We start from the raw sequence: 144,179 nt of genomic DNA on the forward strand, positions 1-144,179 counted from the left end.
CGCCGCGATACACGATAGCGATAACTGCAAATTGCGTGCGCGCGGCGACTCGATATACGAAGGATAAAATCGTGTTCGCGTGTTAACGTCGAGACAAAACGGATCCGCGTCGAGCGATCCTTCTTTTAGAGGGGAGTCGTTCCAAAAATGCCTGTCTCTTGCAAGCTAGCGTCTGTCTCGCGACGAGTAAACGCCGTCGTTTCGTTTAAGAACCTAGTAGCGTCTCAGCATATTAACCGAAATACTGTATAGGGGAAATAAAAGTAGAAAAGGAGAAAAGATTGTAACGCTGTAAATTGCCTTCTGCGAAAAAAAAAAACTCTGGCATTTCTCCGGCGCATTAAGATTATAAGCCGGTATCGTAGCTTATCACCGTAGGCCGGCCGTAGGCCGAGGAACCGCATAAACTGCACCGCCGTCTTATTCAGAATAGAGAACGTACCACACAGCTAAAAAGCGTGAAATATCCGTGTATATATAAAACGCAAAGTAGTGTATTGCGGTGTAAAGTGGTCGCGCAAGCTCCTTAGAAACCCCAGATTTGATATTTTTTTTCGCTGTACACATCGCATCGAGAGCATGTAAGCCGCCTCGCGGCACACGATTAATGGTTATTAATTATTTGATTAATAACTATTAATAATTAGGATCATGATCACGTAGGAAAAATGTACAAAGATTCGTGCCGCGCGATCCAACTTTCGATCTCTTCTTGACATAAATAAAATTTGCAATGCGATACGTAGAAATAGATGAGAAAAAAAAAGTCAAAATTTGGAAACACAAAGCAATACATCATACATATTTAAAACGAATAGAAGACTTAAACAAAGAAATTTCTTTAAGGTAAGAAGTCCAGAGTTTCGCGGGATCGGGAGTCCTAATCTTGCGGCACGAATCTCAAATCAAGAGCAATTGTTTGTTATCTTTTGCGGAAGTTACAAGTTACGTCGCTGGTAGCACTTATGATCGTCTCCACTACGCATACTCGTACGTGACAATAGAATTTTTGCCGCCGATGGACGTTGAATTTGTTTCAACGATTATTTTATTGCCTGACTTGATTGATACACGATCAGTTTGCTAAGTCTCGCGATACAACTTTCAGCGACGAGCGTCTAAGATTTCAGTGAACACACACACACACACACACACACACACACACACACACACACACACACACACACACACACACACACACACACACACACACACACACACAGATAGGATAGCTTTCGGCTGCGCGTCCTCGGAGGCGAGAGAATATTCTGGACTAGATAACGATTATAGCTTCGTTGAAACTCGACAAAGAAAGAAAAGATACTTTGTATTTTTCCGGAGAACTGTCCCTCTGTCAATGCTAAGAATCATTATCGCAAATTTTCGTAATAAAATCTATGCGAAGGTCAGCACGTAGTATTTGAATCGACCGTCTCCTGTACCGCCAGCGGCGAATTTTGCCGTTACGGTGGAAGCGAAACTGATTTTTCTTGCGACCGAGTTTTGCAACCGACATTCCTGCTCCCGTACATCCCGTATCACACTTTTTGTAGATGTAGAATTATCATGATTTCCAATTCCACACAAGGTGAAACGCCAAGATCGCTCGGACACAAAGTCCACGATACATCATGAATCATCAAATCGTTAAACTTTCTCATGCACCAATAATTCTCCTTATTAGCGAAAAAAGAATTTATGATGGATATTTACGATATATTTCTTACGATGCACCTTAAACATACATTGAGAAGATTATTTATTAAATTAAAGAAAAAGTTATTTAACTTTAAGAAATGATTTGTATACTTTTAACTAAATATTTCTCGACATAAATTAATACATTTTGTTGAGTAAAAGAAATATTTTTTTAATTGAAGAAACATTTGTGCTTGGCAAAAGAAATTTAATAATTACAATAAAAAAATAAATGTTAAATATAAAGACATATTTAATGTGTTGAAAAGTTTTCTTATTAAAGATTAATATTTATCTGAAAGATTAATATCCAAAATTAAATAAGTTTGTTATTCAAAATTAAAAAAATTTTATTTTATATAAAAATTTGCATATTCTTCAAACTATTTCAAATCAATGTAACGTTTAAAATACTCAAATAAGGATATTTAAATCAATTATAAAACTGTGTTATGTTAGACATAAGTAGTATTTGTATAATATTTAATATACTGTATTGTCAAAACACTTTATTCATTTTTATTTTGCAGCTCTCTTGAAAGAGTTTTTTTAAAACACCATTATTTTTGAAAACATAATTGAGAGGAAGCTCATAATGCTGCGCTTTTTTATTTTATACGTACAGTATTCTTATATATATGGTTTTTTAATAAATTGCGTCCATCTGTCAATAATGTCGCGTACTGCTCGCTCAATCTCATATATTACAAGGTATTTGCTTGAATAAAAGAACTCTTTATTTAAAACAAAATTATAATTCTTTTATTGCAAATAAGTAATTTATTTATAATTTACTTAAAAAACTATTTAGATCTTGTTTGTTTTTGAAACACAAAAATTATTTAGCTACAATTTTTATATTAAAAAAATTCATTTTGGTCTTAAAAAAATGTTTATTTTTTTACATTACAATATTTTAAATTAGAGTTCCTTTATTAAATAAAAAAATTAAATTAAAAGATTACTTTATATATTTAAAACACATTTCTTTAAATATATGAATGTTTTCTTAAATTTAATAAATATTTCTTTTACTTAAGAAAAGCACATTCAAAAAAATATATTTATTTTATTTTAACAAATATTTTTCTTAGTGTATCCAACTTAAATATCTCTTTATTTAATTTTCAGAAATCATTATTATGATTGTGAAAATATACGATAATCTCCCTATTTGAGGTCAATATATATAACAATAATTCAAAGATCTTTTTTAAAAGAACAAATGCGAGCTAATTTTGTACTCATACATGCCAAATATTTTATATTTGTACAGAATAGAGACGCTTATTTTGTAGAGTAATGTGCGAATAAATAAATAAAATGTACAAGATACAATTCTATAGTCCAGAATTTTATAAAAACAAATAAACGGTGAGATTCTCTCTTTCTGCTTCCGGTTTCAGTTGCGGTTTCAGTTGTTTCGAAGATTTTAGAGATCTTAAAAATAAGCCTGCTCCATTCGAAACAGCAATATGTAACTGTCACTTTTAATTATCACATGACAATGGTTTAGTCTGTTCATGCTAAGATCAAATGCATGAGAGAGTTAACGACGCGTATGACAAAGTGACGTTTAATATGCATTGAAAACTTTTTTCTTGCTGACCGTTTACGAACATCGACGTTATTTTGAGTGAAAATGTTATTTATATAATATAAGTCTGTCACAGCTCTGCTGATTATTTAAAAAAAAGCTCACTTTTGTTATATATGTTATTTTTTAAATATATATTACATAAGAACAATATTTTTAGTTTTTCACACACAAGCGTTTCCCTTAAGTTTATTGATATTCAACATGTAACATAAGCGCATGTGATTCACGCAATATCTTCTTTATGCAAGTACTGCCTTACGCGTCTATATACATATACATATATATATATATATATATATATATATATATGTGTGTGTGTGTGTGTGTGTGTGTCAGTTGAAACGATACAAAAGTTTACACGGTAAAAATGTCAATAGCTTTTTAGGCATCTTTACAACATCTTTTAAACTTTTGTGTTGTTTGCAAGAGAAAAGCCAGTTACATTAAAAAAAAAAATATGTACTATACACCTAGATTCAAATTGCAAGATATCATAATGTCATTGCGCATATATCATTTTGCTTTTGCGATTCTTTGTAAACAATGATGCCCATTTCTAATCGTTTTAAGAAATAATTACTAGACGGATTAACGGCAGCTTTTCGACATCTCGCTTAGCGCAAGAAATGTCGCGATAAACTAGAAAGAAAACGAGAAAGAAAGGGTTAATTAAAACGAGATGAATTAAATGTCCGATAGTACCGTGCGTTTAAGCGAAAATATGCGTTTAGAAGTTAATATAATTATATGATTCAGACAAAATAAAGAAAATTATATTATATTAAAAATATTAAAGAACATGGATTCTCTTTTTGAGATTAAGTTTCGCTTTGAGATTTATTACAAGTTGATATTACATATGGCACATTGTAATCGTTCGAAAAAAAATTAACTTAATATTATTAATATTATTAATATTATTAATATGATTTTTTCTTATTAATTTTATGATTACCAAGAATCTTAATTTAAACATTTTATTAGATATTTTATCGTACGAAACGCGAAGTAATGACGATTGACTGTAAAAACTCTCATTTTTCTGCGGATAAATAGATATTTACGACAAAAAAAAAGAGATCGCAATCTATCTGAGCGCTAATCGAATTACTGTGTAAGCCTTTTGAAACATTATTACTATAAATATGCATATTAAAAATAAAAATATCAAGCTAGGGCATAGTAGTTAATTGTTGACGACGACGATGACGACAACGACGACGACGCGATGACGATGATGAAAAGAGATAATATACCCCAAACATACGATTAATATTTTATTGAACCTTATATTTTATTATATATACACACACATAAAACATAAAACTATATCGATACGATTATGTATAAACGCTATATATATATATATATATATATATAGAATATATGTTATTACAAATTCTTCTGTACATTCACGACTTGTTATTTTAATTTCCTATTCAAATGATTTTGGATATTTCTCAATCTTATTTATAATTAAAATTCGACATCCGTTGTTATTTTAGATATATTCTTCTAAGGAGATTCTTGATAAAAAATTATATTTAAATTTAAATTATATATTACGCAATTATTTAACTATTTTAGTGCCATCAATCATTCTGATAAATAAATTATTCTCTTATTATTAATCGTATTATTATTGGTATTATTACGTTTATTAATTTGACAAATTATATAATTTAAATTTTTATAACAAATATTTTAAAAATAAATTATTTTAAATATATAATTTTTTGCGTCTTTAAAAATATATAATTGAATAAATTAACAATTTAATATATATTTTTATATTGCAAATATTACTAAAGCTATAAAATACAATACAAACATATATAACGGTTATCTTGAATAAAAAATATTTTCTTTATAATTGTCTTAAAATGTACTCACCAAAAATAAAAGAAAAAACTATTAAAAAAACTTTATATTCTTTTAAAGATTATTACAAAATTGTATCGAAAACGTCAGAATAATAAAGCAAATTAAATTTTTGTTTTAATTTAATATTTTTTGAAATATTAAATAACTAGGTTCAAATAAATTTGTTTATGATAGATGTAAAGATATATAAACTTATAAAATATTCGAATAAAAGCAATATTTACTTAAATTCAAGCATATCTATATTTGTGTGTGTGTGTGTGTGTGTGTGTGTGTGTGTGTGTGTGTGCGCGTGCGCGTCCACGCATACAGAAATTTATTTAAATAAATATTACTTATTTCAAGTAAATGATGAGTGTATTTTAAGACTGTTATCAAGAAAATTGTCAAGAAAATATTTTTTGAAATGACAAATGTTATTTTAAAAAAGAAGAAAAATTGAATAATTATTTTTCTTAACTTGAGAACGATATCTTTCTACATATATTATCTATAAGAAGTAGAAAGAATCTTGAAAGCGGCCACAGCTGCAATTTAGCTGATTTTAGTTTGAAACGTCTCTGTTCATAAAATGTGAATATTGAACTATGAATTAATGTCTATGAATCCCTCAGATAATGTCTGTTTGTAGTTCTCTTCTATGCTATAATTAAGAATAAGATGTTAATTTTAAGATACAGATTATTTATGTATTATTTACGTTATATTTATATGAATCTTTTTCATGTAGACATTACAAGCAATATAAATTATTATAAACTGACTAACATAATGCAGAAAAAAATTAAATTATAAAATTGTATATATTTGGTTTTAGTATTTTGCTTTAGTTGATAAAATAAAAAATATATACACACACAATATTAAAAATAAAAAACAAAATTCATTTTTATTATTTCTGACAAAATTTGAATTTTTAATAATTTATTTCCAAAAATATTTTTTGGAAAAATATTTTTATTTTTTTAAATTATGTACTGAGTAAATGGAAAAGACGAGCATAAGACTATTCTTAGTATCCATTGAGAATATCGTATATGTACTTTGAATATATATATTATGAGAATATCAACAATATACTTTTGTAATTTTTCGAACATTCTCATTTTTGTATGTTGTTAAGTTAGAGGAATACATTACACTTTATAATATTACTTTTTTTGTTTCAGGCAATTCAGTATGACGAAATCATCGACATCAGTGAAAAAAATTGTCCTTTTATAACATTTTAATAAATGGCCCTAATAATATTATTTTTTCTTTTATTTTTCATATTTGATATTTTCATCGTTTTACTTAAATAAAGTGCTAAATCACAATTAGTCTACCGCTTTTTTATTTCTTCGGCAATCCACGTTTACAATTTGTTTAATCTTTTTGGCTGATTACATCGGTATAGCCTTTTAAAACCGTGCAACTTTTAGAAGTATTCTAAAAATATACGAAAAATAATATACTATATAACAAGTATATCTTGTGTGTCATAATATACAAATAATAATACATTTATAGAAGATATAGGCTGCGTCCCAAAATGTTTTCAGTACATTAATGTATCTACCCAGTGAGAAATAGTACATCGAATCGACATCGATTCGACGTCAAATTGATGTCGAATTCATTATCGTTTCTCACTGGGTAAAATGGTACATAGAAAATTTGTGTTTTAACTATACTAGTACAATAAGTTAAAATGAGAAAAAATATATTTATCTTTCTTGAACTTATTGCACCAATGCAACAGTATATAAAAAACAGGCCAATATTTATAGGTATAGAATATTTAAATGATATATCATGTGCTATTAACGTAAAATATTTAAAATGTAATAAGAAACTTTTTTAACACATCTTATTACATACTTTTGTAGATAGATAGATAGATATAAACTTTATTCTTCCCCTTGAGGATTGAATGGCGTTTTTTCTAGGAACGGTCCCAAACTTTTACACCTTTTTATACAAATAACATACTTTGGTATTGTATATCTTTTTACCTTCTATATAAAATAAATTATAAATTGTAATGCTATATATTTATACAGGGTGTCGTGTAAAACTTTATACAACGTTTACAAGCAGATAGAGCGCATTAAATTGAACAGAAAAGTCCTTTACCGTTTTGCAATTTTCGCAATAAGTTATTGATTACACAGGTACACAAAAAAAGTGGAAAAGTGATGTTTCTTTTTGAAGTTAGGAAAAAATGAGCCAATTCAGCAATTCTGACCTTGGATTCAAATTTAGGAAGTCAAAATACATAAGAATTGACTAGTCTGGTCCGCCGGACCAATCACTTTTTTTGTGTACCTGTGTAATCAATAATTTATTAACTATTGCGAAAATTGCAAAACGATAAAGGACTTTTCTGTTCAGTTTAATGTGCTCTACCTACTTGTAAGTGTTGTTAAAAGTTTTATACGACACCCTGTATATGCATTGTATATAAATTCACTATTATATATTATTACAAGATAATAAATTAAATAAATAATTAAATAAAAAATAATAAATAGTAAAAATAGCACTTTCTAAAAAAAAAAAAAATGCCTTTACAGGTTGATCTGTTTTTATAAAAAAAAGTTTTTATAAAAAAAAAGTAGAAAACGTTAAATGTTAAGTTTAACAATGTATAAAATATATTTAAGATTGCAATATTCAATAAAAGCAAAACAATCTTTTAAAAAAGAAATAAAATCACAACTAAATTAATGGCCGCTCTTGGGTTTTTTTTGTCAGGCATGAGTTTGCTTTAAAATGGCGGCACCAATCAGAAAATAAATACTGATTCCATAATCCATTTACCACGACGCACGCGCATAGCATACAGTTTCCTCTCTAACGTATCGTGTTTTCGATGAAACCTCCTTTCGTCGTCTAATGTCATGTATCGCGCTGTCAAAATTTCGTGTCGTGTGCTCGACTCGTGATACTCGTTACGATAAACGTTGTTATATGTTAATGTCAATCAGATTTCATAGAGATGGTGAATGTAGATACTATACGAAAGAATTATCCACTGCACTGGCTCGTTTGGCATAACAACTATGTAGAACTCGACAAGGAACTGTCCACAAATCAGGTTTGTGCAGACCTGCTGTTTAATAGGTCTAACATGTCTCATTTGATATTAATTAGGTTCCGTACGTCAACGAAATCGTACACGTGATTTTTTAATATCAATTATATGTTTTGTTCACGTTTACCATTTCGCGATTTCGCCCTCCAGGTGTTACGTGTTAACAGTGTGATTATCAGCGATAACGAATCTCCACGTAACTGATATAATACACAATAAGCGATAATTGCATAATTGTTCGATGCAGACAAGTAACGCTTGTATTCTTTCACTTGAGTAATAAATTTATCATTTTAAAGTATCTTCAAAATATTATTTTTTCATATTCATGTTCTGTTTGACTTTGTCATAATAATAATTATAATAAAAGTTATTATTATTATTATTATTATTATTAAGCATTTTTTTTACCAGATACTACAAAATCTCAAGTTTGATTACAAAATCTCACATATTTAATGATAAATACGTATAAAATATCGAATAAACTATGTAACAAGAATAACATTCAAAATAACATATGCAAGAGATGCTTAAAGCAAAAAGGTTAAAAGTGATTTTATGTTGTAACATCCGTATTTACAATACATAAAAGATCACATAGATATAATACAGTGTTCTTATAAAATAAAAACCTATATGTATAAAAATTCTGAAAAAAGAAAGAATATATATATAATTATATAGAATTATTTTGTATTTGTATAATTAATGTTCTTTTTATGAATAATAGTTTTATTTAAAAAATAGACATATAAAAGAGATTATTATAAAAATACTTTGTTAATCTTCAACAAAAATGAAAATCTTTTTTGTTAACTAAGTATTATTTAGCATAAATTTAAATTAATTGCATAAAATTTATTGAAACTTTACATTTATAATTATATAATATATATTCCATTATATATAATAAATATAACATTTATAAAGCAATGTGTATATATAGCATTATTAATTATAATTTGACAATATCATAAGGAATTGATTTATTTTTTACACGCTGTTTTATCTATAAAATTATATTTTTAATTATAAATATATATTTTTTAAATTTATGGTTACACTGAGTAATGTAGGTTAAAAAACAGCTGAAACCTTTCATAAAAAAGAAAGAAACCTTAGGTATGTAGACTTATGACTTTTATACTGTTGTTCAGTCAAGCAATCTGATTTATTTTGTAATATAAATATGAAAACTACACTTTCAAAACAATAGTAGATAACATGTCATTTTAATTACATAACAAATGCAAAATATAGAAAGAGAAACTAAATGCAAAATATAATAATCACTATATAATAATTCTCTTTGTTGATATTAATTATGATATTTAAATTTATTTTCTAGCATGACATAGAAAAGCATGACAATCGAGGAAGGACACCATTGATGTTAGCGGTAACCCTAGGTCATACAGATTCCACTATAGTACTGTTACAGCATGAAGCCAATGTTAATACAGAAAACACTCAAGGATGGACTGGTAATTTGCCTTTATCCATATTTGTCTGGATGTTTGTATTTTCAATAGTTTTATTTAATTCATTTTTTTATAGTGGTTCAAGAAGCAGTTGGTACAGGAAATCCTGAATTGCTGCAATTGGTACTTGCTAGGAGAGATTATCAGAGGTATTGTAATAGAGTGGCTGGTATACCAGAGTTACTTCATAAACTCAAACAGGTCAGTTTTATGTAATAATGATATTGTATCAATAAGTCAGTTAATTTAATACATAATTTTCATAAAATATACCTCTTTTGTTAAAAGGAATTCTTTTTTGCACATTCTATAAGCAAAGATTAATTCATGTGTTTCTTGTGTGGATTGTTATGTGAAAGTTAATATTATTGATTTTTTCACATTCTTGATTATTAATTTGATAGCTTTAGTAATAAACATTATTTTCAGGCGCCTGATTTTTATGTAGAAATGAAATGGGAGTTTACAAGTTGGGGTAAGAAAGAGGATTTAATATAACATCTGCTTTTAATTCTTATTTTCAATATCAGTTAATTTATAATTTGTAGCACATAATTTTTCAAGCTAGACCGCATACGAGGCATTTTAATACGTGTCCTGATTGGCTCGGATGATTATATCACCAATCGTAAACCAATGAGGATACATAGTAAGATGTCTTGTATATGATCTAGCATGAAAAATCGTATCGTATGCTGAAGGCTTAATTCGAGTCTTAAATATTTAATAAATTTTTAATAAGACACATATTATTAACTGCCATTATTTCTGTTGCCAGTTCCTCTTGTATCTCGGATGTGCCCAAGCGATACATATAAGGTTTATAAACAAGGTAGTAATGTGAGGATCGATACTACTTTATTAGGCTTTGATCACGCAAATTGGCAACGTGGGAATCGAAGTTATGTTTTCAAAGGACAAAGTAAGCACACTGACTTTTAATAAATATGTCTCAATGCTAAGATTTGTATGCAAGCATCATATAATTTATTTTTTTAAATTGCCATTAACTATTACGTTTTTGGAATGTCAATTATTTGTTTATTACTGTTTAAATTCTATATGTTAATGCAAGCAGCATCGAATCTACTGGCAATTAGATGTGAACACAGTTATATGTTCAATTTGGAATGGTCATCACGCAGGTGATACAATCCTACCATTTAATTCATGCATTACATTGTTAAAAATTTAACAAAAGCATTTTTATATGCATAAGCACGAGAAACTTTTTAACACTAACATATATATTTTATTATATTCTAATTTCTCTTATTTGTTATCATTAATTTATTCAAATATAATTTATTAAATTGATGATTAAACAACATACAAGATATTATTTTTATATCACATATACAGGTGTTTATATCAATGTATAATATGATATATAATGATATACAATAATGTATGGTTTATGGCTATTCTACTGCAGTAATTTAATATATTTTAAAATAGTTTATGAGATTTGTGTAATATTATTCTAGATGATGGCGCAACAATGATGGAAGTAGATCATGAAACAAGAAAAGTTTATGTTGAACATATGAAACTTATAGAAGATGATAATATACAATTGATGGAACCATCTGAAGAAGGTGTGATAGCTCGACTTACTAATCCTATAGTTACAACATATATAGATACAGATAAAATTAGTTTTGAACGGTAATTATCTGTAATAATAGTGTATATATATTTTTTTTAATTCAAATTTATTTCAACAATATCTTAACAATATAATGTTTATATTTATATTGATTTAGCAATAAAGCAGGTTTATGGGGATGGCGTTCCGACAAAAGTGAAGTAGTAAATGGCCATGAATGTAAGGTGTTCAGCGCAAGTAATGTGGAATTAATAACTAAAACTCGATTAGAGCATTTATCTGAAGCAGATAAAGCAAGAGCTCGAGCACCAAGAACACCTTTACAGTCATTTCTTGGCATTGCCGAACAGCAACAGGAGAGTTGCAGCACCATTGCTACTAGTGTAATTTTTTTTTTTTAATTACAATACAATAAAAAGCGGCGGAATTTCGAATTCAATCATTGTTTCATTTATTTAAAATGGTTCAACAATTCTATAAAAAATTATGAATATTTTAAATTTTTGTTTGAAAAATGTTTGTACTTTATTATGGAAAAAGATAAAAATGTAATATAATTTAATTGCCGAAGATTAGCAAAAATTGACAAAAAATAAGTAGAAATTGATTGGATTCGAAATATATATCCAATGTCCTTTTTTGTAATGTTAATAATTGGTAATCATGCATTTAAAAGACACTAATCAAGTTGTATATTTTAGGAAGAATTTAATAATGTAGGAAATTCCTCTAACATAACTCCTGAGGAATATTTTGACCCAGCTATTGATTTAAATGGAAGAGATATAGGTAGACCAAAAGAAGTTAATACAAAAATACAAAAGTTTAAGGTATAGATATTGATTTAAATCATCAAAAATTGTTACATGTTACATATATATTAATTAAGACAATTTCTTCAGGCAACTTTATGGTTAAGTGAGGATTATCCATTAAGCCTTCAAGAACAAATTATGCCAATTGTAGATTTGATGGCTATATCTAGTTCGCATTTTGCAAAACTAAAAGATTTTATTCAAATGCAACTTCCAGCTGGTTTTCCTGTTAAAATTGGTAAGGTGTTAATTTAAATATGGTGAACGTATTGCGAATGTATATGCATAATGCATAATTATACACACACACGCGCGCGCGCGCACACACACACGCACACACACACACACACACAAAATGTATACACATACTAATAATCGAATTTTTCTTTTTAGAAATTCCTTTGTTCCACATTCTTAATGCAAGAATAACATTTGGAAATATATTTGGGTTAGATCAAGAAGTACCGCATGTAGGTCATTTGCAAGAAACTAATCGTACAACTTGTTTAGTTGACGATGTTTGTTTCGAAACACCTAGTGGATATGCTAAATTAGGTAAAAATTTACACATACAAACATCATGTATTCTATAACATTAATATAATTTGTTTAATCCAAATTGATTGAATGTAGGTGCGGAAGTTAGAACACAATACAGTATTGAAGAGGAGGACGATTTGCTACAGTTTGCCATTCAGCAAAGTCTTTTGGAAGCTGGCAGTGAACGTGACGAGGTGATATTTTTTTCTTGTATTTTGTTTTATGATTATTGAAATCCTAATAAGAAAAATAACATATGTGTAATATGTCTTATTGTACACGAAAAATATACATAGGTTGATATATGGGAAGCACTAAAAGCGCAAAAACCATCTAGACCAACTACACCTAATATGACCACTGAAGAAGAAAGGCAGCTTCAAAGGTATGCGTTAAATACTTATTAAAGAGAATGCTATCGATGTTCTTCTTTGAGTTAATTTTATTATTTATGAAATTTTATTATTAATTTTGCATGTGTTTTGTGCTACAATTCATGTTCAGACAGGTGGGTAATTCTATTGCAAATATCAATTTTGGGTAAATCACACAACAAAAAATTACTTGTATTTAAATTAATAACATTGTAAATATATCAATTAAAAAGTATTTTATAAAGCCCTAGAAAGTGTCAAAATAAATAAGTTGGCAATATAAATTAAATTGATCAAAAATCTGTCATATTGCTTAAATAATTTTTTTTTAATATAGGGCAATTCAGGCTAGTTTAGTGCTATATCAAGAGACTACAGCTGGTTCTATGGAAGGTACTGCACATTCAGGTATAAATGAAAACGAAGATAGCGATTCTCTTGAAGATACTGCAGAACAATTAAGATTAGCGTTAAAGCTTTCTGAACAGCAACAAATAGAAGAGGAGCAACAACGGTTACTGGAAGAAGAAACGTTTCGCCATGTGCTCGAACTATCTTTGACGGATAAGTAAACTTCCAAAGTGTGTAATAGTGATAAAAACAAATTTATTATATTATACTTCCAGGAAAGTGATAACTCTTCCAGTCCCATTAAGAAACACGATTGTACAAAAAAATCATTTCCTACATTTCATAGATTGCAAAGTGCATTACGAAGTAATAATGTTGCTTACAATGAACACTTGTTATTAAAGTATATAGTTAACGCAAGTCAAAGGATGAATATAGTATAGTAGTAGTTAAGCAAATGAATAATTTAAATTATGTTATTTATTTCTTAGCTACATTTTATATGAGACAAGAATTCTTCGATACTATAGACAGTAACTATAGCACGTAACGAAGTCTTGAAAATTACAGCTCTTTGTAAAAGATGCAGCCACAATCGATAAACAATCAAATAATGTTTGTGTAAATCCTATTAACTGAAAGTAAATATTGTAAGTTACGACTGTTAATATCTAAAATAAACGGCATGTAATTCTCAAGCCTTCAAAAATTATTTGTTTGGTCCTTTCTCCTCAGTTTTAATCTTTTTTTTTTTACTTATAATTAAAAATTTCTAATAAATTTTTAATTGTAAGTTAATAATTGTTAAGATGACAGTTAGGATAACGTAGAAAGATACCTATCATCTTTAATCAAACATTTTTACAAAGATCCTTTTTCATATCTATAATAACAATTCTATATATTTTAATGCAATAGCGTATAATGAACTATTAGGAACATACAGAAAACATAAGTATTCAGTCCTACAATTTTTAAAAAATATAAACTGAAGATGTAACATAAGTGCAAAAATTAACAATATATTATTGTTAATTACACCCAATATAACAATAAGTGTTACACTTATTTGTTTTGAAAATCTATTTATTTATTATTTCAGATAAGTTTATTTTTGTATTGTATTTTTTCATATTGAGGTTGTGAAATACGATTTAATTGTGCACTGAAAGAAGATATTAACTGCTGCGTTTTAATATTTTTATTAAAAGAAAAATAGTTGTTACAAGTGCATCACAACTTTTGTATTAAGATTAGGTAACTTATTATCGGAATATCGTTAAAACATGATTATATTTTTCTTCTGGGCATTATAAATAAAAAAAAATACACTTATATAAGATGTGTATAAGTATAATCACTTTTGCATATATGCGTTCACTCACCAATGAAGATGTGTAGAAAAAAAAACAAATAAGAAATTATTCCCTGATGACATAATAAAAATTACCAGGAGCAGAATTATTAGCGGCAGAAGAACCGGCAGTCATTGGACTGCCACATTTCTGCTATTCGAACTCCGATTGTGCCCTGAAATATAAATTATTCATAAGCAATATATATTTTTAAAAAGTCTATATCAATTGATATCTTTTACACAAACTTTGTAAAAATAGTGCCAAGTATAGTAGCACTCTGTAAATAACGCTGTTCATTTTTATGTGCTTGTTGATGCCATTTTTTGCGTATAGCATTCCATCGTTCACTATGCTCCTTTAGTAATTGCTCTTTCGTTTTCAAAGTTTGTCCTTCCTGTAATTAATTAACATTATGTACAATTTCTTTTATAATTATGAACATCAAAAATGTACATACATTCTTTTTAGTTTTAAAATTTTTATATAGTAGCTGAATTGTTTTAATAACTCTTTAATCAACTTTTTACAAACTTAATAAACCGATGTTAATGGAATGTTAAAATGGAATAAAAATCGAATCTGCCAACTGTGAATCAAAAACTTCTAAATGGAGTCATAAATTCTTTTAATTCAATTTTAAACATCATACATGTATCAAAATTATTGACTCACATAATCTAAGTTCAAGTTATCTTTCTCTCCAAGTATAGGCGATGGAATGCGATTTCTTGGTATGGCTTCTTCACGAGGTAAAGGTAGTGGCAAATAATGGACATCATTTATCTCACCATCAGCACCAATTAAATTATCTGCCATGCTAACTTCATTAATTATTTCTGGACTTGGACTACGCACTCTGTTAACAAGTCAATATATTCATTTTAGTTTTGCATAAATACATCGTTATGTGCAAGAAAAAATTTAATCAAAAATTGATATTGATTAAATAAATTTGATAAAATATGTATTTATTTATATAATTACGTCTATTTAACTATATTAATTTTTTAGTTATTTAGATGTTTTATAAACAACTGAAGAGGATTCAGTGAAGTTAAGATGTTATTTAAAAAATTTGATATTAAAGATATTTATATGGGCAAATTTATATGTAAACATCAATATTACATTAATCTTACTTGTTATTAGCCTATTACAATTTTTTACTTACTTAGGGACCAAATGAGGATTTCTCGGTTGATTAGCCATCCAAGCACGGCAGATTGGATACAGTGGCGTGTCTTCTTGAAATTGAGCTAAATCAACACTGCGATCAAATAATTTCATCACATATGTATGATGAAACATGGTGTCAGCTTGTATTGGTCGACGACGTCTGACTTTCCGTGGTTGTTGTGGATTAATGGATTTTGTTCTAAATGTCACAATTACCAAAAGAGATCAGTTTAATTTAAATAAGCAATTCTATGTAATTATAAAAGGAGATTGAGACTTACATCTTTTTTACTGGATGTTTATAATCCGTAATAGGGCTATCATCTGATTCTGCTGATGAACCAGTGTCACTATGTTGTAATAACTCTCGAAGAGCACCTTTTAAACGGTCTCTTGCTACAAGAACATCATTGTCCCCTATACATAATTAATATTTTAACATTTGATATATTAACATAATTTATAATAGTTTCTTTTCATGCATTATTACCAATTTCGTCTTTTATCTCTATTTTTATCCGTCCTGGCATTATTGGTGGTGGTTGAATATTCCTTTTCTTTCCCATCTAATCACATTCAATCAAAGTTTTAAATTAATCTATTAAATGTTAATAGGTATTTATTTAAATTTATTTAAATTTCAAGCTATACGTTACAATAAATTACTGAGAAATTACTAACATTGATTCAGCCTAATTAACAGCAAATTTGTATGCGTTTAGTGAACAAAAAAAGATTACTTTCAATGATGCTTCAGATACATAGAACGATATTTGACTATATTAATATATTAATTTTGAATTTATCAATACTCCGGTTTTGACCGACATAAGAAATTTTTTTTAAATAATGTACCTATAACAAATTATTAAAAATATTACAGTTTTTGTTGCTAAAACAATATAGGATATTAGAAACAAGGCAAATTTCGATTTTCACTTTTTCCTATAATTACATTATAAAAATAATAATAATAACTGCACAATTTGATAATAATCACATATATTTTCATATATTTCTAAATCTATTAAGTTAATTTTTCAAAATAAACTAAAATACCTTATTTTTGAACGTAGTCTACATAACCTGTACGACTGTGATCGCTGTTCACGTCTGCGCACGGTTACGGTAGCCATTGAAATGTCTATTAGTTACACTACGTTGTGTTTTCTGCACTTCAAATGAAATAAATATACAATTAGAATATAGTAGGAAAAAGAGAAACACGGTGCGACAAGTTCAATTACACTGTAATTTCTGTACCTAATGTGAAATAGATATATATCAGGTTAGAGAAAAAGAAAAAGGAAGAGAATAACACGAGCATAACAAACTTCTGCAGCAGTTGTGTTGTTATAGGTATACGGTGTTCGGAAAAATTCGAGCAATGTGTATACTGTGTGGTGTATATAAAATTGTTATGGCGAAGTTATTACTGAGAAAATGCTTTTTTCGCAAATAGAAAGAAAATAGCATTATATAACAATATATTATGTTAAATAATTAAAAGAAAAAAATTTATAGGCTGTATATATATATATATATATATATATATATATATATAAATATATATTTGTGGACTGTGACATGGTTGTGACAGTGTAAGGCTGCAGAATGCTTTGGAAATTATCTGTTGAGATACTTATATTTTGTATGATAGCAAATATTGCTCTTGCTTCCGATTATTCCAAGCGTAAAGAAGATTACGAATGTAAATTAGGATCAAAAACTCCTTATAGATGTGTAGCTAATCAAGATGAATCGATATTGAAATATCCAGGTATACTGCGATGACATTAATCACTTTTAATGTATGCTTTGAGCTTCTAATAATTATACTTATTTCTGTTTGATTTACAGATTGTATGGAGAAGAAGATTTGGTTAATTCTGCGTCATGGAACTCGATATCCTGGCAAAAAATATATACCTCGTATGATAGATGACTTGCCAGAGTTGCAACATGTAATATTAAAAAATTATGCAAATGGAGCAATAAATTTGTCAGCTGATGATGCAGCTCTATTTAGGAATTGGAAATTATCATTTGCACAAGGAAATATGATGAAATTGGCAGTAGAAGGAGAGAATGAAATGATTGATCTCGGAGAAAGGTATCAGGCAAGATTTCCAACACTGATGCCAGAAGCTTTTGATAATCAAACATATAAAGTATGTATGGCAAAATGTTCAAATGTATTAAATGCATGGTTTATTATCCCTTAATCACCAGAAATAAATTTTAGTTTAGATTCACAGCTACACAACGTACAGAAGAGAGTGCAAGACACTTTGCTGTTGGTTTATTTGGTTGGTATAACAGCAAAAATGTTTGGTATCCATTACCAGTATATAAAGATCGTGTGATAAGAGTAAGATCTAATTGTTTTTAAATTCTCAATTCGAGTTATTTTACTTATTCTTCTAATTTCTTAGGACATTTGATTATGTTTCTAGTTTTACAAGGCTTGTCCTCGCTGGCGCCAAGAAGTTGACAAGAATTTAGATGCAAAGCGAGAATTAACAAAATTTCTTAATAGCAAGATTATTAGAAATATGTTAAATAATGTTAAAAAGCGTATTGGTCATGATATCGATTATGGTCAGTATTCATTGAATATATTGCATATAATTATATAACTATACATCTCTAATTATATATATATATATATATATATATATATATATATATATATATATGTTTCAGAAACTGCTCATTTAATGCACACAACGTGTTCTTTTGAAACTGCTTTAAATCAAAGTGTTGTGTCTCCCTGGTGTAAACTATTTTCATTAGATGACTTTAAGGTAAGATAAAGTTTTATTTTCAGATAAAAAAATTTGATTGTGCATCTAACTTTAAATTTATATAGGTGTTTGAATATGCGGAAGATCTAGAATTCTATTGGATCGATGGCTATGGCTATTCACTAACTTATGAGCAAGCATGTGCTGCTTTAAAAGACATGTTCGATTCCTTTCGGTATGCAAATTTATACGTATTAAAATAAATCTAATATAAAGTTTTAATTTTCTCATTGCAGTCTTTTATTAAGTTACAAAAATAGCGAAATGCGTAAATTATTTTGTTTATATAGATAAATTTTAATTGAAAAAAAAGGAACATTAAAAAAATAAATATCAGACTGGAGTTTTAATTTTAAAAATTTACATAATTATATTGTTTAATAGTAAATAAATTTGCAATTAAATATGATTTAATTGTATTAACACAATACATAAGAAAAATGTTTCAATTTCTTAGATCCATAAATAAAGGGCCAATTACAACAGCTTACTTTACACATTCTGGCACGATTTTGAAATTAATAGCCTTACTCGGACTAGCCAAAGATCCACATCCATTGATGCACGATTCCTTCGCACTACGTAAAAAAGAAGATAAAAGAGCTTGGAAAAGCAGTGTCATTGATACGTTTGCATCTAACATGGCATTTGTTTTGTATGAGTATGTTCCTTTTTCAAAATTGCAATTATATTTGTATTTTCATATATAATTATTTAATTATACTTTCTTTTAGTTGCGAATATTATGGACCCAGTGTTTTATTTATGCTTCAAGAACGACCGCTATATTTACCAGGTTGTCCAAAGGATATGCCATGTCCATTAAGTACTATGAAAGCATTGTATCCAGATCGCGATGAAGAATGTCAATTTGAAGCTATGTGCCATATAAAACAACAAACAAAACAAGACAATTAATATCTTAAAAAGTATAAGTTAAACAGTATAAAGCTATACATGTGTTCTTTCATTTATTTATATATCTCAATAAAAATACATAAATTTAGTTTTTGAGAAAGATATTTTTCTAAGAGAAGTTTTACTGAAACGTACCTGGTTTTGATGAATTCAAAATATTTTTTAAAATGTACAAAGAGATCGAGATTTATTTTGAGTATCTTACTATGTACATAAATAATTATTAATAAACCATTCAATCATCACAAGATGTCTTTTTATTTATATGTAGTGACAATTTATTAAATGAAGTAAAATTCTTTTCCGCGTGCAGTAATATACTTGTCCATATAACTAATAAGAAATTGGTTGATATAAAATATATACTGAATAACAATTTTAACCTAGATTTTTATGATTATATAAATATTATAAGAAAAGAACAATACAGAGATAAGTAGCAGGTTTCTATGTAAAATTGTTGAAAGCATCTAAATTCTCACACTAAAATAGTGTATTGATAGTATAATGTACTTTTTGTATAACTTTATATTAAAAAACTAACTCTTAAATTAAAGCACACTGTCTTCTAATGAATTATTTATATCGTTTCTGTCATCTTCAATCATGTCCTGCAATAAGATACATAATATACAGTTATAAAATAGTAATTAATGTTGAACATACCAAATATAATACAAATATATTACCTGCAGCACTTCAACAAGTGACTTCGTTTCATCTAACATTTCCTTATAAATGCGTTTTTCTTCTTCTAACTTTTCGAGACGTTTTATAAGTTCCTTATTTTCATTTAAAGTATTTTTAAGTGCTATTCGCCTTTTTTCAGCCAGAACTTGCCAATAATTTTCACTAGGACCAGCTAAATCTAAAACATTTTAGTAGAAAATTAATATCTTTTGAATATTGTTTTTTGTTATGTTTAGATTATTATGTTAGTAGATTAATATATTATAATATGAGTATCTCTAGATATTCAAGAGGTAATTAAGATTATATAGAGAGAAAAATTTCTAAAGGAAAGTTTACAGAAGCAAAAGAAATAAAAATAAAAATATTAGATGAGAAAGGATAAATGGACGAGTGTATTAAAAATTGTAAACCAAGTCCCCTTTTGACAATTATAATGCTAAAGAGAATAATATTATATATTGTTTTTAAGAATAAAGATAAAGGAAAGAGAAAAATATTATTACACACCTGTGCATGTTAAATCCTCGGCTTCAATATCTATCTTTTCTGGTACAGTTTGAACAGCTTTGTCATTGGTTGTCACGTTTTTTTGTTTTTTAGGAACATCTTTTTTTATTTTTACAGGTACATTTCTAAAATATACACAGGATTAATATATTCAACTTTTTTTATAAATTTTCTTTAAAATAATTTTCTTTAAAATAATAATTATAAGAAATGATTGTTTTTCCATGTATTCTTTTCAAACATTCATGAAAGTATAAATGTTACATGTAAAAAGAAATATGTTATTCAATAAAAGAAAAGGGAATTAACTTACTTTTTTGATTTTACTTCTTTTACTTGTTGAGTAGACTTAATCATCCTGTCAGCACCAACTAAAGTTTCTTTATCAATAGCTGAGGGCTGCAGTTCATGTAAAGATTTTCTAACTTTATCCTGCTTTAATAAAAGAAATAATTATAATATTCATAGATTATTTCATATACATTTTATATACAAGTATTATATATATTAAATTTACATATCAATTTATATATTTTCTTTATATTTAAACATAATCTTTGTTCTATATATCACTTTTTATGTATTTGCAGTATATTTATCTTTTAGAAAGTTATGCATTATATTATGCAGATAAATTTTAATAAATTTATTAAATAAATTTTTGCTACAATAATTAAATAATAATAAATAAAAATGTTATAATTAAATATATAAAACACACACACATACACACACACACACACACACACACACACACACATATGTATATATACATATATATCAAAAATATTCTTCATCTCATTCAAGACATAAAATGTAAGATAATTTTCTGTGATGATAAATCTTTCTCCCCCTCAATTGTATGAATAAATTATTGAACATTGTTGAACATTTTTTTATGACAAACAAAATTTAATGAACTGAAATTCAGAGAATATCCAGCACATTCAATTATCATACAAGTTCTATAAGTTTGTACAAGATTTTTCATTTCAAATTTCCTTTCGGTACGTCTCGTAAATACAATTGAACAAGAAATGACCTTCCAAATGTATGTACACTCGAGGTATTATATTCGACAGTATAAATATATTATAAAAATATTTATTATTTGTAGTCGGTCAAACAAGAGAAGTTCAAGATACGAAATCACATTAAAACATCACTTTTCTCAACAAATTTTGTACGAAATGAGAAATAAACATACTAACCTCAGAAGCGATTTCGTCGCCAGTAACCGGTTTCATTCTACAAGCCGTAAAGAAATAATTCAAGAAGATATGAAAAGAAAGATAGCGTTCGATCGACGTATAAAAAAACTATCAGTTACTTATGTTACTTTATTTACGAATAATACGGCGTCATAATACGAATATTGTTTGAATTAAGTTTCAGTTAACTTTGCGCACTTCAAATCAGTAATCACATGTTCTAGGGTGCGTTCCGTTTCACGCATAGACCGCATGAGACGACAACGCATCGCATGAGCGCATGAGTCCGTTCCGTTTCTCTATGCGCAAAACCAAAATGGCTGTCGCGCATAGACATCGCATGAGCTGCCTTACCTCGAGAGCTGAGGCAGTTCATGCGTTCTCATGCGCTGTGTGGTGGGGCGCGGGAGACCATTCCCATGCGCGCATGAATTGCGCATGGAGTGAAACGGAACGATCTTCAAGTTTTCCATGCGCTTCATGCGTGAAACGGAACGCACCCTATTCACAGCATTCTCAACTCACGCTGTCGTTCATCCATGGCGGCAACTGGCGGGAATTACAACATGCAAATTAGAGACCTATATTGGTTGAACATTTAAAACCATTGAGGAATCAAGAGTAAGAACCAATCATATATATTAAAGAATCCTACAGTTGCAAAATTCTTTCTGCTAAACGCAGCCACTATTCATATTCCTTGCACTTTTTTTTGATAAATTTAGTGGTTCTTACTAAAGATGTCTTTTCACTCTAACGCTTAATGCACATTTTCAGCGTCAAAAGACATCACACGTGACTAAAAATGACGAATTGGTATCTTTATTTTTAGTCACGTAATGTCTTTTGACGCTGAAAATGAGCGTCAAGCGTCAGTGTGAAAAGGCACCTTAATGAATCTAACCAATTACGTTCAATCGCTCCATGAGTAGACCAGGGCCCCTATTCTTGAATTCATTCGCAAGAAAACGTATGCGCAAATACCCGCTCTAACAGAAAAGTTGCAAGTTTATTGGTTGAAAGCCATACGATAGCCAATAAATTTTTAACTTTTCTGTAAGAACAGAATTTGCGAATACGTTTCTCTTGCGAATGAATTCAAGAATAGGGGCCCTAGGTTGCGTTCCGTTTCACGCATGATGCGCATAACGTATTGTTCATCTTTGTTTAAAGTCAGACAAACAACAAAGATAAACGATGCATTATGCGCATTATGTGTGAAACGGAACGCAGCTCTAAAAAGTAAAAGCTTAGGTCTATTCTTTTTAGCTAAACTTGTATTTAATTTTCTTTACTTTATGAATCGTATTTATTTTGTTCTTTACTTTACGGTAAAGAAAAGGCAAACTGTAATACAAATAACTCAATTAAAAACTAAATCAATTGACAATTGTCAGTCCAACTTTTAATTGGTTATACTTTCCACTTTTAGGCTGGTATTCATAGTCGAATCTTATTTCAAGATAGTCTCAAGCAATATCTTAAGATGCTAATACAGCTCTGTGATTGGTTGATGGCATCTTAAGACAATAATTAAAATGATCTTAAATATAAGATCCGACTATGAATACCGGCCTTAGGGTCGATTGTTCCAACTTCTTGGTAAACTTTTACCTATCAGGTAAATATGTTTGTCTTTATTTATTTAAAAAAAGAAATGAAGATACATGCTTACCTGGTAGGTAAGTTTAGCAAAAAGTTGGAACAACCGACCCTTAATGCAATTGTAACTTAAAATATCTAAAGCCTCGTCTACAGAAGTCGCAAGCAGCCAGTTGCAACTTGCGACAGCCAATGATTGTCGAGCTTTAACTAGAAACTAGACGCTCATTGGCTGTCGCAAGTCGCAACTGGTTGCTTGCAACTTCTGTAAACAAGACTTTATATTGCATTTCCATGGCAAATAGATATCAATCTACACAGACACAAGGTTCTTTTTCATTGCACTTTTACACGGGATAGAATAGATAATGGCAATAGAAAACGGCAAAGTATAATAAACAATTTAATTATAAAGAACATTTAATATATATTTCTGTAAAATATAATACTTTACTTAAATATCTTATCCTTGACAACTACAAAATATACGTATATACAAACATAAATATATACGTATATTAAATTGAATTCAGCCTTTTAAACTTATTTTTTTATCCTAATATAAAACCTGTTCTACATTAATCGCAAGCAGCCAGTTGTGACTTGCGACAGCCAATGACTGTCGAGTTTTAACTAGAAACTAGGCGCTCATTGGCTGTCGCAAATCGGAACTGGCTTAAAGGGCCATCTACAATGGAGAGTTGTAGGCCGTAGCAGTAGTCGTAGAAAATATTTTCATTTCGTATTGACTTACTGCTTATGGCCTACAGCAGACATTGAGCTAATTCGGTGCGTGTTTACGATGAGCGTTCGGGCGTTCTGGGTTAGTTTTTGGTCGCCTCTCTATGATAACCGGTTTGTATGTTACTGCTAAAACACTCCATTGTAGATGGCCCTTAATACCTGTGCTAATATATCTTTTGTACATAGGCCGATATTCATAGTCGAATCTTATTCAAGACTCGTCTTAAGCACGATCTTGAGACGTCAATGCTGTTATTTCATTGGTTAAGTAAGTCTCAAGTCGGCTCGAAGCTAGACTTAAGACAATTCTTGAACTTAAGATCGGTCTATGAATTCCGCCCATAGACATAGTATATTTATGCCGGTATTCATAGTCGAATCTTATTTCAAGATCGTCTCAAGCAATGTCTTAAGATGCTAATACGGCTCTGTGATTGGCTGATGGCATCTTAAGACAGTACTTAAGATGATCTTAAATATAAGACCCGATTATGAATACCGACCTTAAACTGAGAATTGTCCCAAATTTCGAGAGTGGGGGTATAGGCACAGGTAAAAAAGGACAGATGATACAACAGGTATTTCCTTCTCTCTCACACACGCCTGCGTGATAAGTCACGCCTGTCACGTGATCACGCCTATTGAACAATGTGCATCATAGACTAAAGGTGCTTTTTCATGGGCGTCAGTTGACGCCAATATTCTGACCTATTTTTGCCTATTCTGACCAATTCTGACGCACAAGTTTTCACGCGTCAGTTTTGTAACTCGCGTTGTCTATCGCGCGCGATTGAACGCTGATTTGACGTTATAGAAGTTAGAAAATTTGAACTTCTTCAACGTCGACGCAGAAACTAACATGACGTCACAAATCGTCTTGACGCGTGTCAACTGACGCCCATGAAATGGCACCTTAACGTAGACGGAGCCTTTTGAGAGAGGTAGCCGATTTTTGCGGTAAGGGGAGAGTCCATAAACTTCGGTCAGTTCCGTCGCGATTCGACTATGTTTGGCATTATATTGTCCATCGCTCTCTCTCTCTTCTTCTTGCAGTCATATGTCGAATTATTAGTCGAATATTATCGAGCGTACCCGAATTCAATCGAAGTTCATGGAGTACCTCTTCATCCCGAATATCAGCCCCCTCTCGTCCTAAGTGATAGGTAATGCTCCGTCTACGTTAATCTATGATGTGCATAGTTAACCATTACCACGTGACAGGCGTGACTTATTACGCAGGCGCGTGTGAAAGAGAAGAAAATACCTGTTATATCGTCTGTCCTTTTTTACGTATGCCTATACCCCCACTCCTGAACCGAGCAGGCCTGTTTTTGTACCTAGATATAAAAGTACATATATGAAAAATACATAGCAATCACATACTGCACAAGGCTAAATACCTGTGGGGTTTTATATAGTGTAAATGTAAGAATTTTACATATCTTTCAATCCGCTCCCACAAGCCAAGGGTACGCTCCGAATAAGCTTTTGCTAACTATTTTTTTAGTTGCAAAGTTGGTACTTTGTTTTTATTTTCAACCATATTAATAAAATTCATTAATTCTTTATCACTTTCATCACTTGAACTTGAAAAGGCTTCATTTAATACAGCAATATTCATTTTTGCTTATTAATAAATACGATGAATTCAACTAAATCAGCTGATTCATAACGGAACAAAACAAAGTTAAAGGATTACCAACTTTGTAACTAAAAAAATAATTAGCGAAAGCTTATTCGGAACGCACCCCAAGAGTACTTATATAAAACTTCTTTACAAAAAAGTCTCTAAATATTAAACTTTTAAAATATAACTAAAACAATATTACAATGATCATTACATCTGTAATACATAGAATGTCTAATAAAATCGCAAAAAGGAACAAGTATATGAATATGTAATAAAATAAACCATAATGAAGAAAGTAATTAAAATAGTGATTACATTGAAGTTATTATAAAAACTCAAAGTAAATTATTTTTCTATATTATATTGTTAAGTGAATATTATAATAAAAATAAAAAATAAAATGAAAAAAACTGTATATAAGGATTATTAGTCAAATATCTTTTTGCCTGCAACAGCTTCGCAGAATTTTTTCATGATGTCTATTTTCTCTTTATGCCGTTTTTCTTTTTGCTCTTGTAATTCTTGCAATATAATTAGCTTTTTTTCCTCTTTCATCTTCTCTCTCTCCTGTCTCTCTTGCCTCATTTGGTTCACAAATTCATCTAAAAGTTTTTCTGATTCTGACTTTTTAGTGATAGATATTTCCTTAATATTTCTATTTTCTGTTGAATTTAAAGTGGACGAAGATCCAACTTCTGATGCTGTTATTTCCAAATTTTCCCAATCTAATTTTCCAAATAATTCATACATTCTCTAAAAATAAAAAATATATCAAAGTTACAGAGATGTATTTATGTTAAAAAAAATAAATAAATAAATAAATACATGGATCGTGCATTGTGGATATAACACACCTCAAAATATTGCCATGGTTTTCGAATATTTTCGGTATTGTTGTCTACAATTTTTCTATATATCTCTTTCATACTGTTCATTTTTGACCAACATTGTGTGCCTGACACAGCAATTTCTGGATCAACTTTATTCATGTCGCTTGCAATGCTTTCCCAGATTTTAGAATTATGTCTTGCATCTAAAGAGAACTCGTTCATGCGTTCTTCATACTTTGCCAAGAGCAAGTATATATTCTTTGAAGACCATATAAATGAAGCTTTGTCTTTTTCTATAAGATACCCAAGAAATCTGATTAGAAACAATAACAATATATGACAGCTAAATTATTTAGCACCATTAATCTTCATGCATACTAATCGACTCTTCAACATTCTGTTCCGAAGTATACTGTGCTGAAAATGCAGACGAATATGCAAATGGGATGTATAGAGGATCTATCTCTGAGGCAGACGCAGATGGAACAGAAGATAAACCTTCCTCTACAGATATAGAACCCTGTAAATTACAGCATGTAACATAAATGTATATGTACTATTACACAAATATTATGAATACTATGTGTACTATTATATAATATTACTAAGACAGATAAATATTATGTTTTGATACAGTTATATGTCAGCAACTTTGAATGTAACACTGTAAATAATTCCCTTAACTATGATATTTATAACCTTTGGAATTAAAATATAAGTACATAGAATAATTATTTAATAATGTCCAAGCTAAAATAATATTTGCTCGAAATTTTAAAACCAGCAAGTCTGCATGTTTGTTTCTTATCTCAAAACAAGTAGAAGCAATCTATTGGATGCAAGTAGATATGAATTTATCGTTGCAGAATAATTATCAAATATTAAACTTGCCGAATGTCGGGCAGGCAAAATCTTATATGGACGCATGAGATCCATACCTACAGGAGACGTAATTTTTTTTGTAAGTAACAACATTGCTGACAAATTGTTTTTTTTCTTTAATTCATTATTTTATTAATTTTTTAAATGTATATTATATATCCATAATAAAATGTTATTAAATCTAAAATATATTTAAGTCTATATTATAATTTATATATATATATTTTTTTTTAATTCAACGTTACTTGTTATTTAAAAATTGTCCATTTGATCTTCCTGAATAATTCAATTTCTTACATTACTTAATACTTTTTTTTTAACATTGAATCTTAACATTGAATCTTAAAATTTAAAAGCTTTAAAATGATTTTTTGTATAGAAAAAGTTATATGTTTTTAAAGAAAAACGTTTTTTCTTACTTATATTCAAAATTTATTAAACATAAAACATTCAATAATTTTGTACAAGTGACTACAACAGAATAATTACATACACAGGCATACACAAAAAAGTGATTGGTCCGACGGACCAGACTAGTCAATCCTTGTATATTTTGACCTTGGATTCAGATTCAACGGGTCAAAATACATAAGAATTGACTAATCTGATCCGCTGGACCAACCACTTTTTTGTGTGCCTGTGTTACTATCAAAAATTAAAACCTTTAATAATATAATATATAATAATATAATATAATCAAGAGTTAAAATTAAATTATCTTTTTTTCGTATGTATTACGAATCGTAATACATACGATTGCAATCGTTAGGTAATACCTTTTTATTTTCCCGATCATATCGCATCTTACTAAGACGGAACCATTCACTTGCTATAGTTTCGAAGTCACATTCGTCAACACCCTTAGCTGTTAACACACCTATAATAAAACATTTAAATAATAAATAATAATTAATATTACAAATAAAATTCTAATTTAGTAAAAAAATTTTTCAATGTGTTTAAATAGCTCACTTTTTAATATGCAGATGCACTTCAAATCGCACATGCGATAATTATTTCGGCGACCAAGCCAAGAACAAGCTTTGCCGAATTCATTTGTAAATAAACGATTCAAACACCGTTGTACCATATTTTTATTGTCTTTCCCTCCAATTTTTTTCATAAATTCGATCTAAAAAGTGTATAATTTAATTACATCATAAAAATTCTTATGTAATTAGACAAAGAATGTAATTCAACATATTACAATTCTTTTAATAAATATTATTTATATTTAAAATTAACTTACAAAATTTGTTCTTGTTTCAGCATTTTCCATGTCTTCCTCAAATTTTTTAAGATTCTGTATAGAATTGATTGGAAGTTTGCCTTCAAATGTATTTATAGGCTTTTCTATATTAATGTTTCTTTCAAATATAGTCATAGGCTCTTCTACATTAATGACGTTTCTTTCAAACGTAGTTATAGGCTCTTCTACATTGATAATATTTCTTTCAAATGTAGTTATAGGCTCTTCTACATTAATAATGTTTCTTTCAAATGTAGTCACAGATTCTTCCACTTTAATACCTATTGCTTTCTCTAAAGCTTTCAACCTTTGGTCAATGCTTTTTACATATTTTAATGTCTCCATACAAATTGGAATTAATTTTTCTGAAACAAAACAAATTAAAACAAAGTATAAATTTGCTCTTACCATATTACTTCTAATCAAGACACGATAAATTAAATCATATATATATATATATATATTTTTTTTTACATATATAATACAATAAGATTCTTACCAATATTTTCACCAATTGTAGCTAATGGAATGGTTGAAATAAAATTGGGATCTAAAAAATTGTTGCATTTATTGTAGACTTTATGTTTTGCATATCAATTTACCAAATATAACATTGACATAAAAGTTTTTTAAAACTCTTACTTTGAACTTTAATTTCAGATTCCACTGTCGTGGATTTGTTAAAATCACCCGCTTGTAGTGGATCAACTATCAAGGTTTGTGATTTATCACACAATGAACGATTTGCAGAAAAACTTCTTTTAGCAGTTTGTGAGACTTTTTCATATGATGATTGCTTTGTTTGCAAAAATTGTTTGTCACAGAAAGATTCTTTTTCAGAATCGCGATTTACATCAGTTTTCAACTTCTTCTGTGGACCTTTACATAATTACAAAGATAAGATAAACAATTTGTTTCACACTAAAAATTAAATTGTTAATACAACATTAAAACAAAAACAAAAAAAAAAAACAATTAAAAAAAAAAGAAATTTAGTTTTTAGTGCACAATGTATTACAGAAACAAATATAATTTGATAAAATTAAATTACCACAATCATCATCTATACTGTCATCATAAGTACATGTATCATTGAATTGTTTTTCATGTATGATTCTTTTTCCACATCCTCTAATTTCAAAAGCATAATTAGCATCTTCTGCTTGTTTCTGTGCCTTTTCTAAAGTTTCTGTAAATATGTAATTCTGTATTAATATCATTCATATTTGGAATAATTATCATTTTTACATGCTTACCACAATAGCATTCTACTTTGACATCAAGAAGTAACCAGTCAGCTTTTGGTGGACTACTTTTTTTAATAAAAATGGTAGGGTTCTTGGTTATTGGCCACCTACATTGAGTCAAATTATTTGTAAGCCACAAAGTTGGAATTTCGGAGTATGTCCCTTCTTTTAGAAATTGTACAATGGCATACGGCAAGTTCATTTTGTCCTTAGAGAGTTTATAATATCTTTAGTACAATCATATACATATATATAATAACACGATAAAATATATAAAGGTCATAAATAAGAATATCAATTTTTTTTCTTTGGTTATTTTCTTTTTCTGTTGTACTAAGATTTTTTTTTATTCTTCTTTTCTTCATGGCCATTAGAGGTACAGGAATAGTAACAGTTAAACTAATTACTCCAATTATTTTTACTTGAAAAGGATATCTGTGTGAAATGTATGTTTTATTTTAACTGTTATTTCTGTAGCAATTAAGTAATGTTAATATATCTTATATATACTTAATGAAACTCCATCAGAGAATAATTTTTCTTAAGAATATTGTTTGAACTTACATGTTTCTGAGTGTTAAATTTAACTCATGTTATTTTTATAAGACAGAAATAAATTTTGTACTTTTTATTATAAAATTCTAAAGTAAAACATCAATTGTTTTCGTTTTTTAAGGTTAGATATGTATTTAGTGTACCCTGAGCCTATTCCGCTATTTAGATCTTTCTCGTATCTTCTTCCTTCTTTTGCTTTTTGAACTAACTTTTCATATCTGCTTTTAAAAAATCTACAACCGGTAGAATGACTGTTGTGTTTTTGTATTTTTTAATAGATTAGGTATAGGTTAAAGTTCTGGATAATTGTTCAGTTTAGGGGGCCTGTTCTTAAAAATCGGTAAAATTATGCTCATTCGACGCGTTTTTGCACGAAATGAAAGAATCTGGCAGAAAAAAGCGTCGTTCTGCCTCAATAAACAAAATATTAATCGTTAAAGTTGACTACTCACCAGATTAGGATACCTGCCGTTTTGCGTGGAAATGGAAAGTCGCAAACCCATGTTGTATAGGAAAGAACAGTAGGTCCACTTTGCACTCTGCTGAAAATCGTGCTAATGATCGTCCCATGGTGGAAGGACATAAGGGTTGGGGCCGTTGGGGGTTCGGAGAGCACACTTTTAGCGCTAATAGTGTCTCCCCGACCCAGCCGTCGAATGAGCATAATTTTATCGATTTTTAAGAACAGGCCCCCTAAACTAAACAATTACCGATATCAATAAAGGAAATTAAGGGCCGATTGTTCTAGTTTCTTGGGAAGCTTTATCTGACAAGTACCTATTATCCATCTGTACTTATTTAGAAAGAAAGATAAAAATAGACACATGTTTATCTGATAGATAAATTTACCAAGAAGTTGGAACAATATAAATTTATTACCGAGCCTATATAAATTCACTTACCGACAAGAATTAACTGCAAATACTTTTCTCTTAAATGTACCTCAGGTACCTCTTTCTTACCATAATATCACACACACATACACACACACACATACACACACGCGTGAAATTCTGCTTGAACAGACACAGACAGTACGATAGCAGTGTAGACAGCATGGTAGTAGCATTAGTAGCCAATCAGTTTCTATGTACCAGTTTTTCTGTCACTTGAAATACTGACCTAAGGCTTTATGTGTGTGTATGTATTATCGGTGATGTTTATACAACTGTAACCTGTAGCAAACGTCAAAGAATCAAAGGGAGCGTCCAGGAGCACAAGTTTTCTTTTCGGAGTGCGTACTGACACTACTAATGTGTTCCGTACCGAACGGAATTTTTGAACGTTGCTGATGCAATTAATCGACCGCGCAACCTGTATTTACCATTATAATATTGATACATCATTTATTTTTTACATTTTAACATTTTTATTTTTTTCTACAAATAAACATCAACTCTAATAACAAGTATAGGCTGGATTGTCGTCCCTGTATAAAGGGACAGGTGCCTTAAAGAAGAAGCGTCGAGGGGCATCGTACGATAGTATACAAATGAGGGTTGTATGATTCATTGGTTGTTATCGCGAAAAAATGGTTCGCACCGACTGGGATCGGATACTATCCGTAAACGCTTCGTCTTTAACGGACGAAGAAATCGAAGATCTTTTTCCCGCAGTGGTCCGATGTGACGTGGACGAGATTACTGACATACACGGTCTGCGGACGCTCGTGAGACTGGGACAAGAAATGTTGACTTATAAAGATAATCAAGTAAGGAAATTGTTTCTTGTTTACGTAAACGATTTACTAATACTGTAGTGTTATAAATGTTATGCTTATTATAAGATTTGATTTATTTTTATTGGAGAACCTTAATATTTATTTTTATTGGACTTTAATATTTATTTTTATTGGAGAAAGACTGGTGCACAGAAGTAAACTACTTATAAACACGTGTAACATCTATTTTTATATATTTTATCAAATAAATAAAAAATAAAAATTATTAATGTTAGGTTGAAGCTTTGCTTCTTGAATGTGGCGAATTAAAAGAAACAATAGCATCACTACGTCCAGAAACTGCCAAACGAAAAACCAAAGGTAATCTATTATTTATGTGTGTTGTATGTGTGTATTTAAAATTATTTTTTAAATAAGATTCTGAAAGTTATAAAATAAAAATACTTATATTGTTAATTTATATACTTTCTGTTTCCTAATATATTTCTATGATTATTATGATAGATCGTGATATGACTGTAGTAAAACAAGAACATGATAGTTTTAAGGTACATTTTTTTATTATCTGTACACACATTACAATTAAAATTGTGTTTTATATTTAACTGTGCAGTAATTTAATTTTCTGTAAAGGATATAGACTTAAGGGGATATTCAGAAACACAAGGCAAAAGTGAAAAAGTTAAAACACTGATGGCTGAACTAGAAGTAAGTATATATAATAAGAGTGTGTACAATAAAAGTGATAATAGAATTTTTTATTGCTCTTTGTTTTTTAGAATTTGGACAAAGAAAATGGGATTCTTAAGGAGCAACTAACAACATTGAAAGATGAAATGGAAGATGCAACAGAAAAAATGAATGAAATGACAGAAGAACTTCATTCAACTCAAATTAAAGCTGTAGAATATAAAGGTACCTTTTTATAAATAATGCCTGTAACGTAATGAATTTAAATATTTGGATAAATGTATAAATCTTATATTGTTACAGAAAAGATATTAAAATTAGAGCAAGAAAATGCAGCTTTGATTATTCAGATTGAAGAAATAACAGCACAACAAATAGACAGAGATAAAATGTTGGATGAATTTGGAATAGCTATTGATGCTAGAATAGCTGAATGGAAGGTATTAAATCAATTTAAGTGATGTAATTTTTATAAAATTTAAAAAAATGTATGCGTATATGAATTTGTATGATTTATGTACAAGGGCGTATTGGATGAGAAGGAGATGGAGATAACACGTTTGAAAGAGAGCTTGTCGCGCTCTTTAAAGCAATCGATTACATCAGTCAAAGAAGAAAATAAAACACAGATTGTTTATCTAAATGACGAAATAGCTCGTAGGGATGCGATTATAGTTGAATTGCAAACTAAACTTTCTGAAGCAGTTGTTGAAATTAATGAGAGTGCTGCACTTATAGAAAAATTGAAAGGAGAGACACATGAGTAAGCGAGATTTTTTTATTTATATTTATAATGTTTTTAATTACTTGTTTTTAAAAAATTAGTAACATTTATTTTATAGATCTGTAAAAAGTGTTAAGCGAAAAGAACAAAAAAATTTATTTAAAAAAATACAAGCCGCAAATGAAAAAATCTCTAAATTGGAAAACGCATTGTCACAAGCACAGGACGATGCCATGTCGCAGAGTAGTAAAGTCAGATATTCACATTTCTATATTAAATTTATAAGAATTGTGCAGAATTATTATCATTGTTATTAATTTTAAATTAATTGAAATTTTCTTTATTTAGAACTAATTGTTCCTCAAAAAGTTAAACGTATTTGTGAATTTACTGTTTCTAATTTTTTATAATTTATTTTTGTATAGTAAATATTTTATAATCACTCAAGAATAAAATTCAAAAAATAAACTGAATTTTTTTATTATTTACAACATTAATGTAACTACAAACATTAATTTTTTTATTTTTTTTGTAAAGAAAAATTAATTATTTTAACATTAATTATATATTAACAAGTAAAATGATAATAATTTTAGAATATTTTCTATACATACACTTATTTTTGCTAAACAGTATATTAAATAATAATTTATTTTTTCAAATAGTTATGCGAGGTATTATCCACATTAAAAAAATATGAAGATGGAAATCAGGCTCTAACTAAAGCATTGAATGAAATTAAAGAATTAAAAATTAAAATTGATCACAAGAACGAACATATCGAAGATTCAGCCAATGTTATTAATAAATTAGAGATGTTAAATTCATATCAAGAAATGGAGATCTTAACTCTTAGGTAAAATTTTCAAAAATATTAATTTATTCTCCCTTATATTTAAAGAAACTCATATAACATTATTTTATGTCATAACAGAGAGAAATTAGGGATTCCAGAAGATGAATCGATATCAATTAAAAGTGTTGTAGCAAAGCGTAAAGAGGAATCAAAGAAAATAGAAGAACTTATTCGGCAAAACAAAAATCTTGTAGAAGAAAATTTAGAGTTAAAATCAGATGTAAGATAATTTATGAAAAAATTACTTTATTAAACTTGTGTATAAAATACACATAAATTTTTTATTTGAATTATATAATTTGAGATTATAAAGTAATTCTTATTACAAACTTTTTGCTTTTTATAGATAAGGATGTTAAAATATAAATTAAACAAATCTGAAAAGATGTTAGACATTTCAGATAACTTAGGTGATTCTAGCAATCAATTTTTACATTCGACTAAATTAGTAGAATCGGAAAATATACAAATATCTGCCAAAACTGATATTTCTGAAGTTAATCAAAATGTTCAGATACTCATAGAAGAAAATGAGGCGCTTCGAACGGGAATGCATGAGATTATGGACAGTATACGCAATCAAGATGGTGAATTTTCGCTAACTTTAACGGTACTTTAGTATTGCACACATTTCCATTTCCGACACCATAATATTGTTTTCTGCTTAATTTTTTTAGTTCTTATTTAATATAAAGAATCATTAAAAGTGTCTGCTAAATCTAAATCTGTTTAATTTTTTTATGTCTTCTACTTTTTTGTGAGTAGATACAGATACAAAACATTGCTGTTCTTGTGCTTTCAAAAAGTATCTAGATGGAGTCGAACCTCGAGCAATGAACATTTTTTATGTGGCTCGGCAAAAAACAAAAAAATACTTGAGGTTTGACTCGATAATCTAGATCTTATCTATCTTTATAATTCAGAAGGAAAAAATACTGATATCTTTACATATTTCTTGTTTCAGGTAAGAGTGAAGTGGAAATACAATCCAGTACATTGGAACGATTATTGGAAGCTTTAGATGTTAGACATTTAGCTGGTTGGTACCATCCAGCTATGAGATTGCAGGAACATCTTAATGTTATACAGGGTAGTAATGCTGAATTAAGATCTCAACTTAAATCGTTGAGGTATTTTTCAAATTTATTGTAAAACTAATATTACTACTTTTTATTATGAACAATTAATAGTCATATATTTTGTTATCTTTACTATAATTAAAAAATTACCGTGATATGATTTACAGAAGAGAATTACAAAGGAAAGATAATATTTTACAAGATCTGGCAGCGAATAAAGATATAGATTTTGAAAAATTATATGAGAAACATGGTGAGGATGAAGTGGTAACAATGTATCTTGCAGAAATGAAAGCTCTGCAAATGACATATAAAAATGAAACGGAGGAATGGGAAAAGCAAAAAGATTTGCTAGTTCAAGACAGTAATGGGTTGAAAGATGAGATAGAGGGTCTTAAAAAGCAACTAGAAATTTATAAGAAAAATTTACAGATTATAGAAGATGGGGATGACGAAGCTCAGAAAGCCTTCGTGGCAAAAACGAGAGAATACGCAGATGCCGTTAACGAAATAATAATTTTGAATAGGAAAAATGTTGCTCTCCAACAATTGCTCACCAAGGAAACTAATAGATTGTATGCATATCAAAAAGAAATAATTAAAAAAGAGAGTGATTTTAATAAAGCGCTTACCGAAGCGAACAGATATAGTAAAACGTTGCTATCGGAAATTTCACTCTTACAAAGTAATTTATGTAATTCTGTGAGTGTAATAGTGCATAACGAATTGAAAGATAAATATGAGGAACTAAATATACGTCATCGTGGTTTGTTAGAGACTGTAATGATATTTCCCCAGTCAAATGAAATGTCATCTTTAAAGGCTGAAATAGAGATGATAAGACAGGAAAAAAATCAACTTATTGAAGATTTGCGGAAAACATATGATCGGAGTAATGATAATTTACAACAAAGATTGAGAGAGATAGAAGCCAAAGAGTTGATTGAAAAACAGCGAGCTGATCAGATAATCCAATTACTCGAAATATCGCAAGTGCAATTTACCAAGTACGAAAATAACGTTAAACAACTTTCCAATTCTAATTCTGAATTGCAAGAAAAGTTGATTGAGGTACATAAGACGTTGTCTACAAAGATAGCGTTGCAAGAAAATATACAAATGGATGATAATCGTGTACAAGAATTGCAAAATGAAAAAACGCAATTTATTGAAGAGAATAAAAGTTTGAAAAAAATGTTACAAATTTCTGAAGAGGAGGCTCGATTGCAATATTCGCTGAATTCACTACAAACATTAGAATTGGATAGTCTTAGGCATCAAATATTGGATTTACAAGCTGTAAGTGAAGACAAGGCCACTATCTCGAAACTTGATTTTGAGCTTAGGAGTAAGAAGATATCGGAAATGGAACTATCTGCACAGAAAATGCGATTAGAGAATGAATTATCTTGCTTGCAGCAAGAGCTTGATAATTTAAAAGAAAAATATGAGGAAATGCGTGCTTACATACAGGATTATCGAAAACAATGTGACAATCGTTGCAAGTAAGATTAAAAATTACATATTTAGATATTATTTTATATTATTTTATAAAAGAATATATATCACACATGTTGTCTATGTGTTACAGGTATTATATAGATATTATATATTTTTTACAATGCCAATACGCGGGATCAACTTCCATAAGTACTTTAGAAAAAGTAAATACATTGTCTGCAAAAGTAAAAATAGACCGTCAAAATATCGACGCAGAAATGCAAAAGGCAAAAAAATGTCATGAAGATATTAAATATGAACAGCAATATTTATCTGCTCGTCTTGAAATCGTGGAACGTCTAAAAGATATGTTAGAGCAACAAATTGGCGCTGGAAGTGTTCAAAACATAATGGAACATTATGCCGAAACTTCACAACAAACTCTAAGTGTAAGTCTATGTATAAAAACTAAAATGGTCTATAAACTCTCTTCTGATCAAATTTGATAAAATAACTAAGAATTTATCACAATAATATGTATACATTTATAATGCTATTTTCTAATTACTATTTCTAGATTTTATAATGCATCTCTTTTAATCTCTCTTGCTAAATTTATATTTTGCTTGATAACTATAATATAATAAAAACAAATCTTAATATTTATCTTTTAATTAGGATTTTAAATACAAGAGAAGAATAGCTCATTTGGAACATGAACTCCAAATTGCTAATAGCAAATTCAACGAATATGAGTCGGTAATAAACAGCATGGAACAGGATATGTTAAATATTCAAAGAGCTTGGTGTCCACAGCAAGAACGTCAAGCTCAAATTAGTACAAATTTTGAGACAAAATCCATTCAAGTAACAATAAGCACTCAAGTAGTTAGTGTTCAAACGGATCCTTATATTTGCTGTTTAAATCAAAACGTAGAAGATACTACTAAAGAAATCGAAAAGGAAACTATAGTTTTTAAAGATGTTAAAAAATCTGTTAAATTAAACGAAACTACAGAAAAGACATTCCGAGAAGTTGGAAATAATACAGAAGAAAGTGGTAGCTCGGTGATCCTTAACGAGCAGCTAAATCAAGCATTGAAACTCGCGTCGGAACGCTCCGCGATGCTTATCAAGTATGAGTCACAATTAGCCGAGTATAAAGCAAAAGTAAACGCTCTGAATAAAACGATAATAGAAAAAGATTCACAGTATCAAATAAAAGTGGATACTCTGAACAAAGCAATTGAGGAAAAGGATTCGCAGTATCAAACGAAAGTCAATATTCTGAATAAAGCGATTGAAGAAAAGACCTCGCATCTTGCACAAAAGGAAAATATACTTGACGAATTAATGATTCAACCACAAATTGCGAATATTGATTGTGCTGACAAGTTGGCTTTGAAGTCAACAATAAATAGTTTGCAGAAATTAATTAATCAAAAAGAAGAAACTATCTTAAGATATCAAAATTTATTGAAAGAAGACAGGGATGAGCACAGTCGAGCAGCGAGTCGTTTTCAAGATGAAATTAAAAGTTTGCATGATCATATATTGACTATGCAAGGTAAAATCCGAAAAAATGAAGATCCAATTATAACTGTAAAAAATGCTTTTGAAAAAACATCGACGTCCAATGAAACAGCAAGAAGTAGTGCTGCGCAAGAAGAAGAAATTGCGAGATTGCATGAGAAGGTATCCACTTTCGAAGCAGAATTAAATATTAGTAAAGAATTGAGTGAACGTTGGCATCGACTAGCAGAGGAAAGACTAAAGCATATGGATCGCATGCGAGAAAGGTTTGTAGCAATGTATAAATTTTTTTTTTTTTAATTTAATTAAATTTAATTAAATTCTTATGAAATGCGCGATATTGCAACGTAAAAAATTGATAAAATAGTAAATTTACATGCAAAGTAGCTTTTATGATACACTAGAAATAATTTTCGTTTTTGTAGATTAGAGCAACAACATAAAGATGAATTGGAGAGTTACTGTGGTGAATTAAACAAATGGCAGTCCGAGGCTGATGCACTTAGACAACAATTGGCTGAAAATCGCATGTTACTCACAAAAGGAAATATCTCCTTGATGAAAGAGCTGCAAGACAAGGATGACAAAATACATGAATTAACTCTTGCTTGTCAACAATTACAAGTACGTCATAATTCTGTTAATTTATTGAATTAATTTACTACATTTTGTTAATTTATTAGATAATTATTATATAATTATTAAATTTGATACACTTTTATCATAGAATGAAGTTCAATTAATAGAATCTGCAAATCGATCTCATCAAGTGACAGTTCATAATCGTGGCGATATGAAAGCATACGAAACAACGCACAATAGTCACCGCGATCAAACGCAACAACAAAATCAAATAGATGTCTTACGTCGGCAGCTTCAGTCTTTAATGGAAAAGGAAAAAATGTACAAATATGAAATAGCCGATTTGAAACAACAACTTAGTCGTAGGTAAGTTTATGTATCAATTTTTTCAGAAATATTTTATTTTGTTTTTGTTTTTTTATAACAATAATAATATTTTACTTGACTTATTATAGATATATGGCGATAAAAACTCAGGAGAAAAAGACATCGCAACGTGAAATGCAGCTTGAGCGCAAAGTCACAGCTTTAGAAGAAGAATTACATAAAACAAAAACTCAATTAGATCGCGAATATTTAGCACAAGAAGCTAAAAGAGTTAAGGTATGACAAAATATTGTTAATGTATGTTTTATAGTGTTTAATACAGTAATCCTCTTTTAATAGACTGCAGAAGAACTTTCATTGTGGGAAAAACAGAAAAAATGGCAACAGACAGCAGAAAGATTAAAAGGAAAACTTAAAGAAAAGACTGATGAATATGAAAAATTGCTTACAAATTATGAAAAGCTTCGATCTGTCGTTTCGTGTATGGAACGAGAGAAATGGTATTTAAGAAGTAAGCTTAAACTTGAAAGCGATACTGCGTCTGGTACTTCACTAGGAAGACCTATTTCAAATATCCAGCATAACACAGTGGAAGAACAATTGGAGAAGGAATGTCGAATATTGAGAGACCGTGTTAAAGAATTAACTGACCGCCTAGAAAGAGAAAGTAATGAACATTTGATGTTAGAAATAGCTGAATTAAAACGGCATAATGCAGCTTTGGAGGCAGTTTCTCAGGTTAGTATACTTGTTATGGTTTATTTTTACAATAAATGCATGCTTTTTATACTTTAACGCTATCTTACAGGGTAATACATGTGTAATTAGTCAGCTTGAGAAGTTAGAAACTGCTAAAGATGCTCTCGAAAAGATAAACCTTAAATTAGAAAGTGAAAACTTTGAGTTGCGACTTGAATTAGAAAGAATGAATTCAGATACTCCGGGATTGCGAGAAAAAGTCGAACATTTGGAAAAGTATGTTTAAATTATATATTTTTATACATCACAAGAGTAAATAGCAATCGATAATTAATATCATTGTATTGTTAATTTTTACAGATACATTAAATTATTAAAAGCAGAAAAATCTTCTAACTCCACTCCTAGATCATCAGAAAAGGAAATGCTAGAATCAAGCATTAAGAAATCTACTTTTGAAATGGAAAAGACAATATTCACATTGAAACGAATTATTGAGAAACTTCAGGCAGAAAATAAAAGATTGAAATTTCATTCCAAGAAAAGTCATTTTCTAGTCAATCAAGTAAATTATGCACACAATTTTTTCTTTAATATTATATATTTATTTTTTAATATAATTATATATATTATCAAATATATATAGGGAAAAACAAATACTATTGAGGGAGAATTTTCATTTCAAAAGCTCTATGAGGAGTCTCAGAAACGTGTAATCAGTTTAGAGGCAGATTTACGATTAGCTGAACAAAGAGTAACTATGTTAGAAAAAGCTGAGAAAGAGGATGACAATGGAGATTTTCGAATTTTAAAGCAACAATTAACTCACAAATCCGAGCTTTTAGATAAAGTAAAACAATTGTTAACACGAGCCGCCTTAAATGAGAAGAACCTGCGGCAACGCGTAAGAATTTGAACAATTTGTTATTTGAAAAATACACTAAAGCCAAGAAATATATTATAAATTAAGATCTAATCATCTATTTAATCTTGTTACTATTATACTTTTATATATTAGGTGCAGCAGCTGGAATCAAGGCAAATCTTATCAACAATCCCAGAATGTTATGTGACTCCACCTACGCCACAATAATATATATTTTGGAAATAAATTATTTATGTGGATTTTTGCAAATGAAAAAAATACACGTTTATTGGAATATAAGTATACATATTTATTTATGTTCTTTCAATTAAATAAACTTATAAAGCTGTTTTATTTTTATTTAATTATGTATTGTTTTGTTTATATTTATTACATAATAATTTTATAATAAATTCATGTCGCGCACGCACACACACACACACACACACACACACACACACACACAATTCATCAATTTTTGTACGGCAGGCGCACAATGTTCATCACAAATATTATAATTGTTACAATATAGCTTTTCAGAAACGCCATTATTACTTTTTTTACTTATGAATTCTTGATAATAATTGTATTTTTCTTATCGATACCCTTATTTATTTTGTATTGTGAGTTAGAAATAAACTATTACAAAATTATTACAGTTATTAAATGGACATTTTTAATTTTATTAATCACAAGATAACTTAAACGACTATACTGATTTTAAATATATATTTCTCATTTTTCTTACATTCTTTACCTTACATATCATTTCATAAATTCAAAATGTAAGTAGTAAGTATATAATAGTAATTTACTTAAATATTTAGAGTTAATATAAATGCCTGGGCATTACTGTATATTGTAATATCTATAGATTGTAAAGATTCTTGTCAATATTGGGAATATAAATCAGTATAATTAATTCGTTACTTCGATCATTTTTGCAAAATATGCATTCATATTTTAAATCTGTTTTATGCAAATGTGCACAATCGTGTTCTATAAATGTGCAATACCACATATACGTGATATAAATTCAATTAATTTATTTGATAAAAATTCACTCACCGATTGCTGTCGCTGCTCCTGCTGCTGATGCTGCTTCTGCTGCTGATGCTGCTACTGCTACTGCTACATTCCTTCTCCGGTTTTGATTCTAAAAATGTGATAAATATTATTCCTAAACTCAAACACAAAAGCAGGTAAAAAAATGTATCACTTGAAAAAATAATATTTAATTTAATACCGAGTCGCTTCATGGATGCCGCTTTCTGCTGACATCATCCTGCTATTCTCGAACTGCACATTAATAACGATCGCCCGATACCTTATTTAGCACTCCCGATATTATGGATAATATATCACACACGAGTAAAACGTAAACCACGCGCGAGAATTTCACTTGGCGCGACCGTTACATTTGAAAAAATACGTGAAAAGGAGACACGGCTCGTCTGATTGGCGAAAATCAACACGGCACGAAACTTCGTGGAAACGCAGGCCGAGGAAAGCGGTTGAATGAAAATTACGCGCCGAACGGAGACAAATTCGTTTCGAGTATTTTCTATTTCGTATGCTCGCAGGACGACTAGTATTACTTCACTTAACTGGCACTCGCGATATTCTGCCGAACGTATCCCCTTCGAGCAAACACTTGGCTCGAACGCGCACGCGAACACTTCACTCGAAACTGAAGACAAACGCACGATGCCGCACTTTACACATGAATACGACTTATACGACCTCTGCTACGTACTCACAATACTCACATGGCTCGCGTATCGTTTGCTAGCACGACGACACTCTCAATACAATACCGTACCTGCGCACAATGAATTCTGAACACGCGACACGCAGAGACACGCACGGAGTCGACGGAGCGTCCGACCGGCGCTGGAGTGGCGTACGTGACGACTGGAGCGCGGAGCAACGGAGCAACATGGCGGCAGCGGCGCAGGCGCGGCGAGTCAACTGCCTAGCGACGCCGAGTGGCGCCGACTAGCGCCGAGTACCGCCGAGTCTGCCCAGCGGTCACGTACGCCCCGTACGCCGGCGTACGCTGCTGCCGCCATGTTTCTTCGCGCTCCAGCGCCGGTCGGACGTTTCGATAACTCCGTGCGTGTCTCGTGTATTCAGATTCGAATTGTGCACAGGATCGTACGTAACAGAGATCGTATTTATTTGTAACGCGTGATATCATACATTTGCCTTCGGTTTCGAGTAAAATGTTCGCGTGCGTGTTCGAGCAAAGTGTTTGTCGAAGGGGATACGGTCGGTAGAATATCGCGAGTGCCAGTTAAGTGAAGTGCTACTAATCGTCCTGCGAGCATACGAAATAGAAAATACTCGAAACGAATTTGTCTCCGTTCGGCGCGTAATTTTCATTCAACCGCTTTCCTCGGCCTGCGTTTCCACGAAGTTTCGTGCCGTGTTGATTTTCGCCAATCAGACGAGCCGTGTCTCCTTTTCACGTATTTTTTCAAATGTAACGGTCGCGCCAAGTGAAATTCTCGCACGTGGTTTACGTTTTACTCGTGTGTGATATATTATTCGTGATATCGGGATTGCCGAATGAAGTATCGGGCGATCGTTATTAATGTGCGGTTCGAGAATAGCAGGATGATGTCAGCAGAAAGCGGCATCCATGGAGCGACTCGGTATTAAATATATTATTTTTTCAAGTGATACATTTCTTTACCTGCTTTTGTGTTTGAGTTTAGGAATAATATTTATCACATTTTCAGAATCAAAACCGGAGAAGGAATGTAGCAGTAGCAGCAGCAGCATCAGCAGCGACAACAATCGGTGAGTGAATTTTTATCAAATCAATTAATTGAATTTATATTATGTATATGTGGTATTGCACATTTATAGAATCAATTATGCACATTTGCATAAAACAGATTTAAAATATGAATGCATATAATTGTAAAATTCGGGTATAGCATGAAACAGAACCAAAAATGTGGACATAGCATAGAAGAGACCCAAAAAGTCATGCACATTACCTACGGGATTCATAGATATTTGACGTAGTTCAATGTGCACATTATGTGCACATAGAGGCGCTGATGGATGAAAACACCTTAAAACGACGCGATGACCGCTCTCAGGTTCCTCTCTGCCAATATATTTGAATGTTATTTCAATTTTAAATAATGACCGCATGAAATAAACGCTACATCGATTAGCTGATACAGTATCAAAAGATTTCGATAACCGAAGCGTCTTATCGATAGATCACTTCGCGTCGTTAGTGTGGAACGCGTGTGTCACGGCGCGGTTGTATTTGAGAATTGCTCTGTGATTTTTTACGTTTGATCATTATCCTCCGAACGAGCTGTATGCGCGAAAAGTTATCGTGAATGTTTTCTGGCACAAAATGTCATAACATAATATATCGTGTACAATCAATCAATGCTATTATGATTGCGATTCATCAGCGATCCCGTTTCTATGCGCTCGGAGATCAACGTCAACGGAAATCCTCATCAAGTATATCTCGAGCTTTACTTTTCCTGATGCGCAACAAGTGCCACCAGGTATATGTCTTCATTTTTGCAATTAATTATACGATATACTTGTGACAAACTTCAATTGTTTTTAATTCATTGAAGTATTTTTCAATTTTTATTTGAAGTGGAATTCACAATTTCCTGACAAATACTCGGAACAGCATGTGTGATATTCAAAATCGAGACGTCTTAAAAATGTCTCAAAAATGTCTTTAAGCCATGGGAGGCACTTTTAAGACGTCTTTCGGTCGTCTTATATCGCGATTTTGGGCATGCATGCTGGGTACGTACAGAAATCTTCCGCAACTTACAGGTTAGTATGTCGGCACATCTGCCGATCGGCAGGCACTTGCTTTACCGATTTCGTTCGGTAATAAAATCAGAATGCAAACCTTGATGGAAATATTTTACTGAAAATGTATTTGAAAATATCTCAATTGACTTAGTTTCATTAAAGACAATCCGACATACTGATCTGTAGGTTGCGGAAGTATCTCGTATATATATTCTCATTTTTGTGCTTTATTTAATCAATTTGCAATAGTTTTTAATGTACACTAATCCAACTGAAAATTCGCCATAAATATATATTAACAAAGATATTCAAACATATAGCTTGGTATGTGTGATTTGGATTTGTAAATTAACTTATTAGATTGTTAAACAATAGCAGTATAATATGCAAGACTATGTTGGATCTGATTTTGTATTGATTCAATTTATTAATTGATTTTATCGATTTTATCAAATCTTTGTAAAAATTGTTTGAAATAGACGACGCTTTTATTGTAACAATACTTCAATTATCATCATTTTATTAATGATTACAATGCAAATATTATTAAATTAAAAAAAAAGAAAGTATTTTATAATAATAAATAATAATAAAAGATTGATAATATTGAAAGCTTAAATTTTAATAGCAATTAATTTTTTATAATTAATAATTTCAAATATTTAAAATTAGCTAATCGATATCTTTGTTAACTTAAATATTTCTTTTATCATTCTCAATTTACTTTAAAAATTGAGATATTTAAATCTTAAAATTAATTTACATTTTTTCGTATTTTTTTCATACTTTATTTGAATTATGTTCGGTTATAATAGAATGTCTTTACAACTTTTGTGATGAAAATTGTAAATCTGCACATACATTATAGATTTATGTATATTCAAGCATATGCTATAATAAATAAATTTATTATTTTCGTCAAAATTCGCATTTTCCTATGGTATACAACTCTTAGGCGGTTTAATATTAAAAGGATAAAAATAGAGGATCAAAGTGAAGAAATTCCTATCGATTCTGAAAATTAATAATCGTTCTCGGGCTCTTGTAGGAAAGGGCGAATAGAGAACTCGTCCTCGCAGTCCGGAATGAGCTTTCCCTTGTACTTTACGCAAAAGTCCGCGCACTTCTGTCCCATGAAATACGTGCCGAACATCTTTCTGCACTGCGCGCAGTTTCGTATGCAAACACCTGTACAAAGCCGGTTTGTACAGACTAAAAAGATATACGTAACATTTTGGTAATAACTTTTTTATTTTTACTTACCAATATTTAGCTCGGCTTCAGTTATAGATGTTGTAAAGCAGAGAACGGCGAAAATCATGAGAACCAGTACGATGATTCGGTTTGAGGAATTTGGCATGACTGAAACATATACGTGTTAACTCTTCAGTTGCGGAAGAATTTAACAATTGTACGTTCAGCAATTATTGAAATACTGGCAGTAAAAATGAATAAAATTCTCGACGAATAATCAATTACGGCATTCTTCGATTTTCCTTCAATCCACGATTAAATCTTTCGTCAATATTGAAAAAAAAATTTTCTGGCAGAAAATTGTTTTTAATGCTGATTAATAAGAAAGGGATAAATCCAATTGGCACGGTATATTGGGTTGTTATTAAAAAATTGATATTAAAAAACTTTTTTAACATTAATAATACAATACGCTTTAGAGCCAAAAGTTAAACTTTTAAAACCTATTCGATAAAAAAAATTACGTCCTAGAAATACCGCGCTATTTCAAAGTCTCATTACATTGTATAAAATTGTTGCTTACGTTATACGAGTATGAAAACTTGTATAGATATATAAAAAAAAAGTATCAGTGTTGCGTTGAATCTACGGAAGGGAAAGTAACAGTCTGAATATAAGTGATATCTTACAACACTTATACGATGTAATATTAACACTACGTTATGAATTCTATTGGAGTCGTTCTTATTCTCAGCTGAATATTAATAACCTGCGATATAAATCAGAGACTTTAGTTAATAATTTAGGCCATGCGTTGTACACACATTGAATCACGTGTGCTTGCTTTCAAAATATGCGATAATTAAAGTGAATAGACATCAGGTGCTATTGTTATTAACACTCGATACATTTATTCCTTCTTTATTTGTTTTTGAAATACTGCAATGTATTTGAGGCTTAAGCCTGCAAAGATCGAGGAAAGAGGAGTTCATCAACCGAGCTTTCGGCGAAAGGCGGAAGGAACGGAAAGTTTTCTATTCGTGCGGAAACCCTGACTTAATGTCCGTTTGCATTTGCCGCAGAAAAAAAAAGTACTTCGAGGAGTACAAAAGCGCGAGAAATGTTCTCCCTGCCGCTCGCGCGACGTTTTGCATTTCCAGTTTGCAATTAACGCTCGGGAGGGAGGAAGGACAGAGAGGGAGACGACCGCAGCCGAACTCGATAAACTTTTCAGGGATAACTCGGGTGTTAACGATCTCTCTCTTTCTTTTTTTTTTCCCCGATAAAAAGAATAAAAAGAAAGAACGCAGTTAAACGCGCGTGTTCACATACCGTACCTAATGCGCGATACGTCTTATTAGAGGCCGTGAGGCTCTCGTGAGGCCGCGGTATCATCCGCATGCGAAAATCCGGGTTGATCGGATCGGCGCAATTACATCTTCGATCATACGGAAAACAATGTGCAGACGTGCTGTCTGCGGTGATGCGTCGTCGTGAAGGTCTCCCTCGCGCGCCAGCTTTTTCTTCGTGTCCCGAGAGAGCGTCGTCGCCACTTTTTAATACATACGATCATTTATAACCGGAATCTCTTCGTCGCGCTTCCGCATTCGCCTTAACGGTCACATTGTGAACGCATAAACATAATAAATATGGATGGCGAGGTATCTTGGCTTTCCGTGATGTCGTTAGTCTCTCCCTCTTTCTCAATCTCTTTCTCTTTTTCTCTCTCTCTCTCTCTCACTCTCTCTGTCCCCTCCCTCCTCTTTTCCACCAGGAAGCACTTGAGGATTCAAGACCAAGGATCGCGCGGACAGCGTTCGATATCGACGTTAACGCACGTTACACGAACAATAATGTTGATCGATCGGGACAACAACGATCGACCGACAACGCGGTTAATCTCTTTAACACGTGAGGAACGGATTGTTGGATTTCGGCGAAAAGCATTTTCTTATTATTCGCGCGGCAAAAGGACGAAAAGAATTTTTATAAAGCTAAATGATACTTTAGAATATTATTTTCAAACTTTTACCTGATGGATACGGCAGCTTGAGAAGGTGAAGCTGTTGGAATTGTTAAAGGCCGACGAATGACACTGAACGGACTTCGCCGGTCTTATATATCCGCAAACGCCGGATTCAACCCTCGCGCTAGGGAAACCCCCGCTGCTTATCTTCCTTTAATTCGATCTCTTCAATTTCCTGCACTCAGTGTATCGCAATGTCTTATGCGCTTTTATAGAGAAGATATTTATTACGATTAGCTTTTACAACTAGAAATAGTGTGATTGTTCCGTATACTTTGCTTCTTTTTATATAATAGAGGAGAAGATGGTAATATGGCTACCCATTTATATTTTATTTAATAACTTTGTTAATAATCAATGTTTTGAGTTAAAATTTTACAATTATATTCATCAAAGTGTTGCTGATTAGATTTTTAATTCAAAGTTATAACATATTTATTATATTATATATTATTTATAAAAATGTAACGATGCTGCATAATGGGCCGAAGAGAAATAGGGAGAGTAATATGGCCATCACAAAAATAAAAGTAAAAAAAATTAGTTTTGTTTAAAAAGGTCACAGTATTACACGAGTTAAATAACCACTCAAAAGTTTTACTAGAAATTTTACATTTAATTTTTTCTCAAGAAGCCATAAATTTTACTTAATTAATTACAATATATTTTTATTATAATTAAATAAATATAAAAATAATAGTTTACTTACAGAATTTTTCCTACAAAAATAATCTAAAAAATATTTTATAAATATTAATACCGTAAGTAATAAAAAACATCATAGCATTTAAAACATAAAAACTTTTGAAATATTGTGTATATAATTTAATTATTTTATTTGTAATTAAATTTTGCATTAATTTTCATAATTATAACTTGATTATTTAACATATAAAGTAAAATACAGATACAAATTGGAAGTATTATTGCAGCATATATTACCTATATTTAATTTCTAAATAGTTTTTTTAGTAATGATTATACATCACAATAACTTATATTGTAACAATAAAATATATTGTATAATATATACTCTTATACATACTTTCATGTAACAATTAATTTAATAATTATAACACTAATATAATTAATTGATTATTCTATCTACTCTAAACATGTAATAACAAGAACATAACGCATAACATAATTTTATATAATTTATGTTTTAAGCTTCTTTTGAGTCATCTGTTTCTTCTTCATTGTCCTCATGTCTTTTACCTGTTCGAGGCGATTCGTATTCCAAGCTCCAAAAGTTATTATATTTGATTGGAACTGCTTCACCTTTTTCAATCATTTTATTGAGATTATCATCTAATCTAGAAAAATGATCCTTTTTGTCTAAGATACTCGATAATGTTTTGCGAATATCTTCTTTGTTTCTCGATTCCTCTCTTTGCTTGTCTTCTTCGGCTGTCGAGTTATCTCTTAACTGACGTAAAACGTCATCTGTAAAGTAACGAGACAGGAATTCGTTTTCCGTCTCAGCTATATCAAATGATTCTTTATCGTTATTGTTTCCGAAAATATGCTTAAAGAAATTCTCGTCCTCGTAAGGATGAGGATCTTCATCGGTTACTTCGCTCTCTTTCGCTTCCTGTTTCGCGTAAGAATCAATCTGCTCTTCTTTGTCGTTCGTTTTGTCATCTTTGTCGCCGTACGGATAGAAATCTTCACTAATTGCTTCGCTCTCCTTTACTTTTTGCTTCGCGTAAGAATCAGTCTCCTCTTCTCTATCGTTTGTTTCGTCTCTGTCGTCGGAAGCAATTCTGTGATTATTGTGATAATTTTTGTCCTTCACGAAATAATCTTGTGATTTTTCTTTTGGATCCGTGGCATACGTATCGACTTCTTCAGACCCCTCGGTGTGATCAGGATTTTCTTCATAATCGTATTTCGATTTTTTACCGTTGCTCTTTCCGTAAACATGCTTAAAGAAATCTTTATCGCCGTAAGGATAATGATCTTTATCAATTGTCTCGCTATCCTTCGCTTCCTTCTTCACGTAAGAGTCAGTCTCTTCTTTTCCATCATCTCCATTGTCGGAAGCAATACTATGATCATCGCGAGAATCTTCATTCTTTGAAAAATAATCGTGTGATTGTTCTTTTGGATCCGTGGCATATGTCTCGGCCTCTTCGGACTCCTTGGCGTGATCGGGATTTTTCTTATAATCGTATTTGTTGACGCCAGTTCGTATGCTTTCCAATATAGGATCGTTTTTGAAGAACTCGTTCCAATTAAATGGTTTTTTATAATCGTTTATATCGAAATCAACGTAATCCGAATTTTTATTCTCCTCAGGCAATGCGGATTTTTCTGCGGAATCTTCTGCGGAACGATGAACGTCGTCCGTAATATCCTCGGTATTATTGCGTAACTTGGTGTCTTCGACATCGTAGTTGTCAACGCATTCGGCAGAATCTTTACTCTCTGTGCAACTTGAACGCGAATTGTTTGCCTTCAATGAGGTGTCATCCGGCTCGTCGCTTTCAGTTTGTACTACTTTAATCTCAGCACTTGGAGACTTTGGTGACAAATCGTCAGTGTCGTGGAGCGGTTTAGGATTGTAATCGTAATCGTCGTATTCTTTGTATCGTTGCTTCGCTGTAGTTGTGCTCTGGTTGCTTTTGTCTAAACTGTCCTCTTGTTGATCGGAATAATCTGGCACTTCTACGTAGGGTATGTTTGAGGGATCGTAATCTGGAGTTGTGCCGATCGAATAATTTTCTTCGCGTTCTGTTTGACTTTTTTCTCGCGAGGCTTCGCCGACGGTACTTTCGGTCGTTGGAAACGACGAGGTGGCGAAACTTTCTTCGGAAGAATACGGTGGTCCTGGCTCGGTGATGATTTCCTGTGATGAATTACGCGCTTCGTTAGTATATTCCGTCGTCGAATTATCTGAAGCCGAATAATCAACTTTATCGGGGAATTTATTCAAGTCGTCCACCTCGGAAGCGCTGTTCACGAGCGACGACAACATCGGTCCGTTATTCAATTTTCCTATGTTTATAACTGGAATTCTTTCAGGTTGCCACTGGGTTTTATTCGCAATTGTCCAAAAGCCAGATATATAAGGACCAGAATCAGTCGAGTTTCTCGTATCCGTGATACCGACTGGTGTTTCTCTGTTCGTTGCTTGCACCTGCTTATCTTCTTCACCGACTGTTTTTTCCTGGACGCATGATGAATTTAATACTTTGTCAGTTTTTGGAATGTTTGCGTTTCGTTTAGTACGACGTTTTGCCTTTTCGTTCGACTGAATCGCGTTAATTATGTCCCAGATGCGCTTATAAAAGTCTCGTTCCGGTTTAACATTGGAATTTTTCATTTGTGACTTATCCTCCTGCGACTGCGAGGTTGTAATTTGTTCTTTGTCAGCGCAGGTTGAATTATCCTTTTCAGAATTATTTTCTAAGGAATTGTAATCACTGATGATATCAGAATGAGGACGGGTACCGTTAATGTATTCCCAAATACGTTTATAAAATACTGTACTCGGTATCGCTATGCTGCTCGCTGTTTTAAGATCAGTCGGATTTTTCTTTTGCAACCGTTTTTTCGTTGGAAGGGTTCTTGTTTGTTGTCTTCGATAATCAGGCTTTGGATAACGAGATTTTTTATTTGAAACAATATTTTTCTGTCGAGCATGTAACAAATCTTTATTTACAGTCGAATAATTTCCCGATTCGTAAGACGAACGTTTGGAACGGTTTTTGTTGATTATTTTTTGAATATTTTTTGCTGCTTTCAACATTTGCGCATTTTTCTGCCGCTTCTGTCGAATGGCTTCGACAACTGTTGTAATTTTGATGATTTCTATATCAGAAGATAAATCCTTCTTATTTTTATCATTTTTAAGAGAGAATGTCGGTAACGTAATTGGTTTATTTAGAAATTTTTCTTGTCGCTCAAGTATATTCTGAGGCATTTTTAAGCGTTCCACGAGTTTTTTCCATTTAGCAGAATATGGATATATCCACGATTTGCTCGGTTTCTCTTTTGGACTGTTTATTTTTTCCATAGAATTTAATTTACCATTCAATTTGTTAAATACTTGCTGTAACGTGGGCTTAATCTCAGATGCATGTGCTTGCGCAGATTTCATTATGGTATCCTGAAAATAATTAAGTGACAATCAGTGATACAGATTTTATTATAGTACTCTAGAATTAATTGAGTAACAAACAACAGATACTATATTAATATTGTGTAACATTTACATTAAATTGTAAATGAAATGTTACTCAAAATAATATAAGTTTAATTAAATTACAAAAAACAAGTATCTTACACGGAGAAAAAAGTATTTGATTCAACAAAATGTGTAATCGCGGGTTGTCAACTATAGATATACTCAATACAATAATATATGCTATTGCAATAGCATCGTAATTCAATCGGGACCGTTGTACTTGCATTAACAGCAAATATTATTGTATTGAGTATATGTGTAGTTGGCAGCTATAGATTTTATTGGATCAATTACTTTTTTCTGTGTAAAAACATAATACAATTATTTTACACGCCATAATGGTATGATACAAAGTAATTAGCAAAAATGTGTGTGATTTACACATGTTATTGAAATGAGAGAAAAGAAACTCTTTTAAAGAAACTCTTAATTATAGGAAGCTGTACTTACATTTATCTTTTGTGAAAGCGTTGTAGATAAAGTAAATAAATATATCTCGATTTCTCTCATATCTTGCATATAATTCTTGTAGCATTAAGCTGTACCCGTGCATTATATACTACCGTGTAATAAATTGTGCATTACACATTATACATATTATACAATAATTTTAATTTTATTAATCAAATGTGTAATACCTTGAGTAATATCATGAGTTTTTCTCTACTAATTTGTGTGCAATTTCTGCTGAAAAACTGAGAGTAATACAGAAAAATAGAGATTTATTAAATGGTTTTCTTATCAAATTGACTTTATTTTTAATTATGTACAAAGTACAATATAAATTATAATTACTAAATGATTATCGCAGTAGCGCAGAAAACATACATTTTCATATTTTTATTGACTCGTTTAATGAGTAAGAAGCAAGAAATATTAACTTTGTGTAAATTTCTGAGCTACTGCGTGCAAATATTTACATTTTTCTTACAATAATGCTTGAAGCAATAATTAATCGTCGTACAAAAATATATATCATACATTTTATTAATATAAATTTATTTGCGGTCCCATTGTTGTAGGATATTGTCAGATAATGTACTATTGACAAATAAATATTATATTTTATTTCACTTTAATTAAGCAAACGTACTGTCTTAATTGATAACATTGCGTTAACCTTTTGAAAAGGAAACTGTCATTCTCTTAAAAAACTTTCATACATAAATCACATAAAGTTATTATTATAATAAGTGTAGTATAAAACAACAATAGAAAAATAATCACATTTATGATGATCATCAATAAGCTCAGTCATTGTTACCGTGACAAATATTCCGCGAAGCATTATTTAAAGTTTCACATTTTATGAAAGAGTATTCCTTATCGTTTCTATCGTATTCTATTGTAAACATTCTATTATAGACAGAGGTATCTGAATTATTATCATTAAGGCTAATCTTCAAGCATCAAGAAAGATACTTCATAAGTATACATGTACGCATGTATATCGTACATACATCTGTTATATTGTACATACATCTCGCTGTGCATTTAAACGTTGCCCGACTGTGTCTCCACGTTCGTGATGCACCTTAGTCAGTGTCGCAAAGCGCAGCAATGACGTATATGGCGGCAGATATTTTACGATCAGGCGCTTTCGTCCCCTGCGGTGCACTGCGCTTATTTTCTCGTGAAGCCCAGATACGTAGCAATGCCGTTAATATTCTCAAAGAAGATTCGATAAGCTTGCTGCTTGTCGTGCTCCTGTATCATTGCCGGTTTCACCGGGCGCTCCTCCACCCATTGCTATAGTACAATAGGTAATTGTAGGTACTCATGTGGGGTGCATGGCAGTCGGCGGGGAAATGTGGAGTTAGAACGGTAGTGTATGATCGCGTTCGTCAACAAACGCGATCTGAAAGCTGTGTATGTCCGAGCACACGATACTTTACCTGTTATTGGTATTAGGGGATGAATGTAAATTAGGAATGCAAGATGATGTAGAAGGAAAGGGACAACAAATTAAACTGGTGTCCATGTATCGTTTAATTTGATATCAGTACAGTATTTATGCATATAATAGAAGAAGAAAATTTAAGGAATTTTTTAAGAATTTTAAAAAATTTATAAAAAATTTAAAAGAATATAAAACAAGAATTTAAAATTATATAAGAAAAAAGCTGAAAAAAGCTTCCACATCAGGATTTGCATTTCTATCAAATGTCTGATTGTGAGTACATCGAGTTTATTCTTGATGATTGATTTTATGGGTAAACTGCATAAAAGAACACGTGAAATGTATAAAACAGAACGATAATAAAAAGTTTTATTGTTCGAAGTGTTATATTCAAAAGGATGGCACTTACATAATTTTGTGTATAATAGCGAGTAGTATTCTGGATAAAGAGATTGTAAAGAAGAGAAATTTTAACTTACAGAAATACATTCGTAACTGTAATCGAGTACATAGTCAAATAATCGCGTTTTACATTAAACAGATAAAGAAAATTTTTATATTCACCAATAAATTTTCACGTAGCAAGCTGACGTTATTTGTCGTTATTTTGGCATCTAAATGTCAAAGATGTCAGCCTGCTACTTTAGGTATTTAATGTACTTTAAAGGACACAGAATATGGAGTAGATTATTCTCCGCGTATTTTGATAAAAAAATCAAGAAATATTATTTATTCCACGAAAAATGCATATTAAAAAAGACTAGATATGAAGCACTGTTAAGTGTAATAGATGTCCACAATGCTGAAGAGATGGCGATAGACAGTTACGTGCAAGATATGATTTGATTTGAGTGTAATATACTATGTACAAGAAGGAGTGTATTGTTATAGTTACAGTATATTTGTAATGCTTGATCAAACGATAATATTATCGGAAATAAAATAAAGCAGTAAAAAGATCTTTAAATATACTATAAAATGTATTATAAAAACTTTAAATGTATTATAAAAATATCACTGTATTAATGAAAGTTTGAATAATAAAATACTAAATGCAATACAATTAAATGATATAATTTAAAATAACATGGACTAATACTGTCCATTGTAATTCTGAGTGTTGACTTAATGTATATCGGCATTTACACCCAATGTCTCTTTTTTTTTAAATAAAGAAAAAGAAAGATATAGGCATGAACGTCAATGCCCTCAATTACAATTGAATAGCACTGACATAAATTACTTCATCAAAATTTTACAATGAACATTTAAATATTGAAATTACTGCGAGTTGAAGTTGCAGTTTGTAAACACTGTAGGATACTAATATTTTAATTAAATAACTAGAATAAAATAAAATAGTAATGAAAAATTCTGAAACTTACGTGAGAGAAAATTCCATTACATGAAATCTGTGCAATCGTACCCATTCAAACTGTAATATTATAGCCACATATAACTTTCGTACATAAGAGAAGCTCTATAACTTGATGCATAAATAGCATTCTATATTGTAAATAGTGAGTCTTTTGTGTGTGAAATTTTTGTTGCTTTTTGTATATGAAAGTGTACAATGAAATATAACGCACGATGCATTTTTCTTAGGAGAAGCTATATGTACAATCTGTTAAGAAGGTTTGCAGTCGAAGCTAAAGGTGCCCTGTCACAGAAGCTGTGTCAGAAATCTAAGATCAAAATCGCGCGCGTTAATTTTTGATTTGCCAATTCTATATTATTGTATAATTTAAATTTTGAAAGTTGTTATCATGTATGATCGCATCAACACATCTGCAAGTTATTATCAAAGTCACAAGTTGGCATCATGGTTTACGAATCGATTATTATAAATCGTTTCGAAACGGCGATTTGTATTGTAATACCGACACTGGCCAACTTTATACTCCATCGTACTATGTGATTTAGTCAATTTGTCTTCGACCTAAACATGACTTATCGTGTCTAATTGTTTGCTCTATTTCAACATGTGCGTGCCTACGGGGTGGTCTTGTGTTATAGTGCCTAAGGATCGGACTTCTTGGCTCGTGGCTCGGTTGGTTACGTGGTGGTGTTCGCCTAAGGGCACTCTGTTTATATCTAGATTGGTGAAACAGACCCTCCTTTATTTCCCCAACTGCCCGTACGGGTCTGCTAGATTACTCACGTATTGCGCGGCGTGACTGGTCGTCGGGTATTCGGCCCATTTTGACAAGTCGATGCTAGGTAGGATACCACTGCGACATGGGACTCGAGGATTTCTGTTATGATAATTATCTATTATACATATTTATAGAAAAAAATTCTTAAAAAATTTTTTACATATAAAACAAAAATTAAAACAGCATAGACAAAATTAATATAATTAATTAATATGTTTTATACTTAATTATTGTAAATATATAATGTAAACAGATATAAGACATATCAATAGGGATAATAAATATTCTTATGGATTCTTTACATTAAATGAGACTAAAGTTATGATACTACAGCTCCGAATATAATTTTTCTTTAACCGTATTCAACTGAATCGGGATTTTCATTATTTTTCATTTTTTAAATATTTTATTCAGCAAATTATTATTTATCGTTATTCACTGTGTAAATTGTATTCACTTACATTTCGTGATCGGGAAGAACCATTGGATAGATTTGTATCGTGTCGATAAGATCAGTATTGTCGCAGATCAATCTGGCGAGTTTCGCCTTTCGAATTTCGTTCAGTTGCTCTATAAAAGTAAAAGTGAAAAGCGCAATTTTAGAAGGTGCCACTTCGTTACATATCGAATGGCGGTCGCGAGTCCTTGGCTCGCGCGGCTCTCGCCGGGAAGAGAGAAAGATTCGAAAGGGTCTTACCGAGAGTGAAGGACGACGGCTGGTTCGGCAGCTCGTACCAGAATCTGTCGCCGCGACGCGAATGACTGAACTGCGTGGCAATTAGGCAGGCGAAGGTTGGTCCGAGCATGCTACCCGGAAGCGGTCTTTCGGATACGCCGCCCGACCATAAATCGACGTCCGCGGGATGTCTGAAAAAGAGCGCGATCGATATGAAGCCGTTATTTCCGAATACTGCTATTTTTAGTATGATCGACCCGCCGACTCAATAATGAAATGCAAAACTTGATTGATCGGTCTTTCGGATACGCCGAAGGTTCCGATGCCGACTTTAACAGACGTGTCTCATACTCACTCGAAAATAGTGCTGTATCGTCTGACGGTTTCGTTCGGCATGGAACCGAACAATTCTTCGAAGGTATTTGCCTCGGGAAGGCCGCAGTACTTTCTAAAGTTACAAAATCGAAAAATTACGCGTTATTAAGAATTTATTCTGGATTTGAATTTTCTAATTGTTAGAAAAAATTAGCTTGATGGCTAAATCCTTCGTTTTTATTTTATTCATTCGACTCTGTCTATCTTTGTTCCTTCCCGTAGGAAAAAATTATGCAAAAATTACTGCACAAAAAATTGCATATTTTTGTGCAGTAATTTTTGCATAATTTTTTCTTACGGTTCTTTCTTACTGTTACATTTACCTACGCTTGTTTTGCACTTACTATATAACGAAACGGAACTTAGAAGATTATTATTAGGGAACACAGATATCCCTCTAACTGCAGTTAGTTAAACAAGTTTGTTAGTACAAGTACGACCTAACAACTCACCTAAAGTCCATATAACTTGGAATACCAAACTCGCGGCCACGTTGCATGTTAAAGGATACCAAATCCAATCCGAATTTTGCTCCCACTTTTTTAAAGAGATGATTCGTTACCTGTAAAAAATGAATCGTATGGTAATAAACCACCATAGTTACAGGTTTTATTTGTGTTAATCATAATACTGATTTACTTCTTGTGTTATGGAATCATCCATAGCTTGAGCAACTTGGTTCATCAAGCCCATGAAATATTCGTCGAATACACCAGCCCGATACAAATCGTAAGGGCGTCTTATCAAATCTGAGAGTCTCTTTGAAGCTATACAAAATAAACAAAAATAATTTAAAATTAGATTTGATATATAATATTAAATATTTTAATAAGTAAGCTTGAACACAAATTTTAAAATTTTATTTAAAATAAATAATATAATTACTATTAAAATAATAAGAACTTTTAGAAGAAGAACTTTTAGCCTGAGAAAAAATATTTTAAAATTATTAGAAAATTTATAATCGAGAGAGAAATAATTTCTGACACGATGTGTTTGCGTAATGTAACCTTGTTGTGGTGCAGTTATTATATTGTCGCTTACCAATAAATTTGTGAGCTTTACTCCATCGTTCTACAGCCGTCGGCAATAGCGAGTGACCAAATCTAAAGGCAGCAGCGGCAAAAGCGTCTATTACGCCTGGATTTATGTTCGGATCATATCCATCCCAGTATTTCTATGAAAAATTAATATTTTAACGTCAATATGATTATTACCGTTTATCAAAGATTGTCTAACGAATGACAAAAAATAAACAGAAGACATATATCATGTTAAATTCTAATTATGTATTACAACAGTTCTAGAAATTTTTATTTATGCATTTCAAAAACAAATATTTGCTTATTAATGATCAAAATTTTATCTTTATTTATACCATGATAAATTGCCTTTATTTAAGCGTTATTTGCAAATATTCACGCATTTTGTTTCAATTTTTATTTCAGTGTCATTACGGTTCAACTTACTTCCTTCTCGAGAAGAAGTCCGAATTTCTCCATGACATTTTTGCCGAGTAATATCGGGAGGAACTCGTTATAAGTGATGTGTTGGATTTCCGCGATGACGATGCGCCTAGCTTCCTGGAAGAGAATCTCGTCGTCCCAGTGCGGATTCACGATAGCCAACGCTTTGGCGAGCCGGTTATGCTCTCGCGCCAGTAAAGTGTGCATGCAGGTAAGTACCAGCTGTTCGTTTACACGAATTTCACCTATAAGCAACACAGGTGATGAAGTATCAATTCTCTCCGAGATTTTAAAAGAATGATTAATTCCGTGCCTGAGAACGCGATACTTTCACAAAAAAGCTATCTGGATAATTCTAAACCTCTTAAGATATTTTAATTAGCTTAAGAGATTTATTAAAGTGTACAAAGACTTAATACATCATAATTCATCATTGAATCATGTAGTATAAAATGTAAAATCTGCCCATTATTGTACGCCAAACAAAATCTCTTAATGAAGCGAGTCTGAGATAAAAAGAGTATTCTTTTTGTATTATATCCTAATATTCAAGGTACATTAGGAATTGAGCATGGAATTCAATTGGAAAGTGTTGGAAATTCATAAAGAATATAATCACGTTATTGTACGAGTATCTGAGTATTTATAGACTCGTATTGGCCTTGATTTGATTTGTTATTGTTCTCTTAAGTTCCGTTGCCTAATGCATTTCACATTATGACGACTTCCAATCTATTCCACTTAAAGAACGCGTGAATTACGATTCTCGTACCACAGCGTGCTAATTTAATAATTTATTAGCTATTATATTGGATAACTTTAGTTCAAATGATTTAAATAGAGATGACTGAATGATAAAGGTTACAAGAATATAATACCGTCGAACTACATTGTCGCATTCTTGGATTAATAACAAAGATAAAAGCAAGAAATTCCCATATCTGTTTATCTTATCTATCACATGCGAGTAATAGATATAATTTAATTTTAATTTAATGAACCTATATACGGATTTAAACAAAGATAAAACTTTTTTTGCCGATACTGCTTAGCGCACAAACCTTCGTCCAGATAGAAAAAATTAACAAATATTGCAGCGCGTGCAACTTTTAATCATTTTTTTAAAACAAATATTTCTGTGACTTTAAAAGCCGATGTCCTTGCGTCGCAGCCGTTCCCTTTCTCACCCGTATCGTAACGATTGGTATCGTGTTGATAATCACGCGATACAAGCACGATGCCTACCAGTGATAGCAAAAGCGAGGATTAAGACGATTACCATACCATCCGAAATTCCGAAAAACTTAAATAATAACAGCCAATCTCAAGTAGCAATTGATTTTTCCGTAACATGCGATTAACGTAAGTACAGGGTACGGATGATGTTGCTGCCGAATGTTCGCACGATTGACGTGTGGGAGATTTATGGTTTAGCATGCCGTGTGGCCCCCGGGTCCAGGTATCACAGAATGATTAATGGAATTGGTGCGCGTGATAAGTGCATACCGATTATCGCCGCGATCGAATTGTTTTGTCTCACGAAATCACCGATCGGATTCACTGTGCATATCGCCGGAAGGTTTCGTAAGTGATCGACGAATTGACGTGGGAAAATGACTTCTGGACGGATAAATGAGACGTGTGGGTGTTAGGTAAAATTGATCGGGGCGATCATTTTGAGCGAGAGAGAAAGTGATAGACACTTTACTAGTAAACGCGCGGCGCCGCGAAAAGGCAGCAACGAGCGTGACTTACCGCTCTATTGTTCTTGCACCATCGAACGCAGAAAAAGCACCAGAAATTAGAATAGTTACATTAGTGCGGCTACATTCGATTCAAGCTGACTCGTGCATTCATTGTGAATTTAAATGGATACAATCGAGTTAATAGCCCGCGCCCTGTATTGCGTTTTCAAGATACGTTTAACTTTGCGAAAGTCAATCTCTTCTAAAGCAATAGCGAAGCGATTGATTTGCCACGACAGCAATCTATGATATATACCGCATATAAGAACGTAACAATGCAACAATGCAGAAAAATATCGGGAATAATGGTAAAATATTAAAAAGAAACTTTTAAAACTTGCTAAATGTTTTTTTTTTGCAAAAATTACAAAATTAAAATGACAAGTTTGAAGTAAGCACAATGTGATAAATAATTTTTTAAATAATAAATATTTTAATGTTAAAAAATTATCTATTAAATTTTATTAAAAAATGTTCTTGAAATATGATATTAAGTCTCTATTATACATATAATAATTTACTTCGATTCTTTATCTTCAAAAAAATTTTTTAATATTTTAATATTGATTAAATTATGTTTATATGGAATAAATTATGTTCAATGTTAAATAAATTATGTTTAAAGCCTATTTTTTTTATCTTTTACGTATGTCTATGATGCGCCTGTAGATTGTACACAGATATATGGGATTTATTAAAAAATTATTTGAAAAATTGAAATGTTACCAATGATAACAGATAGTGAAGCAAAAACTTAGATTTGAAAACATTACACAAAAAGAGAAAACAGTATAATAAAATGCAATTATTCTCATGAAATAATAATAGATCTTGCAAACCAGAAAAATTTAAGAAGTTTACTGTTTCATTTGCAAATTTCTCATTATTACGTATTAACAGAAAAAAGAACATGACAATAATTGCATTTTATTATATAGTTTTTTCTTTTTGTGTAATGCCTTCGAATTCAAGTTTTTCACTATGTGTTATCATTGGGAACATTTTTAAAATAATTTTTGAATAAATCCCGTATATATCTATGATGCATATAAATTGTACACAGACATACGGGACCTATGGTTTTGAATGGCTAAGATAGAGAGATCTTATGGCCATAGAATACTTTTAATGGCTTGCCATTCCAGTCAAGAGCAAAACGAGCGTATATAATAATAACCACTTTTTTTGTTTTGACTGAGATCGCATTCGAGATCTTCGGCGTAGCCGGCCGATACGCTATCCGCTACATTACACTCGTCTCAAGTTTAACTTGAGATTTCACTTTTATACTTTAAATCTAACTTTAATATTTAAATTGATTGAAAAAAGTGTTTATTGAAAGTATAGAATATTTAGCGTTTGTTTTTATGCATAAAAACATAAATTACCAGCTTCAAAGCAGTACATTGATCGATTTGGCCGAGTACAGCCTTCGTCCGGTATATCCAATTTTAACGGCAATAGATCCTTGAGACCATATTCTGCAAAGACTGGATTCATTCGCAGTAATCCGCCATAGCCCGTTCGGAGTTTTCTGAAAAGCGAAATAAAAATATATCAAATTTTGAAAATACCACGTATGTAATATCCGTGAAAATAATACATTTTTTTTAATGGTTCCATTTTTATATTATATAACTGTTAGACTTAGAATTTTATAGAAGTTAGCTTAACAGATCTTAATATTTCCAAGATATTCCTAAAATTATTTAAAATATTAGATACTTTTTTTTTTTTAATAGAGAAAGGTACAGATACATTACAGGTACATTTATAGACGAAAAAGATATATGTATAAGCAGCCTGTGATGCTGCGAGAGAATGCGACGTCCACGAGGATTAAGAAATCGCGAAGGTTCGTAGATCGCATCGTGCGAACATGGTAGAAAGTGTGAAGAACACGAGGGCACGTTGAAAAATGCAGAACAACGCAATGCTGATTTATTGTCCTCGGTGACGTAACAAAGGTACATGTATGCACCGTTTTGAGGCGGAACGAAATTCGCTTCGCCAAGTGCACGTGCAGAGATCCATAAAAGGCGAAAACTGACTTACCCACCCCTAGAGAACCGATCCTGGTAATACTTGCAGGCATAATGTTGTATTACTTTACACGGCGATAAAATATAAATAGATGCTTATAATTAAGAAGAGGATACTCTTACTAAATCAGAATATTATTAAAAATATTGCTGATTAATATACAGTTATAAGTATATCACTAAAATCACAAATTATTCATCGTTTTTCCGTGAATAATACACTAATTTAAAGAGTATATTTGAACGCGTTTACATATAAAATGTTCATTTCTCTTTTAACCCATGTATTTTAATTTTAAAAAAATTTCGAATTGATACCGTTTATCTACAGCAAAATTGATTTTAAATTTGACCATTAGATTGATCATTATATAATTTATAAAATAATTATTTTGGGTATTATTATTCATGAAAGCAAATTATTCTGATTTACCTAGCAAAAGCTTCCGTAACGCCATAAACCGTGTTGCCATCCAGCAAACCCGTAAGGAGATTGAAAGGTACTCGGGAACCGAGGCGGCAACCAGGTCGGACGGCGGGAAAAGCGCGAACGAAGTCCATGCATTGCACGTTGAACAATCTGTAGAAATAGTCGTCCTCCGGTATGTGGATCTCGTTGCAGTAGGGATTCTTCAGGTGCGGCGGCCGGTTGCAGCATTCTTCCGGGTCGTTTCGGTTCAGAGGGTCTGCAAACGCGATGATAGCAGAACGTACACGTAATGATAGCGGGGAAATAGCGTTTCGATCACGCACGCGTAATCCGTGTGCGGCGGACGTGCCAGGGGATATCAGTATTCGCGATTGAATGGAACATTACGAGCGTCGATTGTCGCAATCTCAGTCGGGGATTGGACGAGATAGAATCGACATCATTAGTATTAATTTATCCTCTATCTATAGGAATACGCATTTTATGAGATTATCCCCGGATTGCGTTCTTGGATTTCTAAATTACTCCTCCTTCCAAAACGGTTGAATAATTTGATAATTAGCGCGGAGTATCGCGAGTTATTTCAGAATGCGGCTTGATCACAAGTCCGCCAGTGGGGCTTGCCAATTCTGGTTGACACATCAGCGGCGAGTGATACCGAGCCGAAGAGCGGGCCGCTCGGAAACGTCACGGACGGACACGTGATCTGCTTATCCGAGCAATGATCGTTCGCTTTCTCTCGTAGTTACCCTCCTTTCGATATATACGGCAAACGTTCAACATGGAAGGGCACACGAGCGACCTACGATGCGCATGTATCAAATATCTCGGTACAGTTGCTCCGACGCAACTTGAGCAATCAGTCCGTCGATGAGAGGCTCACTTTCTAATTTCTATTCTAGTTGCATGATTGATACAGCGGGTTTTGATCATTACGGAATACGAGCCGACAGAAGAGCTATTTCTAGTTTTTTGTTACTGCTTTCTTTAAAATTTGTTATATATTATAGTTAGCTACTCAAGTAGCGAACTGACATTAAATATCAGTCTTGAAGACGTTTTAATGATGTTTGTAACACTAATAAAACGTCATTAAAACGACATTTGACGTCACCTTGCTACGTGGGTATTAGACTCACACATTGCAATGATCTTTATTTATTGACTCAAACGTTTTGTTGAGAGTAAAACGGAAAACGAAAATTTTGCCATAACAAATTGATAATTAAAACCTCTCATAATTAATTATTCACTTATTTTTAAGAATATGTATAAGTTACATGCATTTGTTTTTTCGTTGTTGCATGAGATAAATCAATAATTTTATAATTCAATTTTCATGATTTACATGCCTTTCTCATGTATATCATGTAAAATAGTATAAAATTACACGTGCTTATTTATTTATTTGATAATATATATAGATTTTCATATGTAATTAATGAAATGAATATATTTCGGGAAAATTTTATTATGAATCAAAGAGATTATTACTCTGCATTGAAATCACCGATAATCGCGGAAAAATCTGTCACGAATGCCGCGACGAAAATCACGCTTAAGAATATAATGTACCTAGAGGCGTGGCGGTCAAAGTGTAATCGTGGTCCATGAATTGTCCCCACGCGATCACCATAACCGTGCCGGCGTGATCGTGGTAACCTTCGTCCGGATGCATGGTGCGTGACACGACTCGGGACGGCGGTAGATCACGACCTGTTATGGATATCCTTGGCGTCGACAAACCATCCGCGAATTGAGGGCTTATCAATCTACACGAAGTAAGGAAGAACTTGCGGCGTTACGTCATATTCCGTACTTAAAAGGAAAAAAACAAAACAAAGAAAGCTCCTTCGAGAAGCGGGAAAATCGCAGTTACCTGGCAAAAGGCGACAGGGTAGCGCCCCAAGTTGGATTCTCCAAATTCGTGCAGAGGCCATCGTACCGCCGGTACTTGCCCGGTCTACATTCCACGTTGCTGAGAAAGGCGGGACAGACCTCGCGGATTAGCGTCTTCGAGGTGTCGATTAACGGTAGATTCCTCTGGATCTCCTCGTAGGTCAATCCGTACCTGGGCGCCAATGATTAGAAAGTAAAATCAAGGAAATGCGATCAGATCCCAAAGAGAGAAAGTTCATTAGGAGAGAAAGAGAGAGAGAGAGAGAGAGAGAGAGAGAGAGAGAGATTGCACAGAGAGGCTTAACATCACACAGGGAAGACTTACGTGTGCGCGAGATTCGCAGTAATGTCGAGAAGCAGCTCGCCGACTGTCGCCAGGTCCTCCGGTCGCCACATTCCCGATTTTGGTGTCGCGACGTCTACGGGAGAGAAGATTGCGTGTGAACGAGCGATGAGACGAGAAAGCAACGTGAAACGGAGCAAAACATAGCGAATACGACAGACATTCATATGGCGATCGTTCATAATGAGTTTCATGCATTACGCGGACGATACTCCGGACGCATCGTCTCGATCGTTGTCGCCAATAAATTATACGGGCATCGTGCAATTAATTCCCGTAATGAAATGTAATATACTCACTGATGCGCTTCCTCGCCTCGACGTAAGCATGATTTACGGCGTCGTACGTGATGCAGGTTTGGGTTGCTCCTGCGGTCGGACTACGGATAGCGAAAGAATAAGGATGAAAGTTGACACGTGCTCGATCCTCGTGTCCGGATATTATTTACAATTCCCCCCTCTCCCCCTTTCTCTCCTTTCCCTCTGCACCCCACTCCGGGGGGTTAATTACCCAACGCGCGCGTTGCAGCCTACTTTCGTGAGAAGTCCCGTTGCGAGAAAACGTGAATTCGCCCGCTGTAGATCACGCGCGTACGCACGCAGAGCGTCTGTATACGCGGATATTTCGTATCAAGGTAATCCGAAACTATTCTACAGGCACACGAATGAATTGACTTTCATATCCTGTTTCCGTCGTGAAACATACTAGCATTGACGTGCCGCCCGTGACTGTGCCGTTGAAGGTTGAGCTAGCAATTCTCCGTTCGTTTCTCAACTGCGGCATTGCACTCTTATCCATAACTTCCGCCTCTGATTCTCCTACTTTTATTTTTAGTTTGATCGTGCCAATTGTCCATTGTATTCGCTAAGATTAAAACCATTATCTATTGGCCCTTTCAGCATCTTTTTATTCGTTTATTCGTTAAAGTTGATAAGGATCACTATACTCTCTAAATCACAATCAATGGAAGTTCGACAAAATCATTGAAAATATACTGACTTTTAATGATAATCATTATTATAATCATTCACTGATTATCAATCGGTGAAATGAATACGCTGATTTTTCAGTAATAATACACTAATTTTGAAGTTAAAATTAGTGTATTATTATTGAAAGATCAGCGTATTCATTTCATTGATTGATAATCAGTGAATGATTATAATAATGATTATCATTAAAAGTCGGTATATTTTCATTGATTTTGTCGAGTTTCCATTGATTGTGAAATTACTGAAAGACAGTGAACACTCACTGATTATCACAGTTATAAGTATGCTCACTGCAAATCAGTGAATATACACTGGTTGCAATTTAGAGATTAGCTAAGCCTCAATTAACTTAATTACTGGTTAAAGAGTTGCCAACAAGACAAAATAATTCAGAGTAACTAATTGTATTTCTGGCGATATAATCGTCCTAATCTAATTTTTTGTTAGAAATATTGTTATATTGGTCGAATGGCCCTAAGAAAAATTGTCTTGAAATTTTGCACAACTTGATGAAACACAAATTATATATATAAAGTTTGAAAGTAAATTTGCATCAAACTGTTGTATATAAAGTTATCCTATTTATCTGCATTGTAGATTTTTTTAACATAATATAGCAGGATCTCATCTTATTTAATCTTAAAGCTTATTGAAACTGCTGGAGTTTGCACGAGCGACCGCCTCTCTGAAAATTTAACCGGAACGATATGAATTATCAATTGTCAGGTTTGCTTGAGACGCAAAATCGGGAAGACGCGAGAGAGGCTACTTCCCGCGTCTAATTGCGGTCGAGTGTTGTGCCGCAACCGATGTAATAATAACGAAAGCACTCTATAATGGTGCCGTGCATCGACGCACTTACCATAACTGGTCCGAGCGACGGCAGCAGCCCCGTTCCTCGCCGCTCGGTGATAAATGTGAATTGCGTCAGTCGCAGAACCTTCCTTTTTTTTTTTTTTTTTTGATACACATAAATTACATTTCAGCTCACGGCATTCGTACTTTAATACGCCACGTTTAATAATCACTGTTGCCGCAGTCGCGGCGCGTACACTAAGTATCTACGACGACGTCCGAAAATAGCCTGCCCCGTTGTCATTATGGTCATTTCGTGCACTGTGTCATCTTTGTTTCGGTGAAGACCGAATGAGGCATCATTATCGCACATTGTATTCGTTTTTGTTTTCTCGCTCCGCGAGTAGCCCTTTCGAAATATTGTCAGTAATCGCTTTCACAGCCGTCAGCACGCGCTATTCCGACCTCCAGATCGGCCGTATCATTTCGCGGCGCAATTGCGAACTCGACGTCTCGTTATGTCGTGTCCCCGGGCACCTGCTTGACATTCCACGAGTGTTGCCTCCATCTTAAAGTAGCTGCATGACATCGCTAATCGGGTGGCGTTACGACGCCACGCCGGCTACCTAAACGGTCGGTGCAGATCACGCGACTTGCCTGGCTATGTTTACTTCTGATTACTAGGTAACTATCTGGCATTAAGCTCGCAAAATACGGACGATTTATATTTGCCTCTGAATTCTGTGTATAATTTTGTGTGCCATGCAATAACGTGTGAAAAATTACAACATGTCAAAATACGCGATTTATCAAATTATGAATTAAATTTTATTAAGAAATTCAATGCAAATTATTAATCGTCTAAAGTGGGCTGCAGATTAAATTATATGATTGCTAATAAACTAAATTAAGCTATATTTTCTTTTTATTTATTACTTTAACACTTTTGCTTAATTAAAAAAGGTATAGAATTATTATTATTTATTATTATTATATTTTGGTTGTAGTTTCTACAAGATTAAACAAACAAATAATAATTAAAACTTTAATTAATCAACTTCAATTCTTTTATTAACAGTTTTAAATAGCTTTAATCTTTATTTCTAGAAATATATATATATTAACTTTAATCTCGAAATATATATATATTAACTTTAATCTCGATTTAATTTACATTTTAATTTCTTCTAGTTCTAAGCATAAAAGATAAAGAATAACTTAAAACAAAATTAAAGTATTGACAAAAACAGACACAAGAAATTTATCTTTAAGATAAACATAGAAAATTGCACTTATGCGAATTATAGAAACACAAATATGTGTAGGAGACTCACACGCATATATGTATATTCGTCACACATGAGATTAATTGTCAATTTCGTCTCATAAAGAAGTGGTTTATTAAGAGAACGATATTTATCAAAAAATTTGCAAAGGTCTTTTAAAGTTAAAGATTGTAATTCTTAAGAATGCTATGTAATTATTAATTATAATAAAGATTAAGTTTTTAACGCGTGCAATTATGAGCTTTTAATTAAAAAAGAAATGAGTTCTTAATAACGCGACGTTTTGTGATATTGTTGAGGCAATCGTGATTGTCGATGGAATTAAAGACGGTGATAATATATTCGACGTGTAATTCCAATTAGTTATCTTCTAACGCCAAAGCGAGATTGTTTTGGTTATTATAATCTTTAGCAATCCAAGCATTTAAAACGATTCTATCGCAATGCAACCGCCTTGTACTTCATTAGCGGTGAACCTCAAAAGGTTCAATTAACGGTGGTTAAAATTCCTGTGCATACGAGCTTAGTCCATATCACTGTTTGTTAATCAGAAATATGCGAATACCCATACCAGCGTGTTTTAATTAGAAAGGTCGAATCTCGTAATTCTGTTTCAAAGATTGCAATTGTGATTAAAATAAATAATATAACCAGGCATTTACTTATCTTAAATGTGTTTTTTATAATATTAAATTTAATTATAATCTTTAAATACTTAAAGATGTTTATAAGGTGTAAGTTGTTTTAAATATTATCAAAATTAACATTAGGAAACAAATTTATTATAGAGCTAAAAAGGTTAGAGTTTATATTTTAATGCCTTTTTTCATATATTTTTAAAGAAGTATTATGTATTTGTTAAGATAATATATTTATATTTATTTTATAAACAAGGATAAGCAATTAGGACATTAAAAACAAGCATTTTAGATTGTGTCCAGATATTAATTTATAAGTTTTTAAATTATTTTTTTGAAATAATTTAAAAATATATATTTATATATTAACATACTTTTGTATATTAATAACATTTAATATTTCATATTTCAGTTAATTATATAATTAAATTACTTTATATCGTAAACGTTTAAACAAAAATTCAACCATTTTGGTTCTGTAGTATTACATATACATGTATAGTTGTTGGGACATTTATTTTAATTGCCGCGGAATCAGTGATGCGTTTATTTGTACACATACGCGGAGAGAATTTTCTCTTAAAAATTATCCTGAAAATCGTGGTAATTGTGAGACAACTTAAGTAAATCTTGAAGAATTTTACTATACTTTTAACAAAATTTACTAAAATTTTAATAAAATTTGGCAAAGTTTTAGTAAATTTTGTTAGAAATATAATAGAATTTACTAAAGTTTAGCCAAATTTTATTAAAATTTTAGTAAATTTTGTTAAAAATATAATAAAATTCTTCGAGGTTCACGTCATCGTACAATTACCAGAATTTTCAGGATAATTTTTAAGAAAAAATTCCCTCCGTGTAACAAAAGTATACTGAGACACGAGTTAATTACTAGTTTTGGCACTCAAATCCTATCCCAGCACCGAAAATTCTTCTCTCCTCAATTTTCTATCTTTCAAGTAATTTGCTACCACAGTTGTAACCGCGTCACTCCAACATCTCGACCGCCCGGCTGAATTCGATTCTTAAGGACACTTTAAAGGAGCACTCGAAACGATAAACGCCACCGTCTCGTTGGTTTGCTTGACGCGAAGAACGGCAGTTAATCACGGGTTTCAGCGTGGTTACGCGCCTGAACGCCAGGATTATTACCGCGGCTCTCCGGTACGGTAAATACGGATTCTCTACCGGGCGATGAATGGAACAACACGCGGTTTACTGCGATACGTAACGGTCACTCTCGTTGCATGACGCGTTTACGGCTCAATACCATAAATGCCGATTCCCCAGCTGGCAATGGTCATTTTTGAAATCTCAATTGGGAACGATTCGAATTTTACGATCGTCGCAAAAACGCTTTATAGAAGAATAATTTATTACGATAATTTATAGAATTATTTGACACGCGGAACTGTCCGCGCGAATATGCCCGTTAGGTGAATGTATTTGCGCGTAGTGCCAAACAGTAGAACTAGGTAAGGTCGCATTAGAATCCGTTAGTCCTGTGGGAACAGGGATGATAGTGAAAGTCCTGACCGTGCCGTCAAAGTTCCCGCTTTCTCTAATCCTCTAGAATGTCGGGTGAGGACTTACCTCGTTACGTAATCGTACTGCATTTCCATGCAGTTAGCAACCGCGATTCATAATCGTGCATTTCCTTAGTCGTTACAATATATCCTAGAGTAGACGTCCTAGCTGATAAGACGTTTTTAATGATTCTATGGCACTTTCTCGTATAATCGATAACGCGGTAAAAGGTATCTTGTTTGAGTTAGTCAGTGGCCATCAATAACCGCAGACAATCTTGGATAATAATTACACTTAGGATAGAATGATAGAGATACTTGTTATAGCTGTCTCGGTACAGCTGTTTTCAATTTCACTTCTTCTTAATAACAAATATTAAAATATCTTAGAGAAAGCGCTACTGACTTTTAAAGAATTATCATGAACTTAATATGATGGAATTAAAATTAATTATTGAATTTTGCATAAAATTTACTTTTTACACATTCTCTAAGATGACACGTTATGATATTTAAAAAGTAACTTAATAAATAATGGTAATTTTATTAAATTTTATTAATGGTAGATTATCATAACTTCCAATTTTTTATGCTTAAAGTTAAAAAAATGACAAAGAAGCCTAACATTTCAAAAACTTTTAATATTTAAAAATTAATAATTTAATTTTAATTTACACTAATTTAATTTTTATTTTATAGAAATAAATTTTGATTCTTATTAAAGTAATAAATTTCTGAAAAAAATTACACAACTTTAATTTTTATTCTTTTAGAGTGACGTTTTATTTTACAAAATTGAAAAAGCAGTTTTGTTAATATTGTCGTATTTCTCGTCTATGAATTTCAGAATAAACTTTAAAATTAATTGAAATAATCAATTAAGAAATGTAAATATATTTATAATACTTTACGGACAAAAACAAAAATTACATTTCTAAGGTATTTTTTAAGTATAATTATAAATGGTACAAAAATTAAGTTACCTATTAGGGCAGAACTTTATGAAAGTTTGTATTGGTCACTTTGAAGAAATGATTCCAGTTCTTGATTCGCGGTGACTTTCGCTAAATTAAGATTGCTATCGTCTCGCGGACTCATATTTCGGTTTTTTAATGTGGGTACTTACAACGATCCGCGTAGCAAATTATAGGTGTAGTCGTAAACGCTGGTTCTTCCATGGTTATCCAGGATCAAGGCGCACTCCTCTCCGTTTGCATAAGAGTCGAAAGGTTGATACTGCAGCCCGTTACTGTGCGCCGTTACCAACAACAGAAGTAATCCGATTATCGCGGATCGCGTCCGCGTTATCGCGAATCTGTAACATTCCAACACAAACGATTATCTTTCTCATGTTAACGAGTATCGCGACACATTCGAACAAAGGGCTTTGATGTTTTCTTAATTATGGTCACAGAGTTTTGCATGGATTGTTACAATTCTGATCGTTTGGATTTATCCTTCAAGTAAAAAGATAACGGTATGATTACATTAAAGCATATACAAGATACTTCTTAATTAAGAAAACTATTTTATTCAAATATTTTTGTCCATTCCGTATAACACTGTTATAAAAAGTGTTATTTTATAACGGACTTGAACTAATGCATAGTTGAAAAATAAACTTGTATATTATATTATTATTCAAAATATTAATTGAAACAGTTAATTATGTATTAGCCACAATAGTTTTCACATATTTCTTACAGAATCAGTACGATATTCTGGATACTTGGACTTTAATATATATATAATTTCGTATTTTTCATGTTCATTGAAAAGATAATATTAAACATAATAAAAGATGCACTTCTTTCTTAGCGCCGGTTGTTCCAACTTTTTGGTAAATTTATTTCAGATAAACACGTGTCTATCTTCATTTTTTTAAATAAATATAAAGACTAACACACATATTTATTTAATAGATAAATTACTAAGAAGTTGGAACAATCGGTCCTTAGAAAAATTAAAAGTATGCGATATTATTTGTATACATTTTTTTGAGAAGTTAAAACAATTACTCTTTCTAAAGATAATATTTTTGAATTTTATATTTATAACAATGAATATTAGTAATTAATACTAAGCGAATAATTATTAGAGCATTTGTCTAGATATCCATTGAAAGGGAAGTTACTGGATATTAAATTGTTGTAACTATTTTGATTCAGTCGGTTAGATTACTTTGTGAGCCTGGATGAAATTAATTTCAATAAAGAGAAAATTACTATTAAATATTTAATATAATGGCATATTTATGTAATGTTTTCTACATATAAGTACAAAGCTTTGTGCGCTATTAAAAATATTTTTAAAATCTTTTATTCTATAAAATAAAAATAACTTTATATACAAAATATTTATACGAAAATATCAAATTTAATACTTTTACATATAATAACATTTTAAATTTATAAATTCAGATATAATTGTACGTAACAAAATAATAAGTAAAATAATCAAATTGAATATGAACTTTTGTAATGACTTTTTGTCGGAAATAGGGACAAAGTAATTTCTACAATTTGAATTTTTAGTAAAGAATTATAAAAATAATAACGACGCAACATAGAAAATCGAATTTTTTCTATAGAATTATTCTGTACAGTGTACGTTATGATAAAATCATACTAAAATGCGTTGTAATATAAGATAAATTCTCTATTTTTTTATCGTAAATTTATCGTAAATTCCCTTAGAGAATTTATCTTATATTACAACGCATTTTATTGCATGTTAGCTTGATAATATCTATTGCATTGTGTGTGCACTCTTATTTAAGCATAATGCATTCAGTATTCTTAAGAGCGGAGAAAACGAGATAAAAGTCGATACAAAAGTCGCAGTTGTTCCGTAATCGCTGTTCATTCTTTTAGCACAAGAAACTCATCGCGAACGCCTCCAGTCCGTCCATGGAAAGTCAGTCTTACATTTTGTATTCTCACGCTTTGCGACACATTTGCATATGTAAACGTGCAATTGACACACATATAAAATTGTGCGGCAACGAATACATTTCGTGGATGTCGTCCCACCTACGGACATTTAGTTGACTTTTAAGTTTTGCAAGGAAGAAAGTTTGTCGTTGATTTTCTTTAATAAATTTTCTGAAGTACGCGTTTAAATTTAAGTTTAAATGTATATGGATTACATCTCTCTTCACCTAAGACGTAATATGTAACGGAGAGCACGGAAATTACTCATTTTAGCTTAATCAAGAAATTAAAAGAAATTAAAACGAAATGAATAGAATGCATTGTTGTGCAGGGCTTCCACCACCTTGAACTTTTTAGTAAAGTATACTCCAAGATTGATTATTGCCATACATCCACATGATCCATTCACTAACGCCTGTCGTGAAATTACATTAATTTGCGGTACAAATTGGTACGTTGAAACTGGCTGACAGGCATTCGCGCTCCCCTTATAGGTTGTTCGGCGATGAAAGTGCCTCTCGTTCTGAACATAATGATTAGATAAGATTCGACATTTAAAGCTATTCGGATTCTCTTATGTTTTTTGGTCATCTCAAGTATCTCGCGTGCGGCTTACGGATAAATAATGCCACCAGATAAACCGGTCTTCGCATATTCGGTAATCTTAGACCATAACGATTAATCAGTTACTTTTAATGGAAATTATACTTGCTTTGGTGACTTGCAATTGATATAATTTGTCAACATGTTTTTCACTCAATAATTTACAATATAATTTACAGAGAGATTTTTTAATTTTAATTATTTATTTAAATAAAGAAGTTTTTGCGTTTATCTATCTGCTGCATGCTCACAGTGTTTTAAAATAAATACATACATATTAAGGTATACTAATTTCTGTTCTACTTGGATAAGCACAATTAACGTTTAATTTTAAAGTCTTAATTAATCCATGATAAAATCGAAAGATTGGAGAAATTGCTTTTCGTGGTCATTGAATGGATCATGGCTCATTAACTAAGTAGCATGTCGAATTATTGTTGATTGTCTTCTTGCGGAAACGTCAATCTTACCCGGATGAATTACGTGAATCTAGATTGATATTCCGCATACGTAATCGCGTGAAATTCAATCGGAGAGCGTGCGAAACAGTGGTCAGGAAGCGCACGAAAAGTGAAAATTCGTCAAAAAATCTGCCGCAAAATACTATAAGAAAATGATTCCCTGTTGTTGCGTAATACTTTTTACATGTTGCTAAAATAATATAATATATTTAAAAATGTTACATTTATATCATACATAAAAAAATGGATCATATCCATGCACATTACATATATTCTGAATGTACGCTGTAATTACACTGTAAATGACTTTCATTCAAGCCATAAAGACAGTCAAAGAACATATTGGCTGGTTTCTTTTATGGCGAACGGATTGCAATTAAATTTAACCTACATACGTCTTACGTGAACAGAAAGAAAATTGTAGATCTTAATAAACTTGATATACTTTTAAATTATTTTATAAATATTATAATCATATAAAAGTGTTACACATTTCTATTTATCATATACATAGTAATATTGAATGGAATTTGTGGCAACTGTTGAAAAAAATTATGATTCTTATAAAAAAATAACATATACTGCATAAGAATTTAAATTGTTATAGAAATGTTTCATTGAATATTTATGAATTACATAAGATGTGAATCTTTATACCTGACACAATGCAGGAATGAATGTGAAATTTCTGATGATGATAAGCATAACGTATTAGTTACTCAAAGAATCCAACTTGCATGTTATGCAATTGGCTAAATTGACAAAGTGAAATTATTTTAAATAGTGTAATGAAATCATTCGTTACGCTAATCGACTATCATTGTTGCGCCGACTAACATCATCGTACTGCAGCATCGCGGTTAGATACAATAATTGCCATTTTATGTAGGCGGACAGTGATCGGCCGTTTCTCAAGTGTTTGCAAATCCCAGCACACCTACAGACACGTATCTTATTTGACAATTAAAAACCCGAATGATTTACTAGCTCAGTGAAAGGATTCGAAAGCGGGTAAAAGTAACGCGACGCTTGCAGAGGGACGAGTTCAGATTACGAGACATCTGCCTTTATTCCGTGCCGCGCTAAGCTCCAGCTGATCGCACGCCTGTCATTCTGCGTGACGACACATTTCCTTTAAAGAATAAATCATGTAAATCATGACCGAGACAAAGTTCCCCCGGGTCGATCGAAATAAAGCACCGATTGCTCTCTCGATGCGTCACGCGGGATTCTCCTTTCACCTTTCGCAGCATTCGCGGTACTGCAGCCGCGCGGTGATAATAGACTTGAAAAGAGTCACGTGCATTTCCTGCGAGACGTCGCGTCGCCCCATTTGTGCGCCCCGACCTAGTTCTCATAATTACTCGCAACCACTTTTCCGAGCTATCTATCTTTCTCAGGAAGCCTCAAACTCTTCTTTCTCACGTGATGAAAGATTAGAAAATCTGATAAGCAATGGCAGCAATGGTTTTTAATCTACGTAAACATCTCACAAACGTCTTAATTTTGGTAAGAGTAGGAAATTCTGAGATAATATTTAAAAAATCTAATCTATGCTCTCAAAAAAAGAGATATTTCATTTTAGAGTTATAAAAGCTATTAAAATTTTATTTCTGTATTTACTTTTAAAATATTTGAATGTTTTAAACAATTTAGATTTAAAACATTAAAAGTTGAAAACTGAAACTTTTTAATGTTTTTGTGTTTTAAATCTAAAAATTTTAAATTAAAACATTTTATTTAAAAAACGGAGACAGAAATGAAACATTGTATTATTTTAAAATTAAACGTTTTTTTGAATGCATATTAATATAAATTAATATATTTAATAGTAATTTTTTAATTTTTATTATGTAAGATATGTAGAAAAAGAAGCTCATTTCTATTAGGATTAACGAATCAAAAATTAATTTTATTTAGTGTTACCTGGCGATATCGACTTACAGCATGTATAACAAAAAGAAGAGGGAGAATAATTATGTCAACTTTGACAGCGTGACAATCTGACACGTATCCTTGATCCACTTATTTAAAAAGCAGGAAAGTAGCACATATGAATTGTATACATGTTTTATAATTTTTGTTTAATACGAGAAGCTAATACATTATTTATATGAAATAATACATATTATGTCACTCGTTCATAATATAGAAAGAAGATAGTAAAATTTTAAAACATAAATTACTCTTTTTTTCTCTATTTCTTAGTGGAGCCATATGATTCTAAAATTTTCAGTACAATTTTAATACAACCTAAAATTTTAATACAAATCAATTTTTAATAGTAATATTGAGTGAATATTTTGACAACCAGAAAGGTCCCTTTAGCCTAATTAATTTTGTAATTAATTTTAATCATATTTTACTAGAAATCGAAGGATTATTATTTACAATTTTTTTGATAAGAATTGCGAAAAATGTAAATAGAAATTTTAAAATACTCCGGTGTCCTATCTTGGCAACATTCCCGCGATACTTCAGCGTGCGATATGCAACGATCGCTTAATATTTCTTTGTTCTTTATACATAAGTTCGCCACACTCACCCGTTGTGCATTCTTTCACCGCGCGCTCCACGTTGCTGATGATTCACGGCGATCGAGAAGCGACGACAAGATTGCCGTCGTCGAGGGTTGTAATTCTCAATTAGTACGGTCGTCGGTGCACTCTTTTTTTCAACACACGCAACACGCAAGGATCGAGAACGGAAATCGAACGACGAGCAGGCGGAGAATGATGCCGGCGATTGTGTTTCCGTTTGGCTAAAATGCCTTTGCACGCGTTCGAAAGACCGCTAATATAATCACCACCGCGCGTGCCCTATTCTTCGACCGTCCGTCGAGTCGCGTTCATGAAAGGACCAGCCACTTCTCTACTTGCCGGATCTAATCCAGCTTGCAGCGGTCGGTCCACCACCGGTCCTGGTCCTCGGTGGTTGCTTTTAGAGCGACTCACACTGATCGACTACCTTAATGTGATACTCGTGATCGTGTCCTACCTCCCTGCCGCATAGTTCTTTATGAAAGCGCAGAGTGTACACCGTCCTGGTGGTGGAAAGCTCCCTAAAAGCGCGTGCTGACTCGTGGAAAGGAAACGAGAAGGGAGAGGAAGCCAGGGAGGGAGAATTGAGAGGAGACGAGAGAGGTGGAGGAAAGTTATTTTATCTTACGTTATGTATTCGCGACCAGGTGAGCGAGAAAGAACCACGAGGAGTTAGCGGCGGACGTGATGAAGAAGGAGGAGGCGGAGGAGGTGTAGCTCCCGTCTACGTTTTACTTTCCTTTCTCTAAACGAGCCGCACGGCTGCTGCCCTCGATTCGAGACATCGATTGTGTCCCGCCGGTCTCCGAAATACGCGTGGCCGAAAGTGCCGCTCGCCGAGTCTGACAATGGATGCTTTCTTTCTCCGTTACCTTTCGAGGAGAACGTGGCAGAATCTCTCCAGCTATGCTCATCGATCGGAAATCTCGCAGGGTAAACAGGATAATTGCGGGGTACACACTCTAGAGCCGAGTGTGTAGCAAATGTCTCATTTGTGTATGTGACTTAGTTTTTCGTGTAAAAAATAAAACACTATACTGTATGATAAAAATAGTGCATTTACATATTTAAACGTGTAGCTTAACACATTTTGATATTACATTTTTTTACACACTTGGATTTGATGTGTAAAGTAAGCTTGCGAATGACAAATTCATTCATTGCCCGAAACAAATTTTCTGTGATTATTATCCTGCATTTTTAGAGCGTATTTGAGATAGTCTCTAGTTCTCTTTGAGCGCCAACGAACGAATTATAGTTCGTCCGTCGCTACCATCATTCACTTCATCTGCATACAAATCAGCTTGCGTAACTTTTCGGGCGAAGTGGTTCGAAGCGCTGCGGCTTACATGCGGATTGCAGCATTCTTTATGGTGTATTTCTTTTAGAACTAGTAATAAACTAGTAATGATGGGGCTTGTAACAGCTCCCAACATCACCTAGATTAGATTTGTTCTTTTGTAACATGCCCGTTGGTTTCTTGAGGTCATAGCCCCAGCTGTCATTCACGCCAGGCTTAATAGTGTTCACCCCCAGTATTTTTAAATCTCTGAAGTTGAAGAGATATTTGGCCCAGATATTTGTATCTTTTGCGAGTGAGCACTAAACAACGACATAATATATGTATGCTGTCCCCTTATTTTCTTCCTCATCGCATTTTTTTGTTCATTGTATAATGAATCCTGCATGGCTTACTAAAACCGATCCTGTAATTCTTCTTCGCGTCTTCTCGTTCATTGTCAGACAGACGTTCGTTTGTTTTATTTAGTAAGAGTTGTTTCATTAGCTTGAATTGTTAGCAATCTCCCTGGCTTCCTAGCTAACTCTTTGCTCTAAAGTCTTTAATAATTTGATTCTTTTACCTGACAAGAAAGATATCACAGTCCAGTTATCCAGATTTATTTGAACTTCGATCTTAGTTTGTCAATCTTTCTATTACCTAAAATTTTTGGATAACATATTTCGCTTACAGACCGCTGGAAAATTAAGATGCACATAATCTTGAGATTTAACCACAGTTTACACTCGTTATGCAAGTTATCTGCAGAACATTTAGCTTTATTACATAAATTATGAAAGTTATACTAGATATAATTTAGATACTATAATTGATTGCATAAATGATTTACGTGTATATATGCTTGCCTAAGGAGTCTGAGTGAAGGATCAGCAATTTATGAGATTTCGTTTATAACATCATGATAATTCGCTCACATAGTGCCCCACTTCTTTTTATAAATTCAGACATGATCACGTGATCGATAATGTTCGGTTGTCAGCTAATGGCCAGTGCGGTATAATAACGCAATACGGTTGAGAAAGCGCATTGTGTATTTCGTCTGGCCGTGAAATCAGTTTTGTTCTGCGATGGTTAATCGACTTTTTTCGGCAGTGGAGAGAATTAAAATATCACAAGAAATTGCGGTATCGTGACAGATGATACGAAATTACGCCACTTACAATTTCTTAATTGCACGCTTTGCGTCTCATTTCGATGAACATTGAAAGGAGAATCTAATCAACCGATATTATACAATGTACTCGGAAATATTAATTACAAGCGTACAAACAATTGTTTGTAAACGTAAATATTACTTTAAAAAATAACTCTCTTACTTCTTATTATTATATTGAAACTTAAATTCTTTCCATTAGTAAGCGACACACTATATTTGATTATTTATTATAGTCATTAACTTCACTCTTGATTTTTTTTCTGAATTATTCAGATTAGCAAGTTACAATAAAAATTTTAAAACATTTAATTGAGGAGACTTCTAACTTAATACTGAATGATATAAATGATAAATGAAAAATCTTACTTATCTCACAAAACCATATTATTTATTTCTTTGTGTTACATTCTTCATTTTACAATATGTCTACAAATACAAAATATGATTGATATGTTTTTTATCTGCCTTTCACTTTCCTCTTCAACCTGAAAGTTTTGCCATCGTATATGGAGCACATTCCGGGACGATAGTACTTACGAAAGAGAGATGTTTAGAACGTATCGCCTAGGGCGACATATCTATCTTCATACTATAATAAAGAGGCTTCGTGCAAGTGAGGCTAAATATATCCCTTATTGTGAAAAAATAACGAAATTAATACGTCATCAATTTAGATCATTTGCTTGCGGACTTTCCAACTGTTAATCTTTTCTGTGTTACTTGAACAGTATTGTTAATTTATTTAAAATTTTACAATTACACTTGACAATTTTTAATATTTTTATTTTAATTGTTGTCAAAGCAATTTATCACAGTATGAGAATTGATGGTTTGCCGGTAATTCATTTGGCATTCCAATCAATATGGACAGTGGAAATTGATAACTTGACGAGTTGCAAAGTATCAGTTCACCATCTCGGCCAATCATGACAACGATATTTAAAAAGGATTTCTGATTTCTAAAATTCGTGTGACTCGAAAAGAAGTCGAAACGTGTTCGAATTATACGTATAATAATAGTTGAGAATATACACAACAACTGTAAAGTTTTAGCTGATTATACTAATCAGGTATCAACTACCTACTTTGATTTACATTATCCCGTTTGATATTTTTGTTTTTGTTTTTTTTTAATTTGTGATGCTTTACAGTTTCTATATTATGAAATCTCGCATTTAAATTTGCAAACAAGTTTAAAAAAATCTACTTTTCCTGATTAAATTATCATTAAATAATATCATTTATTCTCTTGTCAAACATTTCCTAAGTTTAGTAATAGCATAATAAATGAAATAAAATGGTCCATTTTGAAATGGATACTTTATTTCGTAGCACAAAACTGGCCAATTAAGCTTACACGATAAATCGTACATTGTATAAGGGTTCAATCGTATATAATTGAGTCTTGAATCGATAAGAATTGAATTGTCTTAATGATACACGAGAAAAGCGGGTAGCTCTTGTTTCCCGAGCATTTAATACCTCGTTTCTGCGACCTCGCGAATAAATAATACAACCAGAAACGTTTATGTTCTTTCGATCGTACACTGCATACACATAAACGCGAATAAATCAACACTAATGAAGAAGAAATTGACTATCATGAATATTTTTTTAGAAAGAGACATAGTCCCTGTTATAAAAAAAAAGGTTAAAATTGCTCAATTTGATCGTTGAAACGTATCGAAAGTTGTTAATTTTTAATATTACTCAACTACTGAATAAATCTCAATTTAATTTCAAATTAGTAAAAAAATTATTGTTTTATAAGTTTTATAAAAATTTTTCTTTTGATTTTTTATAATTTTTTTTCTTTTACACTTGATAATTTTGTGCCATTTCACGATTATTCAGTTCAATTATTCTAATAAATATGTGCTTCCCGTAATTACCTGAATCGCTGAAAAACCTAATCTGTAATTGCCGTTTTAACTACAAGGTTGGGAGGTCGTAGAGAAAAACGGACGGGCGTACCTAATAAGCAAGCATACTCACGCAACGAAATCTCACAAGCGCGCGCGCCACGAGCAGATTTATACGCTCCTTTAACGGGATGAGAAGAACAATTAAGCGATTGACGCAACTGTGGCGTTCCCGCGACTAATAAGCGAGAACCGCGTTTGAACACCTTTTGAGAAAGAGACTTTACGCAGTACGTTGACTCCTCTCGCGTACGCGAATAATGTATGGATGTAGAACGAGACGTAAAGTTTGACGTGTTGCCTTTAGTTCGACAGACTCGTTTTTACGTAACGTCATGTGAGCATTTTTGTCGATATGCACCGGGGGACTGGTGAAAATGTCAGATTCGCCGACAAACACGCCGGCCGTGCTCCAATAGCCATGGAAAATATTGTAAGAAATATTTGCGAACAAAATCACACCATTCAAGAATACAAAAAGATGAATTTAACGCAAGTCACACTCTTCTTGCGTTCAAATCTTCCATAAAAGAATAATTTGGATAATTTTTATAAAGGAATATATTATACAAAGATTCTATTTCAATTGCAACAGTTGAAAGATGTATAATAATTTATTTTTCTTAATGTGCAATTGACTTTAACCCAAAATCTTTTTTATTATTTTATTTGATTTTACTTTACATATCTCGTGCATATATTTTACGACTGATTTTGCCATTTCAAATATTGCAACGAAGAATAAAAGAAATGTATTGAAATATTTAAAGGAAAATCAATATTGACAATGTTTGCCTGACTTTGTTGTCGGGGGCCTGATTTCTATAGAAATGTAAATGTAAACTAGAAAATGTCTTCCATTAAATAGTTTTTATAATACTGTATTTTATATTTTGTAACAATTAATGTTTTCGCAACATAAGAAAAAATAAACGTCGGAGAAATTAGGCCTTAAAACTGGCACAATTGACTAATTTTCCTCTTCTTTTGTTTTAACACCAGTCATTTGTACAAAATATTTACAAGTTAATGTATATAAAGATTTCTAGAAACCTTTCACTTCGATGTAAAACATTTTTTTGTCAATTATACGAATACTTTATGCTGTTCTGCAAAACAACATACACAGCGCGACTATATATAAAGATTAGATTCGGTCTTTAGTCAATTTTATGTAGACAGAAGTTGTATGTAAATTTCTTCTTCATTAGCGTTGGTTTTTTCGCGTTTATGTATAAATGGGCAGCAAAATATTTTTTATTTCTTTAATTTTCTAAGCAGATTATGTTTTTATTAATCAGTAATAATACAGTATAATGTTTAATTTCCAAAAAATAAGGAGGTGCCGTTTCAGAATAAAGCTATGCCAATATTGACAATCTTTCTCTAGTGTATTTTACGCCTGTTGCATTAGTAACTTAAAAATTTGATTTTTTTTTACAATAAATTTCTTTCTTACATCTATGAAACACAAGTGAAGGTTATGCTATACTCTGTTTTTTTATAATTACAATAAAACAAAATTAACTGCATCATCATTAAAGAAATTCGGACACTTGACGTATGCATTTTTGATTGAGATATTGCGCGTGTGGCCGGTAATTTTAAATGACAGAAAGCCACACTTTATTAAACGCCTGACGTGCGCGAGAATTTGCATGATCACAGAGTGACGAGGTGTTCTCGGGTGGCCTTGCCTTTCTTTCGCGGATTGATTTCGGCCTTTAATTTCGAAATACGCGAGATATGATATATAGCAGAGTACAATGCGTCACCAATGAATCGCCATGACTCTTACATTAAAAATTGTTGTACAATAATTATTAATTCTCGCGATCTACAGGATTTATTACATTTGAAAAAGCGAACGGAGAAAATATGAACGAGTAACGAATTGTAAAGAGATAGTATAAATGTACAATCCCGTAATACCTCTTATGTAATACTGTGATGTATACCTATTATGTAATATTCAGATGTGTCTTCCTATAAGATTTCTCAAGGAATTGAACGACATGTAAATGACAGTGTTTGTTAGCAGGTAAGACAATTTTGTCGGTTGTTCTCATAAATGACAATGTATGTTCCTTTTTTTTTTGCACCGTAAGAAAATTAGGGAGAAAATGTTTACGATGATATCACTTGACTTTGCTTAAACTACCACCTTCTCTCAGGGCAATCAAAAAGAAAATACTTTCTCCATTACGTTGGAAAGCAGGCAAACAGTTTTAGATGTCACGAGGTCATTGTGGAATGAATAATCACGTACTTTAAAGTTAACATTTTACATTTCGTGCTACATGTTGTTTTAAATGTATATTTAAACGTCTCTAAAGCTATGAAAAAAGTTTTATCGATACACGAATTTACAATGTAATGTTAATATACATTTATAATATTATATATTAATATAAATTAACAGTAATCATTAGGAAAAACTGTTATAAGAAAATACTTTTTTTATGCCAAACTTTCCACACATGATAAATTTTGCTAAAAATCCTTGACATGCGCATACAAAAATATAAGTCCGGATAATAATTTAATGGCTCTTTAAAATCGACTCTTGTACAAGTGTATCATGTGGTTTTGCGAGAAAAACGGATACGCGGCTATATTAAATCAGTATTACAATATCTTCGAAGATCGTGCGAGGTAACACATCACGGACAGGATGTTTTATTACTATCGTTGCACATAATCGCGCCTTATTTCTACATTGATCGCGGAGCGCCACTCGTGATTCCTCACAGACGAAACGATATTGCTCCGAACATACGATGCAACTCTCCATCGTATTACAGCAACTTTAGATACTCGGCACGAACGTTCAGGCGTTCTTCGGCCGGTATTGGCAATTTTCTGGCCGACGTTTTTACGGTTTCGTACGCGGGTAATAAGGAATCGTTACTGATACTGATGGCATATGAATGAGACGTGGTCTGCCTTCGTTGAATCCAACATCGAACGTCACTCATCATTTCGTAATGGGTTATCGCACCTTCATGTCTTCGTCATTGAAGCTGCATTGCTTCATTTATCAAAAAGAAAAAGAGAAAAAAACAGTTTTTAATGCTTACATAATGACGCAACAGGTAGATCTTGATTTTTTTACAGGCGCTGTTTTCTTACAAGTTTTTATACTAATTATTTATTTTTTTAAGCATAATATTTTTGACGAAACATAAATGTCAAGAATATATTTAATCAAAGTTTTAATAATTTAAAAATGCTTGCTATTATTAAATGTTATAAATTAAGAAAGTCTTATACTTATTGATAAATACGTATAATTTAAATATTTAATAAATAATTTAAAAAAAATTGATTTTCTGATATAGACAGAATATGAATATAAACAGACATAATAGAAAAGAAACAGTTTTTTTTTTTTTTTCATTGCGGAGATATTGTTTCATTGAAATGTAATAGCTGTGCCATTCATGTCTCGAATCCAAATCACTGATTACACTATTACAAAGATTATCTGAACGTATCCATCCACAAAAACCTACTATATGAAGCGATGAAAGAAGTGAAATAATTATTTATACAAACGTACAATGCATGACAAAACGAAGCAGAAAATTTGTGCAATAAAGAGGGCTGTTACAAACGGTTACTATCTTAAACGATCCTTACGTCAAAGAGAACCATCGTATGATAAATTATCCATCATTGAGTAATGTTGTTGCCACCTGAAGCCATATTTCGTTCTGATTAAATCAATTGATTCGAAACGAGGGAGTTGAAAGTTTCACTATATGTATGCAGTCTGTACGTACGAACGAAGTTTGTTATTCTTATAGAGATAAAATAGTATGAATGTATATAACTGAATATAAGCTAATAAAGAATTATATCAAATGTTTATTTGAAAAGCACAAATACACTGCATCAATTTGTATGAGTTTTGCTTGAGAAGAAAAAATATTTATTTAGTTCTTTAGTATCTAAATTAATGTAACGTTTTTCTGTATATAAGTTTTAAATTAAATTATTTTGTATAAATTTCAATTAATTTTGAAATATAAAAAGATTAATATTTTTTAACCATTATTTATGACATAATATTAAAATAATTTTTTATAATCCATTATAATAATTTAATTATTGATTTTAATAAACTATCATAAAAATATTACCATAAAAACAAGAGATTTATGGAAGCAGATTATTTCTCGACGAGAGAAATTATTTTAAAATATTTTTCCAACAATTTGGTTTACGCTTGGGGATATTTATTTTTACTTGGACCTATTACAAGATATCGTACTTGGCCATCGTGTATCACTTCATCTTTTTTCCAAACTCGTCGAACTTAATCACGTGTAATTCGTCTTTCGACAGTGGGCCAACTTACTGGCGAAATGTATATCCTTGGTGCCAGTCAAGGCGGCGCCGGAAATTCCCCCTCGAGATTTTTTTTTTAAACTGGTTTGACCGGTGTCCGCATGATTATTGCGTACGTTTGCGTGAACGGTTACATGCTTGGTGGTGAGAACACTTGAATCCGGGACAATGATATAACGCAAGCGTGCACAATGAATCGAAGTGGCAGATTGATAAAAACGGTATCAACATATTACACACTTGTGGCTAATCAAAACTTTGTTTTCAAATATTATTGTATTTGTTGATGGGGATAAAATAAAATATATTAAATCTATATTTTACACGTATTTATCAATTTACTATATTAATTTACTATTAATACACAACGAAAAAAGCTTATCTATAAAAATTAAAAAAAACAGCATAATAGAAGATTATACATGTGTATGTACACGCTATTGTTTATTGTTTAACATTTTTATAAAATTATGTACACATATATGTATAATTAATATATATATATAATTTTATATTCTAGACTTCTATATAAATTTCTCAAAGATTTTTTTTTAATAAAAAGCTGATAAACACTTACAAGTTATAGAAAACTTATTAAATTTATAAATTATTTTTAAAACGCGTTATATGTATATTACATGTTTGTTGAAACTCAAAACGTCATTTTTTACATAAATTTCTTACTTTCGTTTATATACATCTGCATACTCTCGTATTAGCAGCTGACTCGATCACATGCAAATTCTCAACATTATTATCAGTTATCATAAATCGAATGATTTAGCACATTGGTTTTAATTATAAAAAACTCATATATGTATAAGTGACATTACTATCTTAATAACGAACGGTTGAAAACTCATAAGCGCACGTGTCTGTGGATATTCTAATTATAACAGCGGAGAACAGGATCGCGTACTTAAATAAATATGTGGCTCGTGCGCATGTATATGCATGTAGCCAAACAAATTTTTTTTTCGCGCTACGCACGAGCGAGCATTGCATTTGCATACATTTAGCGCATGTGGCCCGTTTATAATATACACGTGATTCTGATACATTCGATGCTGTAAGTGAAGTAAACGTGAATATAATAGGTAATAATGTGATATAAGAGATTATACGAGTCCTACTTTCAGTACGTGATGTAAGAGAAAGTTTTGAGACACGCGCTAAATACTTTAATCCAGGTATCGGTATCTTTGATCTGATAATCGCGTCAAGAAAATTGACGTCGCCGACGTATTTCTTATTTAAATGGACATTATATCTTGAAACGCGCATATCTTCGCAAAATTCACGTTTAATTGAATTGAATAATGATAGATAGATATTCGCAAGCTTTAAAACGGACACAATTTATAATGAGTATTGACGTCACACATGCCCTCGATGACATAATGTATCAAAGAAAACTTTATGGTATTCGTTTCGCATGACCGTTGAAGCTGCGTTACAAACGTGTCAGCAGATATTTCAATTTAAAGCGTTACGCATTTCGCACGTGTTAAAAGCCCTCGTACTTATTGGTCATTAAACCGCATTACAATTACAGAAGATGCGGGAGCGCAATTAAGATGTTATCGCATATATAAAACGATGCCGCTTGACAAAAAGTGACAGATTTAATTTACGGTGAAATTTGCCTGTCCCTTTGGTACTCTCTTATCTGCTCAAATTAATTCCGATTACTCTATCCAAATGACAGCTATGACGTTCAGCGGGAACTTCGTACGTCAGTCTTAAGCCGGCATGTAATAGGTTTATACAATTAAAATGATAATTAAATAATGACATAAGAGAAAAACATAACAGAATATAACATAAGAGAATACAATTCAACATATATCTAATTTTTTGATATAAAATAAATGTGTTCTTAGCACAGTTCATATTTCTAAGAATAAAAAAAATTATAAAACATCGTATAATATGATTTGTGCATGCAAAATTGTTTTAACTTAATTAAAAAATGCAAGTCCACTCAAATATTTGAATATTTTTTACAACATTCGATTCTTACAAATAAAATTATTATTAAATTATTACTATTAAATTATTTTTTTAAGATTCCTTTGTTTTTTTTATTATAAGCAATTTTTTACGACTTTTAGAGAAATATAAATTTATAATTTTTATAATGACATATGTTTCTTCTTAAATATTCTTTTTAAATTGTAAGTTACTTCTGCGTGTTACAAATTACTTTAGATTTATCAAATTTAAGTTAATGACAAAAATCCTAATTTAGAATACTTTCATTTAAATGTGTCAGTCGTTGTAGAAAAGTCAATCTGTCATATAATATGCGAACGCTATTTTCACATGAAATACACCTTACTTGTTGCAAAATCGCATCATTACAACATCGAAATTTGATCACCTGCGTGTTTTGAATGGCCCACGGGGAACCACGTTGTCGTGGAGAAGAAGAAACATGCGTACCCGAGGGCGGAGTAAGTACGGAGAGGGTGAAAACCTTGGCGAAATTCCCCGCGATTGCGACTCAAATAATGATTCTCTCCTTCCACGAGACCTCTTGCCTTATTTTCGTGACTCCAGATTCTGTGTGTTTCTCCTCCTTAAAGTCGGATCATTGCAAATTCAGACGCAATCATGATTGCAAATCGTTAGGATCTTACGATGTTATGCGCTATGATCTTACGGCATCTCTTTTTGCGGCTTTTAATTTATTACCGAACACTTTAATGGCCGTTATAAAACGCACGTTATTTAGCACATTATCAAGCATACTATTGCAATACGGTGAATACGGCAATAAAAAATATATGGTATAATTTTTAGAAGATATATTCTTAATAAAGAGATTAATATTTTTTTGTTCTTAATAGTATTTTTACTTTTTACATAATTGTGACTATGATCTCTTTAGAAGATACACAATCTTCGTCTTAGTGAAATAACTATGAAGAAAGTAATAATTATCACCGGAATAAAAAGGATACCTCCTTATAAATTTCTTCGGTCACGAAAGGAATGGAAGCAAGGCTCCAACCGCAAAGTTAATTTAACATCTTATTGTCGCCATTTTTTACATCTCTCTACTTATGAAAAATATTTATTAAATATGTCAGCAAAATATATGTCGATAAATAAACTACACGTGGTTTCACATATGAAAGTTACAGGTTAATGTAAGACCTTAGTTCTTTCTCTTTGATGGTAAACAGGTGATAAACTTCGGTAATACTATCATAATATTGAAATACATTTAATAAAAAATTTAGTTAATATTTTTATTGTAAAAAATATAATTCTTTTATTATTTTTAATAATATTATTCTTAATACTTTCTGTCCTTAATAATACTTAGATATTATTAATTTTTATTTTTATTCTTAATAATCTTAATTCTTACTTTTATTAATATCTTATTAAAATTATTATTAAAACTTTTTAGTATTAACAAATTATTTTTATTAAAGAAAATTGTTTAACTACTTAATCAAGCCTTTTAATTTATTATATTACAGAGGCTTATGCTTAACTGTTATCGAAAAATTAAAGATGTAACAATGCAAATTCAATGCAATTACCACTCGCGAGTTTCTCGAATAAGAAACGTCGAAGCAAAGAGCCTCTGAAAGTCCATCTTAGTTACGCATTCTCAAACGCAATCCGTGATGTTAGATAATTAAATACATTAACCCTTTCTAGAGACAGCAGTGCATTTATTACAGTTATGTAAATCTCACGCAAGGCGGAGAGCATAATGCAACGATGCTTGGAAAAGTGGAATGCCGCCTACAGCGTCTACTCTCTTGCGTATACGAGAGCAATAACTTATTCTAACGTATGCAAATAGGAACAAAAGCCACAGATAAACGAAAGTATGCAGACGCAGAAAGTGAAACGGTTCACGGTGAAACGCAAAGGAAGGCACAATGCGAGAAAAAGGCGATTGCGCGAATTTAACCCTCTCATTTCAGCTTATACCATATGAAAAAAGCAATACAATATCTATTGTACTATTACGATCTATCATTAGGTTCGTAAAAATAAAGAAACTAATACGGAAATATTTTACTTTCACTGATTTTACTCTCGATAAATACAGTTTGTACTCTTTTTCTTTAAGAGAAAGATAGGTAATTGATCTATTCAAAGTCTGTTAATGTCTGTTTTAAAAACAGTCTAAAAATTTATAAATATTTTCCTTTCACGTCTTCCTTGCTTTCTAATTAATTTATATGTCAGTATCGCAGCACATGCTTAAGAAAATTATTAAACTATATAAATTGTTTTAATTCCCATGATTCGTTCGCGAAATCGACTTTATGTAACATATATTTACAAGACGTGTGACTAGGGCACGTATTATTAGACAGTCACATAGCACCATATTACGTAATATTATGTATGAGCTGCGAATGCCACCGTACGGAATGTTTCTTCGCATTCCGTGCGCGATGAAGGGAAATCAAATCAAAGCTACTATTGGGATTAACTGGAAATTAGAAGTCTCGATTGGCACGTTAACTACAAGTCCTTTATTGGATAAAAAAAAATTGATTTTAATTAGACATAAAATAACAATTAATCGAGGTATTACTCGCGACGGAAGAAAGCAAACGGAGAGGGCAGTTGGAGATTGGACGAAATGTTCTTCGAATTTTCTCATTGCTCTCTTTTTCGTACGCGGGCGAACGGCAAGTTATGCCGCTCCCGTTAATTCTACACGATCTAATCCGATACGCTCGTCTTACCGCTACTATATTAATTATTTCCCAACGTTTCTCTCGCAGCAGCCATGGGAACTAAAATACATACAGGAAGAAATGTCTGGCATCCTCCGGTATCAATTTATGGATCGAAATCAAATCGCGATCGAGTTTCCTTGCGATATATTCGTTTTCTCTTTCTTAGGAATCAGTGAATTAAAAAATTTGCGTGAGATTTTATTTATGTATATGTTACACGCGCTATTCTTATTACGATTACTGAACATGATTAAAATAGAATTTCGAGGATCAGTTTCGTGAGAACGGAGAATGTAATTATCATGATTGCGTGTTTTTAAAGTATAATGTCGCGCGCATGTAAACCATAATTGTATTACTCAACACACAGAGCAACATGAAATGTTTGTCTCCTTTTTAAGACTAAAACTGGATCACAGCTGACTACTGCGTAATTGATTAATTACGTAGCACAATTAATCTTTATATTGCAGAATAAACACTTGTAGACCAATCTACTTATCTTGCAACGTAGTTTTAAATGTTTCTCGACAATGAATTTTATCACGAAAACGACGAATTGCACACGCATTCGTATAATCCTACGGCATTCTTCGTTATTGCAAAGAACGTGGTTCGTTTCGTGGTGTCCGTTCTCATTAATTGCGCGTGATCTAATCCGATCACAGTCTTATCGATCGACAAGCATGCCGACTGACCGACCCTGATCGAGCCGCGTCGAGAACAGTATTCTGACTCGCGTGCAAGGATCGACTTTCGCTCCGTACATCGTCGCACGCGCTCTGCGCAATCTTGCATCTCGATGTTACCTATGCGCGATCCCGCTTCCACGAGTGAATCGTGTTTTCCATAACATCCAGGTGCAGGTGAATAGAGCTGTGCGTGTGTCCGTGTGGAGGTCGTAGACACGCGAATTAATCTAGTTTAGACCGGAGCGAACTGATTCTTCTTCCCTCTTGTCTGTCTCGCTCTTACAGTTGAAGCATGCTCTAATTATTATTATTACTAATAGATCGTTAATTTTTGAGCAGTTTTATGTTGACTAGTTCTTTAAATTTAACTCATTTTGAATATTGTTTAGCACAATGCTTTATTTAAGAAATACATAATTTTTTATTTAAATTCAATTAAAATTTTAAATTTTTTAATAAAAAATTTTAATAAGAAATATGAGTTTTGATAATATTGAGCAAATTTCTATTAAAGTAAAATACGAATGTTAAATACAGATGAGTGGATATAACAGGAAGTAACTATGCTTATTTTAGAATATTTAAAAAGTGTATTTAAATATTTTTGTTATATTAGATGTACTCTTATTTAAGTTTTTTAAATTAAGATTTTGCAAATATACATTTTAGATATTCTTAATTCTTATTTTTTAATTTGAAAATCTTTCACTTCTAAGCAAAAATTGAAGTTGTACTACAATTATAATATTATAACAATGGCTTTTAAATGCTGTTATAGTTATAATTTTAATTTCTTATAATTTATGATTTTTTAAAATATTAAATATGATCAACTAACGTAACGAAGTTTTTAAGAAATTCTCTCTCTCTCTCTCTCTCTCTGTCAAACGAAAAAAATGCGACGGTTATTTCACGTGCACTTCAACTATATTAATTCGCATTGTGTAACACGTTCACAAAATCTTGCAGAGTCAGCCGATACCTTCAGATCGTACCGCGAACACTTTCACATGCGATTCCTCATTGAAGCTTTCTCTCGCACATTCTCTGTCGGATAAGAAGAAACAAAATATATGCTTATCCGCTTGTTGATCGATAAGAATCTCACTGAATCGCTTGTCTCAAATGAATCTCTAAAATGTGTTGCAAACTGTGATCAATGATTCTGAGATGCTAGATGCGCGCGGAGAACGAGCGCGAACCAGATAGGGCAAACGAGATATTTGGTCCACATGCTCTTGCGTATTCTGACCTAGTTTTTATTCAACCTGAATAGTTAAACTTTGATTGACTAAACTGATACGTACGAGCTATAAATCTTGCTTCAACATAATACGTGTGCATCTTCTATAACTGTTTTACTTGATGTTGTTGATAATTAAAATTGGGAATCAAATTTGTATAGAAGCAATAATTATATCAAAAATAAAAAGCTAAATTAAATTAAATTAAATGATATAATTGGATATACTTATTAACCGGTAAAATTTTTGCTAATAAAATTAAAATTAAATCTTGAATTTTGAGACTGCTTTTATTTTAAAAAGTTTGATTATTATGTTCGAAGTCAAAAACAAGAAATTAAGAAAAGTAACTTGTAATAAAATATAATAACGTAATAATTAGTACAGTATTGACACAATAATCAGTACAGTATTTCAGTTCAGTAGTATATGTATTATGTAATTTTATGCTTGTGCAAAATTTGCAAATGTTATTGAAAAGAATGGAAGGAAAGATTTCTTTTATTGTTACGATTTGTTGGCCAAAATCTTGCTTAATCCTGTTTATTTCAAAGAATACTCTCATAATAAGAATTTGATTTTATATGTGAGAAATAAAATCAACAATAAGATTAGCACCGATTATAAAATATGATAAGCCATGATAGATGTAAAAATCTGTCATCAACTGTACAGAAGCAACTTTATTATTATTAATATATGCGATAATCGTATCCTCTATAATATCTTATTCGTCTGACAATATCCTGCTCCACATCAGAAGAACATTACCATTGTCTTGTATCCTAGTACTTATATTCGTTCACATGCCAACTGTCGTGATTCACATTAGTCGAGACTGGTCTGCATTCTATTATACATTATTGTATCCTGGTACCTTGTTGGTCCACATATTAATGCTCTCCATGTTCATTTTTAGAGGTGACTCGCACTTTGAAATAAAATTGATTAATTTCAAAGTTTAGTGCATTTTGGTGTCTGTAACAATTTTTTAAAATCGTTTACATTTAACTAGATTTTAGATTTAATAACATTTAAGAAAAAAAAGACTATTTATATAACTATTTATATACTTACATAAACATATTATCTCCTTTTTTAAAAAAGCCGTGTAAACAATTTTATTGTTGACAGTTTTCCGCAATGTTAATTGATTCTCTTGCTGCGCTTACTTCATGTTGCGAGAGTGACTATCATTGCGATTGAATTTTGACAGCTGTCAAATTTGTTTAGATGTTTATCTATACAATTATCGTTGCAATTTATTCTTAAAAAATATATATTATTTTTTAAAAAAGCCGGGTAAGCAATTTTATTGTTAACAGTTTTCCGCAATGCTGATTGATTCTTTTGGTGCGCTTACTTCGTGTTGCGAGAGTAACTATTATTGCGATTAAATTTCAACAGCTTTCAAATTTGTATGGATGGTTATGTATATAATTATTGTTGCAATTATTGTTGCAATTGTTGCGTGTTTCTATGATTTGTTTTTATGGCTTACCTTTACTTACTTTTATGTTAAATTTTATTTGTTATAATTCGTCAACAATTCATTGCGTGTGCACGCAGAAAGTGAGAGGACGTAAGCTTCCCGTAATAGGCAGTCCGACATTACTTTCACACCGAAAGCAAGGTCTTATTTTCTATATTAATAGGTTTCGCTCTTCCTTTTCTGTCGATGCATGTGTTTCATTTCAGTGTGCATTAGTATAAAAATGTTAAGTAATTTTTAATTTATGAATAAATTTAGTCTACATGCATAAGAATCAGGATTGAAAAAGTTATTTTATAGAAATAACAAGTTGTATTTAAAGTTTTCCTCTCTTAAAAGAATAACTTATTGCACTTACAGTTTTTCAAAAAGTAATGAGTCGTTTTTATTTAGTTATTTTTTTATTAAATTTTTATAATGTTTATGTATTGCTCTTTTAAATACTTAGAATCTTACACTCTAATTATTACTAAACTAATTATTTACAAATTATTTTATTTATAAACTAGAGGAGAGAAGGCAGTTATGGAATAAATATGTAAGGTTATGTAATTTACGATATTTCGTATACTTTGTTATAAGTATAACGAGTTATTTCTAAACCTTGGTAAAAATTTAATTTGTAAAAGAAAATAAATAGTTATACGTGTGTATATATGTATATATATATATAATTTATAAAATCTATTATACTAATATAATATTTTTTATTAAATCTAAAAAAGATGCAATTTTCGCAAACAGATATATATTAAAATAAATATTACGATATATTAAAAATATTTGTAACATTTAAAAAGAAATTTATTACATTAAATTTTATCTATATATATAATATATATATATAGAAACTGAAGTATGAGAAATAAAGAATAAAAAAAAAATAAAAAGGTGACACATACAATATATATGTATACATATACACGTAAGAAAATATTATTTTACTTTATTTTATAGTTAAATTTTTCTATTTGTTAAATAATGATTTTAATTAAAATTTTTAATTTATAGAAGCTAAATTTATATATAATTTTAAAGGTAACATATATTTAGATATATATTTAATATATATTAAGATATATATTTTTATTAAACATGTGTGAAAAGATAAATATTATAACAAGAAAAATATTGACAATATTGCAAATAAGTATCGGTTTCAACGTTCTATAACAGAGATCCTATACAAAAAAAAAATCTTTTTTGTAATGCAACATTTACAGAATATAGATATTTATTATAGTATGAAGCACAAGCACAGACTTATAAAATTTATTGACTTTTTATATTATTTGTTATCTAATTATTAATCACAAGTTCTATTAATTTTATGTTAATAAGATAATTCTATCACAATTAAATATAATTTTATAACGCATCATCTACCGCTTGTAGATGACAATGTTTTAACAAATTAAATACATTTAGCTTTATCAAATTATTTTAATATATTATTTTTGGGGGGAAAAATAAAATAACTTTTTAAATTACACTTTATTGCACGTTTATTTTTAGCAATCTTGTATCACTATTATACTTTTTATGTTATGGATTTATTTTAATTTACATTAATAATTTGTCTTTTTATTTTGATGCGACAGATAATTCTTTACTTTACAAGGTTTCTTTATTTTGTCTGCATTCGGATTAATATTTTCGACTCTATGTTATCTATGACATAATGGGTATTAGCATAGGTATAACGTTATTAGAAATAGTATTACTTAATAGATGCAGGAGTTCCAGATGGAACCACAGGAGTTCCAGGCGAAACCGCAGGAGCTTTAAACGGAGCCGCAAGACCTTCTAGCGAAGCTGCAGGAGCTCAAGACTAACCCATTGTAGAATTTCCAGGCGGACCCGCAGGACCTGCAGACGGATCCGCAGGACCTGCAGACGGACCCGTAGAACCTGCAGGCGGACCCGCAGGACTTGCAGGCGGACCCATAGGACCTGCAGGCGGACTCGCAGGACCTGCAGGCGGACCCGCAGGACCTGCAGGCGGACCCGTAGGACCTGCAGGCGGACTCGCAGGACCTGCAGGCGGACCCGCAGGACTTGAAGGCGGACCTGTAGGACTTACAGGTGGACCCATAGTGCCTGTAGAATTTTCAGGCAAACTCGTAGGACCTGTCAAAATAGTTATATGCTTTTTAAATTTTATTAGTTTTTTACTTTTAAAAACTAAATTACAACAATAATTGTACAGATAATCATCTATACAAATTTGACAGCTGTCAAAATTTAATCGCAGTGATAGCTACTCTCGCAACACGTGCGAAGTACGTGCAGCGAAAGAACCATCAATCAGCATCGCGGAAAAGAGACAACAATCACTTTGAGATTTGGGATTATCGATATAACATGCGTTTTTTTAAAAAGGGAGAAATTAGCACGTAGCACGCGTTTCGTGTGCGCTTGCATCTGCAACTGAACTGTCAAACTACACTTTCGCAACACGAAGTGAGTCAAGCGAGAGAACCAATCAGCATCGCGGCAACAATACCACTCGACCACGAGCGAACTTCTTGGGTTCCCATGGCCTTTTTCATTATGGATGGATGGATGGAATGGATGTATTGTGTGTGTGTGTGTGTGTGTGTGTGTGTGTGTGTGTGTGTGTGTATGTGTGTGTGTTGTGTGGTGGTGAAGGTGGATGGATAGATGGATGAAAAATAAGTAATTATAGTTATAGTACATCTTAACTAATCATTAAAATGTTAACTTTTTTTTTATTACTTATTTATTTTTATACCTGGAGTTGGCATCGGTGTTGTCGTACCGTGTGGTAAATATAATTCAGGACATTTTATAGCACATATGAGATTCATAAAATATGGCATAGTAGATGCAGATGTGCAAAATGAGTGACATATATTATGACGTAGCTCATCAAGAAAAGAGAAGCCAAATCTTTTGGTTCGGAAAGTCTGATCAGTCACGGGTGAAATATAATGTTGCAATCCATCATGCGGCACATTCTAAATAATATATATGTATATTAGTTATCAATCATTATATTTTCTATTCTGTCTCTCTTTCTCTCTCAATTTTAATTTTGAAAAACAACGATATATTTTAAAAAAAATAACATTCTATAATTTATAATCAGATATTTTTTAGACACATGAATTATTTTAAAATGTTATTAATTATACATTAAAATTTATTAGTTAATATGTACATTACAACTTTATTTAAATTTTTTAATTATACATTTGAGTTTAGATATATAAATTAATTAGATATCTAAACTGTTTAAATAATTTGGTAATTATGTAGATACGCATCAAAATTAAGTTTATGCTATGAATAGGTCATATTTTCTTAGCTTCATAATTACATAAATATTTGAGAATACTTTATTACACACACTATAAGAATATATCTATCAACAATATGTTTAATATCGTTTAATATAAGTTTATGTTAAAAAGTAGAATATAAAAATATTGCCTGTCATAAATAATTAGAGTAGAATAAGTTAAAATTCTTTTTAAACTAAATTAAATTAAATTAAAATTAATGGGTTATAAAATTAAGTGTTTAGTTAAAGTTACATGAACAAGAAATCAGTTTAAAATTACGTTAAGTTAAGTTAAGTTTAATTAAAAGTTAATTTTGAAAAACATTATTAAATTAGAAATCGTACTTTTTTAATTCGATTACTCAAAACAATTATAATATAGATCCTCAAATAAATTTGGTTATAATATTTTGTAATAATATTTTATTTGTAAATTAAGTTTATATAAAGTAACAAAGAAATATTATTTTTTTACGTAGAAATGTATGTTTTTCATAATTTTTTTACATACGTAAATTTTAAACTTAGAAAAAAATGAATAAGATCATGTATTTAAAAATAATTAAGTAGTTGAAATTAAATCGTTTAAAATTAACTAACAATAAGGTAAGTTAAAAGTTATTAATTTTTAACTTTATTATTGACTTTTAATTTTTTAATTAGACTTGACTTTGTGAATAATTAATTATTACCGTTAAAAAGTTAAATTTTATTATTTTAATTAATACAATAGAGCTTTAGAGTACAATAAAAACGAATTGTAAAATAATTCTTAAAAAATTATAATTAACAAACACATGTTTATGATTTGTTTTTACATATGTAATAAGCATTAATTAAAAAATGTTACCAAGTTAATATTACCTTTCTTTCTGCCAAGATTGGCTCATATAAAATCAACAGACCAATCCAAATACTTGGATATAACATTTTTCCGTTATATTTTCTGTATTATTTATACTGTAACTGAAGTTTTTTTTTTAATATTATTAGGTATACTTTGATGCACACTTTGCAATCGTTATAATCTTAACTGAATTTTCTTGCTCATTTATATAGACAAGAGAGGTATGTTCTTAAAAATACGAACGTGACGAAGTCGTGTACCTACATATTACTCACTTTACAGATTTTTTTTGCAGATTGCGTATGTTTCTTATCTTGTATATTAGATATTCTGACAATACAATGCAAGCAAATAAGCTTTATCATTTACGGATGTTTTACTTTTAAATATCTTAAATCTTTTGTATACCTTTATATCATGAAATTGAGTGAGAAAAGAACTGATAGAAAATCAAATCTTTTATAATATGACAACGTTGGAGTTTTGATAAAAAATTTAATTAGTATAATTTAATTTCTATAAACTAAAGTTAATTTAAAAAGAATGGTAAGCAAACTTTTTAAACATAAAAAATGAAAAATATGGAGATCATAGAATTAGAAATGATTAACAATAGTTTTCATCAAATAATTTATTTTAGAAACATTTGTATTATGTATAAAATTTTAATACATTTTGTCATAATAAATTTATTGAATATATTAATAGTATTGTTAAATTATTTTTTAATAGTGCTCAAATTTTATCTGATATTTTAATGAAGAATCTAAAAAATAATTTATAATTATATTATAGAGAACGCATTTTATCTAGTGATATTTGCTTTAATCCTTCGACGGACGCAACTAATCAGATGAAGTGCTCTTTTTTAAATTCGATTTTTACGTATAATCTTACATATAATTTTTTAAATAAGCGATTTGCCATTAAATTTGTTGTAATATCTTTTAATATTAATTTTTCTTCATAAAAAACAAGAAATATCAAGATTTAGCTATTTAATCTGTCAGATCAATTGCATTACCCCGTGTTAGTATTTGTATTGCATCTAATGGAGGATTAAAGTTACTGATACAAACATATATATTTTATAATATATTTTTAATTACATACAATATATCTTTTATGTTTTATGAGCTATACACAATACAATAAATAATATTCACAATACTATTTGTACAATAAAACAATGAAATATTAGTAATAATATTTTCGCGATCTTTATCCTGTCGTAAGAAGTCACAACACGTGACTACGAATGCAGATAAGCATATCGTTATAAAAATTAAGAAGGTCAAAACTATTTTTATCTACTATTCTTATTGTTCCAACACGTCGCTGATTAGTTAGATTAACACAAGAAAGGCATAGGTTTATGTTATATTTATCTTTGTAACCCAGTTGTATGCAACCCGTTCTTCGTAGTAGTAAAGTGTGAATTTTTCCGCTTATAATTAAGCGATAAGAAATATAAATTTTATACGAATTAAAATGTATAATCTTTATCATTTAAATGTTTAAATTTAAATAAAAGTATTTTAAAAAGGTTTAAAAAACTTTATTATACGATTAACATTAAAGATATTATTATTCCCTAGTAATAATATAAAAATAAAAGGGAAAAGTACATGTAAAGTAAGTAAATAGATAAGAATAAATAAAGACTAATAAATGTAAATATAGGAGAAATAAATAAATGAGAATGGATAAGAGAGAAAATTAAAGATGACCGTTTTATGTTGTCTTTTTCGACTTGCCGAAAAGATGTCTTACTGACATCTTTTTGCTTTGACAAAAAGATAACTTAAAAATAACTTTTTATCACCTTTTAGTGTTATATGCCGTCTGGGACATTTTTTATAATAAAAATTTAATATATTGCTACGTTATATATATAAATTTATTTAGAGGAAATTTTTTTTCCACAATTTTTTCTAAAAGCAAACATTTTTCTTGGTCCAGAACATATTCGGTTGCTGTGACCTTTCGCGAAGTACGAAACCACGTCACAGTGTGGCCGTAGGAAGGTGCTGCCCGGTATGAAGGTGATAGCTACGACGTGATCACGTTAGCAATGACGCCAGAGAACCCAGAGCGGGTCGATAACAATGAGACCGACAACGACTGCTCGAGAATATTCCTGGCGCCCTGGTCTCTCCATCCAGAGCAGCCAGGTTTTTTGTCGCCAGTTCGTTTTTGCCCGTGCTTTTACTCTTCGTGCACATCTTTTTCGACCGCTCGTCCTCTCTCTCCTCCTCCCTCCAACCGGTCCTCCGTTTCAATTAGTTAATGCCTGGGAATAAAAAGGCTGCTCCGCGATACGACGCATTCTCGTATCATTGCGGAGAAGAAATCAATCCGCTGGATAACGCCTCGTAAAAGCATCCCGAATTTATCTTGCTAATTTGACACAGCATAAAAGAACAAATTTAAACGTATTAATCCTGGCGCCGATAATGCAGGGACTTAACACTCGCATACTGTACCTTTTACCATCGGCTAATCGTTCGATATTAGTTTCCATTTTATTTCCAAGGAACGCAGCACCTTCAAGTAATTTCGAATTATTGCAATATTATATATTCATAAGTTTTTGTTGTTTGCATTTCTCGATAATAATTATTGGATTTATAAACTTTAAAAGAATGTATTTTTAATGATAATCAAAACGATAATATGAATTCAATTTCAGTATTTTATTTCTTCTAATCAGAAAAAAAAGATAATTTCGAATCTCTTCACTAAATATAGGGTGCAAAAACTGAGATGTTTAAATTAGGATTTCCGATACTTGCTACAACTGTTGAATTTCAATTTTTAAGACATTGAAATTATAAGATTCTGATTAGCAGTCCTCGTTTAAAACAATTCAACGCGTTTCACGATAAATCTAGTAACGAAAGTATCGGTACCGTTACGTATCACGGAATTCCAGTTATTTCGCGCTAGCTTCGGTGTTCGAACTATCCTCGAAAAAAAAAAAAAAAAAAAAAAAAAAAAATCAGGAAGCCGTCTTGCTGTGACGGAGATTTGCGCGATTGCCCGGCTAAACATTTTTTATGTGTCGACCGGCGCTTCTAACCGAGCCGGAATTATTCGTGAAAGTAATTGGAGTCTCTTGTTATGAAACTCGTCTCTCAAGAAAGTAATTCAACGATGGTACTTTCGTAATTCTCGGCTGCATCCCTAATTGGGCCTGCATATGCCAATCGATTCCCTCCGTCAGTCAGGCATCTCGCTCGCGCTAAAATCGTGGAAGCGAATAATGCGCAGATAGTCGTCGCGTTCGACGTCTAAGATGAATCTTTCGTCGTTCGTGCGATCGATAGCGCCCGGAAATGCGACCTGCAAAGTCGCGAATCCGAACATCTGCTCGTTCTATAAGTTTCGAATGCTTTTTGATTTCGCAATTTGATCGGATTAAGCTCAGAAATTATTAACGACAGTCGATAATGCATTGTGAAATATGATGTTTTATATTAGTTTACTTAAAATATAATGATATTTAACAAACAAGACATATTAATCAATGCAGTTTTCTATTTTATTTTACAAGACAGAAAATGTTACTATAATTGTGTTAATGAGATATTGCTTTATTCTTCTGATTTAAATTTACATTGTATTTATGTTATAAAAAGAGAACATATTATTATTACAAGTTACAAGTGTACTTATTAAATATTGCATTTATAGTATAATTGAAAAAAATTATTTCAACCTGTCGTATATCGACTCTGTCGATAACAAGCTCGATACATCAATTTAGTTCCAAAGTGAAATTTATATAAATATATGAAAAAATAAATATTAACTTTAGAAAAATAAAGAAAAAAGAAAAATTTATTTATTAATACTTAATTAAATATTTGTTATTATATAATATAAAATGTTAAGCCAGTGATGTCATTAATATTAAATAATATAATTATTTTAACGAAGAGCACTAACGAATCAGCGAAATAACGAGAGAAAAGGAATAAGAATTGCATATGCGCACATAGTGAATATCAATTTAAAGTGGATGTCGATGTCCGAACGAATTGTAAAAATGGCATTATTTATATGAAATTAAAGACAGTTTAATTTTTGAAGATGCTTCTACGTGGTAATTTAATCTGCTCGCTGTCGAAATAGATATCCCAAAAATAACATTCGTAAGCATCATAATGCCGAAACAACACTATCATGTCATTCACTTAGAACTCGCATTACGAATTAACACGTTACGGGCGAATAGAAAGACTTGTCTTGATTATTTGCACTGACGGAATCATGTCGAATCGCGAGACTTAATAAAAAGATTGTGTAGGCCGTCAATGTGATTGAAGGCATCGCCGATGGAAGATTGCGGAGGTGTGCAGTTCCTTGCGGAGGATTCCGCCGACACTCGGCTCCTTGACGTTCCTCCAGGGAGTTTCGGCCTCGCGACGGAGGACGATAGTGACGTAGGGTGCATATCGAAGGGAAGATGAGAATGGGCGAAGGGAAGGAAGCTAGGAAGGGTAAGCGAATAGATGAAGAGAGACTCGATGGAGAGAAACGAAGGAGAGAAAGAGACGTAGAGAGAAAGTGAGAGGGAGACAAAGACTAAGAGAGTGGGAGATGAGGGCGCATTCCCGGTCAGGAACGTGGAAAAGGGCGATCGGGGAGGTTACGGGGTGGTGGCGTGGGTGTGCGGTAGTACTGGTTCCTGCCGAGAGATGGGAGAGGATGGGGAGGGGAATGGAGGAGGGAATGGGCGAGGAGAAGTTCAGAGGGATGGAGAGAGACGAATGACGAGAGGCGAAGGGGTCCTGGGGAGTACGACCGAGAGAGGAAACGAGCACGAGCGAGGTGTACGGAGAACAGAGAGAAGGTGTCTAAAGGGAGGTGCAAGGGAGACGATACGATTGAGGAGGAACAGAATGAACGAGAGACCGGACAATGAGATAGAAGAGAAGCGTAGAGAATGCGAAAACGAGATGGAATGATTCTATGGAAGAATGAAAGAACGAAAGACTCGAAGAGAAAGACTCGTTTCGAGAGGCAAGAAGATGTACGGAGAGCGCACAGAGGGAGAAAGAGGGTTCGAGTTCGGGGTGGCATGTGATGAAGGGAGACATGGTTCGCGTGTACCGTGAAGAAAGAGAGAGAGAGAGAGAGAGAGAGGAGGATGCGAGAGGGGATAAAGCCTGGCGAGGAGAGAAGGAGAGAAGCCAGCGAGAGGAGCGTGAGGAGATGAGGACGGAGGAGAGCGAGGAAGAGATAGACGAGTAAGAGATAGAGTGATGCGTACATAGCGGGGAAAGAGGAGAGGGTTGAAAGCAGAAGCGAGCGAGAGACGCGGCGGGGAATAGAGCAAACCAGAGTCGACTCGGATATGAGGGTGTCGCGCAAGCCGGTCACGCCGAGGTTTCCATGGCAACGACAGGCGATAAATCAACCCGCAACATCCCCGAGTACCGTCAGATAAAACCACATACACATATGTGTATATATACGTGCACATACGCGCGTTCGCGCGCGGACATGCCGACCGGCAACTCCGCGCCCAAAAAGTTTTCCCTTCGGCCGATTTATGCCGCCGTCGCCGCCGCCGCCTCCGCCGCCTCCACCGCCTGCAGCACCGCGAGAGCGCTTTGCCGCCAGGAAATCTTCGTCCCTTTCCCTCCGCCAGGTATCATCCTGCTATCGCTTTCTCTCGCTCTTTCTCATCCCTTCCTCTCATTCTCCTCTCTTACAGTTCTCGTCGTTCTCCAACTCTTTCCTATGCCACGTATATCCTTTTCCATCTCTGCTACTTTTATTTTCTTTCTTTATTTTTCTCTCTTTCTTTCTTTCTCCCCCTCTCGCTTTTGCGCTCTTCTCTAGTTCTCGCCAACCCTCCGCCAGCTATCGCATCGTTATTCCTTTCTCTATGCTCTCTTCGTTGCTCATCACGTATCTCTGTTCGTCTCACATACCGCTTCTGTGGATACCTTCGTATTTCCCACACCAAACGAGTATGGTGAGAATACGGTGAGAAATATGTATACACAGTGTCCAATTCGTCACAGCGAGCGCGCCAATCTTAACATTCTCAATCTTTGATAAATAAACGTTATTTTAAAGTAGCTTACTGCATATCTATTTTCTGTCAGATTAATCTTGAAAATCGTAGCGTCAATGTGACCTACTTTTACGAATTGGAAAATAAATCAAAAGGGTGAGAATAAAAGAGAGACAAAATGCAAATAAAGTAAATTAATTTATGTCATTAATCTAGCTTTTCTTAGAAGTGTTTTACCATGCAAAAATTGCTATCAAGTTTTTATTTATCGGTAAGGATTCCTCTCAAAGGAATGTATAAATTATGAGAAAGAAATGAGCAAAAAAAAAAATTTGATTACCCAAATGTATCTTGATAAAAATGAACTACTTAAATTGCTCATTTAGATTCGCGATAAATCATTAAATCACACGCCATAAAATACTAAAATAATTATCTTAAATACAAATCTTTACAATGCTTTGTTCAATTTCACTTTTGCCTCTATTCAATGCCTTTATTATATCAAAGATGAAATTTTATATTTATCATTGATACAAGAAATTATTTTACACTGTAAAATAAATTTGATCGAAGATAGCGGCGTGCATTTGAAAGATGCGCGCCTCCGGTGCCGCGCATAAGTAGATACATCCTGCATACCGCGTGATGTTTCCCTCGCGGGGAAAGTAAAATGCGTGGGCCGCAAATAAACCCTTGCAAGCCTAATCTCATTTAGCATGCCACTGACGTCACCCGAGGCGCCCCCGTGACGTTGGTCGACTCTCTGTCGGTGACGTATTGCGTCTCTCGGTGAGTGTCCTTGCTAAGAATGGTTGAGGTCGAAGTAATTGAACGTTCCTACGCACTACGTATACGATTTTTATAGACCTGAGATAGGGTAATGAATTTGTTTTGTTCCCCCTTTGAAATAAACACCCTCGATGAAATTAGTTTATTCCTGGAGTCTAATAATGGAGAATTACAATCAAATTAAAATCAAACTATATCTTTATACTGATTATATAAAATAAAAATATTTTAAGTGCACATCTATACTTATTTCAAATTGATAAATTTATTATACAATGAATTGTGATGTTATATAATATTGTTTTTCAATTATAAATAGAAACAGAGAGAGAGAGAGAGAGAGAGAGAGAGAGAGAGAGAGAGATTATATTTGCAATAGTTTTTCAAACATAAATATTATAAATAAAAGTAAAAAATATAATATAAATTAAATAGAAACGATATTTTTAATTACGTTCTATCTTAATATTAGAGATATTCTAACTTATCGACACTTGTCCTTTTGTATGATAATTAAAATGTTCGATTACAGTTCGATATTTCGGATCTCTTAAAGATCCAATTACGCGTGATAATATTCCGACATACTTTTTCCCCGTGTCGGAATGAATATATCCCGGCGCCGTCATATCGCGCCGCTACTATTTTAACGCGGAGTACATCGGATGATCAGCAGAGACACCTGTTGCTCTTTAATTTGACGTAACGCGTATGCGATCATAAGGTCGTTCGACTCTGAAAAATTGCCGGCTCATTACGGATGGGTGCAACGCGTAGCAAGAAATAAGAGCAATAAAGGACACGTAGCGCTTCAAGCATGATAATAATCCCCGCTCCGTCCGTCCGTCCGTCCGTCCGTCCGTCTGTCCGTCCGCTATTTAACCAAATCACGTAGTTCATAGAACGCAAAAGTGCACTCCATCAAAGCGATTCACACCAGGGAATCCGATTAATTTCATCGCGCCGGTAAAAGTGGATAAAGAGCTCCCGTTGATGAATCGCACGTTCGCTCCCCTTCTGGTTCGTAAATGGAGAATCTTATTTGAAGATTCGACCTACTTTCCGCGGCTTGAAGTTGAAGTTACTTCTGAGATTTTCCCGTACATCGTGGACTCTTCTCGCACAAATACAAATACAAATAAAATTTTCGGCAACCGCTATTGTTACCTGAATCTGATTACGTGCGATTTCAATTACTACTTGCTTTATACCATTCCAGTTGTTATCTACTGAAAGTTATGAAAACTTTATGCAGTATCTATAGTCTTATAATTCTTCAATCCCAATAATTTCACGAATCAGTTTTTTCGAACTAAATGGAAAAGTGATTAGAAAAATTATTTTAATCTCTTTTTTTTTTTTTTCGTGTAAACATTTTTGTAATCAAATGTCAAGTTAACAAAGAAAATTTTATCAAAATTAATGAAAGAAAGAAATTTTGTATTACAATTTTAAGTAAGGTTTAATGTACACTTAAAGTAATCATCGTTTAAGTTGTCTGTTCAGATCATGTAGTTAATACAGGATGTTTTTGTGACACCCTGAATATTGCGAATCTCTTCGGCAAGCACGTGAATTCGTGGAACATCCAACGCGATGATTGATGTTATCTCGCGCACGATGAATCCGCGTAGTTTGTTGCACGTAGGCAGCGTTTAACATTTACACGAAGGTTGTTTATACATGCATCAAGTGTGATCCTCAACCGGCGCGCGGTCACTCAATTTTCGGGACCGTTCAAAGTAGTCGGATAGAATGATAATCTGGGAGCAGCTTGGTAGTTGGTAGGTATTGATCTGTCGGTTGGGGTGTTACTGTGTGGTATGGTTGGTCGGTGGGCTGGATAGGTGGGTGGTTGTGCCATGGTAGGCGAGGTAGAGGCATAGGGACGTGGAGATGAGGTAGTGCGGCGAGAGGGTGTTTCAGAAGGGTGGGTGGAGACAGGAATGGGGATGAGAGGTCGGGTCGGAACGCCAACAGCTCTAGCCTTATTCAACTCTCTCTCTCTCTCTCTCTCTCTCTCTCTCTCTCTCTCTCTCTCTCTCTCTCTACTTCTCTCTTTTTTCTTTCCTTAATGCTCTTCTCTCCCTCCCCCTCCTCTCTTTCTCTCTCTTTCTCTCTGTCTTTCAATGTTAACTCCATCCTTTTTGCTTGCAGATTCAACCCTCCTCTCTCTCTCTCTCTCTCTCTCTCTCTCTCTCTCCTTTTTGCACATCTGCTCGTACTGCTCCGATTTTTGCATCGCGTCACCCTTTTTCAACCACCTCCCTCTTTTATCCTGCTTGTTTAAAATACCTGTCTCTCTCCTGTTTTCATTTTTCTTTTCTTCCTGTATATTCGTCCGAGCTTGTTCTCTGCTGTCCATTGCGTTCTTTCTCAGTGCCTCTCGTCCATCTCTTAATTTGGTTTTTTTCTTTCAAAAATGTTTCTCTCTCTCGTCTTCTCTATCTCACTTTTGCCTATTTGTCTCGTTACCTATCCTTCATTCTCACTCTAGTTTGCTCTTTCTCTGTTGCTTTCTCTCCCTCTCGTGCTCTGTCTATCGAGAGTATGTAGAGGAAAAGAGATGATTATGGGGCGAACGGGGTGGCAATGCCCCCCACAGGATATAGGGTGTCAGGGTGAGATTGGCAACAGAGTATACTCGCTCTCAGTTTTGCTCTCCCTTCCATTCTCTGTTATATTCTCCTAACCTCTCTCTCTATCTCTCTCTCTGTCTCTTTCTAACTCTCTTCTCTTTCCTGTCCTGCCTCTCTCGACTCTCGTTGCATCCTGCACGACCCCACGAACTTTGGATTCGGCGTCGTCGTCGTGTACGTTGCGCGCCACCGGATTGGCGGGTTGCGACCCAGCATGAATTATTCGGTAACCTAATAGTTTCTTGAGTAAAGAGCAGCAGAATGTTATATCTAGTCTTTGCGCTGTACGATGTCATCCTCCCCAAGATATTCTTCTTTTTTAGCACAAAGTTGTAAAAATTACGCTCACGACGCATTGAAAAATTGATATTTATCCACGAATCAATATATTGATAATTATACCTTTTATTCTTAATATATTTCGCTAATATATCTTAGATATAAAAGTGTAAAGTTTTATAAATTTCTTGCTAAGTATAATTACTTATCTAATATTTACATTTTTTGAAATTTAATATATAAAAAATAAAATAATACTATTTTTTGTTTAAGAAAAATAGAAATTTTTTATAAAAAACATGTTTTTAAGAAATTGTTTAGCTTTTTATTTTATTTTAATATAATTTAAATGTAAGGCACAAGAAGACGATTCTGTCTGCGAGGACATAATAATAGCATATTTTAGAAATTTATACAAGACATAACTTAATAAATATTTACACTTACTTGCTGTGCTAGAAATACGTGTTAATTTAATGTATCAGATGTTGTTTAAATTTATTTCTCAACATTTTATTTTTTAAGATTTACGTAAAAATTATATACAGAGAAAAATAATAAATTTACGTAGAGAACTTTTCATCTCATGCTTGAAGAAATACGTACCTTGTACAGTCTGTACGGATTATGAATTTTAGTGACGGGGTTGCGCATCAAGTTAATCCGCCGCTGGATGGGTGCGAGAACGACGCATCCCCTTGGATGATGTAATCATTCGTTCGAGGGGCGATAGAATAGCTCAAACGAAAATTACTTTCTCGAACATGCGGAGCAACGATGAGTAAGTTAAGGATGGAGGGCTGGTTTCCCTTCCCTGAATATAAAAGACAAACTGTAATTCAAGTGGCGACTTCAAACCAAAATTGCCACTTTAATTACAATTTTAAGAACAAGTAAAAAGTAGTTTCAATCCATTGCCTCGAAGATTTAAGTCGTGCATAAGATTTTAAAATATTGCACATCGAAATAAAAAAGACACGCTCCTTTCCTTTTTCACCCTATTGTTATATCTTTTTTGAACATCAATTCTTCAATTAAATTCTTCGGGAGACTTTTAGATTTTATATGAAATCTATGACATTCAATCATATTTTATCGTTTAACTATTTGGCATAACAGGCGTGTTTCCGTCAAAGTCGGGCGTTTTCAGCTTTAGTAACTCTGACGTTCGCGCGAATCGAAATAGTGGTAGGCTTTATTCGAATCTGACAGCACTTCATCACGCAGCTCGTTTAATGGAACGTTCTATGAGCTATTTTCGACTTATGTGTCATGCATTCTAGTCGCATATAAATATAACCAAAGACGAGAACGCCGTGTAAATGCATACGCGTGGCCGCCGATGCATGTACATACGTATGGACACATATATGTATATGTATATATATATGTACATATATACAGATCAAGTCTACATCATCGGTGGTTAGATTCATAGTAGGTACACCATATTCACTTCACCACGAGACGCCGATCATATACGCGCGCACGCGCGCACGTACCCACCGGCACGCACATACGCGTCACGCGTGTCAGCTATACATTCGTATTACCGAGTAGTTCATGCGAGTAGGAGCGCTCGAGGGATGACCTATGCCGTATTAACGCGGGGTTAATTTAACCAAGCGAAATTATCGTGCGGACAAACCGCAGCCGAATTGATACATCACACACACACACACACACACACACACACACACACACACACACACACACACACACACACACACACACACACACACACACACACACACACACACACACACACACACACACACACATTTTTCATATTAATTTTAGAACAATAATCTTAGCGCTAATTAGCATGCATCAATTAGCAATTAGCGTACGCTAAAATATGATATTTTAAACGTATAATTCCGAGGGGTCATTAAATTTGCGTACTCAAAAAGGAAAACTGTTACATTATTCATTAAATCAATTATTTAATTGATTATTTTATTGATTCTTGATTTATTAACTGAGAATAGATTCTTGGGTTTAAATAAATTACTTTTTTTTTCTCTCGGATTTTGATCCATGAATTAGTTAGAAAAGTACTATACTTGGAGACAGTATCCGAGTACATAAAAGGAACACTGTAAAAAGATCAATTCGCGTATACTTTCCTATAATTTCTTTTATATTTCTAATATTCTTGTGCCTAAATTATCCATGAACACTTATCTTGCTCACTTTGTGCCGGTGCCTTAGACCTGCCTCTCAAAATATATTTCTCTTTAGCTACAAAGAGCTATAAGAAGCATGTTCCAAATATATCAAGGCTCTAATAATATAATAATTCCCAAGCCGATATTCCTCGTTTGCGCGAGAAAATGCAAATTTATTCAATCTAGCAATTTTCCTCGTACGCATTTACATATGTCCTTCGCCAAAAATACAATTGCAAATCTAAACATGTTGCCTTCATTCTAACATTTTCGACATTAGCACCTTATGACGATCACGCTGTATTAATAATATTCAAAGGTTGTCAACTTCGATGTTACATTAAAGTGGAAAGCGCAGGACGATGTGGGCGGATGGACGAAGGATAAATTGAAATCGATCGACGTCCCACGTATGTCGCGTCAAATCATCAGATCGTCGATTAAGTTTGGCTTCACACATGCCATTTTGAATAGCCTATAGTGAACCTCTAATTAGTGTCCGGCAGGTGCCTGCAAACCTGCGAATTCTGGGAAAGTTTTCCAGTGAAATCGCATTATCTACCAATCCGATACTTTCGATCAGAATTTGGATCCTTTCTGTCGGTTTAATCGGGTTTGCATGATCGGAGGAAAATGCCGTAATATCGAAGGATGTATATTGAAGTTGTCTGGCCATATTTAGAGTGGCACGGAAATTTTTCGTCGAATCCTTCGGAGGACGTGCCAACCTTGCTTTCGCCAAGCCAGACGTTCAAAAACAAGAAATTAGGATCGCGGAATCTCGCTATTTTTGGAGTACACTTACCATCGAGGTATAAGACTATTTCCGGACAGTAGCTTCGACCCTTCGCCGAATCTGAGGAGTCTGCCCGATCGGTCATCCTCCCTCGCTTCTTTCATCGTCGTCTGCGCCGCGTGGTATGCGATATGCTCAAAACGGGCTCAGCTTGTTTGTTTGAAGTTTAAAGTTCTGAGAAACAGTTTGGTACAACTTTAGGCAGTCGACTCGTGACTAATAATTGGATCTTGCGTGAGGCGGCATACTCTTCTTCCAAAGTAATAAAGAGAAGAATAAAAAAATAATCTCTCAATGTTACTTTAATCCGAGAAGATCCTGTTCTCGATGTATCGATTACTTCGCCTGCGATAATATCATCGAATTTCCAAGAATTTAAACGTTAAATTTCTATTCTGAGTACGTATTATTTTAATCGAGAGAAAAGATAAACGCAATTTAAAATAACACGGATTCAAGATGGAGGAATTTTTTTCGTTCGCGTAGAAATCCCGAGACCATCGCGCTCCGCGGCAGGGGGGTTTTCCAGGCTTCCGCGAAACGGTATACGCCGTTGGGGAATCGCGCCGCGAAATATGTTTTACCGTGTAAAAACCATATGAATAATGGGATGGCATATCGTGCATCAGTATGCCGGTGACTGTTGGCCCAGGTCAAATTGACTTGAGCGTCTCCATGGCAACAACTACTCAGACTTCCGGCTGGTCGATATCCTACCAACTTGTATTTTGCGGCGGACCTCACCTTCTCTCCCTCTCTATCTCTATCTCTCTCTCTTCCCTCCTCCATCTTTCTCTCTTTCTCTCTCTCCCTCTCTCTCTCTCTCTCGCTCTCTCGCTCTCACACGCAAACACATATATACACACTCTTCTTCCCTCTGCCACCTTCCTTCTTACTCAGTCACTCATTCCGCAATGTCTCTCCCTCGCTCGCTCACTTGCTCTCTAGAGCCTCACCCTCTCATCTTTACTCCTTCCGTCTCCATCTTACGACTTCTACCCGTGCTTTACGATTCTCTTCGTTTCTACTGCCAAAGGAAAGGACAGACTTTGGAAGCAGGCGAATCTCCCCTCAATAGTGATACGATTTCATTCGGTCATTCCGGTATAAGATTTCATAATTTATGACAATGTGTGTTTGAGTAATGGACACGACTCTAAATATAGAACAAGCGATTGGTATTAAAAGTATCTTCCCATATTATTTTCTAGAAGATGATTCATCTTTAAACTTTTTTACTCTTAATTGGAACTATTTCAAATACAATATAAAAATCTTTGAATAAATTGTCAACCGATTAAAAACGTATTCAAGGTGATCATGATGAACACATCGCTTGTTCTACTTATTAATACACTTAATGGTGTTTACGATTGATAATCATACAGCCACAAGGCAGAACAATGATGCTTTCTGTTCGTCTCGCCGGCGGCGTCTCTGTCCCCGTCCCAGTTAGATAAAGCTCGTGACGAAGTCGATTAGTTGGCTGGAGAAACGCGCGAGAAGGAGGCGGGGGGGGGGAGGGGAGGAGAAAGACACGCGACACGATGCGCCTCTCAACAACCGTCGTTACACATGACGACGATGATCGGCGATGAGACATCTTGCGCGCGCGGCCCGCGCGTACAGGTGCTCCCGACAGGCTGCTTTTACCTCGAAGGTGTGCTCGGCTTCTGCTCGCGGTACACCTTCCCGGGAGAAGAGTCCTGTGGGCACGTGGACGGCAGCAGCGGCAGCGTGCGTATGCCTGCGCGACGGCAGGTGGGAATGCCTCGTGAAACCTACCAATTGCTACCGCTTTATCGGCACACACGGCGTACACGTGCCCGAAAGAAAGGAGGATCACCGCGAAGAGGATCATCCGTTACCGAGGACATCATTACTGGGTCTTGAGAAATCGAATAGACGAGCCTCACGATTAGAGAAAGTCCCGTCAAAGCTCCTTTGTCATTTCACAATGTACGCGTATCAAATCGCGTGACCGCGATGAAGAATCAAAGGAATTAATTACGCGATAATTAACAATCCAAATATATCAGACGATAAATAGGACATACTAGTGGAAAGACATATTTATTTAGCAGCGAAAACTTTATTCTTTCTGTTAAACCGAATATCGAGAAGACAATTCAAGAAATGATATCTTCTCTTATTTTTTAAAAACGATATAAAAAAGATACTTAATGTAAAATCTGATATATTTTATATATTTTTATTATAATATTGATTAAATTTCATATAAAGGGAGACGTAAAATTTTGTCACTCTAGAAGAGTTATGATGCAACATGTATTATGTATATTCAAACGTATATTCAAACAGAGTTACGTAAGACTTTTCGTTGGTTCTTAAGAAAGACGCCGTTAAAAGACTCGCAGAGAGGTAAAGAAGTTTCAGAGAATTCGATACATCGATAGCTGCGCGTATCGATGTAAGCGGGCGCAAGCGCGGAAGTCGATCTAGGCGCTGTGAATTGTTGGTGGGGAGATTCCGAATCCGCGTACCCGACGAATGCCAACCCCCCAACCCTTGAAAGAAAAAAAAAAGAAGGAAGAAAAGCGGCGCAAAGAAGCGCCCCTCTTGCAGTAGTACCATATACATGCCTCTTCGTAGAAGAAGCAATGCCGAGAGTCGCCCACCAGCCGTAGCCACTCTCGCGTCCGACCTCCCCCTTTCGCTCCCTCTCAACACCAACACGGAGTCCGAGAGCATTGCGGAACGGTGGCAAAAGCGCAATGGTGGCGGAGAGTGGTGGTGAGAAGAGGGGTTGAGACCTCGTAGATGGAAAGCGGCGGAGAGAGAGGCCGTGTAGAGGGATGGTTGAAGTGAAATGGGTGGTGGGTAGGAAGTCGACGCGAGGGGTTGGGTCCGTAGAGAGATAGAGATAGAGGAGGACGAGCGGGAGGGGAAGATCGAAACGTGTGGGTGGCAGAAGCATAGGGTTGGATGGAGAGAGGGCGGATATATATCGCAATCGGGGGCACTATGTCGCGGCGGTAGCTCTGTCGACGTGAACTCTGTCTCGCCTCCCTTCCCAGCTCTCGCCAACCCTCCTCCCACGCATCAAACCTCGCTAACTCCACTCTCTCGATCTACTTACTCGCGTTCCGTCTTCGTTTAGCATTCTACGCGTGTCTTCGTCGTTTCTGATATCGTAATGGGAAGAAGAGAGAGAGAGAGAGAGAGAGAGAGAGAGAGAGAGAGAGAGAGAGAGAGAGAGAGAGAGAGAGAGATACAGAGAAAGAGAGACATAGAAAGAGGAAGAGAAATAGCAATGGTAGTGGTGTAGAATACAATCAGGATCCTGCGAAGGCGTCTCGCCGACCACGCTGGTAGCATCAACGGGAAACTCCTCATCTCATTCTTGCCAACCCCTCCAAAATCCACTCTCTTCACATTCTCTTTGGTTAGTTCTCTCCCTTTAACCTTTCTTGGCTTCTGGCTCTCCGTCTTTCATCTCGTCCCCAACGGAAGAACAAAGAGCTGTTCTTCAGCAATGTTCTTGATACGTATATTGTCTGGTTTGCAAGAGGATTTCATTGGCTTGCCTAACTAACAACTGAATCTCTATCCTTCCCACTCAAGAATTGAAAATTTTCTTCATTTCCCTACTATCTTTCTATGTCTCAAATTTTGTACAGGAATTCCGTATAGCGTGGATGATGTTACTATACACATTAATAATTTACATTGCGTTATAGTTATACATATAAGCTAAATACATATATGTATGTACTGGGTTTGTTTGTATTAACACGCGTGTGTTAGACAAGCGGTGTTGGATAATTCTACAACGACATCTTCACAAGGCCAAAGTCTGTTGATTGCCTAGCACAGTAGAAATTTGTTCTCTCTCGAGCGCACGTAACTCCCCGATGCTCGTGTCTCTTTGTCTTCGTCGCAAAATACATGCGGAAAGTCTCGGTGGTATAGAGGGTAATGTTACAGACGACGGTAGTTTATGCTCGAAGGTTGCGAGTGTGTACAGCGCGCTCGGCACCGGTGTGGGGTTAACGTTTCTTGGTGTTGGTACCTACAGCAACCACCCCGCAGTGGCGTCTTGCCGACCGTCTAGCATCGTGAAATTTTCCTCTGATTCTCTCTATTCTCCTCTCTTTCCCTTCCCTCTCTACGGATCCTCTCAATCTCATCATCTTCGTCTATCCGTCCCTCTCGAGTTCACCTTCTCACTTCTATCGTCGAACAACGAACGTAGCAGAGCGAACGAGTCCGTGCGAGTGGCGTTATAGATGATGGTGTTAGCTTATGTTGGTCCGTGTGATAGGCGATATATAGTAGACATCCGTAGCGCGTGCTGGTGCGTACGTGATGTCGCGTAGGCGTGATGTGTGCCCGACACGGACGATGACAACGATGCTGATAGTAGTGTGTGTGTGTGTGTGCGTGCGCGCGCGCGCGCGGCGGCTATAGTGGGTATCCTGGCGTCTTGTTGGCCGCTCGGCTGATCAATACCCATCCAACCCTCTGCCTGCGCCCTATGCCCACGGGGCCGTGGACCGTACCTACACCTCTAACCACCCCTGAACTCGAATACTACCACCGCTACTGCTACCGCTGCCACCACCACTACCACCACCACTTTCACCACCACCACCACCATCACCACCACCACCACCGTCGACTCTGATACCACCACCGACGCAGCTGTCACCCCTATTCCACCAATAGTGATAGCGGCTGCAGCAGTAGCGGCGCCCTTGCTCCTACCCTGCTGGCCCCTACCGACACGCCGTTGACCCCTACGCAATTTACATCGCGGCCTCCATAAAGTTAATTGAAATTTCCGCCCGCTGCAACCCTCCAGCCGACGCCACTGCTCTGCTGCCGCTGGAGCAGCGGTCCTCCCGTTGTTGACTATTTCGTGGTTTACACGTTGTCCATTGACTACTGTGGATTCTTGAATAGCTTACTGTATTAAGAAGTACGGCATCAGTGTGAAATATCGATCGGGCATGGATCGAGCTTTCTTAATATCACATTTCCAAAAGTCGGAAAACTTTTCGGTAACATGATAACATCTTAGGAACTCTTACACGAAAAAATTTTGTTTTAAATATTAATATTTAAAAAACACATTATGATTTTTTATAACATAAAGCAATCTAAGATAAATCTATTCGTTTCTTTAATTATTAAAACTATAATTAAAGTTAAAAAAATATTTCATTGTTATCGATTTGCATCAACAAACTCTTAATACCTATAGAACGAATCGAGCACTGATTTATCTCTACAAATAATCCGGCGAAACATCGATCGTCGCTCATAATGAACGGTTAATCGTATCTCGGCTATCATACTCTATAATCGGGAACACGCCACTTCCGATTCTACACGCGCTTTACGCAATTTGAGGCAAGATGTTTCAAAGCTCCGCGAGCAGGTCGGATAAATACGTAGTAGAGTAGCAGGAAGAACGGATATGTTGGTGGGTGCGTGTGCGCCAAAAGGTAGAACCAAGTTTTGTGGCAGGTGCCGGTATAACAGTGGCACGCGCACGCTCCTTCACACTGGTTCGCTCTCTCTTTCTCTCCTCTCTGTCTTCTCTTTCCTTTCATTTCTTTTCCTCTCTCCTCAAGCATCTCTCTCTCTCTCTCTCTCTCTCTCTCTCTAATGCTCTCCTTTCCCTCCCTCTTGTTTCTGTATCTTCCTCTATCTCCTCTACCAGCACGACTGTTACGGTCGCCCTGAGATTCTCCTTCTCGACTCGTTTCACCTACGTCGTCCTCGTTGTTCTCGTTTCACTCTTTCTCGCCCTCTCGCATTCTGCTTTCGCTCTTTATCCTTCTCATCGCTTCTTTTTCTCTTTCACTGGTTCCACATCCCCTTCTTCCTCTCCTTTCCTATGCTCTTTTTCTCCCTCCTTTCTCCCTCTCTCTCTCTCTCTTTCTCTTTCTATCGTCTCTCTCTCTTTCTTTTTCCCTTTCTCTCTCTTTTTCTGCCGCTCTTCTTCCGTGCTTCTTCTTCAGCGACTGCATCAGCCCCGATCTCAGATGCTTGACTCGTTGAGACAGGTGCCGCTGACTATTATGACCACCTTATATCCCCAAGTCACCACCAACACCAACACATAGTCGTCCCATATCGTCCATCCACCGATGGCCACACACGCCACATTGTCGCGATCCTCTTGGTTTATTTGTGCCCGGCATCTGAAAGGGGAACAGGTGGCTTCTGAGACAGAGGAATCGGGTGGACAAGACAAGAACGGGCGTGTAGGCAATGCATGCACGGACGCGCCATGTGTAAGCGTCACGGTGAGAAGTCACTCGTTTTCACGATCGACTGAGGATTCTCATTGCTCGCGACAGAAGCTCAGAAACCCGGAGCGTTGATAGTGAGAACAGGATATTTTACATTATCGGATAACATAAGACGGAATTGAATCGATACCGATTAAATGTGGCATTAGAGATTAATATAATTAAAATAATAATCTCTACTAAGATTATATTCGGATTATTGTAATTATGTAAAGCATTATGGAATTATACTTCGTTAGGAAACGTTTACTCCCGATCTCATAATTAGTTATATCAATTAGTAAAACTGTCATTTAAATGAAAAAGAAATTGTCCTGCCAGCAACAGAGTATCACGGTTCTTACACATTTTTGCGTAACGTGGTTGATTACCCGGAAAACCGTGGGCGTTGTCTTACGACAGCGCGAAAGAAACGAATGACTTTCTCCGCGGTTGTCTCGTGAGACTTTTTTTTTTTGTCTTCGATATAATCGATGTCTTTCGGGCGTCGTGGCGCTCGACAATAAGTAGGCGGCATTGTGCCGGTCGTGTGCCGCGATGTGGCATGGCACGGTGAAATTTTGTGAGAGCGTGTGCGTGTAACGTCCGTCTGTTAAAACCGCCGAATCTGTGTGCATACACGTGCCCGCGCGGAAGCGAGAAGAAAGTGCATTCGCGGTTGCACCGGTTGTTGCACAGCGCTGCTCCACAAAACCACGGCTCACCGCAGGCGCAAACGAATCGAAAGTCGAATCCGTCGACATAAAGCGAGCGGGGAACTTTGTCGCGGTATTTAATGAATTCTGCATGGTGGATTAGGTGGAACTTTATGGAAATTCTGCCCGGGGTGCATACTATACTTTCGCTGCGAATGTTCTAATCCTAAGCGATTCAATTAGAAAATACATGAAACGGTTTATCGAAAACTTCGAGACGAAGTTGGCAGAGATTACCCGGAATGAACTATTTAGTCACATGAGTTTACAAGTAGACATTTAATGTAGAAAAATTAATAAATTAATAATTAATTGATAAGCATGTAATAGTTAAAAAGAAGAAAGTAAACGATTCAAATATTAAATTTTCTCTGTACGTATATATATATACACACACACATTATAAAGTATAATTTGGAAACCATTTTATAAGTATAATATGCAATTACGTATTATATTGTATAGGCAAATTATTATTTCTTTAAAATATATAGTATATTATATACAGAAATTATAAAGAAGGAAATATAGCATTAATAAATCAAAAATTTAAATTAAGAATGATCAAGAACATCTTTTTATTTTAAAATGTGACCTACATATGAAACATTACAAACGCAATAAACATTTCGAGTAATGCAAAAGCGTGTTGCAATCGTTCCCAAATGTAGCGTTACGCTTATTCCCAGTATACTAATGTAAACTAAACGTGTTATAATTTTAATACATAGAAGTTAGATTGTTACACATGATATAAGTCTCATATATCCAAGATACTTCAATGAAATCATCACATCGAAGTTTTATTCGTGCTTTCTCCATTACGCTTGAAAACTTTCTTCTTCTTTATCGCCCTTGAAAAGATGAAACTCACAAGGCCAATAAGTTCTTATTTACACCTACACAAGAAATATGGGAATCATGTATCATCATGCAGAATCACGAGTACTACAATGACTGAGAGAAGTTTATTGTTATGGTTATCCCGAATCATAGTAAATTTCAATCTTTTCTTTATTGCAAAATGATCGAAAATAATCGTATTTTAAACAATATCGTCCAATGGAGGGTCAAGATCATAAACAAAGTTGATTGAAAATTACAAATTATTATTGTGCTTAAATTATGTGACAATTATGCTTTTATAATATTATTATAATTATTTTCAGAATTATATATACATATATATGTGTGTGTGTGTAAAGTTAATTATTTTATACTAAACATTTTTTTACACTTTTTATATACGAAATTTTATATTAAGAAAAGTTATTTCTTCGAAATTTAAACTTGTAAAGATATTTATTTTTATTTACTTTTCAATTTCTTTACTAATTAGTTCTTACTGATACTCTACTGATATAGCTCAATAATTTTTAAGTGAAACTTTAAATCTTACAAATTGAATTGTATTTTATTACAAGAAAATTCTATATATGAACAATTTTCTGTGTTATTAACAAGCTAATTAAAATATCGTATAAGCAATAACTTATGTATATATCATTAAGAGAATAAGTTTGCTCTGTGTTATTCTTTGAATTTCATGGTTAAGCAAAATTTTATTCTGTCAACCACACGTATGACATACGTAACATTCCTACGCATTTTTACGTACTTCTCTTTTTTTCGTACGAAATTCGCTTCTCTGACACCCACACCATTACCGCGCGGCATATACGTGAATACGTATCGTAGGAAGCAGGCAGCAACGCGAATGGAACATCAGGGTGAGTACCTTTGTCCTCCTCCACCGCGTCAGAAGAGGTACGGGGTGCAGGATCCCTATTGATCTCCTCACAGAGCTCGAGCCAGTAGCAGAGAGTTCAGGGAGGAAAGGGGAGAAGAAGGAGAGGGAGGGAGGAGGGGTGGCACGGAGATAGGGAGTAACAGAACGAGCGAAAGAGAGTGACAGAGAGGGTAAGAGTGAGAGGGAGGAAGACGGTGATTCCAGAGAGGATTGAGATAGAGGGAAGGAGGGAGGGAGGGAGGGAAGAGGAAGCAGGAGAGAGAGAGAGAGAGAGAGAGAGAAAGCGAGCGAGCGAGCGAGCGGAGAGGACTATGGATGGACCTCAGCTGCGCTGCGCCCAGCTGAGGGGTGGCCGCGTTGTCATGCGCTGACTTGACGCGTCATTAATGTATTACAGGATAATGACAACAAACCGATATCCTACCCTAGCTGGCCCTCCTGCTTTCACCACCGGCTACCTCTCTTTTCCCTCCCTCTCCCGCCCCGCTCTCTTTACATCAACGCGCGATACAGAGCGCGCGGCTGTTTAAACGCCAGCTACAGAATCTATTGTTTCGCTGCTGACGCAAATCGCCGGGAATTGCTTTCGCATTGTATCAACGTTTGCCACAACGTGCAACAAATGCCGAATTTCGAACGCGGGGAATTTCTGTTCTGCGCGCGCGGATCGATCTTAGGTCACATCATCGGAATATCAAAGCCAAGATGATTTCGATCGGCTCGAGGCCGGCGGGGGACGGAAATCCCGTGTACATTTATTTAATAAAGCGGCACGTGCAGAGTACGTTTTTCAGTATATGAAACAGAGAACATCGAACTTATCAAAATTATAGCGATTTCGATTTCGGCCACAGTACAATTAATATTTAACACAGCGAAACTATAGCTTGTACGATATTTGTCATTTATATTTATGGGATACGGATTAGAATTTACATAATAAACGATTATATCTATTTACATTTATCAAATTTACCGCAAATGATAACAACCGCCCACGCCGAATAATCTAAATGAACGCAAAAGTGATCGTGAACTTCAACATTTGAATGTGAACTCCCACATCTTTTATGGCAATCGATCGGTCCATATTAAAATACACCCACGTTTGCGTGGGCGAGATTATAGAATTTCTATTCTTTTCGCTGTACAGATCTGATGAAAGCTGCGTATCAATGCACTCGAAAGTTATAATTGAAAATGGAAAAATTTCCTCGAACGTTTTTCTCCTCATTTCCTGAGCTTCCCCTCTCGTAGCATCTTTCCCGGATTTCACATGACGCAACGATATGTGCGTGGGAAATGGTGAATTGTCACGTACGATACGGGTACGATACGCGAATATCTTTTGATGGTCTGTCATTTACGCGATGAGTCATCGACGCATCTAAATCAATCGCTTGTCTCTACCAGAATGACGCAAGCGTTGCGTGATGGTTGCGTCGACATTTAGTACACGTAACAAACATCGTATCGCGCGTCCGTCCGTGCGCGCGCGCGCGATGGCTTTAGAAAATTACAGAACTGCGAGCAGAGAGCGTATGTGGCAATGTAACGACATGTGGCACAATAACCGCCGCAGTAATCGACACGAACAGAATTGCGAAATGCGATGCAGTTTCTTTGCCAGCGGAAAAAAAAAAGATCTTTCGAAGCTATCGAAATATAACGGTTTTCCCGAAACATTCGGAAACTTCGTCGCGCGACATTGGTACACAGTTGCAAAGAGCGCGAACATTTAAACGCATAGAAAACGAATACGTTTGCTTAAAGGTTGCTCAAATTGCAACCGGCAAAGTAATTCGAACCTACAATGCGCAATTGCATAACGCGAGGAGAAAATGAATATTTTCGTACTGGCGGAAGCCGCAACGACGTACGGTTGCCCCCGTCAGACAACAACGACGATTTGCGGAACGATAACGGAATTTTTATGCCTCGCAAACGAGGACTCGCGCTGGACTTACGCGCGCATAGTTATTTGTATTATCCGCGTTACTGTGCAAACAACGGCCGACCGCGCGCGATCTAACTGTTCCAACTCATCCGCGTGTCGGTCCATTGACGTAAATCACCGCCTGCCCGCATCCCAAATCAGGGTTCACTACCGAACGAGCTTTACGTACAGAGAAGTAATCCTACGTTACGTAATATCTAAATTGTTCAACATGCATTACAACCGGCAATCTTGCAAACAATATCTAATAACAGTGCACTCGGATAATCATTAACCCTCTCAACCTTGAGTCATTCGTGAAAAATATATTCTACGTCTAGAATTGTGTGATTATTTTAAAACGACCGGAAGAATCGTCGATGTCTTTCCCACGATGCTTTCATTTAGTCATTATCACCTTCGGTTAGAACTCGTGAAGAGTTTTAATAGTTTACAAATACGATAATCCTCGTTAATTTTATGTGAAAATCGCAGGAAGATTATGATTTATTGTTAAAACTAAACGATCGCATTAATATTTCAATATATATAATACAAAATAAATAAAATCTTTTATTATTATATTTATAAATTTTTTCTTTACATTTAATAAAATTTATTGAAATTATTTAAGAGTTTCAGTCTCAATTCGCTATGCTTTAAACAATTTTTTATAAAACAATTTTAATATTTTTGTCTAAATTTCAGAAATAAAAATTGTATAGTATCAAAATGATAAAAAAAAAACTAGACTTAAGTTTATGAAAAATAATATACAAATATTTCAAATATTAAATAATGACTTGAAATTATTGAATAATTAAGTGTCTTCTTAATATAGCAAAAATACAGCTACATGGCATTTGTTGTTAAGAAATGATATCTGTTGTTAAGAAATGATGATGATTATTGATATCAGATGTAATTATTTTTGACAATTATTTAAGAAAACGAATGTATTGATTTGGAATCAAATAAAGTCGTTGTATAATACAATTCGTATTCAGTCAGATGCAACGCGACAGGATAACGTGTCAAGTTTCACTGCTTGAGGTGAAACGGCGAATAGTACATGTACATACATGTAGGTGGACTTTCATAGATTTGATACGATTGCGTGATGCGTGTACGCCAGAGTACTTTCTAACTATGATCTATCATCTCGCTCGATGACGACATATTTGTCTATCTGCATCGATTTTGCAGATTTTCGAGAACGAAAATTTATGATCTCTATATTTTTTTTTATTATAGTAAAATTATATAGAATGAAAGAGATCATAAAATTTATTTGGAAAGTTGAAAAATCGGTGCAAGTTGCAATCGATGCAAGAATTTAATAATCTATTATCATTAAATAAGTATTCCTTGAAATCCTAATTAGCTCTGGAATAAGTAACATAAATTGAGACTTCTAAAATAATTATTTCGAGTATTTTGGAGCTCGTCTACTACTCATATTTCCATTTTAGATTTAGCATTAACGATGAGTACTTATGTGATTCTCAGCTCGTGATAAGATTGATAGTAATTTTCGTATTAGACAGATATAAATCAAAATTAACGATTAAAATTAACGACACATGACGATGTTAATAAAATATTATGCGATGGAATTAATACTGTTCTTTATTGGATTAACATATTGTAATAACTTATTCTATTAACACATATATTAGCACATTTTATGGCCTATAATAATTCAAATTCTTTTTTAAATTCAATATATGATCATATCAGATAATTATTTACAAATTTATCAATTTTTATCTTTTTCATATATTTTTTATTTAAAATATAAATCTCAATTTTGTATACTCTAGACTTAAATTCTTAGACTTGCTTTATGGACTTTACATATTATACAAAGTATTTTTATATACATAAAATTTATTTTTAAACTAAATTGACGTGATGCAGAAAAGAATATAATAATTGTAATATTGTTTTTGCAAAATGTTTCTCAGATATTTTTAAGAGGTATATCTACAAATATTTCAGTAAGTGCTTAGTGATTCTTTAATATGATTGGTTCTTGCTTTTAGTTCTTTGTTATGTTTATGTAGAAACCAATTGTAATAAAAAATTAAAAGGATTTGTTGGGCACTAGTACTGTAAATTATTGTTGTACCATAGTTGCACTATTTAATATTAAAAATATGCCACCTTGAGCAACTATTTATAACTATAAAAAAATGTTTATGTTATATTTTTTATACACGTGTACATATATTATTTTATAAATTTGCTTTTAATCTAAAATTAATAGGATAATCATATGACAGACGCAATTATTTTCGCTTTACGTCCATTTTACAAATGAAAAGTCAATTGCAATTAACCTTATCATTCGTTTGACCGTCAGTTGAAACTCCGTGAAATGGTCAACCAAACAACCTTAATAATTTACTCGCCTAAAACCACCTACGCTCTGTAAAAAGGTTGCTTGATTTGATAAGGTCACAAACTACCCTCGATCCGCTGTACAGTACGACACATAAAATTAATTCTGTTAATTTGTGCACAAAAAATATAAAAATCAATGACATTTCAACAAAAAACAATATTATTCATAAAATTATTAATTTAGACAATAAAATCGTCTCATTATTAATCCTAAATATATACATGGAGTCTCCCAGATCTCAATAACATTTTAAAACTGTAATATTGATAAAATTAATAAAAATATGAGTTATAATTAATTTTGTGCTTTGAAAAAAGTTAGAAGTTTCTTCAATAATCTACAACAGCAGAAATAGTCAATTGTTACCAGACTGTGTGACAGTGTGCCTGGGAAATTAGTCTGGGATTTCTTAGATACAATGTTATCCGTGAAATTTTTTACAAGTAAATTTTATTAATTTTATTTCGAGTTGATAATATAAATTCATATTTAAAACAATCTAAATATTATTTTATTATTTTTCTTTTTATTTTAAATATATTGCTTGCAAACTGTAGTGTATTATTATAATAAATTTTATTTATTATGTTCTATTTTCATAATAAATTTATGAAATTATTGAGTTTATTAGATTTGAGCCCGAAACTGTTGAAACATAAAATATCAATAGTTCACACTTGTTTATCGTTTATTGTAGATAAATAATATAGATTTGTAGGTACGAAAAGATAGGAATGTTTCGTTTTTAATCTGAAGTGGATACATTCAAACAGCTTTAAAGATTTTAAAAAATTCATGTCTGAAGAGTCACAGAAAGTCAGTGATTCGTTTACGGATTTTATCCACGCGAAAAAGACAAAAAACTGTATGCAAAATTTCTTGTTGATTCTCGACGATTGTTATTGTGTGCCAAATGTACAGAAAAAAATTTTTATGTATATATAAACAAATTTATTAATATCTCTCAGACTCCAGTGTGGTTACCATATAATACTTTTCCCCTAAAAAGTGTACATCCCTAAAGTTACAAATGGTGTACGCGATAACAGGCGGACAGAGGGAAAGCTGGTTAAATAGGTGACACAGATTTTCCGCGAAGGGAATGCAGCGCCCTTAGTACTGTCTCGTTCCATAAATACACCGACAGACAAACTACCGCTGGACCAATCGGCGCGCGAGCGCACGGCAGCGCGCTCGTGCTTGCTCGCTCGCGCCAGCGCGATCTTTCTCTCTCCTTCTCTCTCTCTCCTCTATATCGGTATTTTTGTAGCGGTTTATCATTTTTGTCCGGTGCCCCCCTTTTACACCCCACCATATAGTTTATTTAAAGTGTCACGGAGGCGAAGGCGTGCACGCGCATGCGCAAGCGCAATACTCAGAGCGATGTTGGCCAACAGGCTGGTTACGGGCTTTACACCGGCTGTGTTGCCAAACCGCTTACGTATACGTGCATGTATATGCATGTGCACACGTGTGCACGTGCATACCGCAAGCCACCAGAGCGCGCGCACTCATACACGTACGGACACACATAGCCATTCTCCGCCGCAGTGCCAATCAGTGGCGGAACTGCAAGCCGGTGCATCCGAGAGGTCCACCGCTCGTACACACGCGACGCGGCGTGGTGGATTTCCAATCTCCTTCGCATCTTCGTTTTTCCCCTTTTTTTTTCACTCAATCGCCTTCCACCGTTTCACTGGCTGCATCCACAACTTCGCGCCTAAACTTTTTTACGTACAGCGAATCCAGGTTACGAGGAGGATCTTAATTAATAATATGACGACCGACTTATGCGCTCCACTACCAATCGTTCCGCCATTTCTATCTACGTCGTCCAATCATACCAATTGGCTATTGTATCAATTAGCTGCCTGCTGGCGTTTGACTTGTCTTATTGTACATTTGTTCGAATAATCCGTTGAAAAGAATGTTACTCAAATATAACAATAAGATTGTAAAAGGTTTCTGTAAAATCTCGACAAAAGTTACCTTTTCCTAGTTATATTTTTTTTATTTAATAAGAACATAATTTTTAAAATTGTATAATAATTTTTAGTAGAAGTCAATTTTTTAAGTTAAAAAGACGAAGGACGCAATCTGTCATTATTTTTGACATTACTTAACAATTCATAGATAAGAAATCATATAAATATGAATATGGATAAAGCATGATATTCATAAACAAATTCAATATTCACTTTTGATTAATTTGTCTTGTAAAGATAGAATATTTGTAGAATGATTACGTGTGTGGGAAAAGCGTGAAGGGATAATCATGGATGCAAAAAATGTTAATTTATAAATTTAAGGAAGAGCTAAGCATTTATTATATCAAAAATACGTACATTTATCATATCAAAATAATCACTATTCCTTCAATTTGCCAAAATTACTTATTGTTGAAAAAAATAAAAAAATATACAGCTTCTATTACAAAATATATTAATATTTTTATAAAATTTATTATCACACACACACACACACACACACACACACACACACACACACACACACACACACACACACACACACAAACACAAGTTCTTTCAGTAGTTTAAATATAAATGTTATACAAGATCGTGCTACATAGATTTTAATTTCCTACATATGCTGATTTATTCATGATTTTGTTTTTTGAGTGGCATATATTTTTCCTGTCATCTAGAGTTGCTGTAACTCTTAGCAAAATCTTCGTCTTAATTCTATATGCGGCTGAAGCCAAAGCGGTTAAGCCAAACCTATAATTATCAAAATAATTGGATAATAGTTACCAATTCATTCGATCAGTTGAATTATTCGATTCTCGAATGTGTGCCGGCGTTCCCCGCTGTTCGTAGAACCATTTATATCAAAGCCGAACAAGATCGGCACGAGCCGCGACCGGCAGACATGGTGGGTTTTTCATTATCGCTGATCGATAAGCAACGATCGACATGAATTATTCATCACCATGTATTAATTCGAACGCGTCATGGCTATCGACGAAGGTGTTCATCGTCAAATTAACCTGCCACTGCGTCATCCGACGTACGGATGATTGAGAAACCTGATCTATAAACTTCACGCTACTGTCTCGACAAATAGACCGTGTTTTTTTAGTGATACTCTTATACAGTTGATTGATTTTATAATAATCGTATTTTCCTTAATTATTTATCACAACAGATTTTATTAGATGTTTTTAGAATATAATGTTTGTCCATATGTTAATTAATTTCAATTAATTTATTACAATCATGCATTATTAAAATGCTACATAAATATATTAATTATTAAATGTCGATATAGATGACAGTATAGGAAATTGTAAGTTTTCCGTATTCTTTTTCATTCACAGTTTCTATCTGTCTGGTTTAAAGTTATTTATAATAAATATTATTTAAATCTGTACTAAGTAAACTTTAAATTTATACAAAATATGTGCACAGTAACCAAAATGATTAATAGTGTCCATAGTTTGTAAATAATTTCGTCTAATCGTTAATTGCGTTACGCTACTGGATATTTTGGAAAGATAATTTTAACTGATAATCGAAGAAACGATTAATATAGTGCGATATAATGAAATGTGCGAGTCTAGTGATTATAGCGAAGCTGTCCCCCAAGATAAATCCCCCAATGTTACATCATCCCCCTATAGTTAGTCATAGCGCAGTTTCGATCGCGGGAACAATGATGTAGCTCGTGGGCACCGCCGAAAGATGGGGGATGCACCTCTCGGGTGGGCTCAATTCGAGGAAGCGAGTAATCATGGGACAGAGACATAATCCGTCGCTGCTCTGCCATGTGCATGGCCGAATGTATGTATTTTTACTTCCCTTACGTCGCATTCGCACAATGCGGCACCGGCGCCTGCGTAGGAGCGTCCACTTTATTTTCGGTGATCAACGGAATCCCTTCCAGAATTAATTTTGGCGCCAATGAGGCCGTATTTATGCATAGCTCCACGAATATATGGAAAGTTTTCGCGTTCGTTCGCGCAAATGGTGACCCCGCTGGTACAGCGATTTTACGCTAAAACGCGAATGCGTAAGCCAGATGTATCTGCGCGAGAAAAAGAAATTTTTGTATTACTAAATATCATTATCTAAAAGAAAAATTAGAAAAGTTTGTAAAAATAATTTGATTAATGTAAATAGAAAATGCGGGAGGAAAATAATTTTTATAGTATCCAGATTCACTATTTGTGCCAGCAAAAACGAAACATCTCTTTCTCTCTCTCTCTCTCTTTCTCTCTCGTGAAAATCTATAATAGCTTTCATACCAATTACAATGGTTTTCGTTTTGTGTGCCGATTGGGAAATCAGAGCGTCTTAAATAGTGTGACAATTGATTACGTAGTACTCTTTTGCTTCCTCGCTTTCATCACTTTCTCAAAAGGTATTCGTGAAAAATTTCGTACGTTCACGTTCATCATCTATAGACGAAAAAACTTTTTTTGATTTGTTATACTTCATGCATTATCAAGAAATCAAAAATTTTATTTTTGTTAAGATTGAATTTCTATTATAGAATTGTTCTAATATTTTTACATCTTTAACCATTCATGTTTCTCGATCTCAAGTTACGTATAGATTATATTTTTTAACATAAATTAAGATTATCTATTATGCTTACGTTTTTAAATGTCCAATATTAGGTGTTATAAATTTAAATAAGATATCCACTGAAAAAAATTTAATTAAAGAAAAATAGATTATGTTATTTAAGTATACGCTTCTGAAAATTTTAGCCATTAAAATTATTCAATTCTCAATAATTATCTCAATTTAACGTTAAAAAAACGAAGGTTTGAAATAATTATTGTTTTTCTTAATTTATCCTAAATTTAAAGTGCAGTATTCTTTTCCCAATCTAAACAATTAAATAATATTATAATCAAACTTAGATGTCGAATAAAATTTAAATAAGATAAAAATTAAACTTTACAGACATTTTTATACGTAAGTGAGCATTCTAGCTATTCTCTAATCTGTCATCTAAGCTATTATCTAATCAAGTTGGCTTAATGTATGTTTGTAACAAAAAAGATGCGACATAAACACGATCGTTAGGCGCAACGACACTTTCACTATGTATCTTTAAGAATATGCGACGACTATTTTCACCTCGCCAACAGATCTTTTCTACATCTTAACTGTTGAGGCTAATGAGAAACACGTGTTTATCACTAAATTTAGTATTAACTCTAATAGAAACTTTGGTGGAAGGGAGGGAAAGATAACTAAACAGCGTCAAAGGGTTGCCATTCGAAAGAAACGAACGACGCGGCCGGCGTGTGGAGAGCCTACAGCTTTCGGCCGCGATTCCTCCGCGAGGTGAAAACTATATTCTTGCCGCGAACCGGAACCACGAGGAGAACCGACGTCACCGATCGGACATGCTATTTAAGTGCGATGTACAAGAGAAGGAAGTGCGCAGGAAGTCGAAGAGAGGAAGGGTCCGCTCGCAGTGGCGCCGCGTGGCCTTGCGCTATAAACAACTTTCAAAAGTAAAAAAAGGAAAGAGCGCGTGGCACGAACCAGCGAGGGTGACGCCTTATGGCGCACGCCTAATAATATAACGCAAATATGTTCATCGTTCCACTGCGGCCCGCGCTGCACGTGCAACACTTGTCGCGCATGTCCATTTTCTTGCACGCTCTTTCGCTCTTTCCTCAGGTGCGCATTCCGATCGATACAATTTCGCCAATCTAAGAAGTGATCTATGTATACGTCACGGACCGTTTGTGAAATCTGGCCTGTATACGGGGTATGTGCCAAACATACGCAATCCTTCAGCGGTTCAGGATTCCTTGCTATGAATTTTAAGTCAATTTTCTCCCGGCGAAGATTTCACGAACGGGAAAATATCCTCTAATCAATTTTTATATAAAATTTCTATTAAAATATAATCTATCTAAATTTATCTGAAAAAGTTATTCTGCATCTATATATATTTTTATTATAAAACTCTTGATTTCTTTTTATAAAACTATAAAGAGGTTATCTCTACAATAATGCGCGTGCGTTTTATATAAATTTTAATTTGTTATAAAAGATCTGATTTTGTCGACAGCTTGTATGGGAACATTTCAAGAAAAATGTAAAAGATGATTTTGATTGAAGTGTATTATGTAACTATTGTTAAGCGAGTATCCTTCCGTGGTCAATGAAATTTTTTGTAACCACTGAAAAGACATTTAATACGCGAGATTTAATAGTCGCGGACTGCGAAGACGAGTATAAAATCTATGCGAAGACAATAGGCAGTATTTGAAGATGCAAACGGCTCTAGAGCTGGCTTGTAAAAGTAGGCTTTCTTTTATTAGACTTGCCTACTTTTACCAATTCCTTTCACTGAGACGATTTGTACGACATTGCATTCTTAAGTGCTGAATTTGAATCTTCTAAATGGCATCTCGATCCTTTGAGAATCTTGAAAATTTTCTTGTACGTAATACACTCATTAGTACGCATAATATTTACTGCTAGTATTTACAGTGTCGTAAATCACAATGTACTACTTCAAAGCCTAGGTTAAAGATATTTATTATACATTTTAAATTAAGTTTGGAATCCAAAAATCTTCTAAACTCCCGGACGCGCGCTTACGAAGTCTAATGAAAATATTCCTTTCTCCAAGAAGAAAAGGGATTTCTGTCGAAATTTTATGTATTATTACAGTACTTTTTATTAAGAAACTAAAGCAAACATTTGCAAACGTTATCGAGCCATAGATTTGTTAAAAATCCAATTTGCGGTTCTTTTTATGTATCAACGAACAAAAGGATCTCCGGAAAGATGGGGGTTTCTAGTGGATGGGACATTATGTCGGCTCAAAAGTCAATCCTCATCAAACGAACGAACGCACGGGAGTTCCGCGTTATGCGGGCGAAAAGGCGCGCTTTGCACATGTAACATGCGCGTCTTCATTGACTAGTTATCTAGGTGATGCTAATACCGTGCTATGCTATATGCGCTATGTGTTGTGCCGCAGTATTATGGTTCACGGGGAAAGATAATAGGCCGGCCAGGTCACTATGGCGACATTATCCCGTTAGGCTTGAAAGTATATTTTCTACTCGTTGTGGCAATGACTGCGCCGTCCCGGGGCCGGGGCGGCCGGCCGCTGCGCCGCGCCGCACGGCAAAACGACGTCGAGGCTTACCGACGAAGATTACCGCTTCGGCACCTAAACCGTATTCGGTTAACGGCTGACAGCCACGTATCGGCGATAGTCTTATCCCCCGCTCGGGCCGCGTTTTATGCCTCGCGCATGTAACACGCATGTATAAGTATGACGGGTCTCGCGAATCACTATGCGATCCCATCTCCCTCTCTTACTCTCCGTCTGTCTCTCCTCCCCTGTCTTCTCCTTCTTTTTCCTTTCCCGATATACTACTATGTACCGCACCGTTTGTTCCTCTTCCTGCATTCCCCTCGGTCGCGCATCGCCGTTTCGCGCTCTCCGCGGACTCCTTTCGAAACCGGGAGATCGGCATTACACGGTGTTTACACTTTACTTTCGCGTTACGTATCCCAGTTTGACGTGCGTCGACATAACGGTGCGCAGGGTGATCCGCCACTGTCGCGTCATACTTTAAGGATGCTTTCTTTTTTTCGAGATCAATCTTACTGCTCGACAAAATTAGAAAAGAGATTGATGTCATAAATTTGAAAATCTTTATATCAACCTTTTATAAATAAATTCTTGTAACTACAAGTTTGTTAAATTAAATTAAATGATTTATTTGCAGAACTTAAGCTAATTTTGTGAAAATTTAATTAACTTTGTTTCTTTAAATTTTAGAAAATACTTAATTTTCTCGATTTTTTAAATAAAAACCTGATTTTGTGATTATACGTATTGTAGATATAAAACATAAATTGTCAGAATATTTGATACACTGCTAAAAGCTGTTAAAAAAATAAAAATAAAACCAAACTTAAAATACCTGGTTTATCAAAGAAGATTTTTTACAAATTGTAATAAAACAGAAATATAATATGTAATATGGTATAATATAATACAACATTTGTATTGCTTTATAAAAATATTCAATTTGCACAATGGGCAGTTGTAGATGTTTTTTAAAAAGTAATTATATTTTTTTTATACATTAATTGATTCATTTCGTTACACCATGCATAAAAGATAAAAATAAACGGTAGAAATATTCTAAATGCTCGATTTATAGGAAACACCTTGTACATCTTGAACAGATGTCTGTATTAAACACTATGTCTTAATCAAATAGTATTTATTATTTAATACATTTTAAAAAATATTGTTTCCTACACGGTTCTAACCAAATATAATTTATAAATTTCTTTTTTATTAAAAAATACTTAACAAAGTAAAAATAGTAATGTATTTATAATATCTTTAACTTTTTCTCTTTTTAGGCGATTTTTGGCGATCGTTTGGTACATGTACCAAAGTATACCAATATATACCAGAGCATTTTCGCGTGTTTAGTACTTTTTGGTTCAGGCGTGGCTAACCATTTTGGTACATTTCTGGTTGATACCTTGCAACGAAGTAAGGTAGTTTTTTCCAAATCTGCGGTATGAGAAAAGAGAAAAGAACCAGTCCGTTTTAGCGTTCATAGTGGTACATGATAGTGGTACATCGTACCAGGATAAGCTCCACCCCTACCAATATCAACCTTGGTACATGTACCAAACGATCGCCAAAAATCGCTTTTTATAATCAATTTATTGATAGGAAGCTATGTGACTATTCAATTGTCATTCATGCAGGAAAGTTTAGAATTTATTTAATTGTGATACAATTTGGTCTCTTACAATACAATATTACATTACATAACAAGACGTAAAGTCGGTCCTTTTGTGCACGAGTATTTTTTGTTACTTGTAGGTTGATATATGCTCCCTTGAGTGTCTTGGGTTTTTACAAATTGGCAGGTTAGCCAAGGTTAAGTTCGCTAAACCGACAAAGCGTCGGTCAGTTCTGTGAAAGTGTCATATGCGTGTTGCGAGATGATGCGTATGCGAGTGTTGAAATGATCAAACGGGCTGAAAAATTTGTACTGGAATGTTTTTTGTCACGATTTGCGCCATCTATTAAGGCACAAGAACTGTGCAATGATGTTAAAGTGCTAAAATCGGTAACTTTGTCCATAAAAAAGTGACACGAAAGAGACCATTTTTGACGCACATGTAACAAAAAGGAATGTTTTTCTCAACAAGCTTATGGGTATAAATCGCACATAATTTAAGTTTGCGTCTCCGTATTCTTTACTGTCTTCTTTCCGTTCTTTCAATGGCACAATATATTATGCGATTGTAGCTGTCCGTTTACCCAAATTAGTGAGACCTTTTGGTCTCACAAAAGGACTGCACAAGATTCTGCCTGCATTTCTAGGCAATAATATTGACAAACTCTATAGCAACGGTGACAGAAGACATCCGCTTCTGTTACTCCTATTGTCGAGGGGTCAGATAAGTGAATGCCCTTTTTCTTCCTAACTGGACGCTACCGTTCGAACTGTGACACTAACTCGTAACAAAAGTTTTGGGACAAGATGTCGAAAAAATATCAAAATGAGGTTTTCTCAGAGTAGCTAAAGGCACCTTTAAATCATATTATTTGTCAAATCATATTGTAATGCAAAAGTTGTCACTATTATTTCGAGTCTTTATTCGAAATTATTAAAAAGACATTTATTACAGTAGAAATTTTCAAGTAAAGTCATTATATAAGTATAAATATTAATATATTTGAAAAATAAATTGAAAAAAATTGTCTAAAAATTACAAATATGCATTTCTTTGATAATGTTTTTCTGACAATTGCATTTTGCAATTTTTTATTTCATATATTATAATATTTTATTATAATTTCATGTATATATTTTCGACATACTAAACCAGTTTTAAAAATTTATGCATACTTAATACTTTTATTGACATTTTATTAATGTATTTTTATGTTATTGGTTATTTTGTGAGTCTACAATATATATAATATTAATTTTCCTTACATATATTTATATAAAAATAATAATTTACAAATTAATTATAAATTCAATTACAATGCTCAAAATTGTGTTTTGTCACAATATGTTTATGTTAAATTTATGTAAGATAAAATTACCAGGCGAAAAACGTAAATTATTTAAGTAACTTATTTAACCTTCTTAAAATAAATCTTTTAAAATTTTGACTTTCTTAAAATCGTGAATGTATTCTTGTTGTTGTTTCTATTGTTTCTCGTGAACATTAGAGAGATCTTTTATTGTTGAAAAGATCAGACGATGCTCGCTTTTGCCCGCCAAGCGATCATCCTTAATAATTCGTTTAGCACCCCCGGGGTGATCGACGATTTTCAGGAATAAGTCGTGCGATGTCGACAGCTGGCCCACGCTCCTTTTTAAACGCCAAGAATAATGGAAAGGAAGACGCAGAGGCTTATAACATAATAGGTAAGCACAGAACACTATCCGACTCAACATCACTTCGTCTGTTCATCCGTGCTGTTCTGCGTGCTATCCGCACATCTGGTCATCGCTCCCGCCTCAACTATTCGTAGTCGTAGTAGTCACTAGCCGCTACTGCCGACCGACCTACACCCCGCCAAGCGAAGTATTTAAACTATCCCTAAGATCGAACAAGATTTTGCTACTAATTTTGTGAACTAATCTCTTTTCCGTGATCAGACAAATTGACCGGAAAAGATGAAGAGGTAATAAAATTCAGAGTGTTCATGAAATTCCAAGTATGGACTGATCTTGATAAGTGTGCGTGATAGTTTTTATAAATTGCACACAATACAGATTATATATATATAAAATAGACAGATACTACATATGGCTATATATATACTTAGAACTTCATAATTACTCTGAATTTTATTAACTTTTATCTTCTTTGATCACTTTGTCTGATCACGTAAATAATAATAAATAAAAATATAATTATTTTTTTAACTTTGAACATTTTTTAGTTACTTTATTGCATTTTTTATTAATTTATAATATTTTGATTTTTATTTCTTTGTTTTGGGAGAGAAAATGTGTTTTTTTAATAGTAATATCTTTTGATAATTTTCGAGGTATTTAATATAATGTATCTTTTGAACGTATTGTCATTTAAAAAATTATACTCTCTATAATAATATACTTATAAAAAATTAACTTATTTGTTAATTTGTTAAAATTTATTTTCTCATTTTTTTGAATGTCTTTCCTTGTTTTCTTTATATGTTATACATTGAGATTAATTAAATCATTAATGATTAAATTATTGAATGCACTGATTCTGTTGCAATTCGATTACTACGTTACGCTCAGCCTGACTTATTATTGGTTACATGGACTGAATGAATAAATTATGTTTAACCATCGCCATACTGCATGTTAAATTGCTTTTAACCAATATTACAGCATGACTTGCACCACTTTATGGTATACGTATGAGCAAACTTAAGCTAAAAATAATGAGATAAATAAAGATTAAAATATTTCTTTTACAAACTTTTTATTAGAACGTTATTGAACAAAGTTTTGCATTCAACCACTTGTAAGTTTTCTGTACAATTTATTGACATTCAAACGAGGAAATTAAAAATTTTTTTTAAAAGCTATCTGCACGCGCGGAATTATATAGAATTATTTTCTAAAGAGATTTCTTTTCAAATTAGAAAAAGCATTCAAATCTATGCGCAATAGTAAAACCGCATTTAAGGAACATCATCTAATTAAAAAATATGTTGAGCACAAAATGATGATATGAAATCACATAAATGTGGCATCTACCACGGAAGTCGAAATCAAAAGTTCGATACTAGCTCGAAGCTGACGCTAAACGGTACCTACTACTATGCCCACTCGAAAATCGAATATGGATACCCATTCTGCCTGCAGGGTGAATCAATAGCACTTCACGCACCGAGCATCATCGGTCTGACGTAACGCAGAAATCAATGTTACACGTATATCAACGTGGACCATCATTATTTCGCGTAATTCGCCCGGTGCAATCGATAGAAGGTATGTACGTGGGTACAAGTGCGGCCGATTCTCGTGTGCCCGGGCGTTATTTGCAAAACATAAATAGCCGACGTACGCGGCATACGGAATTGTATTATCGAAACGCTCTTCATATTCGGAGTGCCTGGCGATAAATAATGGGAGAGAGGTAGAAAGAGATAGAGAGAGAGTGAGAGAGAGAGAGAGAGAGAAGGGGGTGAGGAGGAGAGAACGAATAAATTCAATCGCTATTCAAAACGCACACGTACAATTATGCTGGATATGAGTAATTAAAAATCTATTGTACAAAGAGAACGCATGGAGAGATTCGCGCGAGATAAATAATTATTTCATTACTCTTGTAACGTATACAATATTAGGTCACCGTTTACCGTAAACAGCTCGAAGTGATAGATAGCGTCGTTTGTGTCGTGAATATTTATATTATACGGACGAATGTTATACGCATGGCAAACTCACGGCGAACGAGTGTCATCGTCATGCGTAACCAAGAGAGAGAGAGAGAGAGAGAGAGCTACGTAGAATCGCATCGTACATTATTACAATCTCAGATGTAACAGCGTGCGTAGTGTCATTCGCCAGTCGCATCGCCGACGAGGAAGGAAGGATTATGCGCGTATATCGACGCGGTTTGTCGGCGCGTCGACGTCGACGACGACGACGACGACGACGACGCTCCTCCACCGACGGACGTCTACGCTCGAGATATCGAACGTCACTCCGACTACCCGGCTATTTCGAAGAAATATGGGGCAAGGCCGACACCTTGGGCCAAGAAGGGCGCATGTCGACTCGACAAACTCTATTAGTTGACTATACATAGTTAACCTGAGAGAGAAACAGGGAGAGAGAGACAGAGAGAGAATGAGGGGTGGAAGGAGGGGAAACACCGGTACGCCGTCGTCTCACGTATACAACGCACACGTAAGCGCCCCGCGCTTACACGCGTACAATACACGCCGCTGTATACATGACGGGCGGAGAAGGGGAAGGGCGAGGAAACGGCGGGGGAAGAACGAAGGAAAAGCAAAGCGGAAAGAGAGAAAAGAAGATCCCACGATTATCCATGGGAGAACGCGACGCGCAAAGGAGAGACGGAGAAAGGCCGATGGGGAGAGAATGAGGAAGAGGACGGAGCGTTGCTAGACGAGGAGAGAAAGAAAGAGAAATAGGGGAGGAAACATAGGGGAGGGGAGAAAGAGAGAGAGAGAGAGAGAAAGAGAGAACGACGAGGCGACGGCGTGGAGAGAGAAAAGCCGAAGGGGAAGGGCGACGAGAGATAGTGTCAGAGGGGTTATAGGGGAACAGGGAGGAAAAGGGAACGTAGGCAAGAGAGAGGGGAGAAGAAGGGGAATAACCCGTGTGCACGCGTACAGACTGGCGCGCGATGCATACGTTCACGGACGTAGCTCTGCCTCTGCCCGCACCTATGTCGCTGCGTTACACATTGAACTAGCGAGGCGTATTGAATATTAAACCAATAAACAGGAGAGGAGGAACGGTTGCAGATGGTCGAGGACACTTGGCAACGCCGATGCCGCCGCCGCCGCCGCCGCCGCCGCCACCGACGCCACCGCCACCATCGCTATCACCGCCACCGTGCCGGATGCACAGGATGCGAAGCCAGTTGGAGGCTCGCTCGCAGCGGCGTTGTATAGGTACTGCGCGCGAAGGGGAAGGAATCCACGATGACGCGACAGCGCCGCTTCGGCGCACCATAGTTCGGGGCCGGAAAGGGTGAAGGAGCAAAGAGAAGAGCGGGCTGGGCGGAGGAGAGAGAGTAATCCTGGCACGTAGGGAGTAAAGAGGGGTGGGAGAGACAGGGTGCCGGGAGACCGTGGGAGTGGGACAAACGAAAGGGGTAAGCCGCGGGCGCCGAGCGTATCGGGGAAATAACTTGATGTTTGCGCCGAGAAGTTTTGCTCGAGTTTCGCAAAGTTACGCGGAAGGCAGCCGGCTCGCTACCGAGAGACTGGTGAACGTGTCCCCCGCACACATCGATCGATCTCTATATAATGTACGCGTATATCATGAAACTATGACGATCTCTACGGTTGATCGCGCAATGTGCCGTTGACGCGGATATCTCGCGTCTAATAACACGTTCCCCTTCTCTCGCAAATCAGGCAATTAATCAGGATATTAATTAAGATAGCTAACATGAAAAGCGATCATTCCCCGATGGCTTGTCTGCTGACTATTGGACCAATCAATAAAATATCGATTAGCATTGCATTCTGTTATGACCTCGCTCGTGAAGCGTTTCGACGAATCTTCTTTCTGTTTGTTTGTTTGTTTTTTTTTTTTGTTATTTATATACCGTTTTTTATATACCGTGGCTCTTTATCTCGGAGAATTACCTTTCATTAATAATCAATTGAAACGGCGATAATCTCTCCGTTCCTATGGACTATGGATCAATCTTTGCCCAATATAACTCGTCAGAATTGTTTCGCAGGAACAGAAGCGATCAAAGGAACGCTAAATCGTCGAGTGGCAAGTCGTCGACGAAGGGAGCACAATTATACCGAGAATACACGAGAGCGACGCGATTCGACGGAGGGGAAGCGCGGAACCCCTACAACCGTGTAGCGTATCGTTCCGGCAGGAAGTAAGGCGCGCTGATAGCGCGCCGAGTCTGTGTACGTAGAAAGATGGTTTAGGAAACCAGAGAAAGAGAGAGAGAGAGAGAGAGAGGGAGAGGAAGGGAAGAAAGAGCGAGAGGGTGAGAGGGTATAGGAGCGAGATGGCGGAGGAAGTGGTGGAAGAGAGTCTGACCTGGATGGGGTGCGGAAGCGACGGTCGACAGGGGTAGAGGAAGACGGCAACACGAGTACCGAGAGTACTTTACAAGCACTTCCACTCGCACACGCTCTCCCTCTAGCGGGTGTCCCGACTTGATCGATGGCAATCCGTTTATCGCGTTACCCTAAAACACCAAACCGCTCTCCCGAAAATAGCAGCGGGTATATTCAGGCGTTGAGAGATCCAATTCGGACGTTAATCCCTGCATAATTCTATGCCTTTTCTTCGCGTCTAAAAACGAATTCGCACAGATTTGTACGCGAGACAGGGCCGGTGAGAATCTCTCGACTCGTAAATGAATTATCTTATCTCGAGTACGAAGTGTCGGAGCGGATGCTTATTGTTATGTGGTAAAAGTGAAACGACCCATTTTTGAGCCGACGCATCTCTCCCCTGTATTTCACGTTGCTGGATACCGGAAATATCGAATCGCGGAGTTAACTGTCACAGACAAATAAATAATAAAAGGATATATAGACATACAATGCGGCTTGTCGACGATGTCGCCGAATGTCACGGAAATCCCGAAAGCTTTTATGGGAAAAACGGGACGAAACGTGCTGCTACCTGACGACGAATGCACGAAGCGTATGCGGTACGTGCATCGCCTGCAATGGAAGGGAACGCATTTTGAAAGGCCGGAAGGACGTGCGCGTTCAACCCCGCTATAATCTTCACGCTCACTTATCGTAAGAACCGATCGTTAAGAGATGTTTCGACTTTGTAATAGCTTCCCTCGTGCGTTGCGGCCGGGATCGGCTTGCGTAACTGAAGAGGCATTTTTTTCTTCCAGGCATTATTAATGTCATTAGATGTAAATATCCTTGCTTCTCTTCTTCTTCTTCTTCTTCTGCTTCGTATCGACGAAGGACAATAAAAATGTTAAGAAACGCGCTTAGAGTCTAGAGTTAATAACTAAACAATTACGACACGCGTCTCTCGTCATGCTGCTGTTTTTATATTACACGTTCGTAACCGTTTTCTTAGATTGAAAACGTATTTAGCGGAAGAGCTTCAAAGAGAGACCCGGCGCGGGAGGGAGGCCCCATTGATCAACGTGAATCCACGCGGGTAGACTCGGTATGCACTTCGTCGTGTTCTTTCACGGAGAAAAACGGTTTCTCGGACAAAGAGAATCTCGAGCCCTCTGTGTATTACTTCCCTCCCGCGCCGCGATTGTTCCGGATACATTTACCTCGGATCCTGCGTGTAGCTGCGTGCCGTCATCGTCGCGGCGACGTTTTATTCTCCGTACATACGCGCGCTTATTCATGCATAAGCCAGCGGCGGCGGCAACGGCAGTGGCGGCGGCGGCAGGTCACCGCCTCGAGGAGTTTGTTTAATTCTTCGTCCTTGCGAGCCACCCTGTATCGTGCACGAGCTGTAACGTCGCGTCACAACGCGCGCGCGACCGAGAGAAGGAGAGAGGAAGAGAGAGAAAGAGAGAGAGAGAGAGGGAGAGAGAGAGAGAAAGGTGAGCCGGCGTCGGTCTTTTCGAGGACCGTGAGCACGGTAAAGCATGCGAAGACGAGGAGGAGGGAGTGACGAGTGGCGAGAGGGATCGACGGGGTCCCAGTTGGAAGGGATGTACTCGTGCGCTCGATGCCGACCTGGAGGGGATGGAACGAACTCAGGGGTGAGCCGCAGGTATCGTGGTGGGGTCACGTTGGGAGAAACAGGATGGATGACCGCTCGCTCGCTCCCTCGACGAGAGAGAGAGAGAGAGAGAGAGAGAGAGAGATCGAGGAGGTTAAAGAGGGGAATCAGGCGCGACGTCGACGAGAAGGTCACGCACCGTAGTCGCCACACTATTTAAATAATATAGCATTTCTATCTGGCCGTTCTCCCCGCTCTCTCTTTCCCTTTCTCTCTCTCTCTCTCTCTCTCTCTCTCTCTCTCTCTCTTTCTCTTCCGCGCTCGAGTATATCCTATCTCTGCGAGTGAGAGAGGAAGAAATAAGGAGAGAGTGAATGCGAGGAAGCGGCGAGAGGAGTGAACGCGCGGGAGGGACGGGGTGGAGGATGGAATACGGGAGAGGATGCTGCGGGAGGAACGGCGGAGGAGAGATCGGTGTAGTAGGAGGGAGGGATGGGAGAAGTAGGATGCCTCTCCGAGATCCGCAGACTCGAATTCCATTGCCCTCCCTCGCGAGAGCGAGGCCGGAGAGGGTGAGAGATGAAATGACCAGAGGCGAGATCGGGGAGAAAGGACGCCGGTTTATCGGAATAACAATGAAGTTGCGCGACGCGGGAGTCATCGATGGAGGAGTTATTGTAACTGGAGTAACTGATCAAGCTGATCTACCGTAAGAGACGCGAACGGCGGCGCCTCGTAATATCGTCGATTGGCTCGATCGCCCGGATATAATTGGACACCGAGCGATAAAGTGCGCTTCGGAAAGGACGATGAGTATATGGGCCGTGCCATATTCTGATTATATTCCGAATACGATTAGATAATGTCATGTAATAATATATACAGATAATCCAACGACGATTTATAATAATTTGGCGTTTACCTTCTCTCTCTCTCTCTCTGTCATCCACGCTGCTTCGAAAATCTACCCTTGAGAGAACGGTATACTTTCGTCATCGTTTCCTTTCTTGATTGCCCTTCCTAAAAAGTTTTAGTAATAAGCAAGCAAAGAAAATGAACTGTTTAATGCAGTCGTATTATATCATCAAATTACGTAATCGTGTATAAAATATTTCATCATTATCGTCAGTATCAAATTAGTCAAAAAGAGTCTTTTGAGGAGAAATCTGATATTCCCCATTTAGCCAAAAACCCGAGATCTTTCTCCGATACTAAGGTTTTAGATAATTCGGGAAAACTCCAAGTTCTTAGAAGTAAAACTTCAGTTCTACCTAAAAATATATTTGAAAAATAATTAAATGAATGCTGGACGAGGATAAAATTTTTACGTCACAAGCTTGCGATAATCAATCGTGCGTCCATACCGGCGACTTCGTTTACGTTCCTCGAATACGCGAGCGTGCATATGTTTGTCATTAGCTCATCAGAGTCGTGACTCAGATGGTGCAGCGAGTCGTCCGCGACGAAGGGATTCTTTCTTCTGTGATACTAACGTCGGTATTTTCCCAGCGTGTGTTCATCCGCGCGCGCGCCTATCCTAGGATTCGCTGTTTAGCGCATGCACGATCGCGACCATCGCGCGACTTGTGAGCGCGAGCGCGCAACGCCGGTTAACACATAAATGATCCGTTACCGGGTTGTTGCTACCACCAACGGTTTGTTGCCCAGCGGCCAGCATCGCTCGAAAGACCCGGCTCGCGCGCCGAACATTTTCATCCGCGCAAATGCGCACTGTAGCTATAGTTACGCGCGCGCGCGCGCGCACGCGGTGGAAATGCATACTTTCATACGTAGGAACTACTACCGTCCCTCCAGCTAATGCTAGAGGATAGGCTTAGGATTGCGATAGCCGGTCCCTCTGGCCGGCACTCGCCAAGTCCTCGCGACGACGACGCAGCGAAAATAACGTTCGACGTGCTTGGTGTAATTGCGCGGCGAAACTTTCCAGTCGTGACGAACCGCTCTTTAGTGCGCGACGCAATGTTTATGCGCAATTACGGATGATAATTAAAATTTTCTGACCGATGAGTTAGTTCCGCGAAGCTCCTCGCTCTCTCGCTCTTCGTAACGAGGAATCGATCGCCATCCGTAGCCGATGATCGCCGCGAAACGTATAGCATCGCGTAACACAATAATTCGATATTACAAAATAGATCCTACAAATCATTTTCGAGTGAAAATTGGATTAGGAATGAAAATTATATTACGTTTCAAAAGTTATACTTAAATTTGGTTAGAATTATGTCATTTCGTGGATGTCCAAAAATGTATGCTGGGAATCCCGTGCTACAGATATAAAAATTAGAATATTGAATCTATTTTATTAAAATATTGGTAATCTCTTATTTAACAATGAAGCTTATGTTATGCAGAACGAACAGCAAGATTCCCGATGCAGTTTTTATATTCGGGGTGTTCACAATTTTCAAATCGCAAGAATTGTTCACGCGAGTTATATTTATTATGCGATTATAATGAATTTCAAATTGCCTGACAGAACATACGTTTATTAGAAAATATAACTACAAATTTTAATTTGTATAATAATTATTGACAATATATAGATGCATTTTAAGAAAGCTAATAAAAGCCAATAAAGAAACCATATAAATTCGGCCGCTTGAATCGGGCACACAAGGAAAGTCTTCTTCCTTAATCGTGACACAAACGCGCATCGCGCGAGCTGAAAAATATTTATACGGATGTCGCACACCGTCCAAGGTCTGTCTCGATAAGACCGCGACACCGCGTTATTGACGCTGCTGTGTTGAATTATAATCAATCCGTACGAACGCAAGGTCACCTTCGCGCGATGTTGTCATCGTGACGATTTCGTCAGCAGAAATCGTTATTTCTCACAAGATACAGATTCTTTTCATTGCTCGAAAGATACAACGTAAATAACATTTGTCGGTTGTTATTTATGTTGTATCTTTCATGTTAATATATGTTAATATGTTTGTATGTTAATATATAAAGTAGCAAAAATCATAAAAATGTACCGATACTAAATAATATATCATAAAGTATATTGTTGAAGAATTTTCGAATGAAATAATGAATAATTAGAAAATGCACGTTAAAAATAATAAATTATTATCAAAAGTCTGTCTGGAAATTTAATTTGATATCCGGCGACAAGAAGTATTTAATTAGACACTCTCATTTCCGTAAAGAAATATAAATCACTTACAAATTCTTACAAGATAAGAAAGGATTTAACGTTAAATCATATCGTATTAAAATTTGTATGACGTTGCAGATTATAAAAGCCATTGCACACACAATTATTATTTGCATTAAATAATTGTTGAAAATATGGGGAAAAATACGGATGACTAATACTTTCCAACAGTGGAATATCACTGGACATCCCTCTTTGTCATATCCGCATGGTTCGCACGATCGACAGTTTCGATACGAGAGAAAGTCAACGCTCTAAATGTCCGAGAGTGAAAGATCGCCCGTGAGAGTCACCTCCTTGTTGTCGGGAGAGTCTCGCGCTATGCAAGCAAACGCCCGCAACAAAGTGGAAGTAGTTTTACGGTCCACTACCTTTTTTCTCATGGGTCGACTAAATTGAACTACCGTTCCTTTCGCGCTGAGAGATGTGCAATTTCGA

The 144,179-nt window shown here is 34.0% G+C and overlaps 9 protein-coding genes across 17 annotated transcripts; 3 read left to right on the forward strand and 6 right to left on the reverse strand.

Annotated features, from left to right (window-relative positions):
- Nucleotides 1-8,046: 8,046 nt before the first annotated feature.
- Nucleotides 8,047-14,143, forward strand: LOC105834958 (ankyrin repeat domain-containing protein 13D). The gene is made up of 13 exons (XM_012677843.3): nt 8,047-8,264; nt 9,613-9,748; nt 9,822-9,946; nt 10,175-10,220; nt 10,524-10,667; nt 11,233-11,413; nt 11,512-11,737; nt 12,056-12,184; nt 12,257-12,407; nt 12,563-12,724; nt 12,803-12,903; nt 13,006-13,094; nt 13,421-14,143. The coding sequence occupies exons 1-13, from the start codon at nt 8,166-8,168 to the stop codon at nt 13,653-13,655; spliced, it is 1,824 nt and encodes a 607-aa protein (XP_012533297.1). The 5' UTR covers nt 8,047-8,165; the 3' UTR covers nt 13,656-14,143.
- Nucleotides 14,144-14,620: 477 nt separating this feature from the next.
- On the reverse strand, nt 14,621-17,485 carry LOC105834960 (protein lin-37 homolog). Of its 3 annotated transcripts, XM_028190483.2 has the most exons (8): nt 17,232-17,485; nt 17,028-17,143; nt 16,459-16,534; nt 16,250-16,385; nt 15,964-16,167; nt 15,465-15,648; nt 15,038-15,186; nt 14,621-14,964 (listed from the first exon to the last, which is right to left on the reverse strand). In XM_028190483.2, the coding sequence occupies exons 3-8, from the start codon at nt 16,532-16,534 to the stop codon at nt 14,943-14,945; spliced, it is 771 nt and encodes a 256-aa protein (XP_028046284.1). In that variant the 5' UTR covers nt 17,028-17,143; nt 17,232-17,485; the 3' UTR covers nt 14,621-14,942. The 3 variants fall into 3 exon arrangements, with proteins under 3 accessions (XP_028046284.1, XP_036138544.1, XP_036138545.1); XM_036282651.1 differs by having other exon boundaries at nt 17,028-17,485; XM_036282652.1 differs by lacking the exons at nt 17,028-17,143; nt 17,232-17,485 and adding an exon at nt 16,650-16,934.
- Nucleotides 17,486-17,582: 97 nt separating this feature from the next.
- On the forward strand, nt 17,583-19,938 carry LOC105834959 (multiple inositol polyphosphate phosphatase 1). Its single transcript, XM_012677845.3, has 8 exons — nt 17,583-17,748; nt 17,829-18,139; nt 18,214-18,339; nt 18,425-18,569; nt 18,675-18,775; nt 18,841-18,950; nt 19,233-19,436; nt 19,510-19,938. The coding sequence occupies exons 1-8, from the start codon at nt 17,583-17,585 to the stop codon at nt 19,691-19,693; spliced, it is 1,347 nt and encodes a 448-aa protein (XP_012533299.1). The 3' UTR covers nt 19,694-19,938.
- LOC105834957 (geminin) lies at nt 19,933-22,412 on the reverse strand. Of its 2 annotated transcripts, none has more exons than XM_012677841.3 (5): nt 22,105-22,412; nt 21,207-21,328; nt 20,894-21,018; nt 20,383-20,561; nt 19,933-20,304 (listed from the first exon to the last, which is right to left on the reverse strand). In XM_012677841.3, the coding sequence occupies exons 1-5, from the start codon at nt 22,138-22,140 to the stop codon at nt 20,245-20,247; spliced, it is 522 nt and encodes a 173-aa protein (XP_012533295.1). In that variant the 5' UTR covers nt 22,141-22,412; the 3' UTR covers nt 19,933-20,244. The 2 variants fall into 2 exon arrangements, with proteins under 2 accessions (XP_012533295.1, XP_012533296.1); XM_012677842.3 differs by having other exon boundaries at nt 21,207-21,325; nt 22,105-22,408.
- Nucleotides 22,413-26,070: 3,658 nt separating this feature from the next.
- LOC105839990 lies at nt 26,071-31,881 on the reverse strand. Of its 2 annotated transcripts, none has more exons than XM_012686675.2 (11): nt 31,746-31,881; nt 30,298-30,496; nt 30,093-30,230; nt 29,684-29,920; nt 29,541-29,591; nt 29,042-29,406; nt 28,765-28,924; nt 28,569-28,669; nt 27,289-27,430; nt 26,935-27,203; nt 26,071-26,833 (listed from the first exon to the last, which is right to left on the reverse strand). In XM_012686675.2, exons 2-11 carry the CDS (start codon nt 30,488-30,490, stop codon nt 26,507-26,509), a joined length of 1,983 nt encoding a protein of 660 aa, XP_012542129.1. In that variant the 5' UTR covers nt 30,491-30,496; nt 31,746-31,881; the 3' UTR covers nt 26,071-26,506. The 2 variants fall into 2 exon arrangements, with proteins under 2 accessions (XP_012542129.1, XP_028048312.1); XM_028192511.1 differs by lacking the exon at nt 31,746-31,881 and adding an exon at nt 31,296-31,433.
- A 457-nt stretch (nt 31,882-32,338) lies between these two features.
- On the forward strand, nt 32,339-41,846 carry LOC105839989 (centrosomal protein of 290 kDa). Of its 3 annotated transcripts, XM_028192509.2 has the most exons (23): nt 32,339-32,554; nt 32,800-32,884; nt 33,029-33,072; nt 33,158-33,232; nt 33,304-33,439; nt 33,518-33,654; nt 33,739-33,977; nt 34,057-34,189; nt 34,604-34,794; nt 34,873-35,014; nt 35,141-35,381; nt 35,759-35,924; nt 36,041-37,378; nt 37,465-37,762; nt 37,992-39,112; nt 39,272-39,470; nt 39,574-39,794; nt 39,884-40,031; nt 40,095-40,493; nt 40,564-40,730; nt 40,815-41,019; nt 41,101-41,358; nt 41,473-41,619. In XM_028192509.2, the coding sequence occupies exons 1-23, from the start codon at nt 32,375-32,377 to the stop codon at nt 41,545-41,547; spliced, it is 6,198 nt and encodes a 2,065-aa protein (XP_028048310.1). In that variant the 5' UTR covers nt 32,339-32,374; the 3' UTR covers nt 41,548-41,619. The 3 variants fall into 3 exon arrangements, with proteins under 3 accessions (XP_028048310.1, XP_028048311.1, XP_036138546.1); XM_028192510.2 differs by lacking the exons at nt 32,339-32,554; nt 32,800-32,884 and having other exon boundaries at nt 33,040-33,072; nt 33,138-33,232; nt 41,473-41,846; XM_036282653.1 differs by lacking the exons at nt 32,339-32,554; nt 32,800-32,884; nt 33,029-33,072 and having other exon boundaries at nt 33,130-33,232; nt 33,277-33,439; nt 41,473-41,846.
- A 4,047-nt stretch (nt 41,847-45,893) lies between these two features.
- LOC105830409 (eclosion hormone) lies at nt 45,894-48,511 on the reverse strand. The gene is made up of 3 exons (XM_012669707.3): nt 48,356-48,511; nt 46,393-46,491; nt 45,894-46,317 (listed from the first exon to the last, which is right to left on the reverse strand). Exons 2-3 carry the CDS (start codon nt 46,487-46,489, stop codon nt 46,151-46,153), a joined length of 264 nt encoding a protein of 87 aa, XP_012525161.1. The 5' UTR covers nt 46,490-46,491; nt 48,356-48,511; the 3' UTR covers nt 45,894-46,150.
- A 723-nt stretch (nt 48,512-49,234) lies between these two features.
- LOC105830410 (peroxidase) lies at nt 49,235-78,170 on the reverse strand. Of its 3 annotated transcripts, none has more exons than XM_036282873.1 (17): nt 77,353-78,170; nt 71,937-72,125; nt 65,873-65,952; nt 65,556-65,649; nt 65,211-65,402; nt 64,907-65,103; nt 63,335-63,587; nt 62,248-62,393; nt 59,118-59,359; nt 58,693-58,825; nt 58,288-58,415; nt 58,101-58,210; nt 57,629-57,721; nt 57,295-57,464; nt 57,059-57,167; nt 56,603-56,696; nt 49,235-52,463 (listed from the first exon to the last, which is right to left on the reverse strand). In XM_036282873.1, the coding sequence occupies exons 1-17, from the start codon at nt 77,361-77,363 to the stop codon at nt 49,515-49,517; spliced, it is 5,190 nt and encodes a 1,729-aa protein (XP_036138766.1). In that variant the 5' UTR covers nt 77,364-78,170; the 3' UTR covers nt 49,235-49,514. The 3 variants fall into 3 exon arrangements, with proteins under 3 accessions (XP_036138766.1, XP_012525162.1, XP_036138765.1); XM_012669708.3 differs by lacking the exon at nt 49,235-52,463 and adding an exon at nt 53,272-54,290 and having other exon boundaries at nt 77,353-78,095; XM_036282872.1 differs by lacking the exon at nt 49,235-52,463 and adding an exon at nt 54,784-56,535 and having other exon boundaries at nt 77,353-77,363.
- An 18,786-nt stretch (nt 78,171-96,956) lies between these two features.
- Nucleotides 96,957-105,443, reverse strand: LOC118644452. The gene is made up of 2 exons (XM_036283041.1): nt 98,384-105,443; nt 96,957-97,208 (listed from the first exon to the last, which is right to left on the reverse strand). Exons 1-2 carry the CDS (start codon nt 98,462-98,464, stop codon nt 96,963-96,965), a joined length of 327 nt encoding a protein of 108 aa, XP_036138934.1. The 5' UTR covers nt 98,465-105,443; the 3' UTR covers nt 96,957-96,962.
- Nucleotides 105,444-144,179: the final 38,736 nt, after the last annotated feature.

The sequence above is a fragment of the Monomorium pharaonis genome, chromosome 2, assembly GCF_013373865.1.
Source record: "Monomorium pharaonis isolate MP-MQ-018 chromosome 2, ASM1337386v2, whole genome shotgun sequence".
In the NCBI taxonomy this organism is placed as follows: domain Eukaryota; kingdom Metazoa; phylum Arthropoda; class Insecta; order Hymenoptera; family Formicidae; genus Monomorium; species Monomorium pharaonis.

Excerpts from the sequence above, each read along its gene's own strand:
- LOC105834958 (XM_012677843.3), top strand. The coding sequence starts at position 8,166 with ATGGTGAATGTAGATACTATACGAAAGAATTATCCACTGCACTGGCTC. Across the intron at positions 10,221-10,523 it reads ATGGGAGTTTACAAGTTGGG|TTCCTCTTGTATCTCGGATG; the intron begins GTAAGAAAGAGG and ends TTCTGTTGCCAG. Across the intron at positions 13,095-13,420 it reads GAAGAAAGGCAGCTTCAAAG|GGCAATTCAGGCTAGTTTAG; the intron begins GTATGCGTTAAA and ends TTTTTAATATAG.
- LOC105834960 (XM_028190483.2), bottom strand. The coding sequence starts at position 16,534 with ATGGGAAAGAAAAGGAATATTCAACCACCACCAATAATGCCAGGACGG. Across the intron at positions 15,187-15,464 it reads ATAACTTGAACTTAGATTAT|GAAGGACAAACTTTGAAAAC; the intron begins GTGAGTCAATAA and ends AATTAATTACAG. Across the intron at positions 14,965-15,037 it reads CTTGGCACTATTTTTACAAA|GGCACAATCGGAGTTCGAAT; the intron begins GTTTGTGTAAAA and ends TTTATATTTCAG.
- LOC105834959 (XM_012677845.3), top strand. The coding sequence starts at position 17,583 with ATGCTTTGGAAATTATCTGTTGAGATACTTATATTTTGTATGATAGCA. Across the intron at positions 18,140-18,213 it reads TTGATAATCAAACATATAAA|TTTAGATTCACAGCTACACA; the intron begins GTATGTATGGCA and ends AATAAATTTTAG. Across the intron at positions 18,951-19,232 it reads GACATGTTCGATTCCTTTCG|ATCCATAAATAAAGGGCCAA; the intron begins GTATGCAAATTT and ends TCAATTTCTTAG.
- LOC105834957 (XM_012677841.3), bottom strand. The coding sequence starts at position 22,140 with ATGAAACCGGTTACTGGCGACGAAATCGCTTCTGAG. Across the intron at positions 20,562-20,893 it reads CGAGGATTTAACATGCACAG|ATTTAGCTGGTCCTAGTGAA; the intron begins GTGTGTAATAAT and ends AAAATGTTTTAG. Across the intron at positions 20,305-20,382 it reads CACTTGTTGAAGTGCTGCAG|GACATGATTGAAGATGACAG; the intron begins GTAATATATTTG and ends ATCTTATTGCAG.
- LOC105839990 (XM_028192511.1), bottom strand. The coding sequence starts at position 31,346 with ATGGGTTTGCGACTTTCCATTTCCACGCAAAACGGCAGGTATCCTAAT. Across the intron at positions 30,231-30,297 it reads CAAAGTAGAATGCTATTGTG|AAACTTTAGAAAAGGCACAG; the intron begins GTAAGCATGTAA and ends ACATATTTACAG. Across the intron at positions 29,592-29,683 it reads ATCTGAAATTAAAGTTCAAA|ATCCCAATTTTATTTCAACC; the intron begins GTAAGAGTTTTA and ends ACAATTTTTTAG.
- LOC105839989 (XM_028192509.2), top strand. The coding sequence starts at position 32,375 with ATGGTTCGCACCGACTGGGATCGGATACTATCCGTAAACGCTTCGTCT. Across the intron at positions 32,885-33,028 it reads TGCCAAACGAAAAACCAAAG|ATCGTGATATGACTGTAGTA; the intron begins GTAATCTATTAT and ends TTATTATGATAG. Across the intron at positions 40,731-40,814 it reads AAAGTCGAACATTTGGAAAA|ATACATTAAATTATTAAAAG; the intron begins GTATGTTTAAAT and ends TAATTTTTACAG.
- LOC105830409 (XM_012669707.3), bottom strand. The coding sequence starts at position 46,489 with ATGCCAAATTCCTCAAACCGAATCATCGTACTGGTTCTCATGATTTTC. Across the intron at positions 46,318-46,392 it reads TGAAGCCGAGCTAAATATTG|GTGTTTGCATACGAAACTGC; the intron begins GTAAGTAAAAAT and ends GGCTTTGTACAG.
- LOC105830410 (XM_036282873.1), bottom strand. Across the intron at positions 63,588-64,906 it reads TTTGACCGCCACGCCTCTAG|ACCCTCTGAACCGAAACGAC; the intron begins GTACATTATATT and ends TCGCGTTTGCAG. Across the intron at positions 56,697-57,058 it reads GTTCTTCCCGATCACGAAAT|AAATCCTCGAGTCCCATGTC; the intron begins GTAAGTGAATAC and ends TTATCATAACAG.
- LOC118644452 (XM_036283041.1), bottom strand. The coding sequence starts at position 98,464 with ATGTTATATCCAAGTATTTGGATTGGTCTGTTGATTTTATATGAGCCA. Across the intron at positions 97,209-98,383 it reads GAAAGGTAATATTAACTTGG|AATGTGCCGCATGATGGATT; the intron begins TAACATTTTTTA and ends TATATTATTTAG.